Source organism: Electrophorus electricus, chromosome 9 (assembly GCF_013358815.1).
Source record: "Electrophorus electricus isolate fEleEle1 chromosome 9, fEleEle1.pri, whole genome shotgun sequence".
NCBI classification, from domain to species: Eukaryota; Metazoa; Chordata; class Actinopteri; order Gymnotiformes; family Gymnotidae; genus Electrophorus; species Electrophorus electricus.
In genome coordinates, this window is record NC_049543.1 from 20683798 (window position 1) to 20826879 (window position 143082).

The 143082-nt window shown below is 39.5% G+C and overlaps 9 protein-coding genes and 2 long non-coding RNA genes across 17 annotated transcripts in view; 5 read left to right on the forward strand and 6 right to left on the reverse strand.

Moving 5' to 3' along the window:
* aptx (aprataxin) overlaps window positions 1-454 on the forward strand; it is a 5765-nt gene extending 5311 nt beyond the window's left edge. Inside the window, exon 10 of the mRNA XM_027020447.2 lies at window positions 1-454. This exon is cut by the window's left edge and continues 1340 nt beyond it. The gene's annotated coding sequence lies outside the window, so the exon portion shown is untranslated.
* Window positions 255-9292, reverse strand: slc44a1a (solute carrier family 44 member 1a). 4 transcript variants are annotated; one of them, XM_027020442.2, is made up of 17 exons: window positions 9026-9292; window positions 8874-8945; window positions 8378-8464; window positions 7683-7825; window positions 6879-7015; window positions 6638-6731; window positions 5001-5170; window positions 4822-4911; window positions 4425-4564; window positions 3770-3956; window positions 3313-3481; window positions 2846-3002; window positions 2461-2544; window positions 2039-2176; window positions 1512-1748; window positions 872-952; window positions 255-673 (listed from the first exon to the last, which is right to left on the reverse strand). In XM_027020442.2, exons 2-17 carry the CDS (start codon window positions 8895-8897, stop codon window positions 650-652), a joined length of 1962 nt encoding a protein of 653 aa, XP_026876243.2. In that variant the 5' UTR covers window positions 8898-8945; window positions 9026-9292; the 3' UTR covers window positions 255-649. The 4 variants fall into 4 exon arrangements, with proteins under 4 accessions (XP_026876243.2, XP_026876244.2, XP_026876246.1 ...); XM_027020443.2 differs by having other exon boundaries at window positions 8874-8950; XM_027020445.2 differs by having other exon boundaries at window positions 8378-8510; window positions 8874-9291.
* Window positions 9293-18466: 9174 nt separating this feature from the next.
* On the forward strand, window positions 18467-51494 carry abca1a (ATP-binding cassette, sub-family A (ABC1), member 1A). Of its 2 annotated transcripts, none has more exons than XM_027020477.2 (50): window positions 18467-18734; window positions 20777-20877; window positions 21546-21639; window positions 23417-23558; window positions 23838-23956; window positions 27596-27717; window positions 30362-30553; window positions 31483-31572; window positions 34109-34349; window positions 34596-34735; window positions 34890-35006; window positions 35630-35824; window positions 36305-36510; window positions 36772-36948; window positions 37164-37386; window positions 37964-38185; window positions 38361-38565; window positions 38849-38962; window positions 39067-39241; window positions 39330-39461; window positions 39707-39846; window positions 39981-40118; window positions 40315-40547; window positions 40688-40760; window positions 40871-41073; window positions 41164-41212; window positions 41331-41450; window positions 41629-41777; window positions 41867-41991; window positions 42088-42186; window positions 42322-42511; window positions 42626-42720; window positions 42805-42837; window positions 43176-43281; window positions 43534-43608; window positions 43941-44110; window positions 44222-44399; window positions 44680-44795; window positions 44982-45126; window positions 45258-45381; window positions 45732-45861; window positions 46006-46126; window positions 46319-46381; window positions 46569-46675; window positions 46828-46969; window positions 47171-47305; window positions 47816-47919; window positions 48088-48180; window positions 48815-49058; window positions 49469-51494. In XM_027020477.2, exons 2-50 carry the CDS (start codon window positions 20812-20814, stop codon window positions 49607-49609), a joined length of 6813 nt encoding a protein of 2270 aa, XP_026876278.2. In that variant the 5' UTR covers window positions 18467-18734; window positions 20777-20811; the 3' UTR covers window positions 49610-51494. The 2 variants fall into 2 exon arrangements, with proteins under 2 accessions (XP_026876278.2, XP_026876279.2); XM_027020478.2 differs by having other exon boundaries at window positions 20781-20877.
* Window positions 51495-64213: 12719 nt separating this feature from the next.
* On the reverse strand, window positions 64214-64645 carry LOC118242027. Its single transcript, XR_004776511.1, has 3 exons — window positions 64568-64645; window positions 64354-64380; window positions 64214-64263 (listed from the first exon to the last, which is right to left on the reverse strand). It is a non-coding gene; the product is annotated as an uncharacterized LOC118242027 (long non-coding RNA).
* A 2317-nt stretch (window positions 64646-66962) lies between these two features.
* LOC113583869 (butyrophilin-like protein 10) lies at window positions 66963-73684 on the reverse strand. The gene is made up of 10 exons (XM_035529562.1): window positions 73661-73684; window positions 73226-73573; window positions 72906-73064; window positions 71981-72118; window positions 71157-71252; window positions 70944-70985; window positions 70299-70400; window positions 67986-68048; window positions 67300-67341; window positions 66963-67072 (listed from the first exon to the last, which is right to left on the reverse strand). The coding sequence occupies exons 2-10, from the start codon at window positions 73569-73571 to the stop codon at window positions 66963-66965; spliced, it is 1098 nt and encodes a 365-aa protein (XP_035385455.1). The 5' UTR covers window positions 73572-73573; window positions 73661-73684.
* Window positions 73685-74444: 760 nt separating this feature from the next.
* Window positions 74445-75762, forward strand: LOC113583862. Its single transcript, XR_003411354.2, has 3 exons — window positions 74445-74475; window positions 75508-75563; window positions 75748-75762. It is a non-coding gene; the product is annotated as an uncharacterized LOC113583862 (long non-coding RNA).
* Window positions 75763-77460: 1698 nt separating this feature from the next.
* tacr3l (tachykinin receptor 3-like) lies at window positions 77461-83288 on the reverse strand. The gene is made up of 5 exons (XM_027020464.2): window positions 82892-83288; window positions 82059-82247; window positions 81444-81594; window positions 78327-78523; window positions 77461-78245 (listed from the first exon to the last, which is right to left on the reverse strand). Exons 1-5 carry the CDS (start codon window positions 83257-83259, stop codon window positions 77957-77959), a joined length of 1194 nt encoding a protein of 397 aa, XP_026876265.2. The 5' UTR covers window positions 83260-83288; the 3' UTR covers window positions 77461-77956.
* A 3059-nt stretch (window positions 83289-86347) lies between these two features.
* acy3.1 (aspartoacylase (aminocyclase) 3, tandem duplicate 1) lies at window positions 86348-91732 on the forward strand. Its single transcript, XM_027020457.2, has 7 exons — window positions 86348-86605; window positions 87839-88074; window positions 88217-88412; window positions 88645-88738; window positions 88822-88929; window positions 89544-89656; window positions 91108-91732. The coding sequence occupies exons 2-7, from the start codon at window positions 87839-87841 to the stop codon at window positions 91303-91305; spliced, it is 945 nt and encodes a 314-aa protein (XP_026876258.1). The 5' UTR covers window positions 86348-86605; the 3' UTR covers window positions 91306-91732.
* A 624-nt stretch (window positions 91733-92356) lies between these two features.
* On the reverse strand, window positions 92357-96237 carry cldnd1b (claudin domain containing 1b). Of its 3 annotated transcripts, XM_027020458.2 has the most exons (6): window positions 96202-96237; window positions 95485-95509; window positions 94887-95183; window positions 94383-94490; window positions 94008-94145; window positions 92357-93681 (listed from the first exon to the last, which is right to left on the reverse strand). In XM_027020458.2, exons 3-6 carry the CDS (start codon window positions 95176-95178, stop codon window positions 93461-93463), a joined length of 759 nt encoding a protein of 252 aa, XP_026876259.2. In that variant the 5' UTR covers window positions 95179-95183; window positions 95485-95509; window positions 96202-96237; the 3' UTR covers window positions 92357-93460. The 3 variants fall into 3 exon arrangements, with proteins under 3 accessions (XP_026876259.2, XP_026876261.2, XP_026876260.2); XM_027020460.2 differs by lacking the exon at window positions 95485-95509 and having other exon boundaries at window positions 96202-96223; XM_027020459.2 differs by lacking the exon at window positions 96202-96237 and having other exon boundaries at window positions 94887-95211.
* Window positions 96238-96342: 105 nt separating this feature from the next.
* Window positions 96343-103166, reverse strand: glb1 (galactosidase, beta 1). Its single transcript, XM_027020437.2, has 16 exons — window positions 103061-103166; window positions 102254-102426; window positions 101967-102117; window positions 101720-101780; window positions 101520-101614; window positions 101074-101254; window positions 100459-100517; window positions 100221-100342; window positions 99998-100038; window positions 99802-99914; window positions 99573-99647; window positions 99276-99365; window positions 98821-98934; window positions 98203-98334; window positions 97739-97993; window positions 96343-97437 (listed from the first exon to the last, which is right to left on the reverse strand). Exons 1-16 carry the CDS (start codon window positions 103115-103117, stop codon window positions 97174-97176), a joined length of 1983 nt encoding a protein of 660 aa, XP_026876238.2. The 5' UTR covers window positions 103118-103166; the 3' UTR covers window positions 96343-97173.
* A 108-nt stretch (window positions 103167-103274) lies between these two features.
* ccdc86 (coiled-coil domain containing 86) lies at window positions 103275-107064 on the forward strand. Its single transcript, XM_027020439.2, has 4 exons — window positions 103275-103854; window positions 104205-104334; window positions 106006-106080; window positions 106368-107064. Exons 1-4 carry the CDS (start codon window positions 103361-103363, stop codon window positions 106491-106493), a joined length of 825 nt encoding a protein of 274 aa, XP_026876240.2. The 5' UTR covers window positions 103275-103360; the 3' UTR covers window positions 106494-107064.
* The last annotated feature ends 36018 nt before the right edge of the window (window positions 107065-143082 follow it).

Below are 143082 nucleotides of genomic sequence, written 5' to 3' on the forward strand. Positions count from 1 at the left end.
ACCAACTCCTATACCCTGAACCTAGAATACAGCGCAGAGAGGACGTTCCAGTCTCAATTCCTCACTGGACGAATTTACTTTAAATTTAGTGTCTTTCTAGTTTAATTTCACAGTCAGAATTTCAAACCTTTTGCATTGTCTGATCAGTCCTTCGCAAAATATTGGGTCTATCATGCGCTACTTGTATTTAACCAAGTTTTGTTTTCTGGAACTAGAAGCAAGACTCCATTTTGGCAAAGGAAAAAGTGTCAATATTGGATTGCCTACCGTTTTTATTATAAATAAAAGCTGAATGATGTACAGAATAAATCATAGACATATCTCAACTAGAAAAAAACCTGAGACAGCATAAGAAAACCAACAATAACAACAACTTATGTTATGTTAACAGTTCTCAAACTTATACCCTTTAAATACAAAACGACTCCACTTACAGGTCCAAAAAAAAAAAAAATTATCTACAAAAGTATTGCTAAAAGCATTTCAGATTTAGTCATACAAAAGACGGTCAAAAGAAGTATGCATAGTTGTCTCACAGGTGCTTATGTAGTTAGATCACATAGTGAGGAAAAATCCCTGGTGAAGCCGTTAGCCTACTCCATCAGAAGCACCTGCTGTTGGCGTAACAAGTGTTAAAGGCTGATCCTCGTCATGCCGACGTTCCTGCACGAGTCTGAAACACAAACATGCCCAGTGCACTGCATCATGCCAGCATGTGTGGGTGTCCTTAATATGTCCACGTTTTCAAATATAGGAGTTTGTGTTGCACTGTGCACATGTCCCACAGAACATAATGGGATAAGTACCTTCAAACTATTTTCTTTGGCAGTACTGTACAAAGTAACAAAAAAAAAAGCACTTAAGCGCTCACCATTGGTTTCATTTCCCTGCTGTCTCCACCTGCAGCTCTCTTCCCCTCTGCTTCAGCTTTTCGGCTGCTCTCCACGAACTCCTGTTGCAGGGTAGAAGTGTCAGGGACAATGACACTATATAGCAATACATCACCTGTGACTTAGGGCTCCTGTGTCAATTTGATCAAACTGTTTCATTTTGTTTAGCTCATTTCATCTGAAGCAGGTGGCTTACCCCGTCATGCACAAACTACTTGATTAGATATTTTAAACTGTGCCACCAACAACCTGTCCTTTTGTTTTGACCAAATGGGGGCTTTCAAACAGACAAATCATTTATGGCAGAAGTAAACTTTGATGCAACTGTGTAAATCTACTAAAAAGTAAAGCCTCACAATGGTCCCAGCCAGCTTAGAGCAATGATATCCAATTAGAGTGCCTTTTATGTCACAAAAAACCAAAGCAGTAGTGCTGTCCTCCAAGTGCATTTAGCCCTTCTACAATACCATGATAGCAGAAGCTCCATCACAATGGAAACAGGTGTTAGCCATCACACTCATTAATTGCTATGTGGATAGTAGATGGGACGTGGTTAAGGGATTCACTCAACCGGGTAAGCAATAAAGAAATCTAGACAAATAATCAAATGGCTTGGATTACCATCAGCGCTTTGTCCATGTAGTACTCGCTGCCGGGACTGCCATCGTTGTACTTTGTGTCGATGGCGAAGCAGAGGAAGAGTACGTCCACCACCATCTCGAAGATGGACAGGAAGCAGTGGGCCACCAGGAAGGCGAATATGCACACAATGATGAGCGGCAGGACCCACACCGTGTACTCACGTTGGTAGTTCAGTGCCAGCACACCCGCGAACGCCGTGCATGACACAATCAGGACCTGGAAGCCCACCCCCACCATTTGGTTACAACTGCCCACTTTGAATACAACATTGTGTCCAATAAAACCTGCACACTACTGGATTAACATTGTGGAAGTGGCAAAACGGATAAAGTATGCAAAAGTCCATTTAAAATAATAATTTAAAAAAATAAATAAATTGAAAAATGGATTTATATAAAGAATGCTAAATGTAAAGACTCAGACCTATGGAGAACTCAGGTAGGACGACACTGACAGAACATTCTCTATTTGCTACTTAGCTCCGAAAGTCATGTTGTCTGCAGTACCTTTCCTAAAAACAGGACAAAATCTCCAACAGAATTGATGGTAGCGACACGAAGCGCATTCTCAGCGAGGATGATGAAGGCATCTCGGGCCGACGTACAGAAGCTGGTGCTGTTTATTGCTGTAGCTACATATGCGTTCTTGAGGAAGGAAGACAGTTTCAAGAAAAACGTCAATATTCAACAACAAATATTGGCGCAACAAATGTATACTAAATTGTTCATTCTAAGCACAACTAAACAGTTAATCAACAAGGAGGAATTGTGTATAACTTGCTTCAAAGAAAAATTGCAATCATCATCATAATGTGGTGATAGCATCTTTACCAGCAATGATGATATAAACACCAACCACATCAAGCTCTGTCAGCTTATCAAATCCTAGGTAGAGCTTGTTGTTTTAAACATGGTCTGTATCTACTCACTTGATTCAGGAAGCTGAGGCACTTTTCAAGACACCACAAACAGCAGACACAGGCTTTCAACATGCATCGAGCACAAGCATTTTCCTGTGGGAGATAATGTTAAACCACTATTAATGTTATGACATGAATCGTTTATAACAATGTAACCCTCAATCACCTCACTGAACTCACACATACAGTATGGAATGAAAACCTGGCACTGAAATGGATTAATTAAATCAATTACTTCAAAACTGCTTAAAATTTAGTATGTCAGTAGCTGCCTTCTCCCAAAGAAGACTATAAATTTCTCACCTTTTTGGCCTGACAAAGCGTTAAACCAAGTTTTAAACCAAGGTCTCAGAAATGAGGCTCGGCCTCTGGAGATTTTACGCAGGACACTCACACTGCCTTTGAGCTGGCTGTGGATGTAGGTGAGGATGAGACGGGGGAGCTCCACCAGCGTGATGATGAAGGCCCCCTTTGCCACCGTGCCCAGGTGGTAGCGCATCAGCCGCATTGCCGACGAAACGATGGGAGTCAGTGGCAACTGCGACTTATCTCTAAGGTGAATGCAGAAACCGTTAGCGAGTGGATAATGAGTGCCATGATCATCATGGGCAAGCTAGTAGCACACAAACTGGTTGTTGGTGTGCATTTCTGCTGAAGTAGATGCAAGTAAAAGCTGAATTTCTGTGGTAAGCCCCATGCCTCCTCATTCCTTTGACCTCTGATCTGGTGAAATAGTGTGACCACTAGCCTTGCCTCAGTCATCAACTAGCAGGCCAGGAAAAACAAAGTGACAGATTTAAAAAACATCTTTATATGACGAGCCCCACCACTCATCATTCTGAACGACCTTAGACCCCTGACCTTGTGAAGTAGTACGTGACGACTGCCCCCGCCACAGTCATCTGCTGGCAGGCCAGGATGAACTCACTGACCCAGATCAGACCCACAGCATGGTACCACACCATGTACTGCAGAGGCTCAGCCATCTGGAACTCCACCAATCCTGTCTGGTTATTTTTCACTGGGTTTCCTGCAAACATGTGGCAACACAGTTACTAGCCATTCTCAAATACACATTATTACATTGCTTTTACACAGAACCAATTTAATTTATATAGTGCTAATGCAAAGTTTAAAATAAATACATATGGCTAACTGAAAGTGCTTTCATTTTGGCCTGACCCATAAATCCCCTAAAACACGTCCAAAAATATTTGACGAGCCTTTGCGTTGTACCTGTTTCTGCAGTGCAAGTATATAAAGGTTATTATAATGATGAATTTTCTTTGAAACATTATGGTGCTGGGCAGAATCGAACCTGCTGTCCCAAGCAGGAGCAGCACAGTGATCCAGTAGACCCAGAAGAGCATGAGGGTGAGGAAGGTCCAGAAGGGTTGCATCACAAGCAGGGGCAGGTGGCCGAACACTTTGCTGGCGACGCGGAACAGCGCAATAGTCAAAGCCACGCGCTTCCTCATGAAGAACATCAGCAGGAGCAGCACAATCTGATGGGGGTAGGGAGGGGAGGAGACATGGGTGAGAGCACGAATCATGTTGACTGACAAGTGTTTTCAGTCCCGTGACTGGCCACTTTATATTAGAATGTGTGCAATGCCTTCATAATTACTGAATAATAATTCTTCTATATGTTAATTATTAAGAGAGAACTTGAATGGCACAGTTCTGACAGACCCAGGCTATGTGGTTGCATGTGTACTTTAAGATTGGCAGGTATTTTGATTCTGTCAAGTTCCTCACATTTACACACGGAACATATTATTTCACATAAATACTCATTAATACATAAAATGTAATTCACACTTAAATATATCCAATGCTTTGACCTTTGTGATCATGAGTTAAATTCAGGATTGAATGTCCACAGAAATATAATGGACAACACAACACCCCCCCCCCCCCCCCCCCCCCCCCCCACACACACACACCCACCCACACTCATGCACGGTCAGTACCGTGAAGACTGTAGCAGCTATGGCGTAGATGAGCAGGGCCTTCTGGTTATCCTCAGCCACCTGGAGTTCGCTAGCAGGCAGAGTCGTGTTCGCAGATACCCGGTGGTCTACATAGAGCCACCAGAGAACTCCAGTACCACCTGAAAGATGGTATGCCTTATGTTAGCTTCAAAATCTGGAAAATCTGGCTATTTAACTAACCGCCAGCCTCCACTTTACCAATAAATCAGAAAGTATGCAATTTCTTCATAAATCCCTGAATAATCATTCCCCAGTCTGTGGATTGTTTTTAAGAGACTAGGATGCCAGTTTTGGGAAAAGGGAATCTTATCTTTTTGTGCTAACAGGTCTGACAGTGTAACAAGCAAGCATGACCAGCAAGCTTAGGACAACGTACCCAGGGATCCGAGAACCACAATAGCTGTGAGAAGCCACACCAGAACAGCTGAGATGAAGCGAATCAGTGCCATGAGAATTATGGAGAGAACTGGAGGGAGCAAAAGAGACATGAGTGGCAGGCGGCTAAGGGATTAGAGCCTTCTATATTGTGGGAGGAGCTTAACAGAGGGTAGCTACCTAATGAGAGCATGCATAGCCCCATAATGATCTCCTTCGAGGTCATCACCCCAGCGATGACCCTGTGCAGCACACTGTTGTCACTGACGAACGTGATAAGGGCCTCAGCGAACTTGGAGTAGCAGGCGATGTCCGCTGGGGTGCAGCGGTGGAAAACTGGTAAAGACTTACTGCACAATTACAGAGCAGATTATCAACACAAACGCATTACAAAAGTGGCGGTCATACAGTTTAATTACTGCATATACAGTGCCTCCAAGTAGTATTCAACCCCTTGCAGATTTTGCAGGTTTACACATTTGGAGTTAACTTAGCATTGTGAAATTTGGACTGTAGATGGGCGTGGACATGTGAAATGCACTGCAGCTAAAAAATGTTATTTCTCTGGTTTTTTTTTTTTGGTTTTTTTTTTTTTTAACCAGAGAGTCAATTATTATTCAACCCCTCAACCCACCAGAATTCTGTTTGGTTCCCTCAAGTATTAAGAAGCAATTGAGGTATTAAGAACAATGAGCTTCACATCCTTGGATTAATTTTCATTTTTCCCCCCCCAACCTGTTCTGACTATAAAAGCCCCTCCCCAAACAAGTGAACAGCACTCATACATGGTCAACATGGGAAGAATTAAGGAACATTCCAAGGCCATCAGAGACAAAATTGTGGAGGGTCACAAGGCTGGCAAGAGGTACAAAACCCTTTCCAAGGAGTTGGGCCTACCTGTCTCCACCATTGGGAGCATCATCCAGAAGTGTTATGGAACTATTGTTAACCTTCCATGGCCTGGACAGCCTTTCAAAGTTTCCTCCCATGCTGAGGCCAGGCTTGTACAAACGGTCAAGGACAACAAGGAGGGAGCTCTGGGGAGATCTCATGGTGGTGGGGACATTGGTTTCAATAAATACCATAAGTAACGTACTCCACTGCAATGGTCTCCATTCCAGGCGAGCCCGTAAGGTACATTTACTTTCAAAGCGTCATGTCAAGGCCTGTCTAAAGTTTGCTCATGATCACTTGAAAAATTCTGAGGCAGACTGGTTCAAGGTTCTCTGGTCTGATGAGACCAAGATTGAGTTATTTGGTGCCAGCCACACCCAGGGCATTTGGCAAGAGGATGGCACTGCATACGACCCCAAGAATACCATCCCTACAGTCAAGCATGGTGGTGGCAACATCATGCTGTGGGGCTGCTTCTCAGCCAAGGGAGGATGGCACTGCATACGACTCCATGAATACCATCCCTACAGTCAAGCATGGTGGTGGCAACATCATGCTGTGGGGCTGCTTCTCAGCCAAGGGGCCCAGCCATCTGGTCCATATCCACAGGAAGATGGATAGCACAGCCTACCTAGAGATTTTTGCCAAAAACCTCACCCCCTCCATCATGGATCTTAAGATGGGTCGTCATTTCAGCTTCCAGCAGGTCAACGTAATATTTAGGCATCTTTTAATAAATGCTACTCTTGTTCAAAATTTGCAGGCTCCAAATTATTTGCATCTTGCTGAATTTGAAAAATCTGCAGGGGGTTGAATACTTCTTGGAGGCACTGTACTTAAACCTATGACCACTTGCAGCATTTGTCCATAATTTCAAATGTAATATATTCTTATAATAGACTTTGAATTATAATATGTTTTACCTCGGAGGAACTGGAAGCTTGGGACATTTGGTAGCCCTGTTTGGATCAGTGGGGTATGTGCTGGGGTTCAGTTCATAGGAGCACAAATAAGATCCTAAAAGTTAAGGGGAAAAAAAGAATGTCAGCCAGTCATATCATTCCTTATGGCTTTTCATGACATGGAGATATGAAAAGAAACTGATCCCAAGTTACTTCTTTGAAAAGCTTTTCAAATATTCTGGAAAGGCAAAGAAGTGCTAACCGTTGCTCTCTGCGAACTTTTTGAGATCTTCATAGGTTTGCAGTTCGGCCTCTGGACAACTGGAGACGCACAGGGCCATGGACTTGATCTTCCTTCTCACTACATCAACGTTGCAGGGGTCCAGGAAAAAAACATACCTACACAATAGAAACAAAACTGTATGTGGAAATACAGACCTGGAAAACTTAAATATGCAAATCTGGGATGGCAATTCATCAAAGGTGTTTTATTTTTTTTCATATTATGAAATTCTATTTATTTGCATTATAAATAAAATTAGAAATATTATTGTTTTATTGTATGCTATTCTCATTCATCATGACATTCCTGTCACTTGGATATAAACATTTTAGACATAAGAAGAAGAAAGACTGATGTGTTAAGGGTGAGGACAGGGTTAGAGGTCATCTTTATGTGTGCAGCTCTTCAAAAAATGCTGCCTGACAGTTTTGGGAGGGTTAAATCTTCTTACATGAACTAATATGATTAGACCTACCCCCAAAATGTTCCTCAGACAATTGCACAGGTTTCCAATAGTCAACATATTAATTGAAATATAAGAAGGCTGACAAAGTCCTATAGCTCTACAGAGGAGCCCAGGGGTTGGGTGCAAATCAGTGCCTTGCAGTTTCTTGAATCCATCCAATTCTGCCATTCATCTTAATTTCAGCTTTTTCAAGGGTTGAATCAAATACTAATCACAGAGGTGATTATGACGACCCCCCCCCCCCCAAAGACTGGTCTAACTCACCTTAATAACATTAGAGCAATTTTGAAGTTTAGTTTCCTCTTTGCTCTACTTACTTTTTTGAGGTTTGGTCTTGGCCGCTGAGTTCGATCCCCGGGATTTTGCCATTCTTCTGCCCGCAGATGTTGCCGTAGCTGTCATACCCTGAAATGAGTCTGGAGGCTGCCCCGGTGGATATGGCAAAACCACAAATAAAGAGCTACCAAAATAAAAATCAAAGCATATTAAGAGATAACAAATACAATCTGACTCACAAAACTTATAAAGTAAAACAGTATGTTTTTGAGTGGCCTCTGAATACACCTACTACTTCTTAATTATAGGATTTAAATACACTCAAGGTTTATCCCAAATATCACCCTTGTTTGGTACACCTTTTAGTTGTACCGTGTAACCATGAATGTGCCCTACCCTTCTACTACCTTATTGTGAGGGGGACCCTCTTAAAAACGGTGATGACTTATACATAAGTACAAACTCCAGCAATGCTGCTGTGCCTTTGCGACTATCCTGTCAATGTCACTGCTGTGTTGAAACGTTCCATCGCCAAAAATGATATAGGCAATCATGCGGGTTAACCTTTGCTCAAAAACTGGTCATCGACGTAGGCGGTAGACATCGACTGACAAAGTGTGGATGGCAACGGATAAGCTACAGTCTAGAAATGCACACACATAAACAGAAATGTGAACCTATTAAAATGGCCTCAGCTGTTCCGAGTAAAATGGTCGATGTCAAATCATGTACTCACCATCCCGATATTGAATATAGCAAAAAGGAGGAGCCATAGAATGTCAGTGCACTGGCGATCCTCCAGAGGTTTCCAGTCTCGCTTTTTCTACCAAAAACACGAAATCATTTTTCTTTTGTTCACGCGCGGCATCCTAAAAGTTTACAAGGAAAACTTTTTTTAAATAAATGCGGGCAGCCACCTTTCAGGCGGAAATGAGGTCATCACTATTGCCAACCCTGGCCTTATTCATCCTCTGCCAGTTTTATGATATCGGTATTTAAATACCTTCTTTTGCTATTTCTCCATATATGGTAGTCCTAATGAATTAGGCCTAAACCTGGGACTCTGTTGTAGGTTCAAACTAAGGTCTACAGTCTCCAGGCCATGACGGCTGTAGTGCAATCGAAACTGTTTCTTTCAAATAATATATACTTCAACGTGATATCAAATATATTGAGCCTACAACAAATATGCAATGGAATGCATGCATTGAATAAGATTTCTGTATGCTTACCTCTGTGCTACCACAGCATCCCATTGCAGGAAACTCCTGAGTTGAGAATCGTAATTACGGAGGAAACAACACCTAAACTAACCGGGAGTTGCCTGGTTATGTTCTAGTTTTTAAGGAAAGCAAGCAAAACAGAACAATATCCTGAACAATACCTCTAGATGTCTGCATGTGGAGTGACTAGAAAACGCACACGGGTCGCACGTCCTATCACTTCCAAGTCGCGTATCTTGCGGAATGGATGAACTTTGGGTTTTTTATATTTCTCGGGATTTGTCGGAAGAAGAATACTTCCTCAATTTTGTGTCTACTAGTAGCAAACGCGAGGGCGGAAATAATCCTTGAGCATGTTTAGCCTGCTGAACGTGGATCAGGCGTTTTTGTGACTAGTCCAAGACAACGTATCCGCTAGAAGTCACAACTGATCCCGAGTCGGCTTATCTAGTTTTGAAAGATTGACAGACGGCGCCAGATTTGATTGACAAAGCGTCAGTTTACTAGTTACTGTAGAAGTCTCCAATACATTATTCAAAATTTAAGACGTGTTTTTGGGTGAGTCAATAGAACATCGACAAAAATGTGTAATATTTACTTAATTTTAAATTATTTAAAAATTAAACGATATAAAGTGATTAGCCTACATCTGAAGTGTGCCGTTCTGCAAGCTCTGATTACAAGGATAAAAAAAAAAAAGGATTTTTTGTTGTTGTTGTTGTTTCTTTGGATGGATATTTTTCACCAGTAGATGGCGACAGGTTCCCTGGACTCACGCTGTCACCTGGTTTCGACAAATATAAAAGATATGACCTACTTCAGTAACAGTTTCGGTTTTTTGGCAACACAGAGTGCTGAGAATGGCCCCATGCGATACCTAGCTACACATGCTGTCGTTTGATATAATTAAGCATCATTTACCGAAAATGACAATTGTTTGGAAAGAAAGTGAGCAGAGAACGGCCTCCATCTGATTTCAATTCCTTTACCAATAGACAGTTAAATATTGTGTCATTTGTGGACACTTGAGACAGAATTTCAGATAGAAATGGGAATAGGGCAGTTTAAGCCTACTTTTTGTTCTGAGTGTGTCTCTTCTGTTCCCTAGGTCTCGTCTACTGCATTGCTCTACTTTAATGTTTTAGATAATGTTGCCCATTCCGTCTGAACTTAACAGTGTATAAGTAGTTATGGTGTTACTTGCATTGTTTTGCACTTGTTTTGTATGTGAAAAAAAAGGTCTAATCTTTCATAATTTCCCACTTTTTCCATTGTACATTCTCACAATCTTCTGTGCCTGTGTACTAGCTCAAGTTTGGCTCCAAATCTGTACAAATCAAGAAATAACCACTACTTGTCCTCACCGACTACACACTTATATCAACCAGTAGTAAAAATACCCATTCCAAAGTGTAAAATAACTGTTTCAAAACCAATAAAAATGTTAGTAATTTGTTCTTTGTTAGTAAGCCTAGTGTGGAAGCTAAAAAGCCTTTTGGCTTTAGAGGTGGAATTTTCTCTCAGTCACATGCTGACATTGTGGTGTACAAGATATCTAAGTCCCCCTTTGGATTCGGTGAGATGGTTTACTCACTGTAGTTTTTTCACAGCTGTCTACTGACACACACGCCACTAGTGCTCAATATGCTGTGAGAGGGTAAGCCCTTATTTGGGCAGATTTCCGGGTAGGTCAGTTCAGTCAGTCAGTGCAGTTCTTGTCTGACCTTCGAGCTTTTTGCAAGGTTAATATGTTCAGGAGCACGGTCTCAGTTATCCATTTGTGCAGATAGAGACCCACACTCACACATGCATGTGCAGAAAGTCTCAACTACGTAGTCTTCTTTGCTGGCTTAATTCATTGGTGTAGCAAACATTCAGCACAAATAACACCATATGTTAGAGAGCATCACAGGTGATAGCCAGCTGTGATGGGAGTATTTTTCTTCCAAAGCATAAATTGCATGACTGCTGAAACTATATTTGACCACATTTTATTTGGGCAGCCACTTATTTCCTGTGATGATGGAAAGAGTACTCATTGACAATGATTTTTCTTTTTATAGGACTGCATGACCTTTTGGCTCTTCATGCACATGCAACTATATCTTCTGTGAAAATGTTTGTGTTTCTGGGTAAAATAAAACACAAAACAAGCTAAGTAACTAGAGAAAAATAAATGGAGAACCAAGAACTAGGAACACCTTAATTAAAGACAGTTGAAGACAAGTGAACAAGAGATTTAAATCCTTAGACAAATTAACAAAAACAAGAAACACCTGGATACAATGAAGGGCAGGGAATGACAAGAGACAAAAACAAAAACAAAACTGCCATGGAAAATGAATAAAACAAAAACAAAAGCACATGGCATTCAGCATCATGGGACTTGTGATGCCAGAGGGGAAATCCATGACATAAGCGGATAGTGGGTCAGGCAATGGGGCAGCTGGTGGCACAAGAGGTGCGGTTTTGGCTGGTGGGTCTGGCAGATGTGATGGATCCAGATGGAGGGTCTAGAAGGGTGACCTTATTGTCTTGGTATCAGTATGCAGAGGTGTCAACACTCTCTTGAGATAAGGGCAGGGGAACAGGTAGTGACAGTGAACAGGCAGCACCCAGTAGGGAGTCCTGAGCAGCTGTGCCATCCTCAGAGCAGATCACAACAGAGATGGTTCTCTCTAGGGAGTAGGGTAGCAGTGTAGCTGGTGGACTGCAGGCAGCACCCACACAGGAGCAGGGCAAAGCGATAGAGCACTCAAGAAGGCAACGTTCAGGGATGGCGCCTTCTTCGCTGGAGACAGGGCAGCTTCATCAATGCTGGAGACTGAAGGTAAACACCCAGGCAAACACTCAAACACTCAGGACTGGGAGTGGACTATGGATCTGGTTCTAATGTGAGGTTTGAATGGTATCTTGTATTTTGGTATTGGTGATGCTTTTGGCTAGGTACAGCCAGATTCTTTGCTACAGCCTCATTTCTCACCTTGTTTTCCAGGGTCATGGACAGCCATGCAAGGGGAATGACTACTGGAGATAGGAAAGCTGACATAGCTGGAAAGAGAGCCATGTCAGGGAGTTGACGGGGTAAACTGACCTGGATATGGTTTGCCCCTAGTAGTTGCATAATACCAACCAAATCCATTTGAATACAGGTGACCCTGCTTTCCCCCAAATAGGAAGTATCTCTTCCTAGGAACAGATCTAATCCATCGATGACCTGATGTGCCACCTATCATTTGCACTGGTGTTCCTTTGCCATGCTTGCAGGCATACCAAGCCAAGCAGAAGCATTCTCTAAAAACCTCTGCAATTCTGCTCACTGCATCCTTTAGAAGGTCTGTTCTTTCATCACAAATGATAGCGAGGCGTGAGGCAGGATGTAGCTTCTTGGAATCTTGGAAGGTGATCCCCTCCCACAGCTCACCTGGCAAAGCAGGAATAGCAAGGTGCTAGCAACACCAGATTCGTAGGCTATGTTTTCGAGTACAAAGCATAAGACCAGAAATAAGACATTAGACAATAGTGAAAGCAAGTGTGGGAGCGCCAGAAATATTGTTTGTTACTTTCACACATGCTCCCTCTCCGTGGAAATTCTTGCTGTTCATGTTAACAGGTCAGCACTTTCACAAAGGCTGCATGAACAGAGTGTCACCGCATCCCAGACAGTGCTCTGAAGAAAATAGGAGTAACACCGTTTTTCCACACGCCACACATGCAATGCAGCAAAATACACTTTATAAATAATGAAAACCATTGTACATTAAATAACAGTGATAGATGCACATATTCCCTTCGAAATTAGTAAAATTTGTCAATATGGGCCTTATCGCCCCAGCTCAGCCACAAAATTAGAGACCCATGTGTTCGATTGTCAGGGGAGTACACACTGTCAGTCATAATGCTTGCCAAATGCTGAAAATGTAAATGTAGGTCAGGTGCCAATAGGTCATGACCTAGCTACTCCAATAAAATTTTCTGATTTAGTTGGCAATCACTGTTGATTCCACTCCAAATGGCACAATTCATATAAACCCTCACCTCAGTGACATTAAATCAAAGCAACAAAGCCCAGCAGATGGTCTTGTATCTTTGGTTTTAAAAATCCCATATTAGTGATGTCTGTTGTAACTGCTTGAAAGGGAGCAGGAAAGAGATTTTGATTTGGTATGATTTGGAGAGGGTGCAGATTTGGACAAGATTTGGTTTGTGCACGTGCACATTTATTAGATATGCAGATTTTATTGGGAGGGGTGGTAATGAGTCAACTATAGCCTCAGTGCCAATGACAGAAACAGAGCATTTGAAAATTCATGGCATATTTATTTATGTTTTATATATTTTATATCTGGAGTTTGTGAGACTCTAAACAGACTATAATTGCATAATTTTCTGTAAAGAGTTTCTGGAAAATGCCATCAAGTCAAAATCTTATATGCAGATCTTTAAAAAATATATAAAAAATCAAGCCATTAACATAATGTTGAGTATGACGTGTTAAAGATGATCTGACATTCCCAGTATAAATATATCTGAAATAAAAGTACAAAACAAATGTCCAAGTGACAAATCTTCTTTGTGCTTGGGTATGTAATTTTGAGCAAATTCTGACCTGCTGATCTGAGTACTGCAGTGGCTACCCTCACTGACCTTTTGATAAGCAGAAATCCTGTACAGAAGGCATCCACAGAACAGTCTGTTCAGAAAACAGAAAGGAAATAAAACCCACTCCTGTTTGCAGACTCCTGGTAGGTAGAACAGGATGGTCACGTGTGCCCTGAGGACAGTCCCCACACTGAGCGTGAAATGAAAGCCAGGGTGTTCCAGACAGCTGTTCATTCTCAGAGGCCCTCTGTGTGAGTAACATACATGGAAGAATGTCCAGAGAGGGAACAGTCAGGCTGAGGCCTTCAGTAATTTGTGTTTACAGCATGTAGCCCACAGTGGTGATTTGGGACCAGTCTTACCTCTCTTTGGAAAGTTGGAGATTTTTATACATTAGACTATACTGCAGTCTAAGTAATCTATGTTGTGGCAGTGCTTTGCTGTCATCTGTGGCCATGTTGCATCGTGGACTTGTTATCTTGGACATGTAAAGGATTATGTCAGCTAGTGTACTGGGTATAACCCACCTGATAGCATCATTAATAGATATTATATAGATATAATCTTTCTAAATGTTCAAGCTGCAGTCTTCTTTTTTAAGAATGTTTATGAAATAATGAAATAAAACACAATAATGTATCTTTTAGAAAATGTTATGATGTATAATTAAAAAATGAATTTGTTGTCTATGGTGAATGTTCTCATCTAAGGGTGTTTTAAATAGGTTTATAAGTGTGCATATATAGTGAAATCGAGTGTGGCATAATTTATAATTAACACTTAAGTTAATTTAATAAATAAGTTGATAGCTATTTATCCACCACCTTTATTTCCATCAAAATGCATTCCAGCTTTCTCTGAGGAAATGCCTCAGCACTTGAATTGATAGATTCTAACATTTCATAGCTCATACCTTCAGAGTATTAATACAGTCAGTTCCATTATTAGGCAGTCACAGCACATGGCACAACTGTGGTCTGAACCTTAATCCGAGCAATATAGGGCTTCTAAAATGGATTGCTCATGTGGGCTACAATTCTTTTATTAGCGCCATATCTAAACTGGCTCCCTTAGCCTTAGTCTTTTATTTTTTCCACAGGAGGTAAATTAATATTGGTGATTGTAATTTGGTAATCAATCTAGCCTTTACAGTATTAATATGCTTATCACATGCCACAGTAGGCCACTCCTGCTTAGGACCACACCACACACCTGCCAATTCTCACAATCACCCATTTACTAACCCTACGCACCTGTTCCTTATTTTCCTCTTTGTTACTTAAGTTTACAGGTACCTGAAGTCAGCGCTGCATATTTGAGGACTGTAGACCGACATAACCGAACGCCATCAAATGTTGACTTCACCGTGTATCTACTTTTTTTTCTTTCTTTTCATTTCAATGCTTTGCAGTCTGGAAACTATGGACAATAAAGAACACTTTATTGTAACCTCGTCTCTCACTCCTTGTGTGCCATCAATGTCACAATCGCAGTAGGGATTTCATTTTGTATACAAATGTGAGCGAATGTGTATATTTTTGATTTCACCAATGCATTCATGTTCCACAAAGCATTATACATAGGCTTGATACAAAAAGACCATTTATGTAAGCACAGACCAAGATCACACTTGGCCTGGTCTAATCCAGAATTTAAGGATACGCTCTAACTTGGTTCAGAATTTTCAGAATTCCAGCAGTGTCATTAAGCTGTAACTTACGCAGGTTAGAATTTAGGTGCTACCACAATGGCCATCCCACTGATTAAAACACATTTCTAAATTGATTTGAGCATCAGTTAGACATGTAAAAGCCTGCTATCCGTAGGCCTTGTTCAGTAGGCCTTGTTAACTAAAACCTTTCCTTACACAAGTTTTCACTTTTCAAATCTCGTTGTAGTCTATTTTTCATTTCTATTATTATTATATAGTGCATCAGTTAATAGCATGCCATATATCGGTTCAGAACTCCACTTATTGGTCTGTCTTCTGGTTGCATATCATGTTGTCAGGTGGCTGTGTTTTAAAGCATTTCTATACAGACAGTGGATCTCAATTTAAATAATTCAGGAACTTCCCAATTCCCAATATAATTCAAGAAAATATTATTATTATTCAAGAAAGATATCTTGATATAGAGGAATGTTATTGGTGTTTTGAATTTAAATGTTTAAATAACTTCTGAAACCTAATCTGCTTAAATCATAATAAGTTTCAGTGTATCAAATCTTCATGATGAAAGTTTTTTGGACAGAAGAAAAGTGACCGGCTTATTATACCTATATTTGCTAGCGTAGCCTATTAGCTTTAATAAGCTGTATTGCCAATTCTCTTTGGTGAATGGACCCATTTAAACGTTTCATAGTTTAAGCTTCTTGATAAATAACAGGCTTTTTGTTGTTTGCAGAACGTTGCTTTACATAATTTAATAACAGTCAGTTTGGTGAGCCAACAGTTTTATGGGGGCGTTGAAATGGTTAATGGCATGACATCATGTTCCCTTTCACCCAGTTTCTGCTACTCGCGCTCGGATGCGAGGTTACTATCGGTCATTGCTGCACTGCAGATAATGGCGAATGAGGAAGCTCGTGCTATGTCTTTTGTCTTGTAGATGCATTCCTGTTGCATCTAAAAATGTTCCCTTAGGTTAATGTTCTTGTATATTGTAATAATGTATCCTGTTAAATTAAAACAACAGCAAAACAATTGTTTATGTGGAACTCGTTTATATTATATTATCACCTTATAATCTTTTAAAACTATAACATTCTAAGCTAAGTCATGAATAATAATAAACGTTCTTTAATGAATGTCTTTACTATAGTACATTTTAAAGAACCATATATTACATAAACAAACACATTCGCCAAAATTGCGTCTGTTTACAGTTATGAATATCGTTTTTGCATTAAGGATAGAACAATAAGGAAGAATATCCTTTTCATTAGCGCGCTCATGAGATTCTGGGGAACCGCGATATATTTATACAAAAAGCACCCCTCCCCCAGCTCTCGAGGTTACTGTCGGTCAAACTGCTACTCCAGCAGTTTAACAGAGTTTATCGAGGAATGAATGGAGGGGATGAGGCTTTGTTTCTATTTCCTCAGACCATAAACTACATTGTTGTCTCCACACACCGGGAATCAACATATGAAGTATAATGACACTCGTAATGAACAGTCTACAACACGTAGTGAAAAATATATGAAGGCAGGAGCGATTATATCTAAATCATCTAAACCTATCTTTTCACTATGAAAGCGATCAATGCTACACATTTGAGACAATCGAGTTATTGTTTTGTATATTTTTTATTTGTGTTCACCTCTCTCGCATTTTAGCATTCTGGATTGCTGAGTCTTCGAATATGGCTAGAAGCTATTGCCGAGGAGAATCAGATTTGAATATGTTAATTTGACTATTCCATTGTCAGAATTAAATATATAAATATACTTGACAGCACTATACACATTTAATTGTATTCGTGTATTATTATTTTTTATTTCTTTTTTTGCTGCACCGACCAGGAACCACAGATACGCTTTCTTAAAAGGGCAACGGCAACGTGCTAATAGAGCAGGTCCATGCACCTTTATTTGTAGCTGTATGAGTAGGCCATCACCTGCTTTACATCGATTTTGTACAGTTTTCTTCAGGAAAAAAAAAAGAATGATTAAGATACTCTTTTTACTTGAAAGAATAATGCTGAAATATTAAGGAAACTAACCTGAAATGTGGAATTGCTTCAGTCACTTATAAATCAAGTTAGCAACTGAAGCAAACAACAGAAAGTTACTGCAACACTATTTTAGGAATCCATAATATTCTTTAGTATTGCATAAATATGCATATATAATAAATATGCATAAGACAGCAAATGCACAGTCTGACATAGTTGTTGACTAGTGTTGACTACTGACTAATCTAGAAAGCTCTTTTGTCACACCACAGCTGAACATGAGACTTCCTGTCTTTTTGCTTATTTCCTCAATACACAGCTGATGCTCTTCATGTAACTTTTCAACACAGGTACTTTGGTTACAGTGTTATAACTGGACTTCAACATGGGTGCAAATATACTGTATTACCTTGTAATTGCAACATAAATAAGCAAAGCTTTATATTTCCCACCAGTATTTCCCACTCCCAGTCCTGGAGTAGCTGCATAATTAAATGCTTTCACCTGATTGTCATCTGATTAGAAAGTTATTTCTAAACTCTTTATAGCCCTATATAAATGGAGTCAGTTATAGCTAAGAGAACACAGCTATAGTAGGCTGCTTCAGGAATGGAATTAAGAAGAAACCTAGAGTTAATGTTATTGAGTAATGTTACAGAATAACATCATTATTCATCTTATGTATTTTAACATTGGCATGGCATGTGGAACTCAATTGTCATTACATCAAAAGTATCATTACATCCGCTTTCATTTACTGCATGGCCAGACATTTTCCCATGCCTCACCTGCCAGCTATAGAATTTTGTATTTGTATTTAATTTCTTCAGTGTGTAAAACCCACATTTCTCGTACACTTACAGATTTGTAGTGTAGACATAATTTCTCTGCAAATGCACTGAGACAGTGGGCTACAAAACAGGATGTGAGCACAGATCACATGGTCACCCCCCCCCCCCCAAAAAAAACTACCAAACACCACTACCAACAGCAAAGAAGTTCTTGGTTTTCAGTTTAACCAGCAAACAGTTGATATATAACTATTTGTGTCAAAGTGCACATAGCCTACTATCAGAGTTTTACTTTTTAAAAAACAGACCTAGGTTGTAGTAGGGTTAAATTTGACCCTCAGGATTAAATTTGTGTCTTCTGAAGCATAATTTGTTGCTTTTTTTTTTTGTTTTGTTTTGGTTTTTTTCAATTATCCGGTAATCCTTGTCTCATTGATGGCTTAATCCAGGCGTGTTAAATGGATCTACGCATTTGTTTCAGTAAATATAAAACCTACGTTTACGTGTAGGTCGCGAGGCTTGCGTTACCCATTTAAGAGCTGTTTTGAGTTCGCACGTGCTTCTCTGTTAAGGTGGGGGCAGCACAGACAAGCTTGGACAGCATTTGACCGAGAGTTACCTCGCTCCCTAAAGCGGCAGCGTCGCTCGGGCTATAAAAGGATGGAGGCTCGAAAAAAGTACTTCTACAAAAACACAGAGCAGCGAGAGGACAGTAACTGTTAAAGGGGTGTGTGTTTTCTCTTTTTTGAAGGAATTACCGTTTATGAAAATAAATAATCATTGAGACTTGGAAGACAAGGGTAAGTGGATCAGTTTTGTTTTTGTTTCTTTTTGCGAATGACGCTACTGTCAAGTCTTATAAATTGTTCACATGGCGCTTTCTCGTATACAGTCACTATTTTCCTCGTTTACCTAATGACTTGCAAAATGTCTGTTTATTGTGTTCTTTATCAGAAAAACGTTAGCCTGCGTACTTTTCAGTTTGAGTCGAATTTATTAAATTAAGCCGCCCTCGTTTTACAGATACCTCTAGAATTCAATATAATATAATTTAAGCCACTATGGTGTATTTAGGTCGTGTAAATGGACATTTCTGGTAAACACATTCATTTGCGAAGAGCGCTGAAGGACAAAGACAGTGTTGCTTTACTCAGTGTACGCGTGTCGGTCCTGCATCTGTCGACGTTTGCTGTCTACAGAAGAGTCTGCTCGAAATGACCGAGAGTAACCCCCTCTCTGCGAAACAATGAAAGCATATAGGATACAGAATATCTGAAGTTCCTCTATAGACTTTTAACATAGACGCATCTGAAATTGGATTACATAAGAAATTTTGTATTCATCATTTAAACAACGCCGAATGGGTTAGTTCAAGATTTGCTGTTTGTAGACTGTAACATATTGGTTGTGAATGGCAGCATGAATCAAATCCCAGAGAAGAAAGAAACTTGGAAGACGCCTTCATTTAATAAAAAGAATCAAGAATGACAGAACCATCTCCTTCAAATTTCTACGCTGCAAAATGCATTAAAAAAAACAGTTGCAGTAACAATTTGCCTGTCGATACCTGTTAAAGTAGCTTAGGTATTTGATTAAATTAAATAAATAAATAAAAACCCAACAATTTCAGCTAGAAGTCTTGTAATAGTTAACGAGACGGCAAGTGAAGCCCATAAAACACCACGATTAACCGTAAAGGCATAATGAGCAAGAAACGGGTAAACAACACGAAAAATGCTATTTCGAGAAAACCCAGCTAGGGGCGCAGCTGTATATTGCGATTAGAATGTGTGTTGGTATGCTTCGCCATGTGAGGTCATATATCTGCAAGGGAAAGATAAGTGACAACAAAATATTTTGTCTTTGTCTTCGCTCCTTTACCGAGTCGGTCCAACAGCACCGGCAGGTGTGCCTATTATTCTTATTAATCTACAGAATGAAAATAATTAATCGTCAATTTGTGAACGAGGATGTCTATTTTTTTCTGCATAGGGTACCACTGTTTCGCACGTATTTAAACGATATCTAGTTACCATTGCTCGCACAACCCCTAGCGCTCATTTGCTCAGTGTTGTGTAACTGGATTCCAAACAATCCCAGCACCGTCTGTCATTGTGATTATGAATAAAAGAATCCTAATGCAACTCTATTTGAAGAATTTAAACTTGGATTAAGCAACTATAATCATAAATGCGTACGTCTGCTTCAGGCAGCATGAAAGTTCCACATTTGTACAGCCGAGATACAAAGAATTTCATTAATTTTTACACCATTAAAGTAATATATAAGATATCTGCTTCATTCTCAAGCTTAGGTACACTGATTTAGTTAGTCTTGTTAGTTAATTTTAACAAGATAATTAATTAATAAACCACAAAGATAACTAATAAACCATAGATATGCATGGAAATCACAAATGTGTGGAAGCATGACGACCCAAGGGCTGGGTAACAAATGTGGACAACCGAGTACAACTGCTCGCAGTTGTTCTTACAGTGTGTATTGTACCATTCTGTTGTTTTTTTTTCACTCCCCCACTAAGCGATTTAGCCTGTGTTTATATATAGAGAGAGTGTCTCACACTGGAACATGTGCGGCAGGTCTTCTTGTCACGGTCGTTCATATGTTTACCAGTTCTAAAGTCTCTGTTGACATTTGGGCATCACTGCACCAGTGTCATGTTTGGGATGGCGACACATTACTCCTTGCTCTCTTGGAGCTAAGAGTGGCGTGAGTCTTGCTCGGCAAAGCCGGACTCTGCGTACAGTTAGCCTGGTGTCTCAGGTCACCTGCTCACTTGACAGCGCTACCTCTCCTGACAGCAAACTACTTTCTTGTCTAGGCAGTTCCAGAGAGGGAGAGAAGGTCTGTGGCGAGATGGCCATCTCCACCCAGTTGGGCTTGCTGCTGTGGAAGAACTTCACCTACCGACGGCGACAGACAGTAAGACCTACATTGCTCCTCTTGCACGTTTAAATTTGTCCTGTATTCTAACTTTTGAAAAGCTACTAAAGCCAGTATGCTAAAGCCACAGTGGAACATCTTGCAGGATAAGACTAATATGCAGTATTTATGGTCAGACATTGAGAATATCTTCAAGACATGTATCTCTCTCTCTAACAGTGATATCTGATTGAAGCCACTAACTGATAACTATTCTTTCAATTAGTCGATTTTATGAAATTTAACTATAAAACACATAAATATTTGAATAAGAATAACATTATATTATGTGTTAGACATATAGTTCCAATAGCCCCATTAAAGCAGCATGGGTGTTTTTTGTGGAGGCCCTGTACTGAAGCATCTGCTGTGGGGCCAGCCAGCAGATGTAGAGGGGCATCTGGGAACAAACCCTCCTGATGAAAGGAGGACTGTCTCAAACAGCTGATAGCTCATGATCATCTGCCACTCCACAAAATCCTAATTACTTTACCCCCTCTTCAGACTCAAATGGTCAATTCAGTCTACTTTACCGATGCATAGAACGCAACATGTTTTTATTGGTCAGTTATTTACCACTGTGTCTCAGTAATAATGTAATGAGGTAGACAAATGGAACAGGCTCTTCACTGACATCAGCATTTCTCAATTTTTTGTTCCTCTCTCAGATCCAACTGCTGATTGAGATTGTGTGGCCCCTCTTCATCTTCTTCATCCTGATATCCGTGCGCCTCCACTACCCACCGTACGAGCAGCATGAATGTGAGTGGCCTGTGACACCCCACCACAGCCCTGAAAGTGCTGTTTGAAACTGAAAGAGCTCTGTTCCTTCTTCCCTTGCCCACTTCCACTTCCCCTCTTGCATTTTACTTGTCATTTTAAATTCATGTGTAGGTGGCTTGATGATGAAGATGTGGCTTCTAATACAAGATGCATTGTCTAGCTCCATTGAGCCATTAAGTTTGCTCATTGATGTTCTCATATGATGACGTCAACACATCAACAGTCAGCATATTAGTCATAGAAAACCCCCTACAAATGAAGTACTAACTAATGAGTCTGTGACTTTGACACCATGTCTGTATGTCAGTCTCCAGGGATTTGCTTGGATAATTATGCTTTTGGTACTATAGACATTTGTCAAGAACAGACTTCAGTGTCATGTCATAATCAGAAAACTAGGTTTGAATCCCGTTAAACAAATCATCAAAGTGAGTCAGAGATTTTTGCCTCAGAATGTACGAGTTGTTTTTTGTGATATGAAAATACTGATGCTGGACACATTCTCTACCATCATATGGTCCCTGGATGAAGAACAGATAATCAAGTTTGCTCTCATAACTAGTTAAATGACTACCATCAGTGACTATGAAACATGGATTAACTAACCAATTTTCATATGCTGATTTGACCCACTAAAACCTTCTCCCAATGACAGAAATATAAAGTATTAAAAATGCTGTTTTAGGGATAACTAAAACCCATTTAAACCCTTTTATCTGTGTACAAACTGTAGTTATGTGTTTAACCTAATGATTTTAACAAAGCATGTTTTCTATTGCATTGGGCTCATAGAATTTCACAAAATCCAGATTGTCAATGTTTGCTTTTGTGTGGAAAGTCTACCAGGCCACAAGAAAGTCAAGGGTGTCACAATAGCTCCAAGAACAGTGTGGAGATACATGTAATGCAATACCCCTGAAATAGTGTCCCAGTATTTTTCACATGTTTACAAACTCTTTTTATTCCCAGAGTGGGCTACAGAAGAATAGTTTTTGCACATTTTGACCTTGTAAATCTAAAATCTAAGATAATTCCTTTCCTCCCTGCTGTTATATTTTCAACACTGTTTTAAATGTAATGTGTTAATGACTCAAACTACTTTTTCTTTTATTACTTTTTAATTACCACTTACTATGTTTTCGTTTTTCAGTATGTAGTAGAGTATTTGATCTAGTTGTGAATGTTTTATCCTTGTAAGGCTGTTTAACAGTTGCTGTGTCTGTACCTCTGTTTATTTATCTTTTTTTTGTGCATTTAAACAAACAGATGCAGTTTTTTAGGCTAGGTGACTGTAAGAAAAGTAACTTATCCCCATAACTCTCATAACCCCAACGCCCCTTAACCTCCATAATCCCATAACCCCATCACCTCATCACCCCACAACCCCCAACCCTATAACCCCGATCACCTCAGTAAGCTTAGTGCACATGACAAGCACTGGTTAAATGTGTCATTTATGAAAACTTGGTGAGAATGGTTCTACTTTGCTAGGAATTCCACTGACAACTTCAACTTGATTGACTCACGTAAGATCATTTATGGAATTAACACTGGAAGTCCCAGTATTTGTTTTGCCAGTACTGATCCTCTTAATATCTTTTTAAAACATATACTAGCTTCTGCATTGGACAGATTCATGGACCTTTTCTAAGAAGTAGGAAGAATTATGATTTAAACATTAAGCTTACTTGAGTTTGCACTTTCATCAACTTGGATTCTGTGCTAACGAAATCTGTCTGTTGCCCACCTTCTGTAGGCCACTTTCCCAACAAGGCCATGCCTTCAGCAGGAACCCTCCCCTGGGTGCAGGGCATCATCTGCAACGCCAACAACCCCTGCTTCCGCTACCCTACCCCTGGAGAGACGCCTGGGGTGGTGGGCAACTTCAACGACTCCATGTAAGTCATCTATGATCGAGTTTTGGCAGAACAGATCTGTTTCACAACAGTCGAAATCGGGGCTTTCTTATGTCACAAAATCCACAGGTCCACATATCTCCCACAGTTTGGGTACTATGGCAGTGTGGTATGTGAGAGCTGAGAAAAAAATTTTGAAAAATTAATGAGAAGTAAGCAGTGAGTGTAAACACGTGAAAATTTCTTTAGAAATTCAATAAACATAATCAGATAGCTGTGGTTAGGTGCTCATATAACTGATTTTAATACTGCACCTTACAGAATATCCCGGCTCTTTACCGACGCTAAGAAGATCCTGCTTTACAGCCAAAACGACAAGAGTTTTGAAGGGTACAAGGGACTTGTCAGGGCCCTCGGAAAACTACAAAGGAATACTGCAGGTATGTCCATCCTCCTTCATTACCACTTGCCTTGCCTTGTGAGACTGCTTCAGCCGGTAAGATTTATCTTGCAAAACAATTCACTAAGCTCAGAACCTGTGCACTACATTTGTAACATGGCATTTGGAGTTTTCATGAAGAGGATCGTGTAGAGAGTTTCACTTTCACCGGCTGTATCTGGATGTGCCATGTCCTCAGCATCGTCAGATAACTTGCTTTCCAAGTATCCTAGCACACTGGGTTAATTAGAGGGAAATGTATGGTACCCACATCCTGAGAGAAGTTGCTGGGAGGTAGTCTCTGTATCAGTCAGTGCTGAAGTGGAAGACACCATGGGCATGGGTCTATTATTTCACTTCCTGGTTGTGTAGAAATATTCTGGAATGTTCTTTCCAAATTGTAATTTCATCTAGGTGTATTCAGGAAGATGCACTGTGTTTATTGTAATACTTTTATAATTATGGCATTTAGATACCAGATAAAAGAAGTTAGGAATTTTATTGCATTGCACACCCTTTTAAATACATATTTGCTTCTTGCACAAAGGGCAGAAAGACACCGGGGAATTAATTCAGATTTGCTCACATTACATTAATGGACATTCCAGAGTGTCAGGTGTCTTTTGTTTAATTAGTTGTAATGGCATCTGGGCTGCATGGAACCATTTACATTTACATTTACATTTACGGCGTTTAGCAGGCGCTCTTATCCAGAGCGAGTTACAAAAGTGCTTTGTCATTTACTCATAGAATATATCCAAGTACAGTATATTAGGTTAGAATTGAAAATACCAATGAACTAGAATACTGTAGAATACAGGGATGAATGCTGATACCTAGAAGTGCAAAATACATAAGGTCTATCTTAAACAATGATAAGTGCTATAAACAATAAGTGTTAGAGTTTGTTAAAAAGCATAAATAATGCCCTACAATAAGTACTAAATTAGTCAGTCAATAAGGGAGCAGTGTCAGTTGTCCTTTAAATATTCTGCAAATAAATGGGTCTTCAGTCTGCGTTTGAAGACTGCAAGGGACTCTGCTGTCTGGACAACAAGCGGAAGTTCATTCCACCATCTTGGAGCCAGAACAGAAAATAGTCTCAATGCTTGTCGTCCATAAGACCTGAAGCAAGGTATTTCAAGCCGAGCCGTGCTTGAGGTTCAGAGTACTCGAGGTACAGATCGGGCTTTGACCATTGACCTCATGTATAAAGGGGCTGGTCCATTTTTGGCTAACCACTGTTAGCTGAGCAATTCATGATACACACATAACACAGAGCCAGAAAACATGCAATGATCAGCAAGAGACATGCACGTTCCTAGTTAAAGTTTACTGCTTACATACTGCCTGTGCTTACTTTTTTCTTAGTTTGTTTTCTTTTGGAAACACCCTCAAGGTTTTTAAGAGCATGGGAGTATCTGGGTAATTTGCAATTTTACAAATATCCAGGTCTTCTTGTTGCAATACTAAACATTGGACAGTGTCCCAAATTCAAGGTGTAGACTGTTTTTATGCTGTTTGCAACTGATTGATTCTGTGTTATTCATAATACTTTACAAAGAGGCTGATAAATTTAATACTCTGATTTTGCAATTGGGTGGTTTTGATGGGACACTATACACATACACATGGGACACTATAAGCATACACACCTACGCACACACGCACATTTACACAAACACATACACTCTCACATGCTGATTCAGACTATACAATATTCTATCCATGTGTCACGGTTTGTTGCTCCCAGCTTCCATGTGTATTTGTCTTGTGTATTTCAGTTCCATACCGTAGTTTTGTTTTCTCTCCCCCTCGTTTGATTGCTTACACCTGTCCCTCGTTTCTATCTTTTTAAATTCATGTATTTAAACCCTGTCATGTGCCCTGTGTCTTGGCTGTTCATTGTTTATTCTAATGATTGTGGGGTTTTTTTTTTTGTATCCGTGCACTTATGTTTATTTGATGGTTGCGTTTGTGTTAGGTTCATTGCGTTTGATTTAATGTCTGGATGTTTGAAAGCCCATCTATTTCAAAGCCTTCGTTTATTAGCCTGATTTGTTATCCTAGCCTTTGTGTTTCCTAGCCTATGTAATAGCCTGCTTCCCCTTTTTGCCTTCGTGTGTTTTGTTTGTTTGATCATGTATCTCCATAATCTCCATATTGGCTCAATGACTTTGGATTGTCCCATAATAAATCTCACTCTTCTCCACACATTTGTCCACCTCCTTACCGCTCACCGTTACACCATGTTGGCCCTCTGATGATCTGGCACAACACACACACACAGATGATTTAGGTTTGTTTTTAAACTTCCATGCATGCACCAGATCCAACTGTGTCCCACACAGTAGGGTGATGCCTGTCAGCCGTTCTCTTCTCTACACTAATTTTATTTAACTGGCTACCAATTTGTTTTTTGAGCTTTTCAGAAGCCTTTCAGGCATGCTTAATCTGTTAAGACCATTAAGTTCTCAAAACCCAACACATGCTTTCAGGATTCACCATTTAGCCCTAGTCGCACCCACCAGAACCCCAAAATATTTTGCAATTATGTGGCTGTGCTACAGAAACTAAAATGTTTGTGGAGTGGCTGAGTCTGCACTTGGTATTTATACTATTAATGCGCTTGGAGTCAGCAGTAAAAAGTGTGCTGGGAGTAGTAGTGTTATCTACATAATGCTGGTAGATCTTAATTAAAGGTCCCTGAGAGGGTTTTGTGTTCTCATGACTTCTGCTTTACAAATGGGCAAAAACCTCCCAACACCCAGAGACATTGTACTCAAGGGAGCTCAATTTCCTCTTTGTCCAAAGGGATTTCTGCCACTAAGGTGTCACTAAGATCTTTTAATGAGGTTATTGTAGAACATTGGTTATAGGTTATTATAGAATGTTGCAGGAATTTGTTAGATTTCTTTTGTAGAAAGTAGTAGTATTAAAGATTTCATCTTTTTAGACACGGTATGTATAAAACAAATTAATGTGTCTTCACCTGGTCAAAATCTTTCTTGAAATCTAGCATTAAAAAGGCAGTGTTGGTGAATGTGCAACTACTCTGCATATGGGGTCCAGTGTTTATTTGAAGCTTCTTATATAGGCCTTAAGCAGTGTCTGTAATATGCTTTTGATGCCTTTTTTTTTTTTTTTTGCTACACAGGATCACACAAACATTCAGACAACATTAAATAAATAAAGAAAACAAAAATAAACAAAATACTTTGTGAGCTCTTTATGTCAAGTGTTAATATTGCAAAAAGGGGAATGACCTACAGTAACCTTTGAGAAAGGGAGACTGACTCAGTCCAGGTTATACAGACATTACTGGAATTTTCTGGCATATAAAACATGAGATCTGTGAACAGTTTCTCTCTCTCTCTCTCTCTCTCTCTCTCTCTAGCCTGTCAGTACTCAATACCATATTACATTAGTTCATACTTTATCAGCTAGATCATTTGTCGCATGATCATTGCAATGAGATGTGAATTTCATTGTGTGTCAAAACACATGAAATCTTAACCATTATGTAACTATATTTTGATACATTAAAAGATACATACTAGGCGACAGTCTTAGTATGATAATTTCGTTCTATTGCTGGCCTCCTCTCTTTGGTATTAACTATTTCTCCTTTGGTCTGCAGGTTTCAAGCTGAAGGATTTTCTCCGCGATAACGAAACCTTGTCTGAGTTCCTGAAGCAGAATGCCACTCTGACCAAATATGATGTGCAGCAAATAGTGGAAGCTGATGTCAACCTGGAAAAGGTGAGAGTGTTTAACACCCACCAGACACACATCCGTCATGAGCATAGGACTGTACAGTGCAGGAGGAACTGCTTCTTACCTCAAAGACAATGTCTTTCCTGTGGTCAATTCCCTGCTTGCTTTTTTGTAAATTTATTTAGCACATGTAGGTTTCCACCCACACACCCTTACTTATGGGCCTTGAGATATCTGACACCAGAGCACTAGTTCAAATTAATGTCACCTGTTCATATGTCCAGCTGGCAACTGTTATGTAATAAGCCAAAGACTCCTTTTGAAAAACATCCATCATCTCTTATCCACACACCTGATTATAGAGGTTTTGTACAGATGATCTTGTTGTGGCATCCAAGGTCCAGAAGGATGGGCATAAACAGGCAGATGGTGCTGACAGCGCAGCAGCTTCCCCAAGACTACCGCAGTCCACAAAAGCTCACATGACAAGACATGGCACAGGGGGGTGGTTATTGGGGGTTTGGGGCAGGGGGAGTCACATGGCCAATGAACAGCATGTGCGTGAAGACATGGCTCAGAGAGGGGTGGAGACAGATGATGGATGTCAAGCCAGGCCCAGGGTGGGGAGGGTCCTGGGGGGAGCCTGGAATAGCTGCCCAGCTGTGTTGAAATCATGACACAGCCTTTTGAGATCCAATGCAGGCCAGTGATCAGCGTGTGTGTGCATGTTGTTTCTTTACTGCCATCAAAAGGTCACCCAGTGTTTGCCCTTCTCTATAGCACGAGGAGTACATGCGACTTCCCCATGATTCTTACCTTTCTTTTCATTTTGGAAGCACATTTCATAGCTTCATAATATACATATTCAACATTAATACTTAATATAATATATAATTATACACTGCCTGGCCAAAAAAAGGTCACACACTCTAATATTTTGTTGGACCGCCTTTAGTTTTGATTACGGCATGCATTCGCTGTGGCATCATTTCCACAAGCTTCTGCAATGTCACATTTATTTCTGTCCAGAGTTGCATTAATTTTTCCCCAAGATCTTGTGTTGATGATGGGAGATTTGGACCACTGCACAAAGTCTTCTCCAGCACATCCCAGATTCTCAATGGGGTTCAGGTCTGGACTCTGTGGTGGCCAATCCATGTGTGAAAATGATGTCTCATGCTCCCTGAACCACTCTTTCACAATTTGAGCCCGATGAATCCTGGCATTCTCATCTTGGAATATGCCCGTGCCATAAGGGAAGAAAAAGTCCATTGATGGAATAACCTGGTTGTTAAGTATATTCAGGTAGTCAGCTGACCTCAATCTTTGGGCACATAACATTGCTGAACCTAGACCTGACCAACTGCAGCAACCGCAGATCATAGCACTGCCCCCGCAGGCTTGTATGGTAGGCACTAGGCATGATGGGTACATCACTTCAGCCGCCTCGCTTCTTACCCTGATGCGCCCATCACTCTGGAACAGAGTAAATCTGGACTCATCAGACCACATGACCTTCTTCCATTGCTCCAGAGCCCAATCTTTATGCTCCCTAGCAAATTGAATCCGTTTAGCCTCACTGACAAATGATTTTCTTAAGGCTACACAGCTGTTTAGCTGTTTAGCAATCCTTTGAGTTCCCTTCACATTGCACGTGTGGAAATGCTCTTACTTTCACTATTAAACATATCCCTGAGTTCTGCTGTTGTTTTTCTACAATTTGATTTCACCACACATTTAAATGATCACCGATCACAATCATTCAAGATTTTTTTCTGACCACATTCCTTCTTCGAAGATGATGTTTCCCCACTGTCCTTCCACTTTTTAATAATGCGTTGGACAGTTTTTAACCCGATTTTAGTAGTTTCAGCAATCTCCTTATCTGTTTTCTCTGCTTGCTGCATGTCAATAATTTGACCCTTCTGAAACAGATTAACATCTTTTCCACGACCACAGGATGTGTCTTTCGACATGGTTGTTTAACAAATGAGAAGCTACTCACTGCATCAGTTAGGGTTAAATAACTTTTTTGCCAGCTGAAACATGCAGTAATTATCCAATGGGAGGCTCTTACCTATTTGCTTAGTTAAATCCAGGTGGTGACATTTTTTTGGCCAGGCAGTGTATCATATAATATAATATAAATAATAATATTTATATCAGATGACTATAGAATTAGACAATGATAGACTAAAATACAGACATGAAAAATATGACCACACCAAAATGTGCTAAGAATTGCAGTCCCCAAAACTCTAGTACCATCTTTCATGCTTCTATAAAACACTAAATGAGTAGTCAGTAAGGCTTTGGGCCACATACGGTGAGAGACAGCTGTGAGAAGTTCTTTGGGCACAGAATCTGAAAAAGAACATCTTGAGGTCATCGCACTGCTCCAGGAAATTGTCAGATAGGTACAGGATGTCTTTCTCCTTGGAGAAAATGCAGTTACTGATAACAAGCATGAAAAATAAATTTATTCTATGATGTAATACAGAACTGTCCTTTTATTTCCCCCCAGACTTTAAAGTTGGGAAATTATGATGCACATGATGTGTGGGAACAGCACGTCTTTTAGCATAGAGTCCAAGTACAAGTCCCCTGACTGAAGATTATACACAATTTTGCCTATTAAGAAATTATTTATTAGATACAAAATTGTTATAGTTATTTTTCTGATGCTTAGGTGCTGACTAAAGGTTTTGGAGTCCATCTGAAAGACCTGTGCAACACAACATCTCTAGAGGACTTTGTGACTATAGCTGATCGCAATGTTACGCAGCTGACCCAGAGCATCATCTGTGAATCATCGGCAGAGTGGCTCAGCAGTGCAGAGAACCACTTCCTGTCCAATCTTGACTTCCTGAAGCCCATAAGGGTAAGGCTATTACAGTTCTTATTACATTACATCATATGAGCAGAATGAAGGGTGTGTGCAAAATGGGTGAGCAGAGAAGGCAATGTTGTGGCATGATCAGATATTTAGTTTTTTTAACTGTGTGTTGTTATTTTAAATTCATAACTTATTGATCAGAATCAGCTACTTTGACTGCCTTATTCAAAGAAGGCCAAAATTAATGGTCTCTTGTTTGTCTGCTATTCACTCAAATTATTTACAAACAAAAAATGCATGCAATTGTTCTTTTAAACATAATCATGCAGTTTTATCCAACTGTATGAAGACAAAACAGACAGTTCTGGATACTTCCCAAATTGATTTCTACAATGGACACTTTGTACTGATTGTAAGAAACAGTTGCGCCATACAAATTACCACAAACTAGGACAAGTATATTTTTGTCCCTTGTGAATTGAACTTTGTCTTTCTTTGGTTACTGGAAAGAATTTTGTAATCACATAGTGGATGCTTTTATGCAGTGAGTGCATGTAAACCACATGAGAAGCTAGGACAGTTAGGTCAGTATGATTGAATACATTTTTTGGGTAACAGGAAAGCAGTGGCCATGGTCCAAGTGCATACATTTATTGATGCACACTGGCACAACAGTGAATGTTGTCTTTGTCCGATCAAAGTAATCAGACCTTGAAATGGTGAGGTGAAAGGCCATCCTCAATATTAACCAGCTTACTTATGCGGGCAAAAGAGCGGAGACTAAACTCTGGTTCATCCTCTAAATACAATTGTATAGTTTAATGAGTTTGTGCAGTTAAGCAAATATTAATTCACTAACTTGGATTGCATGACTATTATTATACTCTGTTATGCTCTTACAACATGGCTTTATCACCTTGGGTTTGGCAATTTAAAATGACCTGCTTTGCTTTTCTTATTTTCCCACTGTGCAGAAAGATGTCAGGTCGGACCCCAAGGTTGTGCAGGATGTGTCTATGGCAACGGACAAGCTACTGGAGAGCCTGGGAGCGCTGGCTGTAGAGGTGAGTGGCCCCTAAAATACCCCATGACCTTCTTTGGAGGCAGGACCAGGCAATGAAGCAGTTGATAAGTCTGATAGAGTTTCCGCCACAGGTCCGGAACATTCTTTTGCATATCTGTGTCTGGCCAAATGTCACTGGATCAAGATTAGTTTAAGGGGTAGGCAAAATGGTGCATCGTAGGGTACATACTGCAACAGTACACTGTAGCATTTTGTATCCACCTGATCCTTTATGTTTTCACATGTTAAGCATTTACCTAGGTAATGCTTTACCTAATTTTATTTTAATACTGCAGACTTTAGGAGTTATTAACGTGCCATTGGAATTAAATTATTAGTGTCCCCTATATTTACACTCTTGGGAATAGTAGCGGAGGCTTGATATTTGAGCCTGGCTGCAGTCTTCAGATGCTCAGCTAGCTTGGCCACTCTCAGGCCTTTGGGTCCAGGGTTTGGAAACTAGAGCAGGGCTAGACAGTGAGAGGTAAGTGATTTAACACAGCCGGATGCCCTTATTAATGCTGGCTGTTCCTGGTGGAGTGAAACGGCTGGTTTTGCTAAACATGAGGGAACTCTGTGTACTATAAGCAAGTCTGCGAGATACATTTTTTCTTATATATATATATATATATATATATATATACATATACATATACACACACACACACACACAGTTTATTAAATTGCCTTTGCTTTAACTAAAAGATGGTGGTTAAAAATCTGCAATTCTTTGGGTTTGAAGCGATTAAATATATCAGTTACATTGAAACTCGATACATTAGATAATGAGCTCTCTTAAAGCAGGTAAAGTCTGCTATTTACACGGTAACCGCATCAAAACTAAGCCAAGCTCAGAGAAGCCTCAGCTTTTCTTTGTTCCGGGCTAACGGCGTGCAGCGGTGGCTAGCGCGACCTGAACTCCAGTAACCTCATGATGAAGTCACGGGCGGCAGGATTACCACAGGTCGCTCCACGATCCTCGAGTCCTCGAGTTTCCCCGCCTTATTTTGACTGCCGGGTTGCAATTGTCATCTTATGACCGACAACACGGTGACAACATCACGTTAACAAAAGCCTTCTTAATTTTTGCATATGATTCAGAGCGTAAAAACGCTGACATGATGGTGCTTCCTGTAAAGCCAGGATAGTGAAGTGTAATTGCAGAACGCCTGTACACAGGACACAAGCTGAAATGAGCGGAAAAAAACACACATTACTCACCGACGTTTCTGTATTTCGTGCATCGTACATTCAGAATAATTATTGTAATGTAAATGTTGGTTGCAGTAGGAAGCTTCCCTAATTTGCAACATGACCGAAAGTTACCCCACGGCTGTATTTATAAAGCTTTCTGTTGTTACGGTGAAGGTACACTACAAATGACTGCATACTATTTGATGCCTTAGGTGGTTTAATTGATTAGCCAAGAAAACGCATGTTTATTTTACTCAGAATCCCCACATATGTTTATCCTCAGCAAAATGACCTATAGTATCCCCAGTAGCTACCGCTCACAGCAAACAGCGTTACCCGAGCACTCAGATACATCTTGCGATTTTTCCAGACACTTTAGTCTCTCAGTCACTCGCGGCGAAAAGGTATCAGAGAGAGAACTACGTTAATAAGCATATTTTTATCCTCTTTGGCGGAGGATTGCTGCCGTCACAACGGCGAAATGACCGACAGTAACCCCGCTTCGCTATTCACGGAGACGCGCTCTGAGACTTGCACTACAGGCTGTTGCTGGGCAAGAGGCGTGACAGCTCGGCTTCTGAGCCCGGATTTGCGCATCACTGAACGCTGGTGTGACAACAAATAGGTTCAATGTGCTCTTCGTTATATTTTTTATGGTCAGCTTTCGATAACCTCACAAACGCGTCTTTATAGAATAGTGAAACATAAAATGATGAACACTTCTGATGAACAGAACAAGGGTTTTTTTTGGTTATGCTTGGGGTTAATCACCAACACCTTGCATATAATTCCAATAATAAACTCATTGCACCAAATGCCTGATGCCAAAAGTGTTGTGCTGATTGTTCGTGCTGGTCAGATGCATACAAAAATAAAGTTCATATATTTGCTACAGGTTGTTTTGGCGTTGTTGATTTCTGAATGCATGATGTAATGTGATGGGTGGACCTTGATTCCAGTTATGAATACATTTAGAGAATTCAAACCTCCACCAACAGCAATAATGATTTCTTATTTTTATTTTACCATGTTCTGTTAATTTCATTTCAAACCAGTAAATAATATTAGGCAATACACTTGACTTGACATCAGGAATGCTGGCCTCCCTGAATTGTTTAGAAGTATACTTCCAGTCTTCCAGTCTTGTTATGAAAAGATACTGGCAAGGCCAAGTATAGTGAAAAATGATAAATAAACCAACCTAGAATAAGCTACTGTGCAGGATACTATTAATCACATTGCATGTAAAATAAGGCACAACATTAAACCATGATGTCCATTTCGCTGTTTCCCATGAGTGGTGCCCTATGTCACATAAATCTCATCGTCTATTCCGCTCTTAGCTGACAAGTATGAAGAGCTGGCGGGACATGCGTAATGAGATCCTTTACCTGACAGCCAATGCCACGCACTCGCCCAACCACATGTACCAGGCTGTGTCTCGCATCGTCTGTGGGCACCCGGAGGGTGGCGGCCTCAAGATCAAGTCCCTCAACTGGTACGAGGACAACAACTACAAAGCTCTGTTTGGCAACCACAACGACAACGACAGCGAGCCAGTCTCCATCTATGACAACTCGTCCAGTGAGTCTGGTGCTTGCTCTCTAGATTCGTCAATTCCGTGTGCGTGTCTTTCAAGTGGTCAGGAATACCATCTGCACAATTACCATGTCCGTTCAGCAATCCAATGATGTGAGCTGTTTCTCCATCATTGTCTCTCTCCACTTGTATGTTTGTGTGTGCATTCAACAACAAGCAGCGACCTTGCAGTTGCTGAACATTCGCTGAACATGCCATTGCACGTTGTGAGTGCTCTCTTGCTCCTCTCAGCTCCCTACTGTAACAACATGATGAAGAGTTTGGAGTCCAGCCCTATTTCCCGCATGATCTGGAGGGCCCTGAAACCTCTGCTCATGGGGAAGATCCTGTACACACCCGACACCCCGGCCACCCAGAGGATCATACACGAGGTGGGTGAAACCAGACGGAGAATGGCAGCTATCAGCATGTGTCACTTATGAGGATCTCATGTGTAAAGTGTACTGAGCAATGATTTCCCATTTTGTACCCTTTCTTGTGTGTTTTCTTTGCTTCTACGTCTCTCACTTTCTCTTCCTCCCTCAGGTCAATAAGACGTTTCAAGATCTGGGTGTGCTGAGGGATCTAGGGGAAATGTGGGAGGAGATGAAAACAAAAGTCTGGGACTTCGTAGAGAACAGTGAAGAGATAGACCTTGTCCGGGTGAATTTCACTTACTCTTTCTCTTCTTTCAGTCACACATGCATCCTGCTTATCTGTGTCAGTTGAGGCTGAGTGAGTGTGAATCATGTAACTGAGACCAGTGAAGCACCAGTCTAATATAACGTTCCACAATACCACACAGTGGCTAGTGTTGGCACTGCAAATGATACTTGTTACCTTGGCTCGCATGTTTAGGTACGTGTGGTGTTATGCTATATCTGAGTGAGGACACAGATAGTCTGGTTTTCACAAAAACCATTACAAAGATTACAAATTCAAGGATTCACTCAACTGTATAAAAAAGTGATATTTTAATGTACATTTGCATAATGTTCATGAACTTTTAACTTTCTCATGCATGCTGCAAGCTTTTGTGTTTTGCCTACCTTATGACCCATTAATATTTATATTATTTTTCTCAAAGAATTATTATCAATGATGACTGTATATTGTGCAATTATTTCTCATAATTCTAAATAATACATTACATTATGTATTGTATTATACATTACTCCTAATACTAAAACGACTAATACTCGTAGTGCAAATTATCTAGAAAATCATATGATCTGCTGTCATAAAGGTGAAATGTGTGCTGAATGGAAGGCGTCTTCCCTCTGTAGACTCTGCTACAGAATAATGCCAGTGCTCAGTTCTTTAACGGCAAGCTTGCTGGGACAGACTGGAAGGTGGAGGACGTCATTCGCTTCTTGTCCAAGTCCTCAGAAGACGCACGCCCACCTGGTACAGGGTACACCTGGAGGGAGGTGTTCAATGAGACAGACCAAGCCATCCAAACTATCTCCCGCTTCATGGAGGTATAAAAACACATGCACACACACACACACACACACACACACACACACACACACACACACACACACACACACACACACTCACACACACTTTAATTCATTTGTACATCAGTGAAATACTTCTTTTCAGTCTTAGTGTCACTGACTTATATTTTGTTTGTGATGCAGATTTAGATTGAAAGCTAGATAAATTCCTGTCACTCGGGTGTCAGTATGATATTTTTCTGGGTTAATGTGTTAAACCAACAAAAATTAAACAACAGACTGTGTGACGCTCTGACATGTCACCAGTTAATTATAATCAGTACTGACATACATGCTTGAACATAACTTAAAGGTTATGAAATGTATTACAACATCACTAGGGTTTTGTAAGATACCACATTCCATACTCTTGATATCTAGTATGTTTTACTAGATCTAATATGTTTTAATTCTCTTTTACTGAACACTGTGCCTCCTGCTCTCTGATTTCTGCTGAAGTGCATCAACCTGGATAAGCTGGAGCCTGTTGCCAATGAGGAGTGGTTGCTGAATAAGTCTATGCGACTGCTGGATAATCGGAAGTTCTGGGCTGGTATTGTGTTCCCGGATATTCAGGCCAACTCCTCTGAGCTCCCGGCCAACGTCAGCTACAAGATCCGCATGGACATTGACAATGTGGAGCGCACCAATAAGATCAAGGATGGGTAAGCCACTGTTTAATAAATATAAGGCACTGAATACTTCAACATTAATACATTGCATACACTGCATGGGCTCATTCATACAACCTCGACTGAAACTATTGATAAACTTGGCAATATTTTTTCCATAAGGGCTGGCTGAAGATAATTTTAATATAAAATATGTCTTTGATCAGTGGTTTCTGACATGTTGCACTATGTAACAAAAAGCATTTACTTTGAATATGACTTGTGTGAAATTGACAACCTGGTGTGTGCTCTCAGGTACTGGGACCCTGGTCCTCGGGCTGATCCTTTTGAGGACCTGCGTTACATCTGGGGTGGCTTCTCTTACCTGCAGGATGTTATCGAACAAGGGATCATCCGGGCCTTGACGGGCAGCAAAGAGAAAACTGGAGTCTACATCCAGCAGATGCCTTACCCATGCTATGTTGACGACATGTAAGAGACGTTACATTATCATATAATTTCATAAGAACTTCTTGCCTCTAACCCCTGATTCTTAGTCTGAGATAATTACAGCTCATATTAGGTTGATTTGCTCACTCAGATCATTAGTAGCTGTAGATCAGTGAACATTAACCAGAGTATTGTTTGACCTTTTCTGAAAGGATTTCTTTTGCCTCATGAAGTTTGTGCCCTTCCCCCTGCTGTAGTTTCCTGCGTGTGATGAGTCGCTCGATGCCCCTGTTCATGACACTGGCTTGGATGTACTCTGTGGCCATCATCATAAAGGGTGTGGTCTATGAGAAAGAGGCGCGGCTAAAGGAGACCATGAGGATCATGGGACTGGATAATGGAATCCTGTGGCTGAGCTGGTTCATCAGCAGCCTGATCCCCCTGCTTATCAGTGCTGCCCTGCTGGTCCTCATTCTAAAGGTATATGTCATTATACCACTGAAGTCCTTACTGTCACGGAACACTCGCCTCCCGCAAGTCACATGGTTTGGCCAGCCACGTGCAGTGGGGGGATCTGTTTGTGGCCACACCTGCGCACACCTGCAACTTGTTTGTTTATATGTATTTAAACCCGTGTCGAAGTGTGCAGACTGTTGGTCATTGTTGATGTGACATGTTAATGTTAAATGGTAATGTTAAATGTTTTCGATCTCATTATTGTTAACTGTATTCGTGTTGATCGTGTTTGTTTAATGTTAACCGTTTTAGGTTCATGTCTCTTGTTTGTAACACGTGTGAGTGCCGTTGTCGTCATATGTTAATAAATGTTTTTCCACGTCGCTGGAGCCTGTGCGTCCTGCCCCTCACCCTTCGGCACTCGGGCCAGCCCGCGTTACACTTACTATAGCTGAATATGTATGAAAATATAGAGAATATGTGAATATATCCTGTTTTTCTTAAATATTCTCACCTACCTATATGTAAGACCTTTTTAAAATAAATTATCCCTTTAAATATATTCCACCTCTCATGCTTTGCCTTTCTCTCTGTGTTACAGATGGGAAACCTTCTACCCTACAGTGACCCAGGTGTCATCTATCTCTTCTTGGTCTCCTTCGCCATAGTAACCATCATGCAGTGCTTCCTGATCAGCACGCTTTTCTCCCGCGCCAACCTTGCCGCTGCTTGCGGGGGCATTATCTACTTCACCCTCTACCTTCCCTACGTTCTGTGTGTGGCGTGGCATGACTATGTGGGCTTTGCGGCCAAAGTGGTGGTGGTGAGTGCCATGACCAAATAACTGAACTGACATGAAATTTAAAGTTAAGTGGAATGCAACATAGAAAATATAGAAGGCATAATGTGTGACAAGTTTCATAATCTTCTACCAGTTACTCTTAGAATTGATATGGGACATAATTGTTTTTCTCCCCCTTTTATTTTCTTTTTCTCAGAGTCTCCTGTCCCCAGTGGCTTTTGGCTTTGGCTGTGAGTACTTTGCCCTGTTTGAGGAGCAGGGTGTGGGGATTCAGTGGGATAACCTGCTCTCCAGCCCCATGGAAGAGGATAACTACAGCCTCACCACCTCCATCTCCCTCATGCTATTTGATGCTGTCCTATATGCTATTATGACCTGGTACATCGAGGCCATCTTCCCAGGTAAACTTTGCCCTCTTCTTTAGCTGACAGTTTCAAACTTAAGTGCTTGCTCTTAATTCAGAATCACATAAATAGCTACTTCGGAGATGAGTCACAAATCCTCATAGTAGTAAGGCATAAATTAGCACACATTATTACTCAGTGGAAACTGTGACTGTAATAATATGCAAAATTAAAAGAGTTCATATGACTGGATAATATGAATGTAATGTACCAAAATCATAAATCCAAGTCTCTCATTTTTGTGCATTGGAGCCATTAAATGTGTCATGTCTCCACACAGGTCAGTATGGTATTCCGCGGCCGTGGTATTTCCCCCTAACAAAATCCTACTGGTGTGGAGAGAAATGTGGTTGGACTACAGCACCATCCATGAACAAGCAGGAAAATGCAGAAGGTATGCCTTCCAGTTCAAAATCTAGATTAACAGTATCTCCAATTACAAAAACTGCACTCAGTAAATGAGACTGCAAGTGCAAACGAACAATGTGTTTTTTAAAGCGGTATGTATTGAGGAGGTACCAGCTGATCTGGAGCCTGGTGTGTACATCGAGAACCTTGTGAAGGTGTATAGACATGGCAACAAGCTGGCAGTGGATGGTCTGACTCTGGGCTTCTATGAGGACCAGATCACCTCATTTCTGGGCCACAATGGAGCAGGAAAGACCACAACCATGTAAGGCCACTGAGAATTAAAGGTTTATTATCATATTGTTTGATTTTGAATGTTTGATACTAAGGATACATTTTTTTTTCTGTCTCAGGTCGATCCTTACTGGACTATTCCCCCCCACATCTGGCACAGCCTACATTCTGGGCAAAGATATCCGCTCAGATCTGAGCGCCATCCGCCAGAACTTGGGCGTGTGCCCTCAGCACAATGTCCTCTTCAGCATGTACGTGGGTCCAGGCCTCTGGGGATAAATTAAACTCCAAGCACAGAATATCAGATGCTTGTTTCAAAACTTGACAAAATCCATGAGCATGAAAAAATTTATAAAAAACCTTTACATGATCCCCATTTTAATCTGCTGTATCTCGGGTTGCTCTGATCAGTCTCCTGAATGCCTAAATAAGTGATGTATTTGTTGCTTGAAGTATAATAATATTTTGTTTGATGTACAACATGATCTGGCTCCAGGCTGACGGTGGAGGAACACATCTGGTTCTATGCCAGGTTGAAGGGCCTACCAGCAGACAAAGTGAAGTCTGAGATGGATCAGATAGTTGCGGACCTGGGCCTGCCTCACAAACGCAAGTCCCGCACCAGTCAGCTGTCGGGTAAGCTTGTGTCAAAAATGTGACTTTGAAAACTGTTTAGATTGGAAGACTAAATGACAAGCCTGGTGGTAGTGCATTATTACAGTGTAACATATTAAAAAGGTCGTTTTTTCATTTTGTTTACTTAATTATAGGTGGAATGCAAAGGAAGCTGTCTGTAGCACTGGCATTTGTTGGAGGATCAAAGGTCGTAATCCTGGATGAACCCACGGCTGGGGTTGACCCTTACGCCCGCAGGGGTATCTGGGACCTACTGCTGAAGTACCGTCAAGGTACACCATATGGATATTCCATTAACAATTTGTAGTCTGGTCCAGTTCATTTCAGCCAACTGAATACCACATGGGTTTATTGTTAGATACCCCTAACATATAAACTTTTGTCCTTCAGTATTTGAGGAAACTGACACATTTTCCCATGGCTAATTAAGTGATGCACTGGTCAATAGAGTGTTTATCAAAATTTCAGGCCGAACCATCATCCTCTCCACCCACCACATGGATGAGGCAGACATTTTGGGGGATCGCATTGCCATCATCTCCCATGGGAAGCTGTGCTGTGTTGGATCCTCACTTTTCTTGAAGACACAGCTGGGGACTGGATATTACTTGACGCTGGTTAAGAGGGATTTTGACGTCTCTCTCACCTCCTGCCGCAACTCCAGCAGCACCGTGTCCTACTCCAAACCCAGCCTGAAGAAGGTGGGTGGTCATTTAGTTAAGCAAAGTAAAGCTAGGTTAATTCAGCTACTAATTCAGCTGTTATGACATAAATGCAACTTTGAACTTATTGTAAACCAGGGATGAGTAAATTAAATATTTTGAACATTTTAACTAAACAGGAAGACAGTGTCTCTGAAAGCAGTTCTGATGCTGGCTTGGGCAGTGACCATGAAAGTGAAACTACTGCTATTGGTATGATTCAAATAGACCAAACAAGAGATCTTTAAGCTTCATCAGACATCAGACATCAGCCCATATATCCTAGCTGCATTCTTAACATCTCACCTCCTCTTATCATCTAGATGTCTCCCTGATCTCCAGTGTGATCTTCAAGCATGTCCCCACTGCCAGATTGGTAGAGGACCTAGGTCACGAGCTCTTCTATGTGCTGCCTTACGAGGCAGCGAAGGATGGAGCCTTTGTAGAACTCTTCCATGAACTGGACGATCGCCTAATAGACCTTGGTATTTCCAGCTATGGCATATCGGACACAACATTAGAAGAGGTACTTCAAGATTACAGTGCAGTTTGATCTTTTCATTTAATGTCATGGAAAGAAGTGAGTAAGAAGTAAGTTTTTTTTTCTGGCATGTAGATTTTCCTCAAAGTTGCAAATGACAATGGAGTTGATGCTGAGACCTCAGGTAAGATAAAGCTATTCTTTTACTGGAGTCATCAGAGTATATATTGAAATAAGTGGATTATGCATTGAATGATTAAAAATATGAGTTTGACTCTCCTTTTTGAATCTTCATTTTTCAGATGGAACTATCCTTTCAAGGAGGAGCCGTAGACATGCATTTGGTGGTGACCATCAGAGCTGCCTGAAACCATTCACTGAGGATGATAGCTTTGATTTCAATGACTCAGAAGCTGATCCAGGTAGTTTTGTTACCCATCACCCATTTCTCTTTACCATCTCCATTATCATCACAGATCACATTAATTCGGTCAAATCATGAAACTATTTGACACTTGAAAGTGTAGACAAAGAGGGAAAGAGGCAGAATTTAATCCAGCTACTTAAGGTGTAATGCAGGTCATTAAATTATGTCTCCAGAATCACGAGAGACAGACTGGCTGGGAGGCTCTGATGGCAAAGGCTCATACCAGGTCAAAGGCTGGAGTCTGAAGAGACAGCAGTTTGTGGCTTTGCTCTGGAAACGCTTCTTGTATGCCCGACGTTCCAGGAAAGGGTTCTTTGCTCAGGTGAGTCCCTCTACACCAGTTGACTCCCAGTTTTCTAATACTTTCTAGAAATGAGAGCATTTCTTTTAACTAAACATTGCTGATTTCAGATTGTGTTGCCAGCTGTGTTTGTATGCATCGCCCTGGTCTTCAGTCTAATAGTCCCACCTTTTGGCAAGTACCCCAGCCTTGCCCTGGAGCCCAGCATGTATGAGGAGCAGTACACCTTCATCAGGTACACACCACCACTTTAGCACTTGAATATAAGCCAGTATACTGTGGTTCAATTAACTAGATGCCAGCATGCTAATAAATTACGATTTCACCCCAGCAATGATGCCACTAAGGATATACATACAAACAAGCTACTTCGAGCCTTAACTAACAGACCAGCCTACAGGGGACGATGCGCAGAGACAGGCATGCCTGTGTGAGTGTCAAAGTCTTTGACTCATGACAGAAGCCCTGTAACATGTCACAGGCTTCTAAGGTATAACAACATTGATGTCAGAAAATCAAGGCAACATAAAAGCAATGATCCCTTTCTTTGTCCTCTATAAAACAGAGATGACCCATGTCCAATTAAAGAAGAGGAGTGGGTGGAGCCTGAGATTCCTGAGACTGTGCAGACCATGTTTCAGATAGGTAACTGGACCATGGAAAACCCCTCTCCTCTCTGTGAGTGCAGCTGCGACATGAAGAAGAAGATGCTACCAGAATGTCCGCCAGGCGCAGGTGGTCTGCCTCCCCCGCAGGTAAAAACCACAAGCATAACATTTATTCTAGGTGTTTATTAACAGTTACTGAGTGTGGCTAACAGTATGTTGTTTAAATGTGTGCTGTCTTGAACTTTCTATCTCCCTCTGTAGATCAAAATCAGCACTACAGATACTTTGCAAAATCTGACTGGGAGAAATATTTCCGACTACCTGGTGAAAACATATGCACAGATTATTGGAAAAAGGCAAGTTGAATTCTAGTAAATACATCCATTATAGGTTTCAAGTGATATTTTGCTAACAGCTTCTTGTTTGTATTCATACAACAGCTTGAAGAACAAGATCTGGGTCAACGAATTCAGGTATGTATGTATCTTTGAAATGCTGAGTAGCACATACTAAGTATTCAAACATTTTGTAAATCATTCTTAAGTTGCCAATGAAAAAAAAGTACCATAAAAAATGTACCATCAAATCGTCAACTTTATAAAACATTTTGTTTTATAGTGTTTTGGTGTTCCTTGTTTAAACTTGGAGGTATTTAATTTAAACAGTTTAGGAATTATGGAAATATTAACATTTGAACAACAAAAATTCAGAAATGAAGTGCCAAACATTTTATGGATATACCATCATATTCCCATTTCTGGGGCATTAATTTGTTTGTCTGACAATTCTTTCCGTCACTGATCGTTTACAGATATGGTGGATTCTCACTGGGTGCCAGAAGCTCTCAGGCGATGCCCCCTGCAAATGAGATCACTGATGCTATATCTCACATTAGGAGTCGTTTCAGCCTGGCAAGGGTCAGTTCTAGCCTCTGTTATACCCCTTAGATATATAATATTTTAATGATATGTTATTTTCTTTGTTTAAAGATACAAGCAATTGTGTTCATACACTAAAACTATCAGAGTACCATTCTCTATACAATTTCTAAGTAATCTGTTATCAAACAAAAGATAACACTGTTTGCAGATCAGACCATCCCTACAAGTAGAGGTTCAATCAATTTACCTTCAAGTCTCATTTTACTAAAACTGGATATTTGGTTCCAGGGTACTGCGGGTGACAAATTTTTAAGAAGCCTATCTGGCTTCATCCAAGGCTTGGACACCAAGAATAACGTGAAGGTCAGTACACCTGTGATAATATTTAGAGATGGCTGCTTACAAAAACTCAGCATGAGTGTAGTGCTACTAGAGCCATTATAAATGGATTTGAGGTAGCTGATGTGTTCATCATTCTCACTGGGCATGTGTTATTTTTAGCCAAGGCTAGAGAAAAAAACTGAAACTGAAAAAGTGTATTCCCACCATAATGAAGTTTACACACACAGCAAATTTACCAGGTAGCTGAAACGATGACGTATAGAAGATAAACTGAAACTGTTGCAGTTGCAAACTGAAGTATGTGGGCATTTCAGGTCATTTTAAGCTGTCATGCCGCTCCTGTCCTTGTGCAGATCTGGTTCAATAACAAAGGCTGGCACAGCATTGGGGCCTTCCTCAATGTGATGAACAATGGCATCCTGCGTGCCAGCCTTCCTGCCAGTCTGGATCCTGCCAAGTTTGCAATCAGAGCTTTCAATCACCCACTTAATCTCACAAAGGAGCAGCTCTCCCAGGTGGCACTGTAAGTAAAGGCTGTGTTTGGCTTACAAGAAGATTATGAACTGAAAAAAGACAAAGTCCTCAGGACAATATTTATGTTTTTTTTTTTTTAACTTTAACTAAATTTTTGCAGGATGACCACCTCTGTTGATGTTCTGGTCTCCATTTGCGTTATCTTCGCCATGTCCTTCGTCCCAGCCAGCTTTGTGGTCTTTCTCATCCAGGAGAGAGTGAACAAAGCCAAACACATGCAGTTTATTAGCGGAGTACAGCCTTTCCTCTACTGGCTGGCCAACTTTGTCTGGGATATGGTGAGAGCACATTAAGTTACTGGCAAAAATAGCAAATGACACCAATATTAGATTACCTAGGGTGGCATTTAATAAATATGAACATTAATATTTATATTGTCTAAATTTTGATGATAAAGTCTATAGTTTTTGCAGCTGTTTTGGTATTATAATTTATGCATTAGTTTTTCAGAAGTAGAAGCTCTGTAATGTGTGTACAGATCGAATGGAAGAGGAGCAGGGTAGCTCAAGCTCTGACATATGCATATGAATGTGTTCTTACCTTGCCTTTCTCTTCCAGTGCAACTACATTGTCCCAGCGACCCTTGTCATCATCATCTTCATCTGTTTTCAGCAGGAGGCCTATGTCTCCTCCACCAACCTGCCCGTTCTGGCTCTCCTTCTACTGCTCTATGGGTAGGGCGTTGATTAACCTGCTCATTAGCACATTCATGCTGCTGTTGTGGGGAGTATATGAGCAAGACTGGTATTGTGTAGCTTTGTTGTTAAGGTGGCTCATCCAAGGGGCTAGCATACATTTGTGTTCATATGTCTGTGTATTTGTGTGTGTGTGTGTGTGTGTGTGTGTGTGTGTGTGTTCAGGTGGTCCATAACCCCTCTGATGTACCCAGCATCCTTCTTCTTTAAAATCCCTAGCACTGCCTATGTGGTGCTAACTAGTGTGAATATCCTCATTGGAATCAATGGCAGCGTGTCTACATTTGTACTGGAGCTTTTTGGCAGTAATGTAAGTACAAGCCATGCACAGAATGAGCAGTACAAATAATGATTAAAGTTTTCTTTGGACTGAAACAGGCATTTTAGCACGACTTCTTAAAATGTCAAGAGCTCTAACCTATGTAATCTGTCCTGATACAGGAGATTGGTGGCATCAATGACATTTTGAAAAATGTGTTCCTGATTTTCCCTCACTTCTGCCTGGGTCGAGGACTGATCGATATGGTGAAGAACCAGGCTATGGCTGATGCCCTAGAGAGATTTGGTAGGGTATCGCATACAGGTTCATTCAGTTTTCCACAATGACTAATGGAACACTGTTAAATGCTACCCCCTTATTTAAAACATCAGTGATTCACGCACACATACCAACACCAGTGCCTCTGAAATACAGGGCCGTGATTCCAAGGTCTTCCCTCATACACAGTTCAGCTACAAACTTTTGCCTTGTAGAAGCTGTTAGATTGCTTTCCTCAGAAAGGTTTTATTTTGAACAGTGCAAGGCAGAACAACATATGTTTTTACAAGTCTCTTGATTCTTACATTTACCTGCAGGGCCCTTCTAAATAATTGAATGTGGTACATTTGTAATGTAACCTTCCACTGTGTTCTCAGGTGAAAATCGGTTCCGTTCCCCTCTGGCATGGGACATGGTGGGCAAGAACCTCTTTGCCATGGCAGTGGAAGGCGTGGTCTTCTTCTGCATCACCGTGCTCATCCAATACCGTTTCTGCATCAAGGCCAGGTAACGCCCCCTCAGCCACACCCACTTACTGTCATTAATTTACATATATTTTCTATATCAATCAATAACCACAATGCAGTAAAGATACAATATTCTTCTTTGACCCACTTTGCTTTTGTGCTGCCTTTATTATTGTGCCCATAGGGGATTTAGCGCTCACCTGAAGCCAATCGGAGAAGAGGATGAGGACGTGGGCAGGGAGAGACAGAGGATCCTGAGTGGGGCTGGCCACAGCGACATCCTGGAGCTCAAGGAGCTGACCAAGGTGAGCACACTCCGGGGGAGCAGGAGCGATGTGAAGGATCCATTTTAAGATCCAGCATTTGGTTTTTCTCTTGTGACGATGAGCTGAACATTTCAGGGGCGGCTTGAAGAATTCATAAATAAATCAGGAGTGCTCTGCTGTAGTAAAGAGGGGCCCTTTCAGTAATAAACGGACGATATTATGTTGCTGCAGGTGTATAAGAGGAAGCAGAAACCGGCCGTGGACAGATTGTGTGTGGGCATTCCACCCGGAGAAGTAAGCACATAGCCTTCAATCTCCCTTATGAGAAGATACCTTTATGCTCATACCAAGCAGTTCAGTTGAAGAACTACTGAACTTGTTTTGAGTCAGGAAAATGATGTTCACTTCAAAGAGTTGATGTTTTTAATCAGTTTTGCTATATTGGGTCCATGATTTTTTCATATTACCTTTCTCTTTGCAGTGTTTTGGATTACTTGGTGTTAATGGTGCTGGAAAGACGACCACCTTCAAAATGCTCACTGGTGATTCTGTTGTCACAAGTGGAGAGGCCTTTTTAGCTGGCAAGAGGTAAGAAAATGCAATATAGCATTTACTGTATGACCTAATATACAGTGAGTAAATCACTCAAAACTAATACTGTAGAAACATACAAATAAATTTTGTGAAAATTTCACATTATCTTCACTGGCTTGTTATAAGTGCATGGTTTGGCCTTTCAGTGTGTTGACAGAGATTGACGAGGTGCACCAGAACATGGGCTACTGTCCACAATTTGACGCCATCAATGACTTGCTCACTGGCCGGGAGCACCTGGAGTTTTATGCCATCCTGCGTGGTGTTCCAGAGAAAGAAGTGTGTGAGGTCAGCAAACCCAGAGCAATCTTAGCCTCGGAATCACATCGGGATTTGAAATACTTTACTTGCCAGTACACTTGTCAGTAGTCAGAATGATCTTTTGGCATGTTAGAAACGACTCAACAGCGTTAGCTTAGCATGGATCCAACTGGGAGAGATAAGATATTGGCAGGTGTCATTGACTCATGCCACACGCATGTCTTGCAGGTGGCAGAGTGGGGAATCCGTAAACTGGGGCTGGTGAAGTATGTAGACAAAGCTGCAGGCAGCTACAGTGGAGGAAACATGCGGAAGCTCTCTACCGCCATAGCCCTGATCGGAGGTCCTCCAGTCGTTTTCTTGGTGAGTGTACTGCGGAAATGAATCCAGTGTCCTGACTAAGAAAAATACCAGTTCTAACTGTCCCTCCAAAGAAGCCATTGCCGCACTGTTTTTCAGTTGTATTAAGTTACTGAGTCATCATATCTGTTATTACAACATGATGCTTTTTTCAAGGTTTTACTTCAACCTTGAAATACAACAACAACTAAACTTTATTTACTGGGGTCAGCTAAGCTAACATATCCAGAGGTCATCCAAGTTCCAACATCAGTTGGAGCTGGTTGGAGCAGCGCCCAGCATGAATCCGCTTGGCTGGCTTCCCCATTCTAGGATCCAAACAATAACTATGTGACCTCTGTGACAGTAGCTTTGCCACTTGCCACACTGCCAGCTTCCCTCATGCAGGGCTTTAACACTCGATAGGTCAGATTGTGCTCAAGACCCTTTTACTGTTTTTTGCGGCATTCTTCCTGTTATTGTTCCTCTTAAGACCATGAGTGAGGGTTAACCTGGCTGTTGTGATGGTAACAGGATGAACCCACCACTGGGATGGATCCCAAGGCCCGCCGTGCTCTCTGGAACTGCATCCTCAGCATCATCAAAGAGGGACGCTCTGTCGTTCTCACCTCACACAGGTGAGACAGAAAGCGAGACGAGGAGAGACATACTACTCAAACACACATTAACCTGATGTTAACTGGTATCAGTTAATCACAAACTTTAATTATACTCCATTTGTGGGGTCTGTTTGTGATGCTCACATCTTACGTAACCCCCTTTCTGAATCTCCTTTCCCTTGGCAGTATGGAGGAATGTGAGGCGCTGTGCACTCGCATGGCCATTATGGTCAATGGCAGGTTCCGCTGCTTGGGCAGTGTCCAGCACTTAAAGAACAGGTAGGCACTTTAATTACAGCAACACACTACTAGTACATAACAAGTGCACTTTGTGGTACGATGCTTCCCAATTTATACCTGTCTCAATTGCTGAGTGTAATGAAGAGCAATTAGGAGGCGGATGCAAACACTGAGAGGGGGGCGCTTTATTAAGAGCATTTCCAAAATCAGGGTCATAGTCATGGTCCAGGGTCATATAACGAGGGCAGTCCAAAACAGATAACTCACCAACATGAATACTAGACATAATGGATAAGAAACAATGAAATAAACACTAGAAACTAGGCTATAACACAAGAGGCTAAAATAACAACAGGCAGCGCAAACATGATAGAGGTATGGAATAACAATGTCCAGCAACAAGACTGAACAAACACAGGGTATATATACATGTACTAATGTAACCTAATAATGAACAGGTGACACAAATGAGAAAGACAAAACGAAAACAAGGACCAGAACAGGAAGGGAACCAAAACAAGGAAGTAAAGCAAAACAAAGACATGAGACAGGGTAACCATGATGACAGGATGCTAGGGAGGGGCCAATCGCGACACTAAGCTAGTTATTCAACAATGCATAACACAATGACAGTATTTGATGAGTAGCATCCGTGCGCGCTTGTGTGTGCCAGGTTCGGAGACGGTTACACCATTGTTCTCCGGGTGGCCGGTGCTGACCCACAACTGGAGCCAGTGATGGAGTTCATCGAGCAGGAACTGCCCGGCAGCACGCTGAAGGAGAAGCACAGGAACATGCTGCAGTACCAGCTGCCCTCCTCCCTCTCCTCACTGGCCCGAATCTTCAGCATCCTTGCCAAGAACAAGGAGGAGCTCCACATCGAGGACTACTCAGTCTCTCAAACCACGTTAGACCAAGTATGGGCACATGTTTAGACCAAGGGCCATATAGCTGACAGCCTCCAGATTGTGGGTTTTCGAACCAACCCCCAGGACGGACGCTTAATTTTGTTAATTAGGCTTCTGTCTTGGTTGAAAAGGTGTGGTTATAAGAGTTCTGCAAGGTTCGAGCAGAAACTTGTAGGCTACACCCCTTAATTGAATAGCCCAGGTTCAGATGTAATCGCAGTTTGTGAGGTATTGGGGAAATTTGCCTTAATAATGTCTAAAGCAGAAAAATTGCAAGTAATTGTTAGTAGAGGATATAGCAAGCATGAAAGCTCCCTAATTATTCTAAATAATAATAATTATTATATAAATGCATGATTATTATTATATTTTCAGCTTGACCCACATGTGAAACTCCCATCCCTGTCTTTTTCCTTTAGGTTTTTGTCAATTTTGCGAAGGACCAAAGTGATGAGGACCACTTAAAGGACATTTCAATAAATAAGAACGATGCTGTGGTGGACTTTTCTCAGCTCAACTCTTTTCTCATGAACGAAAAAGCCAAGGAGACTGTAGTGTGATTTATCTAAGCTCATCACACAATAGATGGACTTGTGTGTTTTCATGAGTCTCTAGTGTCATTTTTCTATTTCTTTTTTTACTGTTTTAGTTCATTTTGTATATGTTCAGTGGTGTGTGTGCCCAAAAGAGGGTGTCGGACCTAATGCAAAACTCAATGCAAATCAATGCAAGAAACAAAATGGAGATGATTCCATTGAGATGCCAGCAAGGAAGAGCCTGGAGCTCCATCCACTCGGTGACTTTAGCATGCGTGAAACTTGAAGCTCTCTGTTCCTTTGCAGTGCTTTTTCCTTGTAGTGATCGACGAGACTGCTTATGGATGACATGCATAGTTTCAGACACTGCCAGCAAGGCTTTGTAAATCAGAGTCTAACTTCTTGCTTTCATGGGCAGCCTTGTAATCAACTGGTGAGGTCAACCTGTTCCAGCAGTGATGCCTGATTCTAATTTTTTTTTAGATATGCATCAAAACAATTTTTGTATAAAACATATATGTATGGGTGTCGCTATTGTTCTCTACTGCTGTTCAGTAAGGTGGCTAAGGAACACTCTACTAAAGGACAAAGAACAGAGACTGGCTGTTACAAGAAGTGAAGAATGAATGATAATAGTCCTGCTAGTTAGTGGTTTCTCCAAAGTGTGTGCTGCATGCTTTACATCAAGGCTTGATGAAGCCTTATGAAGATCTGACGCATGCTCTTTATCCCACATGAGAGTTGTGATCATACTGTCATGTCCTGCTGTTTTCAAGAGGGTTAAGACAGATGTGTAGTGTTTTCAAGAGGGTTAAGACAGATGTGTAGTGTTCAGGATGGTTCTGGATGAATAACGGTGGGATCTGGTGACACTTCTTTAAGAGATTCATTTTTTTTGTAATAAAATTCAGATTGAAGCTTATTTAAAAAAATACCTCAGATGAGAGGAGGTGGCCTAAACTAAACACAACAAATGTTTTGAGGCATTGTGTGCCAAACCACTCAAAGGTATAAACAAGAGTCACTAGTGCACATCATGTCACTGCAATCCCACCCAGCCAAACAAACACATGACAGCACAAGGAAGTGAGTTTGACCCGCATTGTTCTGTAATGTTACTATTGAATATCATGAATCGTTGTGTACTACTGCATGTGCTGTGGTCAGTGATTTTTTGTGCAGTAGTAAACAACACTTCTGTTGTTTGATTTTAATACTATCACACTTGAATTGCCTTGGATATCTCATCTAGTCTGAAAAGCCTAAACAGTTCAGTTACAGGCTATATGTCCTATTAATGGAAGTTTGCGCTCACAACTCAGGACTTTATTCCTCCTAAATTTCATAAAACTCTAAATTTCATAAATTCCTGTAATGTTAGTAATCTTACATGATCACTTTCATATTTTGGGCTTTGCTTACATAGGCTGTTTTTCCTGGCCCAAAGGTAACTGTGACCAAAAAGAACATTGTGCCACCAGTAGAGTTTTCCCTCAGGGTGGTTTTCTGTCAGGGGTTCTTTATAGTTCAATACCCTTAAAATAAATTTGAAGATTTGTCACTGCAAATTATGCAATATGGAAGTGAGTCATAAGAAATAAAATGACCTATTGACAATGACAATTCTATTTCTATGGAGAACTATCCTAGAATCTTTGGTCCAACATTGAAGCACTTTATAATAGCTAAACTGTTTTTGTTTTTTTTGTTTTTTTTCCTGGACATTCATGCTTCAACTTCATATACAAAATGTTATTTAACAAATGTCGACATTAGTATAAAATGTCTCACCATTGTCTTTTGTGTTAAACCATGTGTTTACATTTTAAGTATTAAAGGCTATTTTAGTCTCTTACGTATTTTCTGTACCTATGTATAAATAAATAATAGATTACATTTGGTCTCTACAGCTGTGCTTAGTCTTGTTTTTTGAGCAGGTGGCCACATACAGCTACTCCATAGCTGTGAGAGGTTGTTTACTGTACCATCTTTATCACGTATGCTACTGATTACTTATCAAAGGCTGTTGAATGATATGCTCTTTCTGAGCTGAGCTTCTTTTAAAGGACAAAGGTATTTTATATTTAATGTGTTTAAATGTGTATTTAGGTAACTGCATTGAGCTTGTCCATTAATTTCCCATAATTTATGTCATTAGAGCTTGCAGCTTGTCTTTCTGTAGTGTGTTCTATGTGTTCTGTAGTGTGTTCTGTAGGAAATAACTTCTCCACATAGATATTTTTTAAAAGATTCCCATCAAAGAGAAAAAGTAGTATAATTCTTACTGATAGTCATAAAATCATCAATAGAGGGTGAAATAAATGTAAACAGTAATGAGTTAAGTCTCCAGAGTGCAGAGAAAACAGGGCAATTAAAAATGTTATATTTACAGCAAGAGGGGCATGATCTGAAATGACTATTGGATGGCACACAGACGAGGTGATTTTAGGAATGAGGGAGCTATCTACAAAAAAATAATCGATGCGGGAGTAAATTTGGTGCAGATTAGAATAAAAACTATTTTCGTGGAGGGAACAGAAGGAAAATCTTATTCAGAAAATTAATGTCATTGAAATAGTAAGCATAAATATTTACCAAGAGCCCTGGAGTGTTAATGTCATGCCTTCTACAGAAACCCAGCCTCCTACAAACTACACTATCCACAAGCCTCCTGTTCGTCCCCAATCCCCTGATTACTAGTTCCACCTGTGTCTTGTTTTATCTTACGTGTCTTTCTATAAATGCTGCTCTATCCAGTTAGTCTTTGCAAAGTCTTGTTTGCCTGGTCTTATGTTTCTGAGCTGTTTGTGTCATTGTTAGTCAGGTTTTGACTTTAGTCTGTTCTCCTGGTTTTCTTTCTCTTGCATGCCCCTTGTCTGGTTCATATATAGTAATTGTTAGTTACCTGGATACTGACCTTTGCCTGTTTTGTTACTATGAGTTTGGAATACCTTTCACTATTAAAATGAATCTATTTTACCTACAAGCCACTCTGTCTCGGTTCTCTGAACTTCACAGATAAACAGAGAACCTTGAGCAATATCTACCATTCACATCTGCAATAATAATATCAGCAGAACACTGGATCCCTCTTTTAATTAAAATGGTTACCCTGATTTTGGAATTAAATGTTGAATGAAAAATATCACCAACCCAGGAAAATTTTAGTCTAAAATGATTACTATTATTAATATGTCCTCTACCCACTGTCACATCGGCCGAACCCCAAGCACACTACGCCACCCAACATGCTGTTCGTCACACGGCTAACGACGCAACCAATCATACACATTCCTTCAGATCCTCATCACTGGAATATTGATATCACCTGTTTCTCTATATTCAACTGTATTTAAACCTGCCTAGAACTTCCCAGTATTGTGAAGTCTTGCCACTAGTATCTACTGTGCTTACTGAGTGTTCTTTCCTTGATGCTGTATTAGACCCAACAGGTCTACTTCCTTGTACCATAGAGGAGGCATGGACTCCAAACCACTTGCCAAGGTATGAATCATACCTGTTAAAAAGATGATAGTGAAGTATTTTACGTTACCTGTCTATGTTAGGGCTCACACTCCGTCCTCTCTGTTTACAGCCCTGATTGACTCCAAAGCAGAGAGCAATTTTATATACACCTGCCTGGGAAAAGATTTAGACATCCCCACAGAGCCCTTACCAAAAACCCTTCGCCTAGCCACTCTAGATGGGTCTGCAGTAGGGCCTGGTTCCATCACTCTCTGCACTACACCAGTCAGATTCCCCACTAGTGCACTTCACTCAGAACTCATCTTGTTACTGGTTATAGAAGCCTCATCCTTCCCAATCATTCTGGGCCTCCAATGGTTGAAACAATACAACCCAAGCATATCGTAATCTCAAAGGGAGATCATTCATTGGTCGTCTCTGTCAGAAGGACTGTCTAAAGTTACCTACAGTGAACCTATGTTCCACCTCTGTAGAAAGCTCTGCTGACAATCACACCTTTTCTGTTCCTCAAGAGTACCAGGATTTCACTATTATGTTCAGTAAATAAAGAGCTACCTTGTTACCCCCTCACCGCACATATGATTGCCCATTGACCTCCTGGAAGGAGCTGTGTTACCTAAAGCCTGCATATATCCCCTCTCCCAGGAGGAGAAAGCCATGGAGACTTCCATTAACGAGGCACTAAGTCAAGGCTTTATTCAACCTTCCACGTCCCCCCGGCGTCTGGCTTTTTCTTTGTAAGGAAGAAAGATGGAGGTCTACATCCATGCATTGATTATCACAACCTCAACCAGATATCCAGAAAATATGCATACCCATTACCGCTTGTCCCTGTTGCCCTAGAACAACTTAGAGAAGCCAAATACTTCACCAAGTTAGACCTCCGTAGTGCATACAACCTGATATGTATTAAAAAAAAGGAGACAAGTGGAAGACTTGGTTCAGTACCACCAGGGGTCACTATGAATATAAAGTTATGCCTTATGGTTTCAGTGTAGCGCCATCTGTCTTCCAAGCATTTATCAACGACACACTTCGCAAATACTTAGGAAACTATGTGATCATGTACATTGATGACATCCTCAAATACTCACGGGATTTGGAATCTCACATACGACACATTCGTTCTGCTCTGAAGAAACTCCTGGACAACGGACTGTATGTGAAAGGAGAGAAATGCGAATTCCATCTCACCACTACAACCTTCTTGGGATATATAATCAGCCAGGGTGGTATCACCATGGATGACCGTAAAATAGAGTCCAATCTCACTTGGCCCACACCCACCACAATCAAGAAGCTTCAGAGTTTCCTTGGCTTCGCATACTTCTATCAATGCTTCATTAGGAACTTCAGTAGCATCGCAGCTCCTCTCAAACCCTCCTGAAAGGAGCAGTGACCAAGCTCCGCTGGAGCCAAGAGGCAGAGTGAGCAGTCAGACAGCTAAAGGAAGCATTTACCATTGCTGCTCTCCTTCAACATCCTGACCCGTCTATTCTGTTTGTGGTGAAGGTAGACACCTCAAACACAGAACAGCCCCTAGGCCTATCTCAGAGACACGAGGCTTCCAAACTACACCCCGTGGTGTATTTTTCCTCTAAACTTTCCCCAGGTGAACGTAACTATGGAATAGGAGAATGTGAACTGTTAGCCATCAAACTGGCTTTAGAAGAATGGAGACACTGGTTGGAGGGGGATAACCATCCTTTTTTAGTGATCACCGATCACCAGAATTTAGAATATATGCGGTCAGCCAAACGGTTGAACCTCCGTCAAGCCCATTGGTCATTGTTCTTTTCTAGATACCATTTCAGGATTATGTATCATCTGGGGTCCCACAATACTAAAGATGATGCCCTGTCCTGCATTCACCTAGTGGAGATGGAGGAGGAATCTAATGACCAGGAAAACATCCTTCCCACCTGGGTACATTTGGCATCCATACAATCGGAGATAGACGAGGAAAATTGAACAAGCCACACAAGGTACTGTCATCCCAAAAGATTGTCCTGCAGGGTAACATTATGTACCGGCATCATGTCAGAATTGGCTGTTAACCTGGGTTTATTCTTCACTCACTACGGGACATCCCGGTGAAACTCACACTCAACAACTCCTGGCTAGCCGACATTGGTGGGAGACGGTCACAAGTGACGTACACAGGTACGTTTCTTCCTGTTCTGTATTCAGCCAAAGCAAAACCCCTAGGACCCTACCTGCAGGTACACTCATGCTGCTCCCCATACCCGAAAGACCCTAGTCCCATATAGCTGTTGATTTCGTCACTGACCTAACTTGCTCAAATGTTAATACTACTATACTTATGGTATTAGACCGGTTCTCACTGGGCGTATGATTCATTACTTTCTCAGGATTACCCACAGGTCTTCAGACTATAGAGGCCCTGTTCAACCAGGTGTTCCATATATTCGGCATCCCGGAACACATCTTGTCGGACCGAGGACCTCAATTCACGTCCCGTGTGGTCAGCTTTTTTTGAACACATAGGAGTTGCTATTAGCCTTGCGTCCAGTTATCACCCACAGACCAATGGCCAATGCGAATAGACTAATCAAGAACTCAGCAAGTTCCTGCACTGTTTTTGTTTACACAATCCCTCAGATTGGTCCATGTTCCTTCCTTGGGCAGAAATTGCCCAAAAACTCGCTCACGAGTTCCTCCACTGGCATAATGCCTTTTGAGTGTTTCCTAGGCTGATGGCCCTGTGGAACTCAATCACAACCGATATCCCCACTGTGGATGAATGGATGCAACGCAGCAAGAGGGTATGGGAGGAGACGCACCAGTGGATTGGACACGCACTCCAACAATATTCAGAACTAGTGGATAGCCATAGAGAAAATACTCCTGCATGTCTGCTGGGAGAACATGTATGGTTCTCTATGCGGGATTTCCATAAACCGGGTTCATGTCACAAACTGGGTCCTAAATATATCGGTCCCTTTGAAGTACACAAACGCATAAATAAAGTGACTTACCAACTCAATCTGCCTACACATTACCAGATCTCTAGGTCATCCCATGTCTCACTTCTCAAGCCTGTCGTTTCAGGTCCTTTGGATGAGGTGTCTCCTGACGACACTCCACCTCAACTGGTTGACTATGATGGCACGCCAGTGTATGGTGTACGTCGCATTCTGGACTCCCAGAGATGGGGGAATTCGGTCCAGTACCTGGTTGATTGGGAGGGGTGTGGTCCTAAGGAACAGAGCTGGGTCCCTTGTTGTGATGTCCTGAATCCCGGTCTCCTTTCGGATTTCCACATGCAGTTTCTGGACAGGCCTGCTCCTCGTTCTCTGGGACACCCTTGCTGCTTTCCTTCTGGGGGTTCTTGGGTGGGTTCAACGTCTTCCACACCGGTCGTTTGTCGTCACGGGCATCCTCATGCCTTGGCCGTCCAGGACCCTTTTTTTGGGGGGGGGCTACTGTCACGTCGGCCGAACCCCAAGCACACTACAACACCCAACATGCTGCTCATTACATGGCTATCGACTCAACCAATCATACGCATTCCTTCAGATCCTCATCATCGGAATATTGAGATCACCTGTTTCTCTACATTCAACTGTATGTAAACCTGCCTAGAACTTCCCAGAATTGCAAAGTATTGCCACTAGTATCTACTGTGCTTACCGAGCATTCTCTCCTGTGTATTGGTTTTGTTTTTTGCTCTTCTGTCTTCTGATTTTTGCCTGCCCCTTTTTTTAGTTTGCCTGGTTCATGATTGATCTGTTTTTTTTTTACTTGGACTGTTTACCTTAATGATTTGGTTCATGATTTATATGGAACATGATGTATTTAACACAGTGCAAGCTCTCACCACCTTGGCAATGAAATCAGGGAAGGCTGAGAGCACTATGCCTAAAAGTCATCTGCTGCTGCCGTTTAATTTTCTTGAGGATATCACTGCAGTCTTTATAGTAGTGAAGCCTCGCTATAATGGGACGTGGTGACTCACTTGGCTTCAGTCTGGGAGCCAGGGAGTGGTGAACTCTATCCACCAGTGGATATTTATCGTAGGAAAATGCCTCTTTAAGTAGCTTGGATACGCTAGAGGTGGTCAGCGAAAATGAATCACCTTCAAGGACTCTAACAATCCAGAGATTCATGTCTTGGAGCTCTGCCGCCACAGCACAACCAGCTTGGATTTCAGCTGTTGTAGTGCACACCTCTACAAGGGGGCAGTGGTACCAACAGCTGAGGCTGTAGCTTGTACAACGGGCCAGATGAGCAATTGCATTTAACCCAGTACTTTATTCAATTTTGGAGGCATTATGGTCCAAACAATCGACATGACAGAATTAGCCAAATCATATTAAGAGACTGCAACAAACAAAAGAAGTTAAAGTTGAATCAAGAAATTATAAAACACACAACGGAGTCAGACCAGAGGTCTGTGAGCAAACCAAAAGTATATCTCCATCTTACTTGGAAGAAAAGTCTCATTCATTCAAAGTGTCATAAATGATCACAGACTAACCACAGTTTTCTTTTCCTTTTCATTGTGTTTTATATTCAATTGAATAATCTTTAAATTATTTCAAATAAAATATAAGACAGAATGGCAAGACTGGTAACCACAGAGCACAGTGAGTATGTCAGATCCCTCCTTTGGAATTTTGCAGACATGGTTCAGTGCTAATTATAACAGTTCACAAAACAGATCCTTGAGTACCATTAAGAGTGTCACAGTTGGTCAGCCATCAGCCAGGAAGGACATGCCCACTCTTGAGAGAGGCCATACTTCTGTTCTGCCATGCTTCCAATCACCAACATTACACCTGTATGACACATGTTCTAACTTGACTCCCCTATTTAATCCTGCAGGTCCCGAGAGAGGATTCTGCACATTGACAGACTAATGCTGTGAGACTTGCTGCGTATCGCGCTGCTACCAGCATATTTTGTTGTTTGTGGATTTTCCTTCCTTATTGTCTGAATGGAAAATAAAGAACACTTCAGCTTGGACTTGCCTCTCACTTCATCTGTGATGCCAATGTCACAGAATGTGCAGCCAACTGGAAGCGAGGCAAGCAGCCCTGATTGGGCTCACCTGCTGGCTACCCAGATGGCAGCACTGGAGCAGCAGAAGCAGGAGATGGGAGAGATACATTCAGTGGTGCAAAGCCTTGGTCAACGTGTGAATCGCCTGGCCGTAGGCTGCGATCAGCGAGCAATCTCTCCAATTACCTTGCCTATCTAGGAAGGGATCCAAGGTGTAATCACCACTCCCGAAGCTTACGGAGGAGACCCCAAAGGATGTGAGGGTTTTATCATACAATCTGAGCTCTTTTTCATATATCAACCCTGCATGCCGGATCACGCCAAGGTGGCATTCAAGATATCCCGGCTCATAGGAAAAGTACGAGTCTGGGGCACTGCATTAGTGGTTAATTCATCACCTTTGATGAATAACTACAGTGGTTTTGTACAGGAACTAAGATCAGTGTTTCACCACCTTCATCAGGGCAGACTTTATGGACAAGCCTTACAACGCCTGAGGCAAGGATTAAAACCAGCTACCGAATACACAATGGCGTTTCGAACACTAGCCGCGGGTACCTGATGGAACGAACCCACTCAGGTAGATGCCTCTGTAAATGACTTAAGATCAGAACTGCAGGTGGAATTGGCATGCAAACAAGAGGCTAGCACCCTGAAAGAAGTAATCCACCTCACCGTGACATATGACAGACTCTTGCAAGAAAGACGCCATCACCTCCACTGACTACCTCCTCGGGAGGAAACCACGATATCCAACCAAGGGCTGGTGTCAGAAGAGCCCATGCAACTCGACGTGACTGAAATAGGGCAAAAGCCTGGGGATTGCAGGAAGAGGGGCAAACCAGTGAGTCACTCTTTGAATGTCTCCTTATTTAAATTACCTTTGCGGGTCTCTTATAAAGGACAATTGCTTTCAGCCCTTGCACTGGTCAATTCTGGAGCTGCAGTTAATGGACTGGGGTTTCGCGAGGAAGTTGGGAATCAGAGCCTTTACCTTACCCTCCCACCTAAGTGTGCAAGCGCTTGACAGGAGACCGGTGGGATCCAGTTATATCACTCACGTTACCCATAACTTGTATTTTACCTCCTTACCTCCCTCTCTCATCAGATCACGCTCAGTTTACTGTGGTTGCACCTTCACAACCTGCACCTGTTGTGGAAGGAGAACCGCGTCCTACATTGGGCACGCTCTTGTGAGGGTAGATGTTTTCCCAACCGGAAAGTGCACAAGTGTTCAGTTCCACTCAAGCCACACAGCTCCATCATTATTGCGACTGGGATTGTGCTATCCCTCTGAAGGAGGGAGCAAGTGTGCCAAGTGTATCTGCTGTCTCAGGAGGAGGAGAAAACCATGGAACAGTACATTAAGGAAACCCTGGATCAGGGATACATATGCACCTCTACATCTCCAGCATATTTTGTTGTTTGTGGATTTTCATTCCTTATTATCCAAATGGAAAATAAAGAACACTTCAGCTCAGACTTCCCTCTTGCTTCATCTGTGCTGCCAATGTCACAAAGAGTAGATACATGGTTGTGAGGATCCAAATCTCCACCACGTTTATAATCACAAGCAGGAACAGCCTTAAGTGAGGCCTTAAATTTCCTTATTTATTCTGTACAAAATTCTGAACAACAAACACAAAATGAGTTTAAAATTTTTTGAAAATGGGCTCTTCTCAGTCCTAAAGCATTAGGCCCATGGGAAGAACCAAGAAGGGCTTACTTAACAGTAACATAGGTACTATTACCATGCTTGCTTATAGGACACACATGCATAAACACAACCAGCAACAAAGCAAAAAAGAAGCCCAAACAGTGGGATGTTGTGTAAATAGGTGAGTAAACATGCAGGTGAAGGGTCTCTTAGCTAATCCAATGTAGCCCATTTCACTTTAAAAAAAACAAACTCATGCTAGACCCAAACACCTAGAACCCAACAAAACTGTGCTTAGCAGTGTATATAGGTAAACAAGGAAACACATATACCTCCTGATTAGTGAGAAAACAATAGCGTGCTGAAGGTCACCATTCATAGTTAGTTAAAAGACAGAACTTGAAAGACAGAACTAAAATCTGCAGTGTCTTAAATCTGCTTTTTGGTAAACATGCTACTGAGAGGGACATTGCTCTATCCCTCAGTGGTACAAAGGTAAGTGATTAAGACTTTTCAGTATTACATTACTTTGTGATATGATGCTGTTATTACAATGTGTTTTAAGGTGGTTAATAATTTGTTATTACATAGTGTTATTAGTGTTATTACATATTTTTATGTAGTGTTATTACCTATGTATTATTAGTGTTATTAAAATATTACATTGTAACTACAGTGTTGTTACATTGTTATTGTGTCACATATTACACTGTTATTACATTGAATTTACATTGGTATCACAATGTGTTATTACACTGTGTTATTACAGAGCATTACTACATTGTTATTACATATTGTTATTTTATAGTCTTACTGCACTGTTATGGCAGCATTATTATACTGTGTTATTACATTGGTATTACAATGTGGTTTGTGTTGACATTTCGGTGTGTTAGTGTATAGGTAGATTTAGTATTGATCTATTTATCTACTATGGATGGATGCAAAATAAAGTGTAAAACCTATCACATCCCTTTGCCTTTTCCCCCCAAGCTTTATTCTCTTTACAGCCATTATCTCAACTGACAGAATGCATCAGAAATGTATTTTCTGTTTTAGAAAATGCTTGTAATGCAGACAGCTACTTAGCCTACTGAATTATCATAATTTCTGGTTTGGATTGAAGGATAATTGATTAAAGATTAACTGTTCATAAATCCTGTTACCATGCTGATTACCATTCACAGTCCAGTGACAGTCATCTGTGTTAAAATGCTCTGAATGGTCAAAATATGGCACAAACATACCTCCCCCAAGCACATTTCTTATGAGCCCTCATAATTTTACTTAGAATTACCTTTGCATAATTTCATCCATAAAATGAAATTGCACATCTGTGTATTATAAGTACTACAGACCATTAGCTCTGTATGCTAAAAAACCAGGTGTAGCCTTATTACCCTCCTAAACATGTTCAAATAAAAGGTATCAAACCTAGGAGCATTTTTTTTGCTCTTTAGAAGCACCAAAGAGGCTATGCTGGTGGTCTTTACTAACCAGCTCCATTAAGATTGGAATAACTATAAATGTCAACATTATAAACGGCTTTGCTTTTTGGAAGAGTTATATGCACAGAGCTCACAGGACAGGGGGGAAATGATGTATAGTCTTGGTATTTCCACACTAGAGAAGGCTGCTTTTTCATTTATATTTACATAGGCTATTTGTTTTTATGTGCTGAATTGTTGGTATATTGCAGTTAAAACATAAAACATTTCCATACTTTAGTATTACTATGCCATATGTGTGCTCTCATGGGTTGTTTCCATCCTTGTGTTGTTTTTACTTAAGATCATTTGAATACAGTAGGTTTTAGATTTTATTAGTTCACCCCCAACATAAGTGTCACGTAAGATATATAAATCAAGGCAGCTGTATAAATAAAACTGCCACAGTTTAGTCAGCACCTAGCCCACACACATGCGCTCACACACATGCATGCACACAAGCAGGTTTTCCATCCTCCAAGTTTTTGCAAATTTTGAAAAAAAAAAAAAAGAATTAAAAAAGACCAACATTTTTTAAAAATTCATCCAAATATTGCAAAAAGATTTTTATGTAGGGTGAGGTAGAAAAGTCAGAAAATCTCTAAAGCCAAATTGTAGGAAAAAGCCTTAAAAACAGAGTTACATTTCTCCATTTTGCTCTCCCCTTTTTAAGCACACAGTTACACGCTTTGTGTTTCACCTTTGTGCTGCAAAGAAGCCTTAAGAAAGTGGCTGAGACAGATTTCTGTGATGGTGTGGTTTCTGGACTTTTTCCATTTACTTTGTATTTGAGTTGCACATAACACTCCTTCCTACACTCGCATTTCACTCCTTGCTCCAAATGTCACAAAAGCAATATGGTCCCCAATACAATACCATTCTCAAATGTAATAAGCCTACAAGTAATCTATACCATTGCATTTGGGAATGTGAAGGATAAAGAAAATTGGTAAGAAGTAATGTGATGAAAACTAAATTACCATTATTATATTGATATATTATTATATTCTACATCTGTAACCCTGTAACATGCAACCTGAAATAATGGTATTTATTTTACATGCACAGCTGCTTCTTTCTTTTGTTACGACCCTGTCTAGGCGGTGAGGTCGCAACAGCACTTTGAAAAGACTGGTAGCAGGATGGTAGGTGGAATGATTAATCACTGGACTAAACTGGCAGACGAGGTGAAATTTTGTGTATTTAAATGGTGAACAAAGACACACACATCTATATACAAACACTGAATAACTTCGGGAGTGGTTATTTGCCAACATAACAAACAAAACCCACACTACCAAAAGAAACACCACAACTAACTACACTTTACAGCACAAAAATGAGGGGCGGGGCCAGCAACGAGGTGCACAGACAGCCCCAAATCCCGAACCAGATCATGAGCACACTGCAGCACTCCAGCAGTGTAACACTTTACAATGGAGGAAAACTGATAGCATGTAGGAAGACTGCTGAAAGAGATAGCAATCATTTTGTCAACAGAAATGCAAACGTGTACTGTGAAGTTAAACATGGGGTCTATAAAGAAATGTGGCATCATGTTATTTATGTTTCAATATAGTGATGTTAAGAATATGTTACATAAATAAATGTGGAAGGAAATAATGTTAAATGGTTTTCTTTTGTGATTTTCTTGGGTTTTTGAGTGTTGATTGTTTGGTGTTAAACATTTGAGCGTTGTATAAAGCTAGATTAGAAAAAAAAACCAACAACAACATTTTTTTTATTTTATGAGCAAAAATCTCATGAAAACAAGCCAGCATCAAGAATGTTGCTCAGAACGCCAATTAATTGTCTCCATTTAGTGGAGCGCACATTTGATCGGTGGTGTGTAGGTTTATGTATATGTAAGCCATGTATGTTTTGGTAAGCCAAAATGAGAGATGGTGCTTAATACTTTGATGAAGTTGCTAACTTTTTCAGTGCAGTGGAAAACAAAACCTGTGTATGTTTCTGACTCAACTTCTTCAATTATCTGAAACGGAATAATCTAGGACATTTCTTCCTGACATATTTCTCAAGGACTTTGAACCACATTGTTGATCTCTTCCAGTTCTCATCACCACAAGGTGGCTGGCCTCAGATGTGTTGTGTAAGCTGGAGCAGAGCAAAAACATGGCCTGGCCGAAGGTAGTCAAGGTTTGAATTTGAAAACTTTTACTTAGGCAGTTTCATTAAGAGGATTTTTCAAAATGGTATTATGTTGATGTGTTAAAAGTCTACAGGGTACAGCTAAACCCTGTTGTTACTATCTAAAGTCACTATTGTATTCTAAATTGAGGATAATAAAATTCACTTTACAGATACAGAAAAATGTGTATACACCCACTTATTCTAGTTATATTTAATAGGTGTACTCAGAAGAGTACAATTAAAATACAATAATTGACAAAACATGAATTACAAATATTTAACTTTGTATAGCAATAAAACAAGTTAGGATCATGATCATTTGTCAGAACATTAAAAATGTTTCCTTTAGTCTGTTTTATTTACAATGTGTAAAGGTGTTTTGTCTCGTACTCCAGGGCTGATTAGAGGGTACAGTGCTTTGGCTTTCACATTAGATAGTGTATAGATATGTGATTTTGAATCAGCATCATAAAAGGAGAGAGTGTGTTCATCACAGTCTAAAAACACTCCCACTGTTGTGATAATTTCAATAACATCTGTTAATGGAACTGGATGATCTTTGAAGTATATTTTACGTTCCTTTTCATAACAAAGGACCCAGAAACCATTCTTTGGTATTAATGGGATGTTGAACTTTCTCTCAGCTGTGTCGCTTGCCACTCCAACGTACCAAGACAGCTTTTCTTTAGGTTTTGACCACACCTTCACCTCCCAGTATTTTCTTCCAGAACTAAACTGCTCTTTACACAGGCAGAAGTTTCTATCATTTAAGTTGTCATCAGACTCTTCTATTTGAATGCAATGCACTCTCTTTCCCTGCTGCCCAACTCTAAAAAACTTTGGAGTTTCTTCTGAGTCTATGGTGATGTTCACTTAAGACAGAAATGGAAATATTTTATTATCCAACACTACATATTTATAATAATATAGTATTGTTGAACTAAACTGAGTTCATTTCTTACCTTTACATGTTTTCACCTGGTTCCATGCTGTTCCCCGGAATACCGCACAAAACATTACCAAAACAGAAGAAATACTGCTTTAAAACAGTAAGATGTGTACTGCAACTCAGTATTAGAAGTGATATTAAACTAAATGACAATTTACTCCAAAGACTCCAAAGAATCCCAAATATATTTTATTTTTAATTTTATATAATTGTCTTGTAACATTCACCTGGTATTGATGGCTTTACAGGCTCTTGTTCATGATGATTCACCTGCAACTGCAGAGTCTGTCTGGAGTCACTCACTGTGTCTAACACAACATTACAGAACAAATGTTTATTAATGTGAGAATAATTGACTGATGGTCTTGATGATCTTGTTGAAAGAGTTTGAAGATCCAGTTGGGAAGAAGTAGAAGTATTAGTCTTTGAATTGTATCTGTGAAGCTCAAATAATTAACTAGAAAATGAAGACCTATATAGAATTTTCTTGATAAATTATGTTTGTAAGTACTAATTCATAGAATTTTATAGGACACTCTTGGTGGGTTGGGAAAAATTGATTTGTAATAGTGAGAAAAAAACCTGTTGTTGAAGGTTCTTCTGGTGATTTATGCTGAACAGGATCTACAGGTAGAGATCATGAGGAATGAGCACATTTTAGACACACATTGATATTTCATCATTTTATTTCTAAAAATTAATAAACCAATTAAAGCTGTAACATTTCTGGTATTACTTTACTGGACCGTTCAGCTAAATGTTCTTATACACTTTTATTATTTAACTTTCTTTTGTCATGGATATCATACAATAAATGGAAGTATTATATTGAAAATATTTAATGGTTGTATTCTTATTGACACACTATCAGTAATAGCTCACTGTTCACAAGTGGAAGTGTCGGTCTGACTTCTAAAATGATTTAATCTTATCGTGAGCATTTGAGTATTTCATCTTTTTATAATGTGTTTAATTATAATGTGATTTATGCCTGCAATGTCCTTCAGTGAGTGATTCTTCTTTCTCACACTGCACAGCCTGTCTCAATCCACTTGTAGTGTTTAAACATGTGACATCTGTTTACATATTACAATACCATAAAATAAATGTGTATAAAAGGGAGATGAATTTCTGGTACTTGAGGAGTGATTTTTGGAGCCATAAAAGATAGTAATTACCTGCACAGAGAGGGTCTGAGGCTGGGATGTTGGTAGAGACATTAGTTTCAGTTTGAACTGATTCTGTGATGCACAAATAAATAACCACAAATAAAGATGTGCATAGAATTCTGATAGACAAATCACTTTTGTATATATTTTTTCAGACATGTTTTTGATCTATCTTACACGTTCTGATATATAAAACACATTTATAACATTAATAATCAGTTCAGTATTTGAAATTTTCATATCTAAAGTCATTTGGACTTATTTTGTCTTTTGGGAATAAGGTTCGGGTTAATAAAACCAGATTATTAGTAAAAATGTTCTAGCAATTAGTAAAACAAAATAGTAAAAAATGAAAATCTGAAGTGTCCTAAGGGTTTGGATTAGTTTGAACAAGTACCAGCTCTTAATATTTTACCAAGAACCACAATTTTATCAAGGTTAATCAAAGACCCAAATATCCAGTGTTTGCTATTGTTCTCTTTGATTGTATCCTTGTCTTGTGCAGCAGGAGTCCAGGTCCCCTCTGGCACCCTGGCCATCCAGAAACCAGATTGCCAGACAAAAACGCATCCTTGTAACAAATTACCACAACACATTCATTACATGCGTTAATACCGACAACCCAGAGCAATATAGCAGAGCCATAACTTCTCCTGAGGACCAGCTGTTTCTGGTGACCAAGGATGTGCGGAGATGCCAAAGAAAGATAAACACAGGGAGAGCTACTCTTTAGAGCATGTCCTCAACAGCCATCTGAAGTTGGGCTGATATCTTCATATCACTGGCCCATATCTACTGTTTCCACCTGCTTTAAGACCACTACTGCCATCACATGTCTAAATGACTACTGACCCATACCCCACACCCCTATAATAATGAAGTGCTTTGAAGGATTAGTGATTACACACATCAAAGACTTATCTGCGAATGTTACACTATCTTACACTGACCCACCTAGACAAAAGAAATAATTAACTGAATGTTATTTTTAACATTTGATCTCAACATTTAACACCAGTAATTCCATTAAACTGATCAATAAACTCAGAGTCTACATATAACTGGGTTTTGGACTTTCTCAATGGTAGAGCAAATGGCTATGGACTCAGCCCACTCAAATAATTAACTAGAAAATGAACCCCTATATAGAATTTTTTTGATAAATTATGTTTGTAAGTACTAATTCATAGAATTATTTAGGACACTCTTGGTGGGTTGGGAAAAATTGATTTGTAATAGTGAGAAAAAAAAAACCTGTTGTTGAAGGTTCTTCTGGTGATTTATGCTGAACAGGATCTACAGGTAGAGATCATGAGGAATGAGCACATTTTAGATCCAGTTGGGAAGAAGTAGAAGTATTAGTCTGAATTGTATCTGTGAAGCTCAAATAATTAACTAGAAAATGAAGACATATATAGAATTTTCTTGATAAATTATGTTTGTAAGTACTAATTCATAGAATTTTTAGGACACACTTTGTGGGTTGGGAAAAATTGATTTGTAATAGTGAGGGAAAAAAACCTGTTGTTGAAGGTTCTTCTGGTGATTTATGCTGAACAGGATCTACAGGTAGAGATCATGAGGAATGAGCACATTTTAGATCCAGTTGGGAAGAAGTAGAAGTATTAGTCTTTGAATTGTATCTGTGAAGCTCAAATAATTAACTAGAAAATGAAGACCTATATAGAATTTTCTTGATAAATTATGTTTGTAAGTACTAATTCATAGAATTTTTAGGACACACTTTGTGGGTTGGGAAAAATTGATTTGTAATAGTGAGGAAAAAAAACCTGTTGTTGAAGGTTCTTCTGGTGATTTATGCTGAACAGGATCTACAGGTAGAGATCATGAGGAATGAGCACATTTTAGACACACGTTGATATTTCATCATTTTATTTCTAAAAATTAATAAACCAATTAAAGCTGTAACATTTCTGGTATTACTTTACTGGACCTTTCAGCTAAATGTTCTTATCCACTTTTATTATTTAACTTTCCTTTGTCATGGATATCATACAGTAAATGGAAGTATTATATTGAAAATATTTAATGGCTGTATTCTTATTGACACTCTATCAGTAATAGCTCACTGTTCACAAGTGGAAGTGTCAGTCTGACTTCTAAAATGATATAATATGCCAAGTGTGCCAAAAAAATATAAAAGTATTTTACAATAAACAACAACTATCTTAGACCCTTTAAAGCTATTTGCCCACTGATTTCATCTTATAATGAGCATTTGAGTATTTCATCTTTTTATAATGTGTTTGATTATAATGTGATTTGTGCCTGCAATGTCCTTCAGTGAGTGATTCTTCTTTCTCACACTGCACAGCCTGTCTCAATCCACTTGTAGTGTTTAAACGTGTGACATCTGTTTACATATTACAATACCATAAAATAAATGTGTATAACAGGGAGATGAATTTCTGGTATTTGAGGAGTGATTTTTGGAGCCATAAAAGATAGTAATTACCTGCACAGAGATGGTCTGAGGCTGGGATGTTGGTAGAGACATTAGTTTCAGTTGGAACTGATTCTGTGATGCACAAATAAATAACCACAAATAAAGATGTGCATAGAATTCTGATAGACAAATCACTTTTGTATATATTTTTTCAGACATGTTTTTGATCTATCTTACACGTGCTGATATATAAAACACATTTATAACATTAATATTCAGTTCAGTATTTGAAATTTTCATATCTAAAGTCATTTGGACTTATTTTGTCTTTTGGGAATAAGGTTCGGGTTAATAAAACCAGATTATTAGTAAAAATGTTCCAGCAATTAGTAAAAAAAAATAGTAATAAATGAAAATCTGAAGTGTCCTAAGGGTTTGGATTAGTTTGAACAAGTACCAGCTCTTAATATTTTACCAAGAACCACAATTTTATCAAGGTCAATCAAAGACCCAAATATCCAGTGTTTGCTATTGTTCTCTTTGATTGTATCCTTGTCTTGTGCAGCAGGAGTCCAGGTCCCCTCTGGCACCCTGGCCATTCAGAAACCAGATTGGCAGACAAAAACGCATCCTTGTAACAAATTACCACAACACATTCATTACATGCGTTAATACCGACAACCCAGAGCAATATAGCAGAGCCATAACTTCTCCTGAGGACCAGCTGTTTCTGGTGACCAAGGATGTGCGGAGATGCCAAAGAAAGATAAACACAGGGAGAGCTACTCTTTAGAGCATGTCCTCAACAGCCATCTGAAGTTGGGCTGATATCTTCATATCACTGGCCCATATCTACTGTTTCCACCTGCTTTAAGACCACTACTGCCATCACATGTCTAAATGACTACTGACCCATACCCCACACCCCTATAATAATGAAGTGCTTTGAAGGATTAGTGATTACACACATCAAAGACTTATCTGCGAATGTTACACTGTCTTACACTGACCCACCTAGACAAAAGAAATAATTAACTGAATGTTATTTTTAACCTTTGATCTCAACATTTAACACCAGTAATTCCATTAAACTGATCAATAAACTCAGAGTTTACATATAACTGGGTTTTGGACTTTCTCAATGGTAGAGCACATGGCTATGTACTCAGCCCACTCTAGTACTCCTTCTTGATCCACAAATTTATCACCAGACTTCAGGTTCTTTAACTCTGAATTATTCTGTTTTCATGCAGAATTGGGCCTGCTGTAATATTGAATTCACCAGTTGGGACTGTATAACATCATACATATTATCAATTGTGATACAAGTCAAAGTCTGCAGTTTATTTCCTGATGCATATTACTACAATGGAGCAATAATATTGTTTTACCACACTACTCATTGCTTCAGTATACTTTATGGTCCATTACTGACCAGTGTTGCTATGTGTAACATCTGGTTGTCACTCTGTAATAGTCTATGCTTTTTGCATTGTTTGTCACTAACTGTACCTTAATGTTTGTCCATGAGGACTTTAGTACAGTTTCAATGTGTATATACCCATGTGGCAGTGAAAAAGCTTTGTGTAATGCTATGTTGGTATGACAATAAAAATTGCATTGAAATCAATCTTTTTCATTTAGAAACATTTGCATATTGATGAGCACATTGGTTTTAAATGGGTTTTTTTCTTTCCTTTCATCAGTCATTTCTAAGTTCCATCTACATTACGTCTTTTCATTGGACTGCGATAAACAGCAATTATTTATTTTATATAACGGCACTCTCCCCATCCAATAAATCACGTGATATGACCTGCCACATGCTGGTGGTGTTTCCTTGTTGACTGTTCACCGTGTGATTATTCCTTGATTGCAGCCACACCCTTCTTTTTAGTTGATCATTTGTTACACCTGCACCCTGTTAAATCATTTCATATATGTATGTATTAAAACCATGTTGGTAATATGTTTGTTGGTCATTCTTCATGCTCCTTGTTTGTATTGAGGTATTCTTTGTCTGTACCATTCGTTACTCATTTTATGTGTGTTCAGTACTGTTTGTGTTTGTCATTAGCGAATTACGTTTTTTGAATAAGTGTCTGTGTTTATCAAGACTCACTGCTGCCTCCTGCTCCTTACCCTGTGGCACTTGGGCTGTAACATTTTATTACGACTGACTGTGTTTTTTATTTTTAAGTAAAAAAGTAGTGGATTCAGAGTCCTTATAATAATCTGCCCTAATGCAAGAACAGAAACCTTTTAACATTTTCTGTGGAAGGTAGTTAAGTTGTGAGCTGTCAGACAATTGAAATGTAGGTTCAACCAAAGTATGTGAACTTGCACATGCACACACATTCACCCATGGGCGTTCTGACTAACCTAATATTGCAGTCTGATCAGATGAAACTGCAGTGTGAGATTTATTCCATGTCTGCTTATCTGTGTCCATAGGAAAGGTGTTCAGTCGTTCAGTTTCTGACGCTACAAAATACAAAAATGTTTCAGTATTTGATTTTCAGTATTCGAAGTTCATTCATCTGTTCTAACACACATTTACCTGCAGTTTCACCCTTGGCTCATAATTGTAATCCTGATCTAACTGCACCCCCCCACCCCAAAAAAAGACACCTTTCTGACACAAGAATTACTGCTCTTATTTCAGTATTTGATTTTAACAGATCTGATACAGTCAGCAAAGTCATCTATGGTATACCAGCATCTTACCCTCTCACCATCAGTCCAGCCAACTGGTTTTCTATTTCAACCAGTAATGCCACATAAGCATGGTTCTATGATTTCCTCAATCAGATCTCCAAAATATTAATTTTATCTAAACAAAGGTTCATTACAATTGTGTAATATCATCTATGGCACATTTACTTGCAGTTTCACCCCTTGCTCAGGATTCTGACCGAGAAAATGGCCACGTCTTTAACACTTCCTTTGATATTACAGAGTTGAACAGATATCATTGTTCATTTAGCAGGTTGTTATCAGCAAAATGGACTTTATCCCAGTACCTACCTTCTGTACTTTGTGTTCTCTTTCGCTTGGAGCCAATCAGACCTACAACACAGAGAGTGCCATGTAGTGTTACAGCCTAACATCTCAGCCAACACAATATCACTTAATTCAAATTCACATATTTTAGAAGTTTATGAGTCAAATGCACACTTCTGTAGAGGAATGTAATGAGAATAATATTAGTATCAGTGAAACCCTATTTTTGTATAGCACCTTTTTTATTTAGCACGCAGTATACTGCAAGTCCTGTGACACACAGCAGCAAGAAGATGAGCGTCACAATGAAGGGTCCATACATCGACTCTGCAACTACACACAAAACCAACAAACTCATAAGCCTGAGTGTGTTCTGCTTTGGGAGTTGTGGATCTCCATATTTAGCTAGATCCTGTAATGACTAGGTAGGTATCATTTGTATTACCATTTTGAGATTTGTTCCTACTATGATGCCGTATTTTCATTGGACATGCCTAGTACAAGTGTTAGACTGTGTTTGAAATAGCTATATACTACTACTCCATACTACTTGCATACTAACTGGGCTCCAAATCAGACATTTGCGAACAAAATAAATTATTTGAGTACCCGAAAGATACCCAGATGACATACTACTTCCACCAAATATGCACCCAGAGCTATCTACTTGGTGTACTGCTTCCGATCACACAACCGTTGTGGAAAATCTTTCACAAGTGGGCGGGACCTTCATATGCTTCACGTGACTTCATAGTATGGCTTGTGTTTGTCGCATACTGAATATTATACTGCAAACTAATACAGGGACCAATATGCAGTATACAGTATATACTAAGGGTAGTATGCCATATAGTGTAAGAAATCCTGTTCTTATCATGTCTACTGATAATCTTAGGCTAATGAGTAATATATTTTGCAGTTTCCTTCGTGGATTAGCCACCCATTTATGCTCATTGTTTTGATGTCCGTAAATGTGGAAAATGATGCATCATGCTGTTATAGCTAGGGGAAGGATGCAGTTTTGTGTAATTTTATTTCTCTTTGTGATTGTAAAGTGTCACCTGCAGGAGTATGTGGCAGAATTCTGCTTTCTCCCCTCTCCTGATTGGAAGTAGATAAACCCACAGAGCAGGAAAGCCACTCTGATTCAGAGGAAGGGACAAAGAGCCAAGAACATACATTCACCAGCCCTTCAGAGTCTGCGAGATAGAAGTTCAGATGGGGGGAGTGAGAGAGAAAGAGAGTAGGGAAACAAAGAGGACGAAGTGGATAGGAACGTTACATATGGATGTATAGACACAGTTACTGTCTACAAAATGCATTTCTCAAAAGCTCCTAATATCTCCCAAGCTCACTTTAAGAAAGGGATCAAAAGGTCAATGGCTTACTGAACTGCATTCAGCAGCTTCACTATCATAACAAAAGTTCCAAACCAGGGGGTCTCCACTGAATTGGAGAGACCATGTGGCTTATTTAGCATATGAAAAAGCCAGTTAGGAAGGTGCCAACAGCTCTTGCTGTAATTAACTTAAAGGAACTTTGAGAGTGAGGTATAAACAACCATCATTGACAATGAGAACTGGCCTACACATGAACGTCTTAGAACTTCATTTCTATTGAGGAATGATAGATACAACTGGGGTGGTATTTTCATTCTGAAATCCTTAACATCGGTCATACACAATTGATGTCACATCCTTAACAGGATAAGTGTAGTCAGGTGAGAGGTGCTACTTTCAAATGTTAATATGGTGTTTTTTTAATAGTAGGTGTTCAGTCCAGCTCTACTGAATCTGTAGTGCTTTACTGTACTTTGCAACTGCTTATTGGAATAAAAATCTATAATTTTTTCTTCTCTTTTGGAGAGATGCCCTTTTTCCTTACACCATCCTTGTTGTATTTCTGGATGAGATGGATGGAATTAAGGGATAGATGGAATTATGGAGAAATTATGCTAGTTGCTTTTTGGTATCTAAGAAGGGTTACCAGTGGTGAACTTGACTTTGCTGAGATGTTTCAGGTCTGTCCCACTCTTGTCTGTCCAGATGACAGATGGCTCAGGAAACCATCCATGTGACTGACAGCTAATATTCAACTTCTCATCTTCTGCTTTAGCAACAGAGAGGACAGGAGTGGAACCCACAACTGCAAAAAACAGTAATGTTAACCAGTTAAATCCACCAATAACTTTCCCCAGTGTTTTTTTTTTTTTTTTTTTTACTGCAACCTGGGAGGAACATTGTGTGACTTCGAACTGAAGATGGTCAAAAGAAGGCTTTGAAAAAAATAAAGAAGCCAGCTTTTACCTTTTATCTGGAGGGACACCTTGTTCTTTTCATACCAGCTTTCACTGCTAACATGGCAAATATAGTCTCCTCTGTCTGCTAGTGTGAGGTTCTCCAACTTCAGAGTGACATTTCCTTTCGCTTGTATCCCTAAGAGAGACACTCGCCCCTGGTACTTTTGATCTGCTTGGCTCTCCAAGATCTGCCTGTTTTTATAGAACAGAACTGGGGCATTGTACATATTTGGGCGGTACCAGCGCACTTCAAGGGATCCAGCATCTGTGTTATTTGAGAGAGTGCAGGGCAGAGACACAGATGCCCCCTGGAGCCCTGTGACAGGATCTTGTGGAACAACCACTGAGAACATTTCTGCAGAGCAGAGAGATTTGACAGTAATGTCAGCAAAATCCCAAATATGTTGATTGTAGCTTTTAGATAATTAATAACCATACTCACTGAAGGAAGCATGACAAAGAGTGGGAAGGAGAAACAGCCAAACCCATCCCAGTAGTGTGACTGTTAATTAATGTAGATGTAAATAAATGCAAATGTAAACACTGTGTAACATTTTAAGACAGATTAAGGCTTGTTTAGATTTTGCTTAAGTTTTAAGTTGTTTTAATTTATCAAATAACAACTATCATCATAGGAAAGCAACTGTAGAGCTGAGTTTCAGTTTACCTTTAATAAATAGACAACTATTATTTAAAAAAATCGTCTAGCAGTTGTAATAAAAAGACTTGTGGAACTTGTGAGCCAATAATTCATTATTATATAAATATATTTCGCTGTTATAGTCTGCTGAAGAATCAATGGTTAATTAATAACCTTTATTACCACTATTGGCGTTCACATTATTTGTTGTTTTGAATCTTGTACAAGTAAACCAGATTGAGTTTTTATTGTAAACTTCACTTAAAACGAATCTGTTGGTTTAGCTATTAGACGACACCATTCAACAGACGTGTGATCAGACGCATGACTCGTAGCTGTAGCCTAATCATGCGCATGACTCGTCACGCCCATTAAACTCTCCCAGCTGTAGTCTAAACTGGGAAATGCCGAATGATCATTATTTAGACTTAGGGATTATAGATGCTGCTGAAACAATACCATTGTAAATCCAGAGAAACAGGTGGGCGGAGAGGGGTTTCCCTTATTCATCCACCCTGAAGGCGCTAATGCTATCCAGCTGGCATATGACCCACCTTCAACGTTGAAATGTGATTGAAATAATGTCAGTTGTTTCAACGTTTAATCGTTGTGAAAAGGTTAGTAAATTACTTATAAATCAACGTTGGAATTTAGGCCTTTATTATTTTATTTGCAAAATATTATTAATATTTTGATCAGAAACACTTCAAAGGTCTAATTTATATGTTAAAACATAAAACAACAATAGATATCTCACGCAAAAATACTCCAGAGGTGAGGTAGCTCGTAACGGAAGAGGGTTTTTGCGCGCATTGTTTATGGACTAAATTAGCTAGATAACTCGTTATTAGCTAACTGCATTAGTTATACAGCTAGCTAGCGTTAGCTTGGTCAGGAAACAATGATAAATAATAATGTGCGTTTTGACACTTTCACACTGTCAACTTGCGCTTTTGCGGTTGTTGGTGATATTTCCACAGAGGCAAAGTGCATAATGTGTAACGTAGCTAGTTAGGGCGCAAAAATATCTGCTAATTTGCTAGTTAGTTTTTCATCGCTCTTGTGTATCTATAGACCCCAGATTTAGTAGCTAACGCGGCACCCGAAATGGCTAACCTAACTATCTTCCCCTGCCAAGTGGCCACTGTTGGGCCCCTGAGCAAGGCCCTTAACCCTCAATTGATGGAATTGTATTCAGTCAGAATTGTAAGTCAGCTTGGATAAATGCAGTAGATGGGTGTCTTGGTTGTGCACCCTGTCATTTATGGTGAGCAGTGAGCACAGTCCCAATTTGGCATGCAGTCTGGAAAAAGTGCCCCACATCAGATGGTTGTCAACTTGTTTCACACTGTCCTAGAGAGACTGTCCTCTGCCTGTTCAAGTTTAGGATCAACAGTAGACCCTTTGCTGTTGAGGTTCTTAGCCAAGTGATATACTTCACTGGAATGTGGTTCCATAGCAACAACAAAGTGGGTTTTCTAGTTTCACAAGTCGAGTGTCGCTTAACATGCGAGGTGTGAACTAAACGTAATTGTATTTAAACAACTACAGCTCTGGAAAATGGTTGACAATGCACACATGATTTGTAATACATTAGCTAAAATGCACATTATTTGAGATCGTAATCTAACCTGTTTTTTGTTGTTTAGATGTTATCAGTACATATAAAACCACACACAAAGCAGACCATGGCAAAATACCTCAGGTATGCACCAGAGAGGATGAGTGCTGGTAGCATAAAGAAATGTGGGATTTGCGTTTTTAATTGCCTGTCTTATTCAGTTTCCTGTTGTACTGTTCAAGTTCTCTGATTAAAATATTCTAAAAAGTGAACTGCTTTAATATTTTATTCTGGAATCTTGTATAATGCTTTTTTCCCTCCCATACAGTGTGGAACATCCCAGTCTTGCAATAAATATAGAACGGTTTGGAAATCCGACTGTGCCATTGGATCACATTCAAGATGACTTGTATGTATGGTATGGCAAGTAAATTAAATGTGAAAAATATTGAAATGAAAACATGAAATATGTAAATGTGCCACGGTTTTCCCCTCCTTTCTTCCGTGTTCCATGTTTTCCCTGTCTTGTGTATTTTAGTTCCATGCCGTAGTTTCGTTTTATCCTCGTTGGATTGCTCACACCTGTCCCTCGTTTCTACCTTGTTAATGTATTTAAACTTTGTCTGATGCGCTGTGTTTTAGCTGTTCATTGTGTTCGGTGGATGTATGAAAGCCCGTCTGTGTTTTAAAGGCTTCGTTTGTTAGCCTGGTATTGGCCTTTTTCCATTGTTTGCATTCGAGTGTTTGTTTATAATGTATCTCCGTTTTGGCTCTATGACCCTGGACTATTCCAACGACTACGACTCTGGATTTGCCCTTAAATCTCGCTCACCGGGACAAAATGATTCAATTCCAAACTAGCATAAAGAGTAACTGAAAGCAAAGTTGTGTACGGTGGGGAATAAAATGGAGATGCAATGTATTCAGTGTTATCAACGATGATTTCATCTTAAAAATTGAAACCAAATTCAACTGTGGTATGTTGATACAATAGCGAAAAAACTCTGCTAATTCAGTTTTGAAAAGGTAGACGTTGACACAAAGTCGTTGATTCATTTTTCCAAATCGGAACAAAATGCAGCGGTTATTCAACCTCGATCCACGGTGAATAAACGATTATATGCCAGCTGGGTCGTGTAAACTGCTATTATACATTAAACCTTCCTACCCCTGACAACTTATGTTGCTTCTTGAATAATTCAAAGCAATTTAAAGACAGCCTACATACGAAAGAGCGTGTGTCGCAACATAGATGAGAAAATATTGAAGAACCTGGTTATGTACAGGCCAATTAATCTTACCTGAAATCATGACACTGGTGAATAATATATACTCAGATATATGTCCTCTTCAAATAAAAAGACAATGCAAATACTTCATAAATGCATTTACCCGTCACTCAACTGCACGCAATGTCATTCGAATATTAACTCATACTTTCGGTTTTGTACAAGACACGGTCCCTTAAATAAAAACTGAATCAACTGATCATGACGTGACCAAGAACCCGGTCAGTGAGCAGCCGAGTGTCTGAGTTTAAACTGTAGGGTTGTAAGTGAGTGAGCAGGCTACAACAGCTTTAGCGCAACAGACCTTTGTGTTGTGTGCACATGGCCTAAATTGGCCTACCTGGCGTACTGGTTAACCAAGCATCCCATGTTTTGACTGATACGCCACGGTGAAGACTACATACACCTGACCAGTGCAGAAAATTGTTGACAGCTATAACAGTTTTCAAGCTTATAATCAAGACAGGTGTTTTGGCAGAATCAGAATAGTAAAACAATGTAAACCTCAAGTTTGAACAATTTGTTTCCTGCATGTAGCAACTGGTATTGTCGAATCTGTTCTTCACTGGCAAATGTTGGGACAGTATTCTGTAGCTTATCTTGAAGTATATATCATCTAGCAAAAGTGTAGCTTGTGTGACATTTGACAATGATCCTCAACACATAATGCTTAGAAAACTTTTATTTATCACTTAAATGAAACTGACCAAGATAAACAGTAAAAACATAAGAATGTAATTATATATAGGCATGTAAGTATATAAACCAATATATTTCAGATTTGCATGGTAATAAAAGACTAGTCTATAATTATAAAACAATATACAATATAACAATATAGTATTTGTAGACACTTACAAATGCATCACAGAATGTATTTAATGTATAGTGTAATGTATATGCTGTATATTAAATGCATTTGTATTCTGTCAAATGACTGACAAGACAGAAAAATGAAAAATTCAGTTCACCTTAGTACATTCAATAACATTAAGCACAAAACTGAGCATGCAGTTTGTGGTGTTGAGATCACTGGTGTGATCTGTAAAACATACACAAACTACAATGACCTGGCCCACCATGCTGGGATTGTGCAGAAAAAATACTAAAATATCTACTGCATGGGGTCTAAGAGAGTGCCTAAAACCTGTCTAAGAGACTGTCTGCCTTCTGTCAAACTTATTTAGGGAGCTTCACCTACACAATAACTGCCTGTCCAAAAGGAGTCCATTGATCGACCTCGCGTCCTCAGTTAAGCAGCTCAGATGCGAAGGTTGTCTCCCTGCAGAGACTGTTTCTGGCCCCCAGCGTGCTCTCCTTGGTACTGCTAACCTTGCTTTGGTGCTGGGACTTGGTGCTCTTGTGGGTCCTGCGGCTGTGGTCAGCGCCATGGATGCTGGTGTCAACACGGGACAGCGTGCACATGCTGCTCTGATTGCGCGGATGGTGGCGGGCTGTGTGCAGTGCCAACTCATCATAGCTCGACATGTGGACAAATGGGCACCAGAGGAAGGCCCTCTTGAAGCCTGCTCGGAACCTGTACATGCCACAGCGGTTAGCGTGGACTGCTCATGCGTGTGTGTGAAGAAGTGTGAAAGTGGCTCTGGCTGCCCCTTACCTGCCATTGAGACAGCAGTAGATGATGGGATTGTACATAGTGGAGCTCATGGCCAGCCAAAGCACTGATAAATAGACCTGCTGGATGGATTTCAGCTTGTTTAACTGCTTGTTCAGGCCAGTCACAATGAAGTACACGTGATATGGCAACCAGCAGAGGGCAAAGGTCACCACTACCACGATCATCATCTTTACCACCTAAGGAGAGAGAATTGTTCTATATAGGCTCAAATATCGTGCACACAGCATAGAAAACTCAAAGCTCAAAATCTTAAGGGCCAGATTCCTTGACAGGTTAAGGCAGGCTTAACACTATGCCCATTGTGCTCAGTACAGTTAAAATTCAGCATTGAATATTATGTTTAAGCATGAGAAGTACTACTTTTCTCTGCTTTGAACTTCAGTTTTTTCATTTTTATGTTTAGACGTACCAGACTAATCAAAGGTTTTTTTAAATAATTGTCTCTACCCATAATGATTTACTGCTGTTCTTCAGTGACATAAAAAGCATTTTACAGAAAAATGACTGGCACCCAGCAGAGACATTTTCTGATTGGTCATCAGACATCCTCTTCTGTTGATTCAATCTAAAGTCCAATCAGCAAGCACAGATTTTCTGATAAAAACAAAGGCAAAAACAGAAACTGCCACAGTTGAATTGCACTAACTGAATAATTTCCACAGAAAGGATGAAAGCTGACATGGCAATCAAATCCTCTTGAAGTGGCACTAGAGCATGATTATAGGCTCCTGGCCAGCAAGCTGATATCAGAATCATGTTTACATTTATTAAATGGTAGATTTATGGGAAACGGGAAATATTTGACAGTTACAGATGCGTTGACCATGTCTTTTTTCACCATGTATTTTTTGATACCATTTATAGATCTTGACCACCTCTAAAATCAGGTAATTTTTCTTACAAGAAGTTTTCTAATATTGCAACGGGTGAATACTGTTTGTTCAGGACCTTTTCTTGCCTGTTCTTTCATTTTTAATTCTTAGTCTTGTTTCAAAGTTACCTTTGTGTCCTCTAAAAACTATATCAATACCATCTATTAGACACATTTTTCAATAGATTGTGGATGTGCAAATTGATCCACCCCAATGGTTTCCTCTACAGCCTCTTAAATGCCAATTCTGCATCTCCACAATTGGCCTCATTATCTCTTTCATAATAAGAAAGAGCTGTGGATAACATGGACAACAGTGCCAGGTCTGCTGAAATCGGAGGGCAACGTTTATTCATGTTATGCCTTTTAATGAGGTGAGGTGGGACCTTGTGGCCAAGAAAGCCCACTGCCACTGAGAAAGAGCATAGGGTCACACGAGGCTCACTTTAGGTTCCAGAGTGACAGCTACACAAAGCCCCGGAAAGGTTAGCAATGACGCAACTGTTGCAGCAGGTGGGAAGGAATGGAGGTGGCAAGGGAAGCTGTGCCTTGTCATGCTGATCTACGATCAGTTCTGATGATCGTCTCCAAGGTGGGAGCGTAGGCTGGATGAGTTCTAGATCAGTGGAAACCAAGGGGCAGAAATGTGCTGCCAGCAGGATATAGGCACAACAGGAAGGAATTATATCCTGGCAGAGGTGTATGCTATGACAGATCTTTGCAGGTCAGCCTTTGATCTGCCTTGACCAATCCATAGAAACACACCTGATCCAGATGATCATGGAAGTTTATTACAAGATTTTTACCTCTCATTCTAAATGGTGATAATTTTGCTTTTAGTGGAGTTTGGCCACGATTGACTTTCTAAGACCTTTTCCTCACGTTAGCCTAATCAAATATTATCTTTAATGAAATCACTTTCATCTCAGCTGTTTAAGGTGAGTGTGTTGAATAGTGTTATGTGGAGAAGACGAAACAGCAAATAGCTCACAGTATGAGTACTTATGTGATATACTGTGAAATGTTTGCCTGAAATGAGTCCATTCCAGAGTTCCAAAATTTTTAATCCTGGACAACCATGGCACTATTTGGTCAATTTCATCTAACACAACTGATATAGATAAGCCAAATTATCAGATCCTGCAGCTAAATCATGTATGTCAAAATAGTTTGACCAGATAATGCAAAATAGATTTTGATGTGTTGTGTTCACATTTATATAAAAAGTGATCAGTGCACTAGATGTTTATTTCCAGATTTGAGCCATTTCACACAGAGATATGCACAGGTGAAGCACTTGAGTGCTCCTGTATTCCTAACGATAGGTTTCAAAACTTTTGAACATCTACAAATTCATTTGTTAGACATCTGAAACAATGTATGGGTATGTATGTGTATGTGTATGCTGCTGTATCATGAAGGGTTTTAGATGATGTCACATTGTTCAACAAATCATTGTGTGCGAAACATTCAGTGACACCACATTGCTGATTACACTACAGCTCTGCCCAACCAACCAGAATATTCTATGGGACCAAGTCAGAAGGCATGGGTTTTAAAAAGATGAGTTAACAAACTGCCTAAAACTCCACAATCCCATCATAATCTCTGACTCCAAAATAATAGCACTGGGTTATGAAAGGCAATGTCAGGGAAGGCAAAATGAACTCTTGTATCCTTAAATAAATATTGATATTTAAGTATTGAAGCTTCTCTCTCTCTCGCTCTCTTTCATTCTCTTTCTCTCTCTCTCTCTCTCTCTCTCTGTGTGCAAGCACACGCGCGTGTGTGTGTGTGTGTGCTTGTGTGTGTGTGTGTGCGTGCAAATGCATGCTTTTCAGTTCATAGCTGGCATATTACATATACTCAGAGCTGTGACCTTAATCTGAATGAAAAACAGACAATAATATCTGAGATTCCTATGGTCCTTGGTACCTTTGATCTCAAAATGGCAGTGTTTTGCTCACATGGTTTATAGATTTTCACAGTCTCATTCACAGATTTAGTCTCTGGTTTATGATCATTAACTTATCCCATTCCAGTCAAGGGGATAAGAAGGATAGCTGAGTGAGGTCGGAAAAATAAATCGTCTAACAAATAATCACTGAGACATTTAGCCAAGATGGTTTTGGGACAAATCACTTTTATATACCCATTTACCTAGCATTACCCCCAGGTAACAAGTATCCACATTAGAAAGGAGTGAGGGAAGTAGAAGCTCATACCTTCCTCTTGGCTTGTAGCTGCCCTTGATAGTTGTCTGATGAGTCTCCAGGAATCTCCCCTCCCCACAGCGTCATGCCCACTATGGTGTAGGTGATGCCCATCACTACTAGGGGCAGCATGTAGACTAGTACCATCACTATGATGTGATACCTGTGCAGTCATGAACACGATCAGTATCGTAAAAGGGGAAACTAACATAGGGACTGTGGGGCAAGGAAGAACATGTCAGAAAATCCAGAAATTAGCATGGTAAAATCATTGAAATAAACTCTCCATGTAGCATGGTGAAGGTTAGAAGGAAGGTCAGAAGGAAAGGATCCAGAATAGCTGGAGGACAGGAAAGTTACTAAGGGGAAGAGATCAATGCCTCAAGATCTATCACCAGGGGCTCTATAGCTTGTTAGAGTTACACAAAGCTTTTATATTCTGATTCTCCGTAGCATATAGATAGTGGGAGGTGATACTTCAAAAATTTCTAAAAGAGGATACATAATGAAAGGTTCTCAATGTCCTTGTTCATCTTAGTCACTGTAAATTAAAGCTGCTTCAGGTTTAAACATGTGTAGTTAACATGGTGCGTGGAACGTGGAAGGAACATGTAGTCAGTCTCTCACATAAATGAGTCCTCTGTGGGTCGTGGCCATGCGACGTAGCAGATGGTCCTATAGGGCAGGCTTCGGGTGATGGAGTAGAAGCAGAGGGGTAAGGCGAGGACCACCGCCAAAACCCAGATGCACATGATCACCACCTTAGTGGCTGTGGCAGACAGTCTCGGCTTCAGGGGATGAATGATTGCCATGTATCTGTGCGAGACAGCAATAGTTTAGATCTGTGTATTGTGATGATACCACTTCACATTGCTTTCAAAAGAGAAGTAGGGGAGGATGATGTACACAGGTAATACAGAAGAATGTCCCATTTATAATGAGCTATTCTGATTCCACATTTTATAAGGTTCTGTTAGAAAGATCCAACTATTGGATGTCAAGCAGTGGGATATGACATTTGCTATTCATTACCTTCAAAGTTTATTTGAAAAGCATTATTATTATTATTATTATTATTATTATTATTATTACTACTACTACTATTATTGTTGTTGAGAGAGACAAAGAGAGAGACAATGTGTCAACTAAGCAGACAAATTAAAACCTCCTGACAACCTATCAGCTGACGTTTCTGCAGGTAGTTACTGTTGTTATTTCAGGTAATACCCTAAGTCATAGGATGACTCAGAATACGGAGTTTTTAAAGATATTCAGAAGAGCCTGACCATCCTTTATACTGTATGCATAAACGTTGAAGAAAAAGAGAGTATCGGTCAGTGTTTAAAAGGTTTTTATCGTTTAATCCGAACAAGACAACGTTGGACTAAATGGTAAGTCATCTTTAATCATAGCGAAGTCAACATCTTGAATTTATATCACAAGCAGCCTAAGTACCTTACCTGTCAACTGCAATAGCGGTCATGGAATAAATGCTGGCGAATACGGCTGTGACGGGGAAAAAGTTGTGAAACTTGCAGTATGCTTCTCCAAAGTACCATTCGCCGTGTGTGGCATAAATAAAGTTGATCAGCGTATTGAAGGCAGCCATGGAGGCATCAGAAAAAGCCAAGTTCAGCAAGAAGTAGTTCGTCACGGTTCGCATCCGTTTATGGGCCAGAATGATCCAGATGACGATGAGGTTTCCGAAAACCGCCACCGCTAGTACGGAGCTGTAGGCAACAGACCATAACGCAACGCGCCACGGCGGCTGCACAAACTGATTCGTAAAGTTGCGCGTGATGTTTGAACCGATTTGCGGTACAGCCATGCTATTGTCCTTCCCTGTGCTTATTTTTGCTGGTTAACAGTTATTATTTTTTATTTAATTATCGTTTCGCGAGCATGTCGTTCCATCTTATTTCTCTCCAAAGTTAAATGCGCTAATCAGTACCGTAGGCAGAGACGAACACTTGTAGTTTCTCCTGAGCTAAATAATCACGGATAAGGAGACATTCCCATGTATTTGTGTGTGCCAGATGCTCGGAGAGGTAGGCGCTTGCGTTCCGTCACACGGATCCGCAGAAATGCTTATTCAAGGCGTATTGGGCTGGCAACCAGGATCAGAGCTACCAAGAAAGTCAGTCTCTCTCTCTCTCTCTCTCTCTCTCTCTCTCTCTCTCTCTCTCTCTCTCTCTCTCTCTCTCTCTCTCTCTCTCTCTCGCTCTCTGTATATTATAAACATGTAGCAACCAGCAAAATATATATTTCACATCTACAGATTGCAGTAGCATGTATTAAAATAGTGACTATATTTTAAAAAATGATTTTCACCATGTTCTCAGGAATGATACTTAAGCTTCCCTGTTTATCAGCATAATAAAACAATAAACAAGCAATCAAAAATAATTCAATAATGTATATATGTATATGTTTGTCTGGGTCTGTATGTTCAGCTGTGTTTTGAATGCAGGAACACCACAGTGGAAGGCCTTGTTTAGCGGCCTGGGTTCAGGTGGCTATGTGCCTTTCATGCTCTGCCACTTTCTAATTCTCTTAATGCTTCCGCAGGCGTCTGAGCACCGTGAGAGTCTCGTTGCTCCCCTTACCTCTGCCTGAGGGCATCACTGCAATTAAACAGGATTAAACGCCAGCATAGCTGTCCTTAATGAGTCTGATCTCCAAGCCACTTCCTCCCATTGCATCCACAAGGTGTGTGTGCACGGATGTGTGTGTGCATGTGAATATATTTATGTTTGAGGAGAGAAGTTTTAGATCATACACTTAAATAAAGGTTCTTCTTAGATTGTTGATAAGGATGTGGATTAAAAAAAAATAATTCACGTTTGAAAATAACTAGGTTTTTTTAGGATTCTTTTAAAGGGTGGTAAAGAACCTCTGTAACCACATAACTGCTGTTGAATGAGTTCTACCTGATTCTTGAAATGGCTTAAAAACTCAGTTCTAAAAATGGTTCAACCTGAATATAAATTAAATGTTTGAAGTGTAGCCAGGATAAGCCAGCACCACCAATACCACCTTGTTACCTTTGCTTTTTTGCTTCTTTTACAACATCACCATTCCATAGAGTTTCTTTGTTACCGCACCTATACAATGAACACTCTTTGAAAACACAGATTCTGCATTCTACATTCTGCTCGTTAAGTCTCAGCTGGATGCACCAATGGCCTTCAAAGCAGATTCTTGACGAGCTGTTACAGCACATACCCTCATCATGGTCCCATTTTCCCCCCTTGTGGTCAATTTTTTATTTCCCAGAAGTTTGTGTCCTTGCCCCTCTCTGTGAGCTAAATTGCTGCTTTTGCTTGGCATGATTGGCTGCCATCAGTTCGAGTGGAGAGGCTGTTACCCAGAAAGATGGAAGAACAAAATGACAGGGAAATAGACAACTGCCATATTTTGCTTTCCTGAAGAGGTGGGCAACCTCATTTTGCCTCTGACAGGTACAATGCGAGAGTTTGAATGGACCATAGATTGTGACGGTTATAGTTAGGGGAATGTAAAGGAATGCCATCTTATCTTATGTTTGTCACAGTGCATAACTAGAAAATTGGATGGTAACACTAATGTGTTTCTTTTTAGGGGAAATTCATCTGAGACTGTAGCTTCCTTCAGAGTAATACTCATGTGGCACGCTGACACAATGTAAAAAATACTGAACTAAAAAAGTGCAGAAGCAAGCCACCACATACAAACAGCAATACCAATTCCAAAACCAAAACCAATACCAATACCAAAGGCAAAGGCAAAGGTAAATAAAGCATAGAGGGTTTTGTTTTTATTTAAACATTCCAGTTTTAAGTGAATTGTTAGGAGATAAAGTAAATTAAGCATTACCATAAGCATAAGCCTTAAGCAATAACCATAATGCTGTTAGATGGCATTAGGAACAGAGAAAGTCAGAACAGAAAGATCTAGTTGCCTGACATGGTAGTCTAGATTGACTGTTTTCATACATATGTACTAAATCTATCATTTACAATTTGATACATTTTTGCATGTATTTTTTTAGCAGAGTGAATTTCATTAAGTGGTTTTACTGGTATGATTATATGCCTAGCATACTTTCATGCAAAGTTAGGATTTTCTGGATTTATGAATACTGCAATCTGCCAGACATGCAGTATATAAGAAAAACCAACAGAGGGCAACATAAGTATTTGCTTTTCTTGGTTCAGTATACAGTATTATGACTGAAGAATTCATAAACTGTCCACCCCCACTGTGTGTGTGTGTGTGTGTGTGTGTGTGTGTGTGTGTGTGTGTGTGTGTGTGTGTGTGTGTGTGTGTGTTTGTGTGTGTGTGTGCGTGCATGCGTGGGCGTACGTGTGTGTGCGTGCGTGCATGTGTGTGTGTGTTTGTGTGATTATGCATTTTTATGTGTCTATAGATCTGTATGCATGTGTGTGTGTGTGTGTGTGTGTGTGTGTGTCTGTGTGTGTGTGTGTATGTGTGTAAAATATTCACTTTCTAAAGCAGTTAGATAGCAGTCTTTGCTTTGCAGATCTATGTGCAGTAGCCAGTGCATTGTTTGCTGTTATCTAATTTCCATTCATGTGTAACTATGGTTTTTGCATTACTTCCACACTGCAATTTCTTATATAATGCTCAGTTTGTGACATTTACTCAAAGAATGGGGCACATCATAAAAGTATTTCAAAATAATGTTACATTCTCCTCCTAAGCCTGCACAGAGAATAAAACTAATAATTATTTGCTGCTTAGTTACAGATTTTATTAAGATTATTGTTTTACATATGCATGCTGTTCTTCGAACTGAAGGTTCAAGTCCCTGCAGGTTTGGGAATAAAGTGTAGCTGAAAATGTAAACAATCTACAGCTTCGCTCCTCACTCACTACACTCCTTTCTTGCTCCGCCTGTTCTGACAGTTCTTTCTTCCTCTTTCCCTTCTCCCCTTCTCTCTCACACCATATGGATGACTCAGCAAATGTTTGTTGCACTGTTTTGTTTTTTTTTCTCTTCTCCTGAACATTGACCTGAGACCAGTGTTGATGAGCTAATGTCAGCATAAAGCAGCCGCTACAGTCCGGAGAGGGCTACTGTTACAGCGGGGAGGTCTCTGCAGCTGTGTGAAATTTGAACCAGTGTGGCGGTTGAATACGGAAGAGCACTGCAGTTGAGGAAAGGGAAGGAGGTAAGACACCGAACCAGTTACTTACTTGCCACTGTGTGTCGTTTTACCACCTGGTTAGTGTGTGTGTGTGTGTGCATGAATAAAGAGCCATATCGTCAAAGCAGCATAGGACGCTGCAGTGTGTGTATGCGTGTATGTGCGCATATGTGGGAAAAGTATACAGTGGTGCAGTGTGTGTTTGCAGCAGTCTAAATTAGCAGGCCATAACTTGCCAGTGTGTGTGTCTTCAGCAAGCATGCACTTTGGCCACAAGTCCCTTGCAGTTCAAAGATTTGTGAATAGTTGTAACTTTGGAAGCTCAAAGACAGAAAGTTTGGCAGCTATAAAGATCCTGTCTCACTAACATTAAATGGTAGAACTATTTACCTACCTATTACCCACCTACCTATTTACCTCTCTCCATTTTGCGTCTACTTTATGTATATGGCATTTTCAATAGACAGAACAGCCAAACCAATAAGTCTCTCCTGTCTAGAAAGATCACTTTTGAAAGATCATGTTTGAAAGATCACCTTAAGAACTATTTGTCGATTTGTCTACCAATGTATGAGACACCCTATGAATAAGAGAGGTATAAATGATAGCAGAGAGTGTAAAACAGTGTATGTTTAGGCTGACTGGTGATGGGATACTGTTGAATGACCCATTCCGATGGAAGACCTGATGGAAGGGGCCCCACTGGAATTGTAGCACCCCAGTGCCATTGCCCCCCTGAATACATAAATGAGTTTCAGAACTCCAGCTGAATAATCTTTAAGCCTGTTCTACAGCAACTACTGTGAATCATTTATTAGTGTGAAAATTAGCATGAAAGGTGTACAGTTACAAAACTAACTATGATGTAGATAAGACTTAAATAAGACTATGATTTAAATAAGTAACTTAGAGATGTGGGTCTGGAATGGCCAGTGTAACCTTTAGTTTAAGAGGTTTTTGGGTTACAGCAGCACACAGTGACGTTTGTCAGAGGGACGAATAGCAGTGAACCCAGTCCATGGTATGAATGCTTGTATGTGCAGAGCAGTCTGATGAACGCAAAGAAAAAAGAACACTGCAGAGGTAAAACAGAGAAAAGCAACTGTACTCTAACCAGCTCTTAGAAGAGTATGTGCATTAAACAAAAACACAGGAAAAGTTTCAATTTACCCCCACCCCTCAATTAATACATAAATATACAGGCTCCAGTCATAATTCCTAGAGCTGGTTTAAAATAACACCACTTTTTCCTGTTAGATGGGACTAATCACTTTACCCGTGATACGCCGCATGGCCGTATGCGGTGGCACCCATGGCAACGAGCTGACGGGGGTTTACCTGGTGCCTGAGTTGGAGAGGCAGAGGAGAGAGAAGGGTGACACCCTGTGGCCCGTCCCTGTTACTACAGTGCTGTCCAACCCTCGGGCCGTCAAAGAATGCAAGAGATACGTGAATAAGGACCTGAACCGCTGCTTCACCAGCGCCATCCTCAGGTTGGGAGTGGACTGACACAATCCAGCACAAGTTCTCGGTGTTTACATAGACACGATACGTTCATTGCCCCAAAACAGGGGAAAATTCAATATAATTCAGTATAATTTACCAGGTGAAAATTATTCACTTTCTCTTTTTCAGTTCTCCTGTAACAGACACTACTCCTTATGAAGTTCAAAGAGCTCAGGAGCTGAACTCTATGTTGGGGCCCAAAGGCACAGCAGATGCCACAGACATCATCTGTGACCTCCATAACACCACTGCTAACATGGGCCTCACAGTCATATCATACTCGCACACCAACTGGGTCATCATGCACATTTACAAGTACCTCCAGGCACGACTAACCGATCCACGCACATGGCTTTTAGACAGCACTTGCATTAATTGCTTCTCTAGTGTAGTATGAGCGTAATATTTAGCACAAAACATGGGACTTGTAATATTTAACATGAAAGACCCATTTTCACATCTTCAGCTTTCTGTTCTAGATGTAGATATTTTTACATACTTTTTTGCTCATTCATAGATTTGCTTAATGCATATGTGTTTTTCTTTGTGGCTGATAGGAAAAGATCACCAAAGTGCCTGTGAGACTGATTTTGCTTAACATTCCAATCTGCGATGCTTATTCTTTGGAGTCCGTGGCCAAGCATGGCATTTGTAAGTGCGTGAGTGCTTAAATGTTGCGTGTATATAATAAACAATTCGGCTGTGCTCACTCACCCATACTTTTGGTCTCTCAGCCTTAGAGGTGGGGCCACAGCCTCACGGTGTTGTCAGGGCAGACATCTTTAACGTTATGAAAGAGGGGGTCAATGTGGTTCTGGACTGGATTCAACACTTCAACTCAGGTACTTCTGATCCGAGAACCTTTCCTGGTTTCAACTTAATTACAATTCAAAGCTTGGGTATTAACCTTGCCACTCATTGCTGTAGTGATAAAATGACTTCAAATGTTACATTGTTTTAAATATACAGTTCTCAGGAGATAGGTTAAAGTCAAATCATGAATTTTATAGACAGAAATTTAGAAATTAAGATTAAAGAAGAAGAATATGGGGTTCCACAGTGGGCCAGTGGTTAGCACTGTTACCTTACAGCTTCAATGACTTTGATCACACTGCAAGTGTGTTTCCTGGCCTGGCTGCTGCCTATATAGATCTTATTATTCTCCCTGTGTCTGTGTTTGATTACTCCAGGTACTCTAGTTTCCTCCCACATTCCAAAGGTGGGCATGTAAGGTTGATTGGTGCACATACCCACTCATTGTACCAGTGTATGTGTATGTTCTGTCCAGTGCTGGTTTCTGCCTTGCACCCTGTGCTGCTGGGATAGGCTCTGGCCTACTATGACCCTGAATTGGATTAAGTGGTTTAGAAGATGAATGAATGAATGAAATCTATTCCAAAATTAGGTCTAAAATGTGTCTGCAAAGTCAGCGTGTACTTCTTTCTCTTTCTTTTAGGAAAAGTAATTGAGGGAGCAGAGGTGGATGTGTTCATGTTTGAAAAGAGTGTCGATTACCCCAGAGACACAGAGACTCAGAATCCTTTAGCTGTCATCCACCCACAACTGCAGGTATTAACAATGGAATTTACTGTACAATAGTTAGACCATAACTTAGCCAGCAGGTCTCAAAGTAATGCTTTTAAAGACCCAGGGAACCTATTCTAAAAAATTAAAGATGTTTGTATGATATTAAACTAGAGTGTTATATTAAACATTCAAAAAGCATTCACATTTTCAATTAAAAACAAAAGAAATATGATAAAACACTGCTCAAATACCAACCAAGCTGGCTGATCAGCCCTATCCAAGAACAGTCTGGGCATGGGCGCAGCCTGCCATGCTACTCAAGCATGGCTGAATATAAGAATGGAGAATAATGTGCCTAGACAGAGCTCCCAGTGAGAATATCAGTGAAAGTAATTCTGTAGTTCAGGTACCACATACAGCCACGGGTGCTGACAAAATGGTTTTATATTTTCTGTGAGGATGAAAAGAAAACTACAAGCTAGCTGGATGGTGAAAATGACATTTTAAAGATTTCTCTGCAAAATATATTAGCACTGACTATGTTTAAATCTTCCTGTAGTTAATGACAGCGCAGATTGATATAATGACTGTTGATACATGTACAATTAACTTGTAATTCTACAAGATGCAATCTTGGTGTCTCTGTCATGCCCTGATTTGTGCTTAACAATAAAAATAATTGTGATTTATAAAACAAAATTTAGCTCAGTGTAAAAATCAGTTACTTTAAGACAATGGTTGAAGAATATTAATTCACTCGTACAAAAATTACATTTGAAGATGCTGTTTGATAGCACAGCTATGCACCCTTAAAATAACCATTTCAAACATGCAAATTATAGTTTAAATTTGACTGAGACAACCTAGGCTGCTGAGACACAAAGATGGTGAGAAGTAGTGACACCGTGAGTGGGAGGGGGCTTCAGCTGACTGCTGAGTAAAGCTTATATAAGCTTTTCACAACACAAGGACCACCCATTTCATGCTGAAATTAAGTAGCAAAATAAGTTTGGATTGGTCATCCTTTACTGGACTTCAGAATGGTATTCATATGACACAGTTTTCACATTTACACTATAAATGTACATATATTTATGTATATTTATAGTGTGTCTAAGTTTCCATGACCTTGTACTTCACATTATGTTATGAATGTTTAACATGAGGAACCTTTTTGAATGCAATACAGATGTGTTTTTAATTGCCTTCCAGTCAGTTTTGACGATGGCTAGTCTAGATCAATTTTGGAAATTGATTATAATACAGGTTGTGGTGATGTCATTCTAGTCTTCTAATTTAAGTCCCCTTTCATTATGAAATTCTCTCTTGCTTATTTTTGCCACATACAGGAGTTTAAACATTTCAAGCAATTAAGTCAATATAAAGATATAATTCTTGTAATTGTTCTAGTACTTTTCATGACATTGATAGATGGGTAAGAAGATAATCTTGGAACATAGTAAATAAAAATGTGGTCCATATCAATCCTCCAGGACCAGGACTTCTGTCTCCTCCAACGTGGTGACCCTTTATTCCTCACATTCTCTGGTGAGACAGTGGGGTACGATGAAGAAGAACCACTCCATCCCTTCTTCATAAACGAGGCTGCTTACTACGAGAAAGGAATTGCCTTTCATCTGGCTCGCAAGAAGACACTGGTGATTCCCAACATACAAGCGAAGAATGACTGAGAAAGGAATATGGAAAATCAGAGGGCACTTTAAAGGAAACCTCAGACCATGTGAAGTCCATGGTTAAGGGCCAAGTGGACAATATCTTCAACTCTTCATTAGAGATGCCCAGCCCTGGTCCAGGACTGGAGTTGGACACTCTGTCCTTTATCCTCAGTGGTGCTTAACAAATCACACACACACACAGGAAAAAAAAAAAAAAGTGTTCTGAATATACAGTCATACCATGGGCTGGTATTCTAGACACTGTGTAAGACTAATCCTAACCTAAAATGAATGTGCCTTGAAAATTCTCAGTGGTATAATTAATCAGTGTTTGAACAATGTAATATACATCAGATCACAACTTTTTTAAAAAATTGTACTTTACTTCTCAGGTGTGCTCAAAAATCACTAAATAAATAAATGCTAAATGAGTACAAAATAATTACTCTACTTGAAAAGATGTTTATTGTGATCCCTTGAAACGAAGGCATATTTAAAAAAAAAAAACCTTATACCCCCCCAAAGAGATAAACGATTTGGAAAGTAGCCTGTTCTGACTACTAAATGTCACATTGGGCTGTACTAGTATAATTTAGTGTGAGGTATATTATAAACTGAAATTTAACATATTGCTCTTATGTTTTCAATGCAGGTATTTTCCATTTAACAGATTTTTTTCATCTTTTACAAAAACCTACAGTTAAGAAATTCAATCAAATTCAAACATTGTGAAGAAGGCCAAAGACAATGAGGTCCATGCAAGACAAAGATTCCAAATGGACTTATAAATATTTACACACCATCTATGCTAAAGGGTTTTAAAGTGGTTACTTGAACCATCAGAAACGACAGTAGCCTTACAGTAATTTGACCATAAAACCAAAGAGGACCACAATGTAAAGCACAAGAGGGAAAAAAGAAAATGGTAAAAGGTTTGAATGGTTTTAGTGCTTACAACACTACTGTATTACTGCTATATGAGGTAAAGCCAAGAAGTTGCTACAATTTTTTCTCCTTTTATGGCAAGCTTTAATACATATTTACACAGAAGATGATGGGTAAAAATTTTACATAGTATTCATGTAGACAAAACTAACCTGGTTACATTTAACAGTTTTACCAGCATATATAAACACAGGACATTAGGAAAGTAAGATACAGGCTACAGTTTAGCTGTGTATTCACAAATATGAAATATGGCTTCTAGGCTTAATCCGCTGGGGAATTCAATATTTCACAGAACACGCTTTCCAAATGACCCAAACCAAACATGTTCTAAAAATATGCCTATTTGATTCTTTAAGTTCTGTAAACTTTCAATATACCACAAGAGAATGTGTATCAAATCCTCTAATAAACCAATAGCTATGTGTTTTGGGGTGGCATCACAGTCCAAAACGTCATAAAAACACTATAATTAATTTTACCCGATTCATAATTTAAGGAAGAGACATGCTCAGTGCAGGCAAATACAAATACAGGTTCTGCTAAATCAATTGTCACATATGCAGAGGAAAAAAGTCGGTCAAAGAAAATTTAAAAATATATGACTTCTTGTACTAACAAATCTATGTGAATGGCTATTTGTTAGTAGTCAGATAGGTGCAGGTCAGTTGGGCTATTTTAGATTAGTTTCCCAGACCCAGAATAAACAAAAGCTTAGACTAAAATGAATTTCCAATGGTAACTCATGGCATTTCAGTTCAGCCCAAGACTGACACAGGCTTAATGCATGTCCAGGAAACTGGTTCTACATGTTTGTGACCTCTTCGATTTCTTGGTAATTGCTGTAGCAACCAGTCTATGCGGTTAGACAACTCACTGCACAGTTCTCTTTTGAGTTTCCGTCCAGCTCTTTGTGTGGCTGCATAGGGGTTTAACAGAGTGGTGAACAAGGCCATAATGAAGTGAAGGAGCAGAACTTGTGACTCTGCAAGATTCTTTGATAACCTAAGCACTTGGGATCAAAAGTGTGCATACATATATAGGGAACAAAACAGTTGTACCAGTCTGGTAATAGTGTTCGTCACCTTGAGCAGTTCAATTCTAATGTAAGCAAAGTTCTTCAGTCAGTGGTCAAGCAGGTACCTGAACAAAAACATGGAGGTGCTTCTCGAAAATATTGTCCCACCGGGTTTACGAGCTGGCCATGTGAGAGTTCTGCCGTTGCTTAGGCAACCCTGTAGGCAGTCATGCGCGTGTAGTTCTTCCGGTGGCTCCTAGCAGCCCAAATGAACAGGGCGGCGGCCATCATCTGGAGTGGGGCAGAGATCAGAGCCAGGTAGAGGGACCAGCCCATGGAGTGGTCCCGAAACGCTGACCAATCGGATGCTCTGTGCAGCAGGTCTATTCCGGCCAGGAAGCAGCATACTGTGGCCAGAGAGCACATGCCTGCAGAAAGGAGGGGAGACATATAAGGTCACTCTGAATCATCAGTGTGTCGAAAATGGTTGTGTGCAGACTATAGCTGCAAAGCAGGTGGACTGCAATTGAGCCTTGTTATGTGGTGAGTGAACACATCAGTCCATGGTTTAAACATAGTGCTCACCAAAACTGCATTAAAATCACCATTGCAAACGCAAAGCCCTTTGATTCCTCATTCATAAAAATACGATCTTGCTGCCAACACCTGCCATTAAAGTGCTTTATATGCCACAAACATCTAGCTAATCTTTTTTAGACCAAAATAGCAAGTATGTGCATCTAGGACCTCTTACCAGCCAGCAGGTGAAGTAGTCCGACAAACAGCGTGGGGGTGATACTGCGGCAGAGACAGGCACACACCCCAATCAGTGCTCCCAGGAACACCAGCCCCAGGGACACCAGCGGGAACAGGAACTGACACCTCCATAGATCTGAGGACAAAAAAAAAAAAAAAAAACAACATTCCTTCAGCAAACCTGATAGAACCATCTGCAAATATTACAGCACAGAGCTGGGCTACAGACCTTGGGGCTGGCGTTATGGTCTACACACTTTCATTCTGCCTTATGTATGTGGCGCGTGTTGAGAGCCTAAGATAAGAGGTTCGTACAACTAATACTCTGACAAAAGAAGCCAATAGGATTCTCAAATGGGAGGCCCACACTTACAGGTACGGAGCACATCCTGTTCACCAGTGAAGTTGCCAGGGTGCTTGAACTTGGTTTCAAATTGCTGGGGTAAAGTGAAGGCCTTGCATTTCGTCACCATGTTAACACCTCGAGAGAGTGAGGGAAGATAAAAGCAGGGAGAAGGAAAGAGATAGATATTTTACTACTTTAGCTACATTACAATTCCACACCAATTTTGTCTATAAGTGTACAAACATCTTACTGCACTACAGGCACATGAAGACTTAAAGCTCACACAAATGATTTTACGCCAGGGCACACGATGTGGAATATCATGTTGCATGTGCAGAGCTTTGAAACAAACACTTTCTTGTTTGGCTGTTCAAAACAGCTCTGGTGACCTACTGCCAAAATCACCAACTATACACAAAAATGCATGCAGTGAAAATATCTAACTGGTTATATCGAACATCTAATATCCAACAACCTGAAAACAGGGCTTTGTTGCAAAGCTTATGCTGCTTTTTCCACTCTCCTCCTTACCAGGTTGTTGTGGCCAAACGGTATTTTCAGGTACCAGAATGCAGCGCCACCACAGGCCTAGGGTGCCATTGAGGCGAAAGAGGGCTTCACTGTACGACTTCTCAGTCACATCATCAATGAAAGTCTCCTTTAACGACTTCAGGTCAGAGGCATTGCTGGCGTCGTTGCTGGCAGGCAGGCTCCGGTACTGGTACCAGTGCTGAGTACCCACTGCTACAGACAGGTACACGCTAGCCAGCAGGCTCAGGACGGAGCCGATCACTAGTGCGGTGGCATAGCGGTTATCCACCATTTTTCCTATGGCAAAAGAAATGTTCTGCAAGTCCTGCACACAGTAAGGGAATTGGTGGGGGTGTCTAATAGACTTTCCTACAGCCTACAATCTATAGGTCTTTGTGAGTTAATATCAAATTTCTGAGTGCAGACTGTGCCATTAATTGGTTATACTGATCGTAGTACATTAAACAAGTGAGAGCTTCTTAAGAATTTACGAGGAGACTCAATCATTATGATGTGTTTTCCAGTGAGGAAAATATCACAGCTTCATTTTGAAGACATGGACAATCTGACATTGGTAAGATTTAGTGTTTTCATTTACCAGGGCAGATTCCACATCTGAAATACTGAAAGGAAAAAAAAAACATTTCAGATTATAAGACCATTGTGGCATAAACAAAACCCAATGAACCGATCAATCAGCAAGGCAACTAATCGCGGTGTAATGACTCGCTTCAACCTAATCTTGCTTCCTCCAAACAGGCGCTGACAAAAGCGAGAGATGTACCTTCGTTACAAGCAGTGCTGTTTTTATTTGCTCTGAAAAACTAGCTAGCAAGCAGAGTTACTAAATACAACTAACTACTCTTAATACACCAATATGTCACAGACTACAAACACTGGAAAACACTGCAGGGAATTCACTTGTTATTCAAAAAGCCGCATGGTCCAAAAACGTTATTCTGGTAGACAATCCTGGGGTTTAGTAATAGGTTATACGTGGCCATTTTTATCTGTGGGAGTCTCTAAAGGAGTCGTCGGGTTTGTCCTTAAATAATGCAATCTGGCGTACACATACCACTGCCTGTCTATTGCCTGTTGACTGAGGCGTAAATGGTTAGCAAGATAGCTTAGCTGTCTAACCAGCTAGCTTGAGAGCCATTAATTAGCTATCCAAGTGAAGATACTTCGTTTTCCTTTATGTCTGGTATCTGATTGATTCACGTATTCTGCTATCCTATCGCACATTACACATTTAAACATAGCTGTATGTGTTGTACAGTTATCTAGACATTTATGCGGGTTAAATTTAACTCACCAGCCCAACACCAGCCAGCTTCCGCCCGTAACCAGACCTTTTCCGGTTGTGATGGGTGTGGCTTGTATATGTAATGACGTAAACAGAAACAGTTCTGAAGTAGGGTGGATCTTGAAAGGAATAAAGATTCCTTTACTTAGATTTATTGAAAATCAAGATTTATTAAAAGTTGCTTAGAGATTAAAACGACACAAGGGTTCATGTCCAGAATACGCACAGAGTTAAAGTCAACTAGTTTTAGTATAAACTGTGGAAAATTGTTTCAATTGTTTTCAATTTTAAATTATTTCAATTTTAATCTGTAGTAATTTGCTTTAAATAAAATGCCCAAAACTGTTTAAATTGATTAGGACATGGAGATTGAATTCCTAAAACTAGTACAATTTATTGCACATTGCTCCAGGAGAAAAGTTAAAACAGGCAAAATTCATGATGTACCTCCAAAAATCAAGCCTTCACAAAATTCCTGATTTAACTCAAAAGCACATTGTATAGAAACAACAGTGAATAATTCCACCATGATTAGAAGAAATAACTGCATACAGCAATTGGAACAGCGATAACAGATTTTGACACAGTCATCTAAAAACCATTATAATAAGCCTGTGTTAACCACAGCCTCACTGGTGAAATCACAAATGCAGTCTGTAAGAGGTATCATAATACATGACTTCCAGACTTTTCATCCCACTGCTAAGGGGACATTCATTAAGAACACAATTCAGAAATAACATTCAGATTGCACTATTTTGCTTTCCTGTTAAAATATATACAAATTTCATTCAACAGTTTTATATCCGATGATGTACAAACACAATGGCTGAATATGCGTAGTCCACTACATAATGGTGTAAAACGCATAAGTTTATTCACTTTCTTCTAAATGATGGCTCAATTAGCAGAAGATGGTAGCAATATTGTAGAATCCACTTCCCCTGAGATCCAAACATTAGAACCACTGCAGGGACTAAATCAGTGTAGCCAGCTGTGATGCTGTGTGTTCAGTGGTTCCCTCATGCACGGTGTGATGGCCTTGACAGTGGCATTTATAATGGGGGTGTCTGTGAACTTGACCACACAGGGGCCGGGGGAACAGGGGGCTGCCTCCAGCTCCAGGATGGTGACGTTGTTCACAGCCCTGGTGCTGAGCACATGGGCCGGCACAAAGATGGTGACCTGGGGCCCACGGGATGGCCAGTACCGACCAAGGTTAAATCCATTGATCCACACCTGGCCCTGTTGGGGTGCAGCATGGAACACGGATGGAGAAAATACTGCCATGAATTTACTTATTCACCTGATAAGTGGATTATTCAGATTTAGCCATCATATGCAAAATAAGACTAACCATCGTATGCAAGATCAGACTAGGCCTAAAACTGAATTTATCCCTGCAGTGTATTAATAAGGTCCATGAGCCTAATTTATACAAACCTCAGGAACCACAACTCTGAAGAAATCAGACAGCCTGTTCAGAAATGTCCTTTCCTGCTAACTTGTGTATGCATGTACACAGCCAATCTGATAACTATCCCACCTTGCTCCAGTTAGGGAACTGGAGGTACGTGTCCTGAGGGAGATCGGGAATGCCGTCTGGGATCTGGAAGGTGCCGCCATAAAACGTGGGCTGGGAGAGGGCTGCAGGTGGAGGAGACGGGTTAGCAGAAGAGGACGCCCGACGAACGCCAGCCTCCCAGATCAGGCCGTCTCTCACTGCCTCGTCTATGCTCAGACTGTACACTGTCCAGTTAGTTAGCGTGTCTGCACCAAGGGTCAGGTTGGACACCAGGCCCTTCAGGCAGAGGGGGAGCAACAGGGGGAGCAACGGGGGGGGGGGGGGGGGGACACAGGACAGGGAAACAAAGAGACAGAGGTGGCATTTAATAAAACAATTTTAACAATCCTTTTTTCCCCCCCATTTAAAATGTTCTAACTTTTCTAACATTTACATTTTCGAAACCATCAGTAAGGATGCGTGCCATCACTCTCAACCATTCGAACCTTGAAGTCGTTGATGCCTTTGCCATAGTTCACCCTTCCCATGTTCTCCACCAGGATGTGGATATGGCTGCCAGCTTTGCCTGTTACGTTGATGCTGATGGCTTTGTCCCTCTCCAGGATGCCAGCAACAACCTAACAAGGAAACTCAGTCTCATAGAAACCAACGAGCAGTTGTGCGGGGATACACTGGTAAGAATCTTTCGCTTAATTGTCATCGTTGACACCAATTTAAAAGGATTACAAGGACACTTTCCACCATACTCCTCTAAAAGTTCAAGTTCGGTTTATTTGTCACGTACATAGTCATACACGGTATAACTCGCAGTGAAATGGTTTGAGAGTGCTCTGTCCAAACTGAGGAAAATAAAAAAACGGGTGCATAAGGAAATATTTATATATATATATATATATATATATATATATATATATATATATATATATATATATATATATATATATATATATATATATATATATATTATTATAGATAACTATATTGATAATTATTATTAAATATGGTAAATGGTGCATTTTAAAAAGTAACAATAACTGTATTTACTTCAAAAGAAGTAAATGACAGACAAGGCCCAAACAAACATTAAAAAACAACATGCTCACCCCATCAATGGTGACATAGGCCCGGTCATGCACTCCATTAAAAGGGGAAGACAGAGGAGTAGGCTTTGAGCAGTCTATAGGAAGTGTAGTCTGATAAAGCATAAAGCCAAATGCCTGAAGAGAAAAAGCACCCACCCACCATCAATAACTCCAGTTATCCATGGCTCATGTATTACAAAATGTAAAAACAATCCTTATTCAAAAAATAAAACACAAAAGCCCATGCTGTTATGAGCCATTATTGGTCATATTCATCCTCAAACTACAGGGAGCACAAAACATATTACAATGCAGTATCAATTCACTGGCCTACGACTGGCAATTTAGAATTTAAAAACACTATTTAGAATTTTAAAAAGCACATGCGCACCCCCAAAAAAATATAAATACAAAAAACAGAGGCTGGTCTCTTCTGTCAAGCAGGTGGTTTAAACCAAACAGTTTTAATAGATTACCTGATTGAGCTCGACAAAGGTGAGTGGGTAAGGAGATTTGACAGGTCCAGAAAATGATAGAATGTCCAGAGATTCAGAAACTGTCCGCAACTACAAAACCAGAGATGAACACTGTTCATAGGGCTAGATAATACTTTTTATGCAATAAATGTGATTATGGTTAGAATTGGGGAAAAAAAAATGTAAAAGTACAGCAGTAAGTAAAGATTAAAAGTCAGGTTTAATGGCATCCAGGATATATTACTATATTAACACTAGATTCTTCACTCAAAAAAAACAAAAAAACAAAACCCACACCTTTTTCATCTCTACTGGTCCATATGCAAATTTAGGTGTAGACGGGGGCACCACTCCATCTGGAATCTTCTTGTACTATTTCAAAACAACAAAGTCACAAAAAGATTCAGGAAAGATGTTAGCATTTTATCTGTACTGAATTTTTTTTTATCCTTTCTACATCTATGTGAACGAAAGTGAATTCTCAAACACAAATGTGTTAGAAGAAAAAGCCATCTTGAATCTGTACCATTTTAATGACATCACGAACGGCAAAGTATTTTTCTGTGAGGTCTCCAGCCTCAGTGAGGAGGGCATCATAATCGTAGCTAGTGGGCTGAGGAGCATAGGGTGAGTTGGCACCTACAATCCCAAAATTTCAATTAGTACACAATGGTTTATTTTGTGACAGTAATTTGTCTGTCAATATGCATTGCAAAACCTACCATTCCAATAACCAAAATTGGTTCCACCAATAAACATGTATCTTGAAAAGGAAAACAAAACAAACAGTCTTAAATTAATGGATTCACCTATATTACAGACAATTGACTATCAGTTTCTGCTGATAATTTACAAATAACTTTAATAAACAGTTTCAACCCCAGTGATGCTGTATGGTGTCACTTTTAATAATGTTTTTTCGTCTAATAAAAAATGTTCACTCACAGGTTTACATTAGCTCCGATTTCCAGCATCTCATTGAGGGATTTGACCACAACTGCTGTGGGGATCACAGAATGAGGCTCTCCCCAGTGATCCAGCCACCCTGTGTAGAACTCGGAATTCACCTGAAAACAACACAAAGCGATTAATCTGGCCTAACATATATATTTTTAATTTGGCCCACATTTTTCTTTCCCCTCCCCCCTCGGTTGCATACAGTCAAATTAATGGAACCTCTCACCAGAGGGCCACGTGCTTCTGCATATCTCTGTGCTTCGAAAGCTGCAGTAACATTGCCACCTGTTCAGCAGACCAAATGCAAACAAATAGCTATATTCATACACAGTACTAGTTGCATTCTCATACAGTCCATTCTGTAAATAACTTAATTTCTGACTATGGGCAAGATAGATCACCAAAGATGCCAATCAGATCTGAATAATTTGACTCTAGGCCAGATATTTCCACAAAAATGTGAACCAGATCTGACTCATTTATGCCCACAGACAATCAATGAAATCATAGTGAGACAGAAATTATTTCTTTTGGCAGCTGTCCTTGATTAGTTTGCGACTCCCTGCTTCACATTTTCCATTTTATACCTTTTTAAATACTTTCTTGAAATACTTTTTATTGCACTGTTTGAGTGACAGAGTTGACAGGAATAAATCAGTCACTCATAAAACATACAGCACTCATTGGAAAGAATTACCACTAACTCTGTAATAAATATATGGTGGCCTTCCTTCTCCAACTTTATTGTATAGATGGAGGCAAACATTTCTGACTGCATGTAAAGAATATCCCTAACACTCTGACTTGGGACTGCGGGGTTATGGAAGGCCCCCCTACTCACCAGGCCCAAAGTCCACAGTTGCGTAGGCGCCCTCCAATGCCCCGCACTTCAGGTAGCCTACGCTTGCACCATCCGTAGTGAACAGAACCACCTGCTCCCCTAGGTGAGAGCGAAATAGCTTTGCAAGGTGCCGGAGGTAGTTGTAGTCACAGGCGAAGTAGCTCCCGTATTCGTTTTCCACCTGTGAACCCGGGTCGCCAAGACACATTCAACGGGATTGTGACATAAATAGGCATGTGAGTAACATGCCTGATGAAAAAGAAAGAAAAAAAAACAGAATAGCATAAAAACAATGCTTGGACTGGGAGATGGTAACTCCTTCAGAGTAACATATTGCCAAAACAAGGCACAGTGGTGTAGGGATGGAAATTATTCCAATTTTTTGGAATTTCTTATGACTATCAGTGCAACTGATTTGTAAATGAAGGTTTATCCAGCTGACTCACCTGGACTGTAATGATGGGTCCTCCATTCTGATAGAGGAAGGGCTTAATCATAGGCAACAGCTTGCCCATCCATTTGTCCACAGCTGTGATGTAGCCTAAACCGGAAAGAGTTCTGAAGTGCTGAAGTCATGGACAATAACCTCAAGCAACCTCATCATGAAAGACATCTGAATGCTGCATCAGGTTTAATCAGTAACTACCTGGATCTGACGAGCGAAGGACAATGTCTTTCTTTTTCAGCAGCCAGGAAGGCAATCCCCCCTTGATTAAGCAATAAAGTTTGGAAGGGGGGAAAAAAAAAAGTTCTTCATGTAAACATTTCATAACATCTTAACAAAACACACTTATCAATCCTTTCTGTTAAATCACGACTACCAATCACTTGCTGTCACAGACATCTTCCCTCCTACCCTCTCCGGGTCTGTCATGCTTCCCACCCTCCCTCACCATGTCCCACTCGGCGCAGATATAGGGGCCCGGCCGGAGGATGACCAGCAGGCCGATGTCCTGGCACAACTGCAGGAAGTGCGGCAGGTCCCGGTCTCCCGTGAAGTCATAGAGGCCTGGAGTGGGCTCATGGAAGTTCCATGGTATGTACCTGGCAGAAGAAAATGAAGTGCATGGCGGATGGGGGGGTGTGGGCTCACCTCCTTCATTCCTCAATGAAAAATATAAATGCCTAAACAGCACAGTTAGCCTGCTAAGCATTCAAGCAAAATGAATTATCTGCCTACGTTTGAATGGCATTGAGTCCAGCCATGTACATCTTCAGCAGTCGATCCTTCCAGTAGACCCTAGGGACCCTGCTGTAGTGGATACTGCCAGAAATGTAACGGAAGGGTTCCCCATCTTTGAGGAAACAGTCTTTTTTGTAGTCCACTGTAAAACTAGGACCAGCTGTGGCAAACTGGTGAACAGAAAGCGCAGGTTTACAGTAACCATGTCTGTTCCAAGGACCTGGGAATACTATATAGGTATACTTTTCACAATATTATAAATTAGTTGAGAGGCAATAATCAAATTCATAAGAACTTCAACTACTCTTTACATTCAGTATTTATGCCCTTCTAAGTTAGGTTCAGTTTTAAAGGAGAACAGAGGGCTGCCTTTAAAAGTCTATTAAACTCCGCCATAAAGTATGGTAGGTCACAAGACAGTAATATGACAGACCACATCAGGTTTGTTGAGCTTTATTTTCACTTCACCTCACTTGATTACAATTAAACAATCTCCAGTATAATACTTTTGGACAAGGATACCGGTGTTAAATTAATGCATCAGTTATTAATGCAGTTTGCCATTTTACAGTCAACAGACTGATCATTTCAACTCGCATATTCAGACAAAATGCTTGATAGCAACTCATTATAATATGTGCACAAATATGACTACTATTTACTAGACTATAAATTAGTTTCTTTGTATACATGTGGATAGTTAAATCAATCTGCTAATAAAAATAAGTTAAGCAAATCCAACCAAACATCGAAGAATTGCGAAAATAGCACATCATAAAAAAGTAGCAATCGGTTAAGACTTACTGGAACTGTAATAACACACAGGAAGAGTAATATTGCGTCTCTTCTTGGAAGGACCATAGCTGCTCTATTGGTTTGTATCCTAGCTGTGTGACATGACTGAGTTTCAGCAACGCGGTGCGGAAGTAGAAATTGATCACGCGACTACTGCAATGTGACTCCCGGTCGCAAGGTGGCAATGCACGTAAATGTTCAACAAGCAGTTCTTCTCCACTTCTCCGACGTTGGATCGTCACCGGGAGCTCCACGTGTGGTTGTTTCGTTCGCTTTTTACGTTTTCAACTAAACGCAGCAAGTATCAACATGCCGACGTCTTCTCAAGAGGACTCGCCTCTAAACGAGACGGATCCTGAAACCTCGATACCGTCTCCAAACGTGATTCGGACGCGTAGTGGTCGCAGTTTACGGACTCCAGCTGCTATTCAGAAGTCGGAGGTGCCATGTCTTAAAACAACTAGCTGCCGTCCGAGAAAATCTGGACTCCGAAAACCTACTGAAGAGGTTCCCGCAGAGAACACCGACACCGACACCGCTCCCAGTCTAGAATCGGTCCACACAGACTCTGCTACATCTCCGTCTGAACCAGAAGGGCACCAGGTTTCGGTGTTATGTGGCGAAATTGCGTTGAACTCTGATCAGTCTGGTGAGGGCACCGCGGACACGCGTGTATCCATCGACACACTTAAAAGCAACAGAAAGACGACAAAGCATTCGCAGACGTGTGAAAAAGGGGGTCGGATGGTACCGCTCGGGAAACCCAAATCGGGACGAGTATGGAAAGACCGTAATAAGCAAAGGTGAATGACACGTTTTCAAGCTTGTATTTCCCTTTATTTATCATAACAAATTTACCGTCGTGTTTATGCATGTTATACAAGCACAGGTTTAAAACCTTTCATGCAGGGTGCTTGCACTACTTCGTGGAGACCCAACAGTTCACAGCGAGTTTATTTTCAGTGGACCCCACTCAGCATAATTATTCAGAATTAATTCTCGACACACAATATTGAACGAAACAAAACTAAAAATGCCTCCATCTGCATCCGTGACATGTCTGTTCACACAGTCTCAGTTCACGGCATTACACCCAAAACCTTTAGTGGACTGAACGCTAATCTGACTGTTTAGGGCTGCGTTCGTCTCGTAGGTTCTCGGCTCTTTTGAGAGACAAGCCCCTGCGCAGCTCCTGGCAAAAGAAGATGGAGGCCAAGAGGGAGAAGGAGATTGTAAAAAAATACAGTCAGCAGCTTGCAGATGAGAAGGCCAGGAAAAAAGAGGTTTGTGTGTCGCTCATTGGATGCCTGATGTTATTTTTGAGATTGTGGACCCAGAATGTCTGTCAAATCTTAACTCGGGACACGTTTAATTTAATAATTTTAGAAAAATGCATAGGACACGGGACTGTGGTTGGACCTAACAGTACCATCACAACAGAACCACGTCTTGTGTTAAACTGCAAATTGTTTTTTAGTTTAATAGGAACTTCAGGTTGACTGATGTTTTCTGGCCTCAAATGATCAAGTCCGTTTGTTTTTTTGTTTTTTTTCCCCCCTTAATATTAGTACATCATCAGGTCATAAATTAATTGCAACACCAGGTGGCGCCAACAGTTCAGGCTTTTTTCTTCAAGAAACCAGATGGTGACCGTGTCCTACCTTAATATATTGATTACAGGTTGATGCCTCTTGCCACTTTCTGAGTTGGTCAGGATTGGGTTTGCAAGTTTGGTTGTCAGAAACATTTCTCATAATGTTTCAGTGTTTGAAGATGATATCTGAAGACGGCTAATTGATTTGTGTTTCCATGAACATCAGCGTGAAGTCAAAAATATAGTGTCCCCTCTATATGTCATTTACTCTTTATGGGATGTTCCTGAAAGGAAGGATGCAAAGTGCATTTCCATGTCTCTCATCCCTGTGTGTGTCTGTACTGTGTGTCTGTACTGTACTTTTGTGTTTCTATGGCAGCATTCTAAAGCTGTGATTGACATTACATTTCAGGCAGGATTTATTAGGATAGTCTTGCCTAAAAATCTCTTATTCCACTTGGGGAAGCTACTGAAGACTGTTTGAGACTGTTTCTGATAAATTAACACATTTAAAGGTAACTGTTGATATGTAATTTATTATAGCTGCTTTTTTGGTCTGACCCTGTGTTCCATTTGGACTGCTTTCATACCACATGCAAAATTAGTCTCACAGGTTCTGAAAGTTTAGGAAAGTACCAGATGACACGTGTGTAATAGGATGAACAATCAGCTTTGAAATCCCCAAGGGTAGCTCAAATATTACTGGGACATCCCTGTGTTTTGAAGAAATTGGATTACGTTTTTTTCTAGCCTGGGTGCCTGTGTATGCAGCTAATTCCCTGTTGTGTTCTAGCCCTTAGAGTATAACACATGAGCTTTGAAAAGGTGGATGCAGTATTTAGTTGCAGGAAGTTCATAGTGGGTATGGGAATGGAAAATCAGGTGCATACATAAGTTTAGAATGTACTATGGTTACACAGGCAGTGTAAGTATATTTGTACAGTTTTATCAAAGGTTCTCTATTATGGGAAATGTTCTGTGCAGTTAAAAAATTGTTTTTAAAGTATAACTGTTTAGTATTTATATAGTGGTGACTGTATTATTTAATGGGACAATCCCTTATCCTAATGCTCTTTATATACCAAGAGGCTGTTCAGGGTTATAGTGGCCCTGCAATGCATGGACTCCAGCAGACCAAAAAGCACTGGATCATGTCTGAAGACCAAAGGCAGCATAGCTCCTTGTTAACCACTAACATGGATTACTTGGTCTTTTAATTATTTCCTTGAGTCCCAGTATGTTTTGAAATGTGAAGCAGATTTGATGTCGAAAGGTAACATTTAAAAAATGTTTTGCACGTCCTAAAAAGCCAAAGCCCCCACTGACGAAAGCATCCTCTTGCTCTTTCTGTGTTCCGCAGGAAAAGAGGACGAGAAGGGAGGAGAACCTTAGGAGACGCGCAGAAAACGAGAGGAAAGCGGAGATTGTGCAAGTGGTAAGACTCTCATGCTGACACGCACCACGTCTCTGTGATCTGTTATTGCCAGTTTCATAAAACCACTGTTTGGCTGCTGACACTCAACTGACATCTCACTTTAAAAATGAAGAACAATTTCAGTGCTTGATATGGGGGGGGGGGGGGAATTGTGCAGCAGCTTGTCCTTGTAATGTCTTATATTTGCTGTCAGTCTGCTTCCTCTTCAATGTTTAATGTCGTTTTCTGTCTCACTTCCTGATGGCTACTTGCATTCACATATCGTCATTTTCTCTTCGTTCCCTCAGATTCGCAACACAGCGAAACTTAAGAGGATGAAAAAGAAACAGCTGAGGAAGATCGAGAAGAGGGACACCCTTCAGGCCCTGCAGAAAACGCCCTCAGCTGTCAAGAAAGCAAGCAAAAGAGAGTAAAAATCTAGTGCTGAGAGGCCCAACAAGTTGTCAGTCTCAGGTATTTAAGATGGTGCATAGTTAAGACGTCTTCCACTGATCATTGAAGCCACACAGCACCCCTGCCTCCTCGTGCGGTCACGTGCATATCACACGTGCTCTTCAGTCGCCTAGCAACATCTGAAATTATATTTGTGCGACGTTTGCTCGGCAGTGCAGATGTTGTTGCTATGGTGCTTCACTTGGAAGCCCTTATAAATCTAGTGTTGGTAGAGTACTGCAGGGTGGGCTTCTGGGTTAGGTCTGTCAGCACCAGGGAACTACTTAAACTTCTTTTGCAACTGAAAGTGAAACAAATAATTTAACAGTTTGCGCAAGCAAGACACCATGAATGTTTATTGATTATTTCAGTAAAATACACCCTTATTTAATGCAGTAGTTGTAAGTTATGCAAGTGCCCTTAAATTTAACAATAAATTTAGGAATAAAAGCATAAACGCAAATTAAGGTATTTGGTAGTCCTGATGTAATCGGCAATAGTGTTTTCATAATATCTGTTCATGTATGACATTTTCCAAAATAAATTTCTTTATAGAACAAGGTCTGTCCATGTGAATAATTTTTACTTAAAGGCAAACTTGAGATTCAGTCCGTTGAGTAAACAAGCATGTAGTTGTTATAAGAAATCACGTGACTTTTTAGGTTTGGTAATAGCATGGTTATGGTATGGTTTGGAAGAATGGTTTTGCTTTCTTTTTTGCATGAATGGAAATTCCCTAAATCTCGCCACAATTTTACCTTTCATTATGTTCAGTATTTGAAATGGCACAGTCACCTGATGTATTTATGGAATGCATAGACATAATGCATGAGCCGGGGGGGGGGGGGACGATCACCGTAATGTATATGGATCAGTCAACATCTCCATTTACTTTCAAATAAATATTAAATTATTCACAATAAAAAGTTTTCTCAACTACCTAAAACTATGCAGACAACAGCATTACTGGAAACTGGTCAAGTTGATTTATTATAGCACATTATGTAGTACGTTAAAAGAAAATGGTCAATCGAAACCTTCAAACATGAGATGCATGGATATTGGAGAGAAATGCTTAGAAGGAATGATTCAAAGTGCAAGGAAGTGAAAAATAAAAAGTGCATACATTGATGAAAGCCTACAGGACTGTGTATGGGAATAGAGTCCAAGCTGTGCACTGATAAGCCATGTCTTTCTAATAGCCAGCTAAGAGGAAGTAACCAGTGAGAACATTTATAGTAGACAGTAGGAGGGGCAAAGAACATCCCCTCAGGTACTTTCCAGGCAATACATTATATAAAGTGCATCAGAATCCCTGAGCAAGACAGAGTGCAGAAAACGAGCTTGTTGTAAAACATGAGCAACACACAGACAGCTAGACCTGCTGAATATGGACTGGTATGTTCCTTCTTATGTACCTTTTCAAACTACTTAGATGTGTGTATTAAAGTTTTCACTGATGGAGAACTCAATTGTTAAATTGAGGCTTGTGCATTCAACTTGTTGCTTTATGCACTGTGTGGGTGCACGTGACATTTTCCAGCTTACTTTCTCTTGCAGCAAACCATCTATGGCTGTGAAAGCGGTCCTAAACAGCTGCCAAGCGAAGACCTTCAACACGCACTTTATGAGCCATTTCTTGACACTACACACAGTACTCTACAGATCTATGACCATGCAGGATCCACTCAGCCTACCCCCTTCCCCATTCTGTTGAGGGTGTACAACGCTAATGATGGCACCAGCATTCCCTTCGCTCTGAAGAGCGTCGACACCATTGGGAAGCTACAGCGCTGTTACCAGAAGATGAGGCCAGAGTTGGTGGGAAGGCTGAACCTCGCCTACAACGGCAAGCCTGTTCCAGCACTGAAGACCCTGGGGGAACTGGGTGTGAAGCCTGGGGCAACGTTCATTACTTACCAGAAAGTTACAGGGGGGTGAGAGTCCTGCACCATTGTTTCCACGTCTTAATAATAATTGTCTTAATTTTCCATTTCTTTTTCTGTCATCTGAGAATAAAAAAAAATATCCTTGCTTGTATATGCAGTGCATGTGGGATTGCAGCTTCAGGTATAGGTGTAAAATGTCAGACAGGATGTAATTATGCTTTGTGTAATTGTATATTTTTAGTTTGCATTTTGAGCTGCAATGAAGGGTCTGTAATATTGTAAATTCTCCATGTCAAGTAAAACACATTGGATTTAATTGAGATAAAGGAAAAGAATATAATGAATTAATGGAGAGTTAGAATGAATTTTGAAAGATCTGGACTTAGTAAGCAATCCGTTCAAAGCTTGAAAATGAATGTTTTGCAATGGTTAATTCAGGACAACCAAATAACCTCATGTACTCTGTAATATTGCCTTCATATTACTAAGTATCTGTCCTTGTGAATGCCTTCACATTAAGTATATCTGTGCATTTCACATTTTTCATTCCTTTGTAAACCAATAAATGTGGAGGGGCTGTTTGACATCATTTAAGTTTGCCAAGTATTTTATCTGTTGTGAAATTTGAATACCCCATTTTGTAGATAACTAAGCACTACATAGGTGTTTTGGTCCTAAAAATAATTTCTTTATAGAAATGGCAATGTGGTTTGATTTGGTAGCTCATTAGGACAGAGGGGTTTTTGTTTCACTTTGCAGTTTGAAAATCCCTCATCTTTCCATGGTTGTCGGTGTAGATTCACTTTCATAATCTAAATCTTACAAAGCTGATGTTTGAGATGTTTTATTTTGCCTAACATCACCACACTTTAATAAAGAACCCCCACCCACTGGTTGCATCATTAGGTGTCTTAGAGATGCATTCAGTAAGTGTAGCCCATCCTGAAGCCCATTTTTTGGCCTGTGCAATTTGAGAGCCACCCTCTGCCCACATGACTATAGCTGACTCAATGTTATCTTGGGCAGGGACCATTCTTTTCACAGCATTAATACCAACAGGGCAATGGCATGGTGGTAGGTGTTTAATTCTTTATTCAGTGCACCAAGTTCCACCTCATTTACTAGTCCATGGTTTAGTTATTCCACATACCATTTCACTATCAGCTACCAGTCTTTCATCATCACAATGTTGTTGCGACCTCATTGCCTGGACAGGGGCGTAACATGAGCTGATGCACATCTAACAGGCGCAGCAGTGCTTTTGCACATTTAGTGTCACTGATGGGTATATAGCACTCCCCAAAAAACCCAAGGTAGGTGTTTCTAATAAAACAGCTGGTGAGTGTACAATCTAGGTCCATTATAAGCATATATGTTTTAATACTTGTACACATCAACTTTTTCTAACTTTGCATGGATGTACTGAAATAGGTTTGTTGAAATGCAGTTTGCATACATACATTTAGAGTGATGCTCCTGAGTTCATCATTACTTAAATATAGCAATTAATTTAATTCATGCAAATTTTATAGGTAGCCTATGCATTTCAAGAAATGTTTTTCGCTTTCTCTCTTTCAGTATCTTGGAATACAGTACTACACAGCTACCTAAATAAGAGCGTGAGTCAGCATTTTATGAAACCTTCCTTTACACTAAATATCTGCAATGTAGGAACCCCTTGGTTTTTCCCTCACACATCTCCAGTGACTGGTTAACAATGTTGATGATAACAGGATATGGTTCTCCCTGAAGAGCATCAGCACCACTAGGAAACCACTAGCTTAAGGGAAATCAAGAGCTGAGCTATGGGAAGGCAAGCCTGTTCCATGGGACACTGGGGTGAAACACTCAACCTGCACAACCTTTATAACTCCCCTGTTGTTTCGATCTCTCTATATTAATTCCATCATTTATTTATTCTACAAAAGCATGTATTAGGTAACTGTAGACTTTCAGGAGTCTGGGGGGTTTCTCATATATATATATTTTAAACTCCAGAAATAATAATGTAATGAAGTGAAAGAAAATCTAATGTAAATAATGTAATGGACTAATACACCAGTCTGTCTTTCCTTCAAATTTGCACCCAGTAGTGGTTTCTGTTTATTTGTTTGTACACAAATCAGTCTCCACATCTAAATCCAAACAGATACAAAATAAGTATGTTTATCAAGAGGTTGTTTCTTCTTTATTTCATCCCCCCCCCCCCAGTTAGGTGGGGTTTTTTTTGGGGGGGGGGGTGCAAAACAACAATGAGAATTTAGGTGATTTCCACTTTGACAGGAGTTTCTCTTTTGGTTTGCATAGTGTTGTTTGGCAAAACCAAAAGCACAATCAGTTATTGGTTTACTCCCTTGTCCTCTCTCTCAGCCCAATGCTTTTAAAGGCTACTTTGGACCTCTGGCAAACAGCAGCCATGTTGGATTCTCCTGTGTCTGGACAGATTCCATTACATGTTTTTGATGGTTCCACTGGCACTAAGGTAGATATGACAAAAAATATGGCAGCAAACTTTGTATATACTGCACCCCATGTACCCTAAATAAAGCATCTGTATCATTTGAAAAATTGAAAAAAAAAAAACTGTTTTGGTCCACATTATAAATGCTGGAAATATCGGTCATCACCTGGTCAACAAACTGGGGAATCTTTTGTGTTTAATGTAGGTGTACTGACTTTGAATTGCGGTTTAATGTACTAGACACTTAGTGCCTTGTAAAAAGCTGTTATAATGAGGAAATAGGAAATATTGAATGAGGACATAATGTTTCACCTTTGAACAATGATGTCATAATTTAGAGTATGACTTGCAGTGTCTGTTTAACGAAACAATATAAATATGCTAAGATCCCTCCGGTTCTGAAGATCACTGACACTGTTGACCAACTGAAGCAGATGCTGAAAGAAGAGAATGATAAAATGAAGGACCCTGGCAGAGCTGGGAGTGAAACCAGGAGCCTGCTTCCACCCCTTCTACAGATGTACTGGAGGTTAGAGACAGGCAATATCTAATTCACATGCCGTTATTCAAAAGCCTGCAGAACAAATAAATAAGCAATAAATGTATTGATCAATACTGATAAAGGTGGCCCCTTCAACAATAAAGAAGTAAAGGCAGGAGGAGCAGCTTCTCATTCTTCATTGTAATGAGTCATTACTTCCTTTCTGTGTTTTCTGACTGTGACTCTTTTTTTTTCCCCTCTGATGGTTGTGAAGGTGGCTGCTTTATCAATCTTGATACATTTTTTAAAATAATGGTGTGTTTGAGAATTTGATGTTCTTTGCCTTACTCAGTGTCAACCTAAAGTTGTTTTTCATTCCTAATCATTCCTTGATTTTAGATGCTTCAAGGTACAATAATTTGAGCAGTGGTACTTTAGTAATGGTGATGATTTTTTAGATTCTCCTTTTCTAAAGTGTATAACTCACCGTTCTGTTTGAACTCTGATTCTCCTTTAACTGATCTGGGAGAGGATAATGGCGATTTATACACTTTGCAAATGTAATTTGCTGTCATCGTTACAGCATACATTTCTAATATTTATCTTTTTTACTGTTTATATTTCTTGTCTAAATAAAGTCTATCAAACTTTGAGACATGTTTATTCAACTTTTTTAAGCTGTAGTTAGACAATAAACAATTGGATAATGACACAACTTTGCTTAGAATGATCACCTATAATTATCCTGCACCCAGTAGTGCCTAACACAGGAATTATTGCTTCCCCTCATTATTCCCGCTTTGCCTTGAGGTGCATTTACATTGGTCCGGTGCAACAATGCAATGCTGATCCCATTCATTTTCAATGAGAAACGTTCTGTCAGACATAGCCGCACGGTGCACGACGGCTAATTTCGATTGGATGACGCGGGGAACACACTATTTCACGTGTCCAATACGAGTGTCATCGTATTGGACCAATGCACCGTCAGCTGTAGGTCCATTCCAATCACTCGAGTAGTTCCCTGCAATGTGGACTACACAAGGAATTCAGCCATTTTAACCATTTCATGCATACTGGTCACTACATTGGACAGCTGTTTAAAAGTCATTATCTTCTATGTGCATGGAATTTAATGTTGTAACTGAAGTAGAGTGTATTCAGTGGATGATAATAAACATCCTGAACTGTGCCACCCAGTGGCCAAAACGTACAAGTGCAACAAACCACATAGTAAACAAAAAAGGCTGATGGACAGTCAGTAACTCCATGTGCTTTAGCAACGTCCAAGAAGCAAAACAACAGTTGTGCTGTTCAAATATAGTTGTTTTGTAAGCAGTAAATTAGGAATAACCATGTGTCCAACATTTATATTTAAATTTACGTTACATTTTTGGCATTTAGCAGATGCTTTTATCCAGAGCAAATTACAAAAGTGCTTAGACAACTACTCATAGAAAGTATCCAAATCAGTACAGTAGGTTAGAGTTCAAGATACTGTTGAACTAGAATACTGCTGACATACAGGAATCAATGTGATACCTAGAAGATGTGTAAAAATAAACAGGAATTCTATATCAGGCAACAGTAAGGACAATAACAAACAATACCAAACAACAAGTGCTAGTGTACTATAGATTCAGTTACTTAACAGTAACATGAAAATTCATAGGTCATTTAAACATTTCACAAATAGATACGTTTTCAGTCTACATTTGAAGTCCAGGGGACTCTTCGGTCTGGACAGCCAGTGGAAGCTCATTCCACCATCAGGGAGCTAGGACAAAAAATAATCTCAAAGCTTGTCTTCCACGGTCTTCCAAGCATGGTGTTTCAAACCAAGCAGTACCTGAGGTTCAAAGTACTTGAGGTATGGATTGGGATTTGATCATTGTCGTCATTTAAGGAGGGGCGGGTCCATTTTTGGCTTTGACGCGGGGAACGTGGTTTGAAATCCAGTGCGGGCAGCTACGGGTATCCAGTGAAGGGATGGCAGCAGTGGAGTGGTGTGTGAAGTTCAGAAAACTGAGAACTAGTCATGCTGCTTTGTTCTGGATCAGTCTGAGAGGTCTGATAGCCTGTAGAGGAAGACAAGTGAATAACAAGTTGCACTACAGTGGACATCATGCATCTTAGATTTCAGTTATGAAATGTGTTTCATATTTTGGTGACAATCCATCTTCAATATATGTTCTTTCCTGTAAATCAGTATATTTTAGTTATCTGTGTTGTGGTTTACAATGCTCTTACTGGAAAATACTATTTGGTGCACATTAGATGTATTGTTTATGTTAGCAGTTAGCCATAGAGGAAGTGAAGACAGAAGAGAAGATGGGACACCTGACAGTGCTGCTGGCAGGACAGAAACAGGAATGTCTTGAAAAGCAAACACATTCAGTTTGAGGGACACTTGCCCCCTTGTGGAAAATAAATGCTGAAGTATAGAACATTCGGATTTCTTTGTGCATGTCTTTTTTGTTGACCTGATAAATTAAATAGTGTGCGTCAAAAAGGAAAAGAAAACCTAGATCTGAAAAATGAGTTGAAGATTTTTCAGCGAATAAATATAGTCATGTCATACAGAGATACCCAAGATCAAGAATTTACTTGTCATAAATGGAAAATCTTTGCCTTGATGTGATAGCAAATACCAAGGCTATTAAGGAATGCCTATGAAGGAAATTTCAAACTGCACAGGGAGAAGTGAATAACAGGTTATCACTATGAAGAAAGTCATGGTGTGTCTCATCAATTCATCTTTGGTGAATTGATCTTGCTGGCTGGATGATTATCAAAGGGCAACACATAAACAGGAATATGTCGGAGTTCACTTATGTGTGTGAGTGGATTTATTATTTCATAACTTTTCTTGACACTGTCAATGATGTGGAAGTGACTTTTGAAGAAAATATTCTAAGTCAACCGGAAATGATTTTAACTTGTTAACTCTTAACCAGTTAGCTGTTAGTTTTCCTGAGGTGAATACTGGCTACAGCAAATGTTTTAGCCAGCATCAACCAGATATTCTTTCTATGTGCAAAATATAGCTTTGCATTTCATAGATACAGTTCAGTTTGTCCAGCGACAGAATAAACACTGTGGAGACACCTAGGCAGTCAAAATTTCAGGGCAAATGATCTCCTAATACATTTTTTAAATCTGTTGTCGCAGGGCCCCTAAAAGGGGCGGAGCCCACAGGCTGGTGACTATTTGGTAATCTGGCACTGGGTCTACCCATATTAGGAAACAAAGGAGCTGTGTAATTGCCCAGCTGTTAAAAGAAATGAAAACGGTGACGTACATAATAGATCCTATGTGATGACCTTACAGGGTATTTATAACGAAGGAATTCAATAAACTGCAGGTCCCTTGATCAACATCATGTGATTAATGTGTAGGGAATATAAGGGAATTGTTTATGGACCTTTGGCATGGAGCACAGATTGTATCATGTGAAGTTTTCATGCTCTTATTTTTATATATCCCTCTGCTGCTCCACTTATTTGTAAAGCCTTGCAAATGTTTCGTTTGTATGGGTTTCCTCTGGACTGTGCAAACATCTATATTTCCTCCTTGTTTTTGTCCTTTTGGCTTTCACATTTTAAGTTTTGTCCTGGTGATTTTGATGTGAAAATTTTGGATTTTTCCTCTTTAGCTGGTTCAGTTGTTTTATTTTTACCTTTGTGTACAAAAGTATAGAGGTCATTGAAGATGTGCCATGTGTGTCTGAAATCTGTTACTAATGTCTTGCAGAATAAAACACAAATACCAGTAAAGTAGGCCATCTTGAAGCTGGAATGAGTGTCCATCAAAAGACAGCCAAAATATTACTTTATGTTTAATACTTGTTTAAAAATGTTTAAGTTGTCTAAAACACTCAGCTAACTCTGTCACGGAAAGGAGAGTCATGGATATGCTTGCAAGCAGTTTCAGACAATTTGTCCAATGTGAACACGAGCTGTTCATATTATAAGGGAATAAGATTCATGTTAAGATGAATGATATGGTAACTGTTCACACTACCAATATCTTGGTAAATCTTTCAAAAGCCAGCAAAATTGTTTTGTGAAGGTGTGATGCCTTCTATGTGTAAACGTTTGATTTAAAATTTGGAAAGGAGATTCTGTTTGGGTCCACCATATAAATCCTGGAAATCAGGTCATTACCTGATCAACAAACTTGGGAGTCCTTTGTGTTTAATGTGGGTTTACTGACTTTGTTTTAATTTAGTTTTAATTTACTTCTCTTACTGCCTTGTAAAGAGCTTTAGAGGACCCAAAACAGAGATTCTACAAGGAGTTCACATGGAGAAAATATATTCTGGTGGAGCAAGTCATTTTTTCATGCTGTTTTAAAATCTAATTAAAAATAAATAAATATATATATATATATATATATATATATATATATATATATATATATATATATATATATATATATATATATATATATATATATATAAGATAAATATAAATATATATATATAAGATCACATATTTTAACATGTGCATATATATATATATATATATATATATATATATATATATATATATATATATATATATATATATATATAAGATAAATATAAATATATATATATAAGATCACATATTTTAACATGTGCATATATATATATATATATATATATATATATATATATATATATATATATATATATATGCACATGTTAAAATATGTGATCTTTGCTGGATTTGCTTGTGAAAACAGGTTTTACTTATGAGATGTGGAGTGATCTGGAAACCCTGAGTGCCTTCTGCATTCTGGTCACTAGATGGAGATGTAAGACAGAAAATATCTTATTCAAGGTGTACTTGCATGCCAATGTTCATAGAGTTTCAGAACAAACTAACAAACAAAACAAACTGATCGAAAGAGGTAAAACACAAATAAAAATGGAAAGAAAGCAGCAGACTTCTCTGTCATCAAAATCCTTGTTATTACAGCATCATTAATGCCCAAGTTGACTTCATTATTGCAATTTGGCAAGACTGTGACTTCATTTATTGTTTTTCTGATGAAGGTTGTGGAGGATGAGAATCATTATGATTTAAACCTTATTAAATACTGAAGTCCTTTTATATGTGAAGGTGGCTGCTTCATTAATTTTGATTTAAAAAAAAATTTAAATAAAGGAATGTGATTTTGATTTTCTTTATCTTACTCTGTTAAATGTTTCACCCTTTTTAAGTGATGGGTCATCTTCACAACAATTGTTAATCAGTCAGTCAGTCCATTTTAAAATAGTTTTAAATTCTTGAATGTTCAATATGATAACCTAATACGAGAGTTGTGGCATGTTTCCATGATGAAAATAACTGACATTACTCCCTGTGTGAACTGATTCTCATGACTAAGATACTCCTATTACAGCAAACATTTCTATTGTTATATGTTTTGTGATCTGTATCATTCATATTTTTGTAAAAAATGCTAAAAAAAGAAAGGGGTTGCTTTAAAATCACAATGACACACTGCTGTTTATTTTGCAGCAAAAACATGACGTTATGGGAGAAAAATGTGATCATTTCTACTACACTCTTGTCTGAGAATCTTGGGGACTTTGGCAGTGCCCTTAGCCATGTCTATCTTCTTCCATAACCATTTAAATATAGGAAGTGCTAAACTGAACTGAGGGTGTCACTTTTTTTTTTCTTATTAATGAAACAAGATGTTGGCTACTTAGATAGTAAGTAGCTGGTCAATGTGCCACATTTTATTGCTTTGGCTGTGTACTGTGAGGCGGGTTTAAAATGAAATACTGAAAACCGCAGAATATCAATGTAAATTTGAAGATAAACCTATATTTTGTGAGCCGTATTAGTACATTCTTTTTCAATAGTTTGTCTTTGCTCATATTCTGGCTGCTTAGTTGTTTCTTGTTTACCTATGTGTTATTGTGTTGTTGTAAAGGTCTAATGTTCATTCTAGTTGTAACATTTGAATATGGGATCTTACATTTACATTTACGCCATTTAGCAGGCACTCTTATCCAGAGCGATTTACAAAATCTTGTACTATTATCTCTCAAAATTAAGCACAAATATCAATAAAGTAGACAATCTTGTAGCTGAGATATGAATCAGTTAAATTCAGAATGGCAAAACTACAACAGTTTTTATCTTAGTGTTCTATGAATTTAAATTGAGATGATTAGTGGCTTGTTGTGTGTACATATGTATTGTATATGAGTGCATATGCAGATCTTTAAAAAACACTAGGACAATTGCATTGTGAGGTTTCTGAGGGAGTGATGAATCTGAATGCGTAAACTGTGCCTATTAGACATCACAGATAGCACTAGAAAAACACAGAGGGCATACATTAACACGCAAGTCCAATGGAAACACTATTATGATAAGGTGCAGACAAAGGAAATACTATAACACAATCTCAGCAATCACAACCTGGAACATACCGAGGCATTCTTTAGCATGTAATGAACGCTGACAAACAGCATAAAAACAATGAGAAGTAACCATAGCAACAGATCTGTACTGTTGGGAGAGAGGGACATCACGTGGTAGGTGGAGGACTCCTTGTTGCTAATGTGACACTTATGACACTCAGATTAGAACTATGCAGAGTCTCAGCAGTGACGTGAGGATGCCGGCGGGGTGCACAAGTTTTTAATTTATGCTTGACAAAACATTAGCATTAATAAGAACTCCAATAAGAGTGTCTCTTCTAAAGTGAGCACAACGACATTCTTCCTGCGAGCAGTTCTTGTGCGCCTTCTGGACTATGGTAGCAGCTGCATGCCTATGTTCGTGATCCTGGGTGTTACGGTTCCCTCTGAGGAGTAAGCGAGGGCTCCTCTAAATTCCTTTTGATTCAACTTCTAGCTGGTTTTTGTTTCCCTTCTGCCTTTGTTTACATTCAGCATGTGCTTACTGTTTCCGCCTCTCCTGTCAATCAGGTCTTCGCCCATCCTATCTAGTCTGCCCCATGCATGTGTCTCCACACAGGTTACCATCCTTAGAGTTACTGGCTCTGCCCCATTCATTATCACTCTTCATTCTTATCAGATGTTCCCTACTGTATTCCCAATTATCCTGTGGATCTAAAACCCCATGTTTCTCAGTGCATTTGTGTAGCTTTCTGGTTGTGTTTGTTTAGTTTGGCATTTTGCTTTAGCCTTCATGATAATGGAGGGCATAGGACTCTAAGAATATTTTAACCAGCCTATTTTTAATCAGTGTCATGACTGACTTTCCTAACACTGATGATGAAGGTCCTGTTTTAAATCACCTCTTTATACCAGGGGGCCATCTAAAGATTTCCCACAGCAGTAGTGCAACAAAAATGCAGTAGACCCCTATAATGAGAGCATAACTGAAATATACTTTCTTTTGAAAACATAAATGGAAATATTTTTATTTGTTGGTCTGGTGTAGTCATGACACTTGAGTTCACCTAAGTTCAAGGAAAGAATTATTCGAAAAACCAACAAAGGTGGGACACAGTCTGAGTCATCTGCTGTCTGAAAGGGTGGCAAGATGCGTGCAGATCAGCGCTGTGAGCCCGGCCCTTGCTAACGTCACTCAGAGCTGTGCAGGTCAGCATTGTGAGCCCGGCCCTTGCTAACGTTATTCAGAGCTGTGCAGGTCAGCACTGCGAGCCGCACCCTCACTAATGTCACTCAGGAATCCAGGCCATTGAATTGGATTCACTTTCTTTTTCAGCTTGTGCATGTGACATTAATACATAAAGATGTCTGACATGTTCTGAAAACTCTCACCAAATCTTAGGCGACTGTTTTGACTGAATGAATATTTCTTGCTTTACAGGATGACTCACAGCAGCAGAAAGACACTGTATCACAGTTTCTTTTCCCCCTCTTGACTCAGTAATGCACCTTCTTTCAAATTTAACAAACAAATCTTACATAGTGCAGCTTTAATCAAAGTAGCTATATTGCCATTTGAGGATGCAAAATGTTTTGTGCATAGGCCACACATGATATGAATTGCATGTTGGCTAAGTTGTTGAACGGTATTCTCCCCATCCCACACATCATGTGGTACGGCCGGCCACGTACTGGGGGATTGTCTGTTGTCAGTTCTCTGTGGCGTCCCCTTTATTTCTAGCCCCCTTTGTTCTCATACACCTGTACCTTGTTAAACAGGTCGCTTATGTATGAACACAAACCCTTGCGTTTGTAGTTTGTCGCTCATTGTTCACGTGTGTGATTATGCTCACCGACAAAGACATGGTGACTTAAAATGATCTGTACTTTATTTGTTAAATATATGATTTTGACGATGAACAGATATCGTTGCCATTCATACAGAAATTCAAATGATATGCTTCTGCCACTGTATGTTCATAACAGGGCTTTAAGTGATGACATTTCAAGAGTTCAACACAGACACCTAGAAAATGTATTTGGGGTTTGTTTGTATATTGGGAGTTTTCATCATGTCATTTAGTTTTTCTTTTGTCTGTTATTAAATTTTATAAAAAATTAAATGTATAAAATTGTAAAATAAATGTCTAAAATATATAAAATTTTGTACCCGTATCCTTATCTTTATATTAATCAAGTTACTTATTATTTTATATCATAGATTATTATTTGCATATGATTTTATCAGCTTTTCAGTATTTTTTCATTATCTCCATTTATGTAAACCTAGGCAACTCAGTCATACACTTCTTCAGGCATACTCATTTAGCTGAATATTCTCCACAAAGGGGCGCTATTAGCACTGACATGGTGCACTGTGTAAAGGTGGCGCTTTTGCATCAGTGACCTTGCAGGTGTTTTTGTTTTGTTTTATTTTTTTATTATTCTTTTTCTTTTGTATTGTAAAATTTATTATTTTATTTTTTTATTTGATATATTTAAGTTATCAAATTTTGAGCTGCAACTTTCTTCCCCATGCATACTTTAAAGTATATAGGGTGCATAAATTTCACATATGTTCACTGAAAATATGCTTTTGCCTTGGCTGCGTGTGCTCATTTTTGCTGACAAATAACCATGCATGGTTTTTGAGTATGTTTGTAGAGTATGTTCGGCATTTTAGCACACCACTGACCTTTTAAGTAAAACTCATAGCTTGAAAAACTGGAGAGACAATGTGAGAAAATAATTCTTGTTACATTTCTTACATTAAAGTTTTCATAACAAGCACATGTAGACTTAAAAACTAAACATTTACATTGTCTCACCTAAAATAGGTTCACTCACATTTGTTCCACATGTGCCTGAATGTGATCAGTCATGCTATGAGTGGAGTATTTTTTCAAGATTTAGAGTGTTTGTGTAACTTGACTTATTAGGACATTTTGAATGATACTTTAGTGAGTAGAGGATACAAGAGCAATTAGGGACTTTCTGCCTTTGTAAATGCAGCTGTGTCAGGTGAAATGCCATCATACGTGATAAGTCATGGGAAAAAGCAAAACCCAGAGTGGTAGGAACAGAATTTTAGTGAAGTGTCGAGCAACTACTCTGACTGTGTCATACACACAAGCTGCTTCCTTTTACCTGAAAAGGCTCAGTCGCCTAAGAAACAAGAGCTCAAATAACTGTCATCTAGACAACAGTTCTTGTTTTGATGATTACCAAAAAAACTCCCAGGTGGTTTATGTTAAAAATGGGGGAAGACCACTAACATCAACATGATGTGCTAGTTGCTTTAGAACAAAGGCTGTACCTATCACAGAACATGTTATGCATCATAACATGGGACTGATCATTTAAGATGCAATTTTTTCGGCCAAAAGTATAAATGTTTCGCCCATGCATACTTCACAGTGTTTATGGTTTTGGAATTTCACATATGTTCACTTGCCTTGGATATGTTTGTTAGGTTACATTCCAACAAATGACTCAGATGTCTGTTATTTGGCAAATGACTCTATTATGTTTTTTTTTTAGTGAAATATAGAACATGCATTATTTTCATTGTTTACCAGTCCCAGATGGCAGTCCCTGACAAATTTAACGTTGAAGAGTCAATGTAAAAAGATTAGACCTGTTCTGGAAGAGATTACATGATCACATTATGGTTTTAGAAGTCGGCACTAGGCAGCAAACAAACAAATAAACAAACAAAAACTTAAAAACTTTAAAACACATGCAGTACATTTAATATCCTTACTATTAGGAAATCCCACAGAGTGGCTTGAAAAAATAAGAAAGCCAGCTAGTGAATTAGATCTGATTTACCTTTGCTTTGAATCCCTACTACTTCTATGCTGTGTGGCAGCATTTCACAAATTACAGTGTTGAAAAGAGGTTTTATGAGATTAGTGAAGGGGTCTATGGGATTAGTGATGAGGTTTTATGGGATTAGTGAAGGGGTGTATGGGATTAGCGATGAGGTTTTATGGGATTAGTGAAAGGGTCTATGGGATTAGTGATGAAGTACTAAGAGCTTTTTTACAGACCATGGAACCTGCTCTGATGTCACTGGTCTACTGAGGTTACTATGTTAATATTACTTATGTCTTATGAATGCTGAAGTTCATGGTTTGTTAATTTATGATGTATATAATGTTAGGGAAACGTTAATGCATCTATTTTATTGCATTTTCCATGCTGAACTACGTTTGTCTAGTAGGAAACCTATAGGCGTCGTTAAGCCTGTTTTAGGAGTGCTTTAGCGCCCCCTAAAATGTTCTTTAGTACCCCCAGATAAGCGTGCATTATTTGTTTAAATATTTCTCATTCATTCTATCTTATTCAACAGTGCCATCTAGTCTCTAAATTCACATTTTACCGAGATGTAGGGGCACTAGGACCTGAAACCCGAACCATAATTTGAGTCTGAAAAAATGTACTTTGGGTGAGCTGTGACACCTTTGCCGATCGTCCAGCATGGCTTTGCTAAAATCTCAGTCAGAGATTCTCTGTCTCATGAAGCAGAGAATGTCTGTGTCAGAGAATGTTGCTGGACTGTTTAACCCCAACATAAACATAAAAAAAACATTATTTGTGTTACATTTTTACTTTCTCGTGATTTTTTTTTCCTCACAAATGAGAAGAAAAGCAGCACATAGCAGTAAATGTACATAGTTTGAACAAGGAGCCTCGAAATTTTATGCAAATGAGAACAGGTGTGGCCAAAGGTTTTGAGACTAGCACAAATTTTGGTTTTAACTAAGTTTGCTACTTTATTTTGGCAATCTGCATTAACTAGATTGTGAAGAGTGATCAGATGAATAGCAATTAATTGCAGTCATTCTTTGCCATGAAAATTCACTTAATCACAAGAAATTACTGCATTCCAGCCATTGCATTTCAGTGCTACCATAGCAACAACTGGCAATGCAAACAGGTATGTGATTAATGCAATTAGTATTGAAGTACCTTGCCAGTGAGAATGACAAATCCTTAATTCTGATAGTATGAACAAACCGATCAGCAAGCCTTTTCTTGGTTTCTCCAATGTAAAGCTGATTATATCTCTTGCAAACGAAACAAAACTTGTGTATCAGCAGGAATAATCCACAAAGTGGGACGTGTAATGATAATTGATCCTTTTATGCCAGTTAGTGGCTGTGTTAATGAATGTACATGTCACACATTTAGAGCAGTTGCAGGCTACTGTACAAGTTATTAACTGAATGGTTATTAAACATTATTAACTATTCTAAAGTTATTAACCATTCAGATAATAACTGATAATAACCACTCTAGAAGTGCTACATGTCCTGTTTCTCTCTCTCTCTCTCTCTCTCTCTCTCTCTCTCTCTCTCTCTCTCTCTCTCTCTCTCTCTCTCTATATATATATATATATATATATATATATATATATATATATATATATATATATATTTATATATAAATTTTGCTGCTTCAGTTTTTAGGATTGTGAAGAATGATCAGATGAATTGAAATTAATTGCAAAGGAATGGTATCAAAACATCCTCCAAGAGCAACTTCCAGTGATCCAGGAGCATTTTGGTGAGGAACAGTGCTTTTTCCAGCATGACGGAGCAACATTTCACAAGGCAAAAGTGATAACCAAAAGAAGGGACAACACTGTAAATATTAAGTCAATGTAACAAACTCCAAGACACAGGTAAGTGAGGATCCAAGTGCAAGAGTTAATTGATACTAGCAGGAATGAGTGCGAGGTAGATAGGTAAGGGTAGTGGTCAGCGCTGGGGAGTTCGGACGAACTTCTGACAAAAGGATCTAAAAAAAACGGTCAGTCTCAAAACCTTTGGCCACAACTGTACATAAAAAAAATAATAAAATACTGTTACTTCACACAGCATATGAACATCATAAAAGTTTTATTGTCATCAGGTACTTGGCCACTTCAATGACTGTGTTACTCAGGAAAGTACGTTTAAATGTATCCCAACTATGTTTGACGTATCCACAAAGAGTACTATGGAGAACTTATTTATGAAGAAATTTATTGGACTTTATAGTAGTATTTCTCTCTATTATAAAATTGATCAATAGTCAGAACACTTTCATATAACAGAAAAAACTGTTAATAAAACATACTTGGAAAATAAACGAAAGTAAATGCAATGGAACAAGCATTTTTAGTGTATTACTTAAAGTTGATGCATGTTGCACTGTTTGTTACACAGCCCGCTGTGTGATAAATAAATATAATAAATCTCCAGAGATCAATTTAAAAGTGCTAACATTAAAACTATATACAGTGTTTTGTACATTACATACATAATACATTGCACAGTTTAAATAAACTTAATAAATGTATGTACTTAGAAAACAACTTCATATATCTTCAAATAATCTTGTACAGTGCTTCAGAGCTCAATGAAAAAAGATAATGCAGCAATAAACAAATGATTGTATGAATGAATGTTATGACCATGTTGGTTAGCATTTGATGGGTAAGCACATACCAACATAGCTAATTGCTCAGTAGATGTGAAATAATGGCAAGACACATAGTGATTATAGCACTCGTCCGACAGGCTATTTCACATGAATTTGCCATCTGATTTACATGATCCATAGCTATAACAGTAGTAGTGGCGGCAGCAGGAGGATCTGTGGTTGTTGTGGCAACAGACGCCACAGCTGCAGCTGTCAAAGCAGGAGTTGCAACAGCCGTAGACAGAACTATTGTGGAGTTAGCCACAGCAAAATTGATGGGCATCAAAGTTGCAGTTTTGAAAGATGCAGCATCAGTTATAAATGTAACTGTTATGTCAGTAGCAGGAGTCCTTGTGGATACTGTATTTGGAATTGAGAAATCCATTGGAGTAGAGTCAGAAGCAGCAGGTGGAGGTGCTGCAGAATTATTTGCACTGCCTGTGAACGCGGCTTGAGCAGGCGTCTTTTGAGCAGTTTTTACAGAGGCCGTATTGACGAAACCAGTCGTTGTCATCGTTGTTGACATGTCTGTTCTCACAGATGCTGCAGCATTTGATGTTATTGGAGCTTGACTAATAGGCTGCCCAGCCATAGTTTTGATTTGAGCTCCTGATGATGAATATAACATTTTGATTATTAAATCAATGAGTTATCTTAATGGACTAAAGATCAATATTTTGTTTTATCCTGCTGACGTTTATGCAATTTCACTTACCAATTAGGAGAAAAATCATGATCATCCTTATTTCTTTCATTGGCCTGAAAAAAGAGGTTGAGAAGCAGCATTCAGACATGTTCCAGTCTCATTGCCTACAGGTATGAAATCATTTAACTGGAAATTAACTATGTTTTTCTAAGCCAAATGTTACACATCATAGAGTGTAATAAGATTACTGTTTAAATATGTTGCAGAAACATTCACTTCTAAATATCAAATATTTAATATTCAAATGTCATGGCACTGGTAAACTGTATAAATCATTATTTTTCACTTTGAAAGTTGAGCTCAATCATGTTCAATCTATGACCCATTTTAATTTTTTTTCAAATTATTTAATCATACTACTTTTAAATGTATTGCAAAAGATTGACTCACCACTCCATGCAAGTAAAACTATGAAAACTCAAGTCAAAATGCTTTTGTCTTTGGAAATGCGTGATGGTAGTTTGTAGCTTGCTGCTGTTTAAGCTCTCATTGACAGGTTTTAAAACTGCCTTCTTATATTCAGGAGACAAAAATGTTAGCCAACGAAACCCTGCCCCTGTTTTGCCTCACTTGCGTTTATCAGTGGTCATCGTTGTCACTGTCTCTCTATTGCGTACAAACTTGCGTGTTATGGGAGTGGCTAGATCAAGAGCAAAGGAGCCGTTCTGTCACTCAAAGGAAGAAAATGACGAAAGTAGCACAACTGCTTGTTACGTGATATTTCATACACTTTTAGTTTCATACCTATACCCATCTTCATACACCCTGGAAGCTAAGTTTAAATGACTTTTTAAAGAATATATTTCTGTAGCTGTTACTACATTATGGGTTCATGATCTTCATTTGGTGTAAGTTTTGTTTTGTTTTTTTACTGGAAAAAAATGTTACCCTGCAAGATTTATGGTTATTAGTGTCACACCCTGGCTGCTATCCAGCCAGCCCCATTATTCGACGCACACCTTTCATGACACTCCTTTACTCCTGCTGTCTCAGTCATCATTTTATTAGTTACCGTACTCACCTGACCTTTGTTTAGCCCCCACAAGTGCCCGAGTCCAGTGCTTCACATTCACGAACTTGAAAGCCAAGAGTTAAGACTCTTGCGCTACTGAACGTCGTCTATTTTGCTGTTTGTGACAATAAAGCCTTGTTTTCTCCATGCTTGTGCAACACTTTTGAAACAAGAACATCAGTTAGAGTTATGATAAATGTTTAAACAGACTGGTTGCTTTAAAAGTTTGGGGGTGCTTGAAGTTTTCTTCTGTTAATCGTGGTTACCTCCAAGGCAACACATGCAGTCATCATTGCATGGCATCAAAGGAGCTTCACAGGCAAGGACATTGCTGCCTTTAAGATAGCACCTAAATCAACCATTTATCGAATCATCAAGAACTTCAAGGAGAGAGGTTCAATTGCAGTGAAGAAGGTTTCAGGGTGATCAAGAAAGTCAAGCAAGTGCCAAGACCGTCTCCTAAGGAGGATGCAGCTACGGGATCAGGTCACCACTAGTGCTGAGCTTGCTCAGAAATGGCAGAAGGCAGGTGTGAGTGCATCTGCATGCACTGTGAAGCAAAGGCTTTTGGAGGATGGCTTGGTGTCAAGAAGAGCAGCAAAGAAGCCACTTCTCTCCAAGAAAAACATCAAGAACTGACTGACATTCTGCAGGAAGTATAGGGATTGGACTGCCGAGGAATGGGGTAAAGTTATTTTCTCCAATGAAGCCCCCCTCAGACTGTTTGGGACATCTGGAGAAATGATTGTCCTGAGAAGAAAAGGTGAGCACTACCATGAGTTCTGTGAGGCATCATGCCAGCAGTGAGGCATCCTGAGACCATTCACGTGTGGGGTTGCTTCTCATCCAAGGGAGTGGGTTTGCTCAAAACTTTGCATAAGAACACTTCCATGAATAAGGAATGGTATCAAAACATCCTCCAAGAGCAACTTCCAGTGATCCAGGAGCATTTTGGTGAACAACAATGCTTTTTCCAGCATGATTGAGCAACATTTCACAAGGCAAAAGTGATAACCAAGTGGCTCGGTGAACAAAATATTGAAAATTTGGGTCAATGGCCAGGAAACTCTCTAGATCTTAATCCCATTGAGAACCTGTGCTCAATCCTCAAAAAGAGGCTGGACAAACAAAAGCACAGTAACTCTGATCAACTCCAAGCACTGATTAGGCAAGAATAGGTTGCCATCAGTCAAGATTTTCCCAGAAGCTGATATCCAGCATGCCAAGGCAAATTGCAGAAGTCTTAAAAAAAGAAGGGACAACACTGTAAATATTAAGTCAATGTAACAAACTCCAAGACACAGGTAAGTGAGGATCCAAGTGCAAGAGTTAATTGATACTAGCAGGAATGAGTGCGATGTAGATAGGTAAGGGTAGTGGTCAGCGCTGGGGGGTTCGGACGAACTTCTGACAAAAGGATCTAAAAAAAATGGTCAGTCTCAAAACCTTTGGCCACAACTGTACATTAAAAAAAAAAAAATGAAATACTGTTACTTCACACAGCATAAGAACATCATAAAAGTATTATTGTAATCAGGTACTTGGCCACTTCAATGACTGTGTTACTCAGGAAAGTACGTTTAAATGTATCCCAACTATGTTTGACGTATACACAAAGAGTACTATGGAGAACTTATTTATGAAGAAATTTATTGGACTTTATAGTAGTATTTCTCTCTATTATAAAATTGATCAATAGTCAGAACACTTTCATATAACAGAAAAAACTGTTAATAAAACATACTTGGAAAATAAACGAAAGTAAATGCAATGGAACAAGCATTTTTAGTGTATTACTTAAAGTTGATGCATGTTGCATTGTTTGTTACACAGCCCGCTGTGTGATAAATAAATATAATAAATCTCCAGAGATCAATTTAAAAGTGCTAACATTAAAACTATATACAGTGTTTTGTACATTACATACATAATACATTGCACAGTTTAAATAAACTTAATAAATGTATGTACTTAGAAAACAACTTCATATATCTTCAAATAATCTTGTACAGTGCTTCAGAGCTCAATGAAAAAAGATAATGCAGCAATAAACAAATGATTGTATGAATGAATGTTATGACCATGTTGGTTAGCATTTGATGGGTAAGCACATACCTACATAGCTAATTGCTCAGTAGATGTGAAATAATGGCAAGACACATAGTGATTATAGCACTCGTCCGACAGGCTATTTCACATGAATTTGCCATCTGATTTACATGATCCATAGCTATAACAGTAGTAGTGGCGGCAGCAGGAGGATCTGTGGTTGTTGTGGCAACAGACGCCACAGCTGCAGCTGTCAAAGCAGGAGTTGCAACAGCCGTAGACAGAACTATTGTGGAGTTAGCCACAGCAAAATTGATGGGCATCAAAGTTGCAGTTTTGAAAGATGCAGCATCAGTTATAAATGTAACTGTTATGTCAGTAGCAGGAGTCCTTGTGGATACTGTATTTGGAATTGAGAAATCCATTGGAGTAGAGTCAGAAGCAGCAGGTGGAGGTGCTGCAGAATTATTTGCACTGCCTGTGAACGCGGCTTGAGCAGGCGTCTTTTGAGCAGTTTTTACAGAGGCCGTATTGACGAAACCAGTCGTTGTCATCGTTGTTGACATGTCTGTTCTCACAGATGCTGCAGCATTTGATGTTGTTGGAGCTTGACTAATAGGCTGCCCAGCCATAGTTTTGATTTGAGCTCCTGATGATGAATATAACATTTTGATTATTAAATCAATGAGTTATCTTAATGGACTAAAGATCAATATTTTGTTTTATCCTGCTGACGTTTATGCAATTTCACTTACCAATTAGGAGAAAAATCATGATCATCCTTATTTCTTTCATTGGCCTGAAAAAAGAGGTTGAGAAGCAGCATTCAGACATGTTCCAGTCTCATTGTCTACAGGTATGAAATCATTTAACTGGAAATTAACTATGTTTTTCTAAGCCAAATGTTACACATCAAAGAGTGTAATAAGATTACTGTTTAAATATGTTGCAGAAACATTCACTGCTAAATATCAAATATTTAATATTCAAATGTCATGGCACTGGTAAACTGTATAAATCATTATTTTTCACTTTGAAAGTTGAGCTCAATCATTTTCAATCTATGACCCATTTAAAAAAAATTTTCAAATTATTTAATCATACTACTTTTAAATGTATTACAAAAGATTTACTCACCACTCCATGCAAGTAAAACTTTGAAAACTCAAGTCAAAATGCTTTTGTCTTTGGAAATGCGTGATGGTAGTATGTAGCTTGCTGCTGTTTAAGCTCTCATTGACAGGTTTTAAAACTGCCTTCTTATATTCAGGAGACAAAAATGTTAGCCAACAAAACCCTGCCCATGTTTTGCCTCACTTGCGTTTATCAGTGGTCATCGTTGTCACTGTCTCTCTATTGCGTACAAACTTGCGTGTTATGGGAGTGGCTAGATCAAGAGCAAAGGAGCCGTTCTGTCACTCAAAGGAAGAAAATGACGAAAGTAGCACAACTGCATGTTACGTGATATTTCATACACTTTTAGTTTCATACCTATACCCATCTTCATACACACTGGAAGCTAAGTTTAAATGACTTTTTAAAGAATATATTTCTGTAGCTGTTACTACATTATGGGTTCATGATCTTTATTTGGTGTAAGTTTTGTTTTGTTTTTTTACTGGAAAAAAATGTTACCCTGCAAGATTTATGGTTATTAGTGTCACACCCTGGCTGCTATCCAGCCAGCCCCATTATTCGACGCACACCTTTCATGACACTCCTTTACTCCTGCTGTCTCAGACACCATTTTATTAGTTACCCTACTCACCTGAACTTTGTTTAGCCCCCACAAGTGCCCGAGTCCAGTGCTTCACATTCATGAACTTGAAAGCCAAGAGTTAAGACTCTTGCGCTACTGAACGTCGTCTATTTTGCTGTTTGTGACAATAAAGCCTTGTTTTCTCCATGCTTGTGCAACACTTTTGAAACAAGAACATCAGTTAGAGTTATGATAAATGTTTAAACAGACTGGTTGCTTTAAAAGTTTGGGGGTGCTTGAAGTTTTCTTCTGTTAATCGTGGTTACCTCCAAGGCAACACATGCAGTCATCATTGCATTGCATCAAAGGAGCTTCACAGGCAAGGACATTGCTGCCTTTAAGATAGCACCTAAATCAACCATTTATCGAATCATCAAGAACTTCAAGGAGAGAGGTTCAGTTGCAGTGAAGAAGGTTTCAGGGTGATCAAGAAAGTCAAGCAAGTGCCAAGAACGTCTCCTAAGGAGGATGCAGCTACGGGATCAGGTCACCACTAGTGCTGAGCCTGCTCAGAAATGGCAGAAGGCAGGTGCGAGTGCATCTGCATGCACTGTGACACAAAGGCTTTTGGAGGATGGCTTGGTGTCAAGAAGAGCAGCAAAGAAGCCACTTCTCTCCAAGAAAAACATCAAGAACAGACTGGCATTCTGCAGGAAGTATAGGGATTGGACTGCCGAGGAATGGGGTAAATTTATTTTCTCTAATGAAGCCCCCCTCAGACTGTTTGGGACATCTGGACAAATGATTGTCCTGAGAAGAAAAGGTGAGCACTACCATGAGTTCTGTGAGGCATCATGCCAGCAGTGATGCATCCTGAGACCATTCACGTGTGAGGTTGCTTCTCATCCAAGGGAGTGGGTTTGCTCAAAACTTTGCATAAGAACACTTCCATGAATAAGGAATGGTATCAAAACATCCTCCAAGAGCAACTTCCAGTGATCCAGGAGCATTTTGGTGAGCAACAATGCTTTTTCCAGCATGATTGAGCAACATTTCACAAGGCAAAAGTGATAACCAAGTGGCTCGGTGAGCAAAATATCGAAATTTTGGGTCTATGGCCAGGAAACTCCACAGATCTTAATCCCATTGAGAACCTGTGCTCAATCCTCAAAAAGAGGCTGGACAAACAAAAGCACAGTAACTCTGATCAACTCCAAGCACTGATTAGGCAAGAATGGGTTGCCATCAGTCAAGATTTTCCCAGAAGCTGATATCCAGCATGCCAAGGCAAATTGCAGAAGTCTTAAAAAAAGAAGGGACAACACTGTAAATATTAAGTCAATGTAACAAACTCCAAGACACAGGTAAGTGAGGATCCAAGTGCAAGAGTTAATTGATACTAGCAGGAATGTGTGCGAGGTAGAGAGGTAAGGGTATTGGTCAGCGCTGGGGGGTTCGGACGAACTTCTGACAAAAGGATCTAAAAAAAATGGTCAGTCTCAAAACCTTTGGCCACAACTGTACATTAAAAAAAAAAAAATGAAATACTGTTACTTCACACAGCATAAGAACATCATAAAAGTATTATTGTAATCAGGTACTTGGCCACTTCAATGACTGTGTTACTCAGGAAAGTACGTTTAAATGTATCCCAACTATGTTTGACGTATACACAAAGAGTACTATGGAGAACTTATTTATGAAGAAATTTATTGGACTTTATAGTAGTATTTCTCTCTATTATAAAATTGATCAATAGTCAGAACACTTTCATATAACAGAAATAACTATTAATAAAACATACTTGGAAAATAAACGAAAGTAAATGTAATGGAATAAGCATTTTTAGTGTATTACTTAAAGTTGATGCATGTTGCATTGTTTGTTACACAGCCCGCTGTGTGATAAATAAATATAATAAATCTCCAGAGATCAATTTAAAAGTGCTAACATTAAAACTATATACAGTGTTTTGTACATTACATACATAATACATTGCACAGTTTAAATAAACTTAATAAATGTATGTACTTAGAAAACAACTTCATATATCTTCAAATAATCTTATACAGTGCTTCAGAGCTCAATGAAAAAAGATAATGCAGCAATAAACAAATGATTGTATGAATGAATGTTATGACCATGTTGGTTAGCATTTGATGGGTAAGCACATACCTACATAGCTAATTGCTCAGTAGATGTGAAATAATGGCAAGACACATAGTGATTATAGCACTCGTCCGACAAGCTATTTCACATGAATTTGCCATCTGATTTACATGATCCATAGCTATAACAGTAGTAGTGGCGGCAGCAGGAGGATCTGTGGTTGTTGTGGCAACAGACGCCACAGCTGCAGCTGTCAAAGCAGGAGTTGCAACAGCCGTAGACAGAACTATTGTGGAGTTAGCCACAGCAAAATTGATGGGCATCAAAGTTGCAGTTTTGAAAGATGCAGCATCAGTTATAAATGTAACTGTTATGTCAGTAGCAGGAGTCCTTGTGGATACTGTATTTGGAATTGAGAAATCCATTGGAGTAGAGTCAGAAGCAGCAGGTGGAGGTGCTGCAGAATTATTTGCACTGCCTGTGAACGCGGCTTGAGCAGGCGTCTTTTGAGCAGTTTTTACAGAGGCCGTATTGACGAAACCAGTCGTTGTCATCGTTGTTGACATGTCTGTTCTCACAGATGCTGCAGCATTTGATGTTGTTGGAGCTTGACTAATAGGCTGCCCAGCCATAGTTTTGATTTGAGCTCCTGATGATGAATATAACATTTTGATTATTAAATCAATGAGTTATCTTAATGGACTAAAGATCAATATTTTGTTTTATCCTGCTGACGTTTATGCAATTTCACTTACCAATTAGGAGAAAAATCATGATCATCCTTATTTCTTTCATTGGCCTGAAAAAAGAGGTTGAGAAGCAGCATTCAGACATGTTCCAGTCTCATTGTCTACAGGTATGAAATCATTTAACTGGAAATTAACTATGTTTTTCTAAGCCAAATGTTACACATCAAAGAGTGTAATAAGATTACTGTTTAAATATGTTGCAGAAACATTCACTGCTAAATATCAAATATTTAATATTCAAATGTCATGGCACTGGTAAACTGTATAAATCATTATTTTTCACTTTGAAAGTTGAGCTCAATCATTTTCAATCTATGACCCATTTAAAAAAAATTTTCAAATTATTTAATCATACTACTTTTAAATGTATTGCAAAAGATTTACTCACCACTCCATGCAAGTAAAACTTTGAAAACTCAAGTCAAAATGCTTTTGTCTTTGGAAATGCGTGATGGTAGTATGTAGCTTGCTGCTGTTTAAGCTCTCATTGACAGGTTTTAAAACTGCCTTCTTATATTCAGGAGACAAAAATGTTAGCCAACAAAACCCTGCCCATGTTTTGCCTCACTTGCGTTTATCAGTGGTCATCGTTGTCACTGTCTCTCTATTGCGTACAAACTTGCGTGTTATGGGAGTGGCTAGATCAAGAGCAAAGGAGCCGTTCTGTCACTCAAAGGAAGAAAATGACGAAAGTAGCACAACTGCATGTTACGTGATATTTCATACACTTTTAGTTTCATACCTATACCCATCTTCATACACACTGGAAGCTAAGTTTAAATGACTTTTTAAAGAATATATTTCTGTAGCTGTTACTACATTATGGGTTCATGATCTTTATTTGGTGTAAGTTTTGTTTTGTTTTTTTACTGGAAAAAAATGTTACCCTGCAAGATTTATGGTTATTAGTGTCACACCCTGGCTGCTATCCAGCCAGCCCCATTATTCGACGCACACCTTTCATGACACTCCTTTACTCCTGCTGTCTCAGACACCATTTTATTAGTTACCCTACTCACCTGAACTTTGTTTAGCCCCCACAAGTGCCCGAGTCCAGTGCTTCACATTCATGAACTTGAAAGCCAAGAGTTAAGACTCTTGCGCTACTGAACGTCGTCTATTTTGCTGTTTGTGACAATAAAGCCTTGTTTTCTCCATGCTTGTGCAACACTTTTGAAACAAGAACATCAGTTAGAGTTATGATAAATGTTTAAACAGACTGGTTGCTTTAAAAGTTTGGGGGTGCTTGAAGTTTTCTTCTGTTAATCGTGGTTACCTCCAAGGCAACACATGCAGTCATCATTGCATTGCATCAAAGGAGCTTCACAGGCAAGGACATTGCTGCCTTTAAGATAGCACCTAAATCAACCATTTATCGAATCATCAAGAACTTCAAGGAGAGAGGTTCAGTTGCAGTGAAGAAGGTTTCAGGGTGATCAAGAAAGTCAAGCAAGTGCCAAGAACGTCTCCTAAGGAGGATGCAGCTACGGGATCAGGTCACCACTAGTGCTGAGCCTGCTCAGAAATGGCAGAAGGCAGGTGCGAGTGCATCTGCATGCACTGTGACACAAAGGCTTTTGGAGGATGGCTTGGTGTCAAGAAGAGCAGCAAAGAAGCCACTTCTCTCCAAGAAAAACATCAAGAACAGACTGGCATTCTGCAGGAAGTATAGGGATTGGACTGCCGAGGAATGGGGTAAATTTATTTTCTCTAATGAAGCCCCCCTCAGACTGTTTGGGACATCTGGACAAATGATTGTCCTGAGAAGAAAAGGTGAGCACTACCATGAGTTCTGTGAGGCATCATGCCAGCAGTGATGCATCCTGAGACCATTCACGTGTGAGGTTGCTTCTCATCCAAGGGAGTGGGTTTGCTCAAAACTTTGCATAAGAACACTTCCATGAATAAGGAATGGTATCAAAACATCCTCCAAGAGCAACTTCCAGTGATCCAGGAGCATTTTGGTGAGCAACAATGCTTTTTCCAGCATGATTGAGCAACATTTCACAAGGCAAAAGTGATAACCAAGTGGCTCGGTGAGCAAAATATCGAAATTTTGGGTCTATGGCCAGGAAACTCCACAGATCTTAATCCCATTGAGAACCTGTGCTCAATCCTCAAAAAGAGGCTGGACAAACAAAAGCACAGTAACTCTGATCAACTCCAAGCACTGATTAGGCAAGAATGGGTTGCCATCAGTCAAGATTTTCCCAGAAGCTGATATCCAGCATGCCAAGGCAAATTGCAGAAGTCTTAAAAAAAGAAGGGACAACACTGTAAATATTAAGTCAATGTAACAAACTCCAAGACACAGGTAAGTGAGGATCCAAGTGCAAGAGTTAATTGATACTAGCAGGAATGTGTGCGAGGTAGAGAGGTAAGGGTATTGGTCAGCGCTGGGGGGTTCGGACGAACTTCTGACAAAAGGATCTAAAAAAAATGGTCAGTTTTGTAGATAAATAAGCACTACATAGGTGTTTTGGTCCTAAAAATAATTTCTTTATAGAAATGGCAATGTGGTTTGATTTGGTAGCTCATTAGGACAGAGGGGTTTTTGTTTCACTTTGCAGTTTGAAAATCCCTCATCTTTCCATGGTTGTCGGTGTAGATTCACTGTCATAATCTAAATCTTACAAAGCGGATGTTTGATTTTGCCTAACATCACCACACTTTAATAACGAACCCGCACCCACTGGTTGCATCATTAGGTGTCTTATAGATGCATTCAGTAAGTGTAGCCCATCCTGAAGCCCATTTATTGGCCTGTGCAATTTGAGAGCCACCCTCTGCCTGCATGACTATAGCTGACTCAATGTTATCTTGGGCAGGGACCATTCTTTTCACAGCATTAATACCAACAGGGCAATGGCATGGTGGTAGGTGTTTAATTCTTTATTCAGTGCACCAAGTTCCACCTCATTTACTAGTCCATGGTGTAGTTATTCCACATACCATTTCACTATCAGTTACCAGTCTTTCATCATCACAATGTTTTTGCGACCTCATTGCCTGGACAGGGGCGTAATATGAGCTGATGCACATCTAACAGGCACAGCAGTGCTTTTGCACATTTAGTGTCACTGAGGGGTTGCAAGGGGTATAACACTCCCCAAAAAACCCAAGGTAGGTGTTTTTAATAAAACAGCTGGTGAGTGTACAATCTAGGTCTATTATAAGCATCTTTTAAAATATTTTAGACCTCTAGAAGTTGTGGGGAGTTGCATAGTTAAGAGTTCCATGCAACTGCACAGATTTTCAGTTTATCTAAGCCTTTTGGTAGAAACCCCTACAGTTCTAACAGTTTGGTTAGAACACACAAATGTGAGTGACTAGTGTGGAAGAATTAGCCTTCCCAGAAATCAATGCAACAAATGTTTAGTTGTCTTCCATCTGAGGAAGAGGGGAATTATAGGGAATTATAAACAGTAAGTATACAGCAAACCCAAGAGAAATAACATGTTCTGAATAAAGATATCTCCCAAAACCCAACCAGGGACCATAGATTAATACTGAACTTCTGTGCTCTGTTCATTGCAATATATGTTTTAATACTCGTACACATCAACTTTTTCTAACTTTGCATGGATGTACTGAAATAGGTTTGTTGAAATGCACTTTGCATACATACATTTAGAGTGATGCTCCTGAGTTCATCATTACTTAAATATAGCAATTAATTTAATTCATGCAAATTTTATAGGTAGCCTATGCATTTCAAGAAGTGTTTTTAGCTTTCTCTCTTTCAGTATCTTGGAATACAGTACTACACAGCTACCTAAATAAGAGCATGAGTCAGCATTTTATGAAACCTTCCTTTACACTAAATATCTGCAGTGTAGGAACCCCTTGGTTTTTCCCTCACACATCTCCAGTGGTTAACAATGTTGATGATAACAGGATATGGTTAACCCTGAAGAGCATCAGCACCACTAGGAAACCACTAGCTTAAGGGAAATCAAGAGCTGACCTATGGGAAGGCAAGCCTGTTCCATGGGACATTGGGGTGAAACACTCAACCTGCACAACCTTTATAACTCCCCTGTTGTTTCGATCTCTCTATATTAATTCCATCATTTATTTATTCTACAAAAGCATGTATTAGGTAACTGTAGACTTTCAGGATGGGGGTTTTTCATATATATATATTTTAAACTCCAGAAATAATAATGTAATGAAGTGAAAGAAAATCTAATGTAAATAATGTAATGGACTAATACACCAGTCTGTCTTTCCTTCAAATTTGCACCCAGTAGTGGTTTCTGTTTATTTGTTTGTACACAAATCAGTCTCCACATTTAAATCCAAACAGATACAAAATAAGTATGTTTATCAAGAGGTTGTTTATTCTTTATTTTATCCCCCCCCCCCCCCCCCAGTTAGGTGGGTTTTTTTGTGCGAATTCTCCTGTGTCTGGACAGATTCCATTACATGTTTTTGATGGTTCCACTGGCACTAAGGTAGATATGACAAAAAATATGGCAGCAAACTTTGTATATACTGCACCCCATGTACCCTAAATAAACCATCTGTATCATTTGAAAAATTGAAAAAAAAATCTGTTTTGGTCCACATTATAAATGCTGGAAATATCGGTCATCACCTGATCAACAAACTTGGGAGTCCTTTGTGTTTAATGTGGGTTAACTGACTTTGTTTTAATTTAGTTTTAATTTACTTCTCTTACTGCCTTGTAAAGAGCTTTAGAGGACCTAAAACAGAGATTCTACATGGAGTTCACATGGAGAAAATATATTCTGGTGGAGCAAGTCATTTTTTCATGCTGTTTTAAAATCTGATTTAAAAAAAAAAATTATATATATGCGCATGTTAAAATATGTGATCTTTGCTGGATTGCTTGTGAAAACAGGTTTTACTTATGAGATGTGGAGTGATCTGGAAACCCTGAGTGCCTTCTGCATTCTGGTCACTAGATGGAGATGTAAGACAGAAAATATCTTATTCAAGGTATACTTGCATACCAATGTTCACAGAGTTTCAGAACAAACTAACAAACAAAACAAACTGATCGAAAGAGGTAAAACACAAATAAAAATGGAAAGAAAGCAGCAGACTTCTCTTCATCAAAATCCTTGTTATTACAGCATCATTAATGCCCAAGTTGACTTCATTATTGCAATTTGGCAAGACTGTGACTTCATTTATTGTTTTTCTGATGAAGGCTGTGGAGGATGAGAATCATTATGATTTAAACCTTATTAAATACTGAAGTCATTTTATATGTGAAGGTGGCTGCTTCATTAATTTTGATTTAAAAAAAATTTAAATAAAGGAATGTGATTTTGATTTTCTTTATCTTACTCTGTTAAATGTTTCACCCTTTTTAAGTGATGGTTCATCTTCACAACAATTGTTAATCAGTCAGTCAGTCCATTTTAAAATAGTTTTAAATTCTTGAATGTTCAATATGATAACCTAATACGAGAGTTGTGGCATGTTTCCATGATGAAAATAACTGACATTACTCCCTGTGTGAACTGATTCTCATGACTAAGATACTCCTATTACAGCAAACATTTCTATTGTTATATGTTTTGTGATCTGTATCATTCATATTTTTGTAAAAAATGCTAAAAAAAGAAAGGGGTTGCTTTAAAATCACAATGACACACTGCTGTTTATTTTGCAGCAAAAACATGACGTTATGGGAGAAAAATGTGATCATTTCTACTACACTCTTGTCTGAGAATCTTGGGGACTTTGGCAGTGCCCTTAGCCATGTCTATCTTCTTCCACAACCATTTAAATATAGGAAGTGCTAAACTGAACTGAGGGTGTCACTTTTTTTTTTCTTATTAATGAAACAAGATGTTGGCTACTTAGATAGTAAGTAGCTGGTCAATGTGCCACATTTTATTGCTTTGGCTGTGTACTGTGAGGCGGGTTTAAAATGAAATACTGAAAACCGCAGAATATCAATGTAAATTTGAAGATAAACCTATATTTTGTGAGCCGTATTAGTACATTCTTTTTCAATAGTTTGTCTTTGCTCATATTCTGGCTGCTTAGTTGTTTCTTGTTTACCTATGTGTTATTGTGTTGTTGTAAAGGTCTAATGTTCATTCTAGTTGTAACATTTGAATATGGGATCTTACATTTACATTTACGCCATTTAGCAGACACTCTTATCCAGAGCGATTTACAAAATCTTGTACTATTATCTCTCAAAATTAAGCACAAATATCAATAAAGTAGACAATCTTGTAGCTGAGATATGAATCAGTTAAATTCAGAATGGCAAAACTACAACAGTTTTTATCTTAGTGTTCTATGAATTTAAATTGAGATGATTAGTGGCTTGTTGTGTGTACATATGTATTATATATGAGTGCATATGCAGATCTTTAAAAAACACTAGGACAATTGCATTGTGAGGTTTCTGAGGGAGTGATGAATCTGAATGCGTAAACTGTGCCTATTAGACATCACAGATAGCACTAGAAAAACACAGAGGGCATACATTAACACGCAAGTCCAATGGAAACACTATTATGATAAGGTGCAGACAAAGGAAATACTATAACACAATCTCAGCAATCACAACCTGGAACATACCGAGGCATTCTTTAGCATGTAATGAACGCTGACAAACAGCATAAAAACAATGAGAAGTAACCATAGCAACAGATCTGTACTGTTGGGAGAGAGGGACATCACGTGGTAGGTGGAGGACTCCTTGTTGCTAATGTGACACTTATGACACTCAGATTAGAACTATGCAGAGTCTCAGCAGTGACGTGAGGATGCCGGCGGGGTGCACAAGTTTTTAATTTATGCTTGACAAAACAATAGCATTAATAAGAACTCCAATAAGAGTGTCTCTTCTAAAGTGAGCACAACGACATTCTTCCTGCGAGCAGTTCTTGTGCGCCTTCTGGACTATGGTAGCAGCTGCATGCCTATGTTCGTGATCCTGGGTGTTACGGTTCCCTCTGAGGAGTAAGCGAGGGCTCCTCTAAATTCCTTTTGATTCAACTTCTAGCTGGTTTTTGTTTCCCTTCTGCCTTTGTTTACATTCAGCATGTGCTTACTGTTTCCGCCTCTCCTGTCAATCAGGTCTTCGCCCATCCTATCTAGTCTGCCCCATGCATGTGTCTCCACACAGGTTACCATCCTTAGAGTTACTGGCTCTGCCCCATTCATTATCACTCTTCATTCTTATCAGATGTTCCCTACTGTATTCCCAATTATCCTGTGGATCTAAAACCCCATGTTTCTCAGTGCATTTGTGTAGCTTTCTGGTTGTGTTTGTTTAGTTTGGCATTTTGCTTTAGCCTTCATGATAATGGAGGGCATAGGACTCTAAGAATATTTTAACCAGCCTATTTTTAATCAGTGTCATGACTGACTTTCCTAACACTGATGATGAAGGTCCTGTTTTAAATCACCTCTTTATACCAGGGGGCCATCTAAAGATTTCCCACAGCAGTAGTGCAACAAAAATGCAGTAGACCCCTATAATGAGAGCATAACTGAAATATACTTTCTTTTGAAAACATAAATGGAAATATTTTTATTTGTTGGTCTGGTGTAGTCATGACACTTGAGTTCACCTAAGTTCAAGGAAAGAATTATTCGAAAAACCAACAAAGGTGGGACACAGTCTGAGTCATCTGCTGTCTGAAAGGGTGGCAAGATGCGTGCAGATCAGCGCTGTGAGCCCGGCCCTTGCTAACGTCACTCAGAGCTGTGCAGGTCAGCATTGTGAGCCCGGCCCTTGCTAACGTTATTCAGAGCTGTGCAGGTCAGCACTGCGAGCCGCACCCTCACTAATGTCACTCAGGAATCCAGGCCATTGAATTGGATTCACTTTCTTTTTCAGCTTGTGCATGTGACATTAATACATAAAGATGTCTGACATGTTCTGAAAACTCTCACCAAATCTTAGGCGACTGTTTTGACTGAATGAATATTTCTTGCTTTACAGGATGACTCACAGCAGCAGAAAGACACTGTATCACAGTTTCTTTTCCCCCTCTTGACTCAGTAATGCACCTTCTTTCAAATTTAACAAACAAATCTTACATAGTGCAGCTTTAATCAAAGTAGCTATATTGCCATTTGAGGATGCAAAATGTTTTGTGCATAGGCCACACATGATATGAATTGCATGTTGGCTAAGTTGTTGAACGGTATTCTCCCCATCCCACACATCATGTGGTACGGCCGGCCACGTACTGGGGGATTGTCTGTTGTCAGTTCTCTGTGGCGTCCCCTTTATTTCTAGCCCCCTTTGTTCTCATACACCTGTACCTTGTTAAACAGGTCGCTTATGTATGAACACAAACCCTTGCGTTTGTAGTTTGTCGCTCATTGTTCACGTGTGTGATTATGCTCACCGACAAAGACATGGTGACTTAAAATGATCTGTACTTTATTTGTTAAATATATGATTTTGACGATGAACAGATATCGTTGCCATTCATACAGAAATTCAAATGATATGCTTCTGCCACTGTATGTTCATAACAGGGCTTTAAGTGATGACATTTCAAGAGTTCAACACAGACACCTAGAAAATGTATTTGGGGTTTGTTTGTATATTGGGAGTTTTCATCATGTCATTTAGTTTTTCTTTTGTCTGTTATTAAATTTTATAAAAAATTAAATGTATAAAATTGTAAAATAAATGTCTAAAATATATAAAATTTTGTACCCGTATCCTTATCTTTATATTAATCAAGTTACTTATTATTTTATATCATAGATTATTATTTGCATATGATTTTATCAGCTTTTCAGTATTTTTTCATTATCTCCATTTATGTAAACCTAGGCAACTCAGTCATACACTTCTTCAGGCATACTCATTTAGCTGAATATTCTCCACAAAGGGGCGCTATTAGCACTGACATGGTGCACTGTGTAAAGGTGGCGCTTTTGCATCAGTGACCTTGCAGGTGTTTTTGTTTTGTTTTATTTTTTTATTATTCTTTTTCTTTTGTATTGTAAAATTTATTATTTTATTTTTTTATTTGATATATTTAAGTTATCAAATTTTGAGCTGCAACTTTCTTCCCCATGCATACTTTAAAGTATATAGGGTGCATAAATTTCACATATGTTCACTGAAAATATGCTTTTGCCTTGGCTGCGTGTGCTCATTTTTGCTGACAAATAACCATGCATGGTTTTTGAGTATGTTTGTAGAGTATGTTCGGCATTTTAGCACACCACTGACCTTTTAAGTAAAACTCATAGCTTGAAAAACTGGAGAGACAATGTGAGAAAATAATTCTTGTTACATTTCTTACATTAAAGTTTTCATAACAAGCACATGTAGACTTAAAAACTAAACATTTACATTGTCTCACCTAAAATAGGTTCACTCACATTTGTTCCACATGTGCCTGAATGTGATCAGTCATGCTATGAGTGGAGTATTTTTTCAAGATTTAGAGTGTTTGTGTAACTTGACTTATTAGGACATTTTGAATGATACTTTAGTGAGTAGAGGATACAAGAGCAATTAGGGACTTTCTGCCTTTGTAAATGCAGCTGTGTCAGGTGAAATGCCATCATACGTGATAAGTCATGGGAAAAAGCAAAACCCAGAGTGGTAGGAACAGAATTTTAGTGAAGTGTCGAGCAACTACTCTGACTGTGTCATACACACAAGCTGCTTCCTTTTACCTGAAAAGGCTCAGTCGCCTAAGAAACAAGAGCTCAAATAACTGTCATCTAGACAACAGTTCTTGTTTTGATGATTACCAAAAAAACTCCCAGGTGGTTTATGTTAAAAATGGGGGAAGACCACTAACATCAACATGATGTGCTAGTTGCTTTAGAACAAAGGCTGTACCTATCACAGAACATGTTATGCATCATAACATGGGACTGATCATTTAAGATGCAATTTTTTCGGCCAAAAGTATAAATGTTTCGCCCATGCATACTTCACAGTGTTTATGGTTTTGGAATTTCACATATGTTCACTTGCCTTGGATATGTTTGTTAGGTTACATTCCAACAAATGACTCAGATGTCTGTTATTTGGCAAATGACTCTATTATGTTTTTTTTTTAGTGAAATATAGAACATGCATTATTTTCATTGTTTACCAGTCCCAGATGGCAGTCCCTGACAAATTTAACGTTGAAGAGTCAATGTAAAAAGATTAGACCTGTTCTGGAAGAGATTACATGATCACATTATGGTTTTAGAAGTCGGCACTAGGCAGCAAACAAACAAATAAACAAACAAAAACTTAAAAACTTTAAAACACATGCAGTACATTTAATATCCTTACTATTAGGAAATCCCACAGAGTGGCTTGAAAAAATAAGAAAGCCAGCTAGTGAATTAGATCTGATTTACCTTTGCTTTGAATCCCTACTACTTCTATGCTGTGTGGCAGCATTTCACAAATTACAGTGTTGAAAAGAGGTTTTATGAGATTAGTGAAGGGGTCTATGGGATTAGTGATGAGGTTTTATGGGATTAGTGAAGGGGTGTATGGGATTAGCGATGAGGTTTTATGGGATTAGTGAAAGGGTCTATGGGATTAGTGATGAAGTACTAAGAGCTTTTTTACAGACCATGGAACCTGCTCTGATGTC

What these genes read in the sequence shown, in the direction of transcription:
- LOC113583869 (XM_035529562.1), bottom strand. Translation starts at nt 73,571, where the DNA reads ATGTTCTCAGTGGTTGTTCCACAAGATCCTGTCACAGGGCTCCAGGGG. An exon ending in CAAAGTCAAGTTCACCACTG is followed by an intron (nt 72,119 to 72,905) that starts GTAACCCTTCTT and finishes TCTATCTCGCAG; the next exon opens with ACTCTGAAGGGCTGGTGAAT. An exon ending in TCTGCCACATACTCCTGCAG is followed by an intron (nt 71,253 to 71,980) that starts GTGACACTTTAC and finishes TTTTGTGTGTAG; the next exon opens with TTGCAGAGTCGATGTATGGA.
- ccdc86 (XM_027020439.2), top strand. Translation starts at nt 103,361, where the DNA reads ATGCCGACGTCTTCTCAAGAGGACTCGCCTCTAAACGAGACGGATCCT. An exon ending in AGAAGGCCAGGAAAAAAGAG is followed by an intron (nt 104,335 to 106,005) that starts GTTTGTGTGTCG and finishes TGTGTTCCGCAG; the next exon opens with GAAAAGAGGACGAGAAGGGA. An exon ending in AAGCGGAGATTGTGCAAGTG is followed by an intron (nt 106,081 to 106,367) that starts GTAAGACTCTCA and finishes TCGTTCCCTCAG; the next exon opens with ATTCGCAACACAGCGAAACT.
- tacr3l (XM_027020464.2), bottom strand. Translation starts at nt 83,259, where the DNA reads ATGGCTGTACCGCAAATCGGTTCAAACATCACGCGCAACTTTACGAAT. An exon ending in ACCGCTATTGCAGTTGACAG is followed by an intron (nt 82,248 to 82,891) that starts GTAAGGTACTTA and finishes TGTCTCGCACAG; the next exon opens with ATACATGGCAATCATTCATC. An exon ending in AGCTACAAGCCAAGAGGAAG is followed by an intron (nt 78,524 to 81,443) that starts GTATGAGCTTCT and finishes CTCTCTCCTTAG; the next exon opens with GTGGTAAAGATGATGATCGT.
- abca1a (XM_027020477.2), top strand. Translation starts at nt 20,812, where the DNA reads ATGGCCATCTCCACCCAGTTGGGCTTGCTGCTGTGGAAGAACTTCACC. An exon ending in CATCTATGACAACTCGTCCA is followed by an intron (nt 34,350 to 34,595) that starts GTGAGTCTGGTG and finishes TGCTCCTCTCAG; the next exon opens with CTCCCTACTGTAACAACATG. An exon ending in GTGGTCTGCCTCCCCCGCAG is followed by an intron (nt 42,512 to 42,625) that starts GTAAAAACCACA and finishes CTCCCTCTGTAG; the next exon opens with ATCAAAATCAGCACTACAGA.
- slc44a1a (XM_027020442.2), bottom strand. Translation starts at nt 8,897, where the DNA reads ATGGGATGCTGTGGTAGCACAGAG. An exon ending in TAGCTGCTACAGTCTTCACG is followed by an intron (nt 3,957 to 4,424) that starts GTACTGACCGTG and finishes TACCCCCATCAG; the next exon opens with ATTGTGCTGCTCCTGCTGAT. An exon ending in GTCACGTACTACTTCACAAG is followed by an intron (nt 3,003 to 3,312) that starts GTCAGGGGTCTA and finishes CATTCACCTTAG; the next exon opens with AGATAAGTCGCAGTTGCCAC.
- cldnd1b (XM_027020458.2), bottom strand. Translation starts at nt 95,178, where the DNA reads ATGGTGGATAACCGCTATGCCACCGCACTAGTGATCGGCTCCGTCCTG. An exon ending in CGTTTGGCCACAACAACCTG is followed by an intron (nt 94,491 to 94,886) that starts GTAAGGAGGAGA and finishes CACTCTCTCGAG; the next exon opens with GTGTTAACATGGTGACGAAA. An exon ending in ACAGGATGTGCTCCGTACCT is followed by an intron (nt 94,146 to 94,382) that starts GTAAGTGTGGGC and finishes TTTTGTCCTCAG; the next exon opens with ATCTATGGAGGTGTCAGTTC.
- acy3.1 (XM_027020457.2), top strand. Translation starts at nt 87,839, where the DNA reads ATGGGACTAATCACTTTACCCGTGATACGCCGCATGGCCGTATGCGGT. An exon ending in CGTGGCCAAGCATGGCATTT is followed by an intron (nt 88,739 to 88,821) that starts GTAAGTGCGTGA and finishes TTGGTCTCTCAG; the next exon opens with CCTTAGAGGTGGGGCCACAG. An exon ending in TCATCCACCCACAACTGCAG is followed by an intron (nt 89,657 to 91,107) that starts GTATTAACAATG and finishes TCAATCCTCCAG; the next exon opens with GACCAGGACTTCTGTCTCCT.
- glb1 (XM_027020437.2), bottom strand. Translation starts at nt 103,117, where the DNA reads ATGGTCCTTCCAAGAAGAGACGCAATATTACTCTTCCTGTGTGTTATT. An exon ending in TGTGTGTTATTACAGTTCCA is followed by an intron (nt 102,427 to 103,060) that starts GTAAGTCTTAAC and finishes TCTGTTCACCAG; the next exon opens with TTTGCCACAGCTGGTCCTAG. An exon ending in AGTTCCCTAACTGGAGCAAG is followed by an intron (nt 97,438 to 97,738) that starts GTGGGATAGTTA and finishes GCACCCCAACAG; the next exon opens with GGCCAGGTGTGGATCAATGG.